The 109,747-nt window shown below is 43.8% G+C and overlaps 1 protein-coding gene, 1 long non-coding RNA gene and 2 other non-coding genes across 5 annotated transcripts; 2 read left to right on the top strand and 2 right to left on the bottom strand.

Annotated features, from left to right (window-relative positions):
- Positions 1-34,541: 34,541 nt before the first annotated feature.
- On the top strand, positions 34,542-34,648 carry LOC131897267 (U6 spliceosomal RNA). Its single transcript, XR_009375623.1, has one exon. It is a non-coding gene; the product is annotated as a U6 spliceosomal RNA (small nuclear RNA).
- A 14,031-nt stretch (positions 34,649-48,679) lies between these two features.
- Positions 48,680-88,877, bottom strand: Tmem65 (transmembrane protein 65). The gene is made up of 7 exons (XM_059247601.1): positions 88,332-88,877; positions 62,745-62,789; positions 59,779-59,846; positions 54,811-54,865; positions 54,096-54,138; positions 52,193-52,298; positions 48,680-51,156 (listed from the first exon to the last, which is right to left on the bottom strand). The coding sequence occupies exons 1-7, from the start codon at positions 88,615-88,617 to the stop codon at positions 51,055-51,057; spliced, it is 705 nt and encodes a 234-aa protein (XP_059103584.1). The 5' UTR covers positions 88,618-88,877; the 3' UTR covers positions 48,680-51,054.
- On the bottom strand, positions 84,515-84,678 carry LOC131897256 (U1 spliceosomal RNA). The gene has a single exon (XR_009375617.1). It is a non-coding gene; the product is annotated as a U1 spliceosomal RNA (small nuclear RNA).
- Positions 88,878-94,530: 5,653 nt separating the features above from the next.
- LOC131896830 (uncharacterized) lies at positions 94,531-109,249 on the top strand. Of its 2 annotated transcripts, XR_009375522.1 has the most exons (5): positions 94,531-94,640; positions 95,000-95,161; positions 98,127-98,311; positions 100,163-100,293; positions 108,893-109,249. It is a non-coding gene; the product is annotated as an uncharacterized LOC131896830 (long non-coding RNA). The 2 variants fall into 2 exon arrangements; XR_009375523.1 differs by lacking the exon at positions 98,127-98,311.
- The last annotated feature ends 498 nt before the right edge of the window (positions 109,250-109,747 follow it).

Below are 109,747 nucleotides of genomic sequence, written 5' to 3'. Positions count from 1 at the left end.
CAGACTCCAAAGCTAAGAATCTCTGCTCCTACACCCAAGCACTCAAAGGCTAGAAAGCGGCCTTCTGGGATCCATCCTAAAGATCTCATTGCCTGCTACATGTTTCTGACCCGCTGTCCCTTTTGCTTAGCCAGGAGGAACTTAGTGCTCTTTGACATAATTTCTGCCCCTCTTAGCTGCTCAGGATATGCTTGATGTCCAGATGTTTTTCTCACCCTCTCTGCACATCCAATATTGCCATCTTCCAGACTCAAAATGTCATCTTCCAGAAAATCTTCTGTAATCTCAAAACCACACCTTTGAACCCTCCCTACAATGAGCATGTTTCCTTCTGGCTTCCAGAGTATTTTCTCTGCCTTCCTACACTTTATACTTCATCCCTGGCATTTAAGTTAGGGACACAGAGGTCCCACCTCTCCAGGTTTCTTGGAGAAAGCATCTACACAGGGTCCACATACCATGTGCCAGGCCTTCCCTCAGCACTCAGTCTTGGGAACTGTGGGATAGAAGCCTGTCTGGCCTGCAGCCCCATGACTCAGGTGGCTTTGTCTGCCACACAAATGACAAATTCTCTTCCTGGCTCCTCTCACACCCCTCAGCTTAATTGATGCAGTGGGTCTTTGTGGGACTCACCAGTGAAGCATAAAATGTACCCACATGCTGTTGAGAGCCACCCCATCAATCAAGGACTAAAGAGTGACAAAAACACTTCCTAAGACCAAAATAAATAATTGCCAAATTAATCATCATCTGTGCCTAGTTGTCAGTAGGAGAGCCCACAGTTACCCTCATCCCACTTCTGGCTGCTCACCAGACACAATGAACTCCTAAGAAAAAGGCCTGAAGTCAGATGTGAGAGCCTTTAGGACTCAAGATGGACCCCGAGGTATGGAAGAGTTGATGGAATGAAGTCAACTCAGCTGACACTTATCAGGCATCTGCTGTATAACAGCTGCTGCCTAGTCACTGGAGATGCAGAGAGGACGAGGTCCTCTGTTAGAGAGCTGCGCATATGCATGGGCTCAGAAAGAGATGGACAGAAACAAGATGGACACCTTTGGCTTGGCCTGTGTTCAGCTCTTGCATATAGTGAGAAGCAGGTTGTGGTTACATAAGGAGGAAACAAGATAATATTTACATAAAGACCTAACCAACTGGTGCTGCCTCCTTAATCGCTCCATGGGTAAAAATTCTCCAAACAATGCTAGTGGAATAGGAAGAAGAAATAACCAGTGTGGGGGATCAGATTCATGGTGGGAAGTCATGGAACTGCCTCCAGGAACCAGAACTGAGCTCAAGAAATGCTCCTGGTGTCTCAACATAAATCTACCATACATTCAGCTGTGCCACTGCTAGATATTTACCAAGACTCTAAGTCAACACATCCCAAAGACACTTGCGCATTGATGTTTACTGTAGCGCTATTCAGACCAGCTGCTATGGAACCAACCTGAGTGTCCAGCAAAAGATGAATGGACTAAAACTGTGGACTACGACCTGAATGATTCCAACATCAGTTGACATTCCAACCTAGACGAAGAGCTTCAAGCAATGAACCGCTAAGGGAAGGAGAATTAGTCTTCTCTGGAGAGGAGCCCCCCCCCCATTGGTTCTCCCATACCAAGTGGTCAGTCCTAGAAACGTGCACGTGCAGGCAAGAGTGAGTGCACTCAGCAGGTTGTATTTATGTTCGTTTACTTGTATGTATATGTAACAACAATGGTTAAGGAAGAAGAGGACGCCATGAAGGGAAAACACGAGAGATGTAGGAGGGAAGAAAGGGAGGGGGAAATGATGAAATAATATTTCAATTAAATTTTTTTAAATTAAAAACCTGATAATTAGATTTTTTTTCCAAATTATGGCTTATGGCTTATATACACAATGGCAGTTTTTTCAGCCATAAATAAGGCTTGAAGGGAAATGGATGCAATTAGAAATAATCAATCATATTAAGCAGACTAAGCCAGTCTCAGAAGAACAAATATGCTGTTTTCTTTCATTTGTGGTTCCTAGATTTTTATAGAGACACATAAAATCATGTAGAAACACATGGTATGAAATTATCAGTGAACTGTCTAGGGGACAAAGATAACTCACAGTGAGGGGCAGGGTGAGGGAAGGGAGGCTAGGGAAGGAATATGCTAAGAATACAATATATACTTGAATGGACATTTTAAAAACAAGAATAATAAAAGAAATGCTCCCAGTGAAATGGTTATCTTCAGACCCACTTCCTTCCTCTGAACCTCAGATGGTGGTCCATAAATTAGACTATCTTCAAAAGTATACACAGTCTGAGTCTCAGTTTTCCTATTTGTGAGTGGAAAGGCTCGTCTCCACTCCTGAGTCCTGGTGGGGAGTGGGGGAGATAACTCACAAAGTTATTCAGAGTTTATCGGGTGGCTATGATGTGCCTGCACTGTTCCAGCTGTTGGCATCATGACAGTGAGCAAAACAACGTTTACAACCCCGTCCTCCTAGAGTGGAGAAAGTTGGTGAGTGTCAAGGTGAAATACACAGGAGAGCAGATGGCCTTTCATGTGAGCAATGCATTTGAACAAGATAGGACCTGAAAGAAATGTTCTGTGTGTATGCTAATGGAGAACCCAACTCCTTCAAAGCCATGTTCACAGGCGTAATCTGCATGAAAGAAGCAGAGTGGGGGGCTGTCTCAGACCCCAGGATTCTCTACTAGAGAAAAGTCAGGAGACAATCTGTGCGGTCTCAGTCAACATCATGGCAAAGTGAGCAGTCCTTTGGAGAACAGTGGTGGAGGTGATTTTCCCACACTACTCCATCTCTGATGCACTTTCTCATTGAATTCAGTGGTCCAAACACCTCCAAGACTTCCCGGCATGAGGAATGAAATGAACATAAACAACTTCGGTGTGGGTGCTTGAACTTGGGACCGGGACAGTCATGAACACTGGAACCAAAGCTGAGACATCTACCTTGCAACAAGATCACCAGATTCTAAGTCTGCAATGGAAAAACTAAGTGATGCCCAGAGTTGTCACAAATATTTTCTCAGTGAAAAGCCTCACCCGATGGAAGGAAGGCTGTGTGATCATGACCCAACAGCAAGGAGGAAAGTTCCGTTCCAAAGCTATTGCCAACAGCATCCCGAGAGCCATGGAAGAAGGATGTGGAGTGGTCCTTTGGCAAGTTTGCCCCAGGCAGACAGCTCCCTGGGGTAGAGACAGTTTGTGATATTCATTAAGCCCAACAACCATCAGTGTGAGGAGCAGTGCAGATGTGCTGGTGATCTTCTCCTGTCCCCCACAACACTCCACCCTGCCCTGGGCCCTTCCAGGCTGCCCTCTGTTGTCCCACCACTGGTAGCCCCTTACCCTCCAGCTTCTGGTTGGACTTCACCAACAGTGAGGCATAGGCACCTCCTGCTATGGGTGGTGGTGGGTTGATGGAGTCCCCGTGGAGACTGTGCAAAGGCCTCTTCTGACACCTCACTCTACCAATTCCAAGATGTGTTCTTTTCTGTTGCTTGTCCAGGCCTAGAAATAGTGACAGCTGCTGGCTGGCACTGTGCTCTGAGTGGTGGCACTACCCTTTGGCTGATTAAAAATAATTTTTAAAAAATCCCTATCCTACATTTCAAAAACAACTAATTTATTAAACATTCATCAAACTAATAAGAAATTCCAGGGCCATGACTGACAGAGACAATGACTAATAATGTTGGCAGAATGAACTCAAATTGATTAATGGTCTCAAATTGTATTTTCCTGTTCACATGTCATATCATTATAATCCAAATGAAAGATCCAAAATCTGATTATTAAACTAACCTGTAGGGCATGTTAAACAAATGTGCATAGGTTCATCCCAGCAACATCTAGAGACAGGGTCCTAGACACCTCAGGCTCCAGGTAAACGATGGGCCAGACGGCGTTAACTTCTAACTGAGGTGGCTCCTTTGGACCTCCTGGCTCGTTGGAAACTGTTAAGACTTCTGCTGACCATGTTGACTCCTGGGTAGTTCCCATAATAAGTGAGCCTGGGGGGAAGGAGACCTCACATCTTATGACATTTCTTTCTTCCCTGGGGCAAAGGGTAGAAGAGACAGAGAACTTTCTCCTATCATTGGTGACCACGGCTGATGAAAGCCGTAGAACCAGGAAGGGTGGCTAGAAGTCTTCTATCATGAGTGTGCCCATCACAATGAAGAGTGGACTGCACAGCGAAAGTCTCGGGAGCTGCTTCTGGAGGCCCAGCCAAAACACAGAGAGGCAGTTTGACTGGGAGCCGAGTCCAGATCCGCCATATCTTACCGGCACAGTGGAGATGGAAATGGTGTTCACCTCCTATGAATTAGGACAGCCTGTCACACATAGTAGACGCTTCAAGTGGTCCATCATGATTATACCGTGACGAATTTGACACTACCCCTTATTTCTAATGGCAATCTATTCACTGGAACACACAGAGGGCCTGAACCCCTAGGAAGAACTTGCTCAGGCTTCAGGCTGATCTCTGGCTGCAGGTCATTCTAGGAAGCACTCAGCTTAGAGCCCAAGCCAGTGCTTAGGACCCATGACCCGATCCCTCAGTCCACTTCCTGTCAGCTCCTTTTGCACAGTGAGCCCTGAGGGAAAGGGACGGATGAAGGAGAAAGAGAGCTTTCAACACAAGATATGCCCCTGAATTTACTCTCATGAAAGTCCATCCACTAGCTCAGTGCTGGAGCCATTTGGTCCACACCAAAGACCTGCAGGGACCAGGTTACCACTGACACGGACATGGCTTGGAGTGAGCACTTTCTGAGATAAGAAGGGGCCCATAGTGATAGGAAAGCAGGTCTATAGGCTGAGAAACTCATTCTACTGAGGTCAGGATTGTACCCAAGACAGGCTCCAGATATCCGCCCTGAGCTACCAATCCACCATCAGTAAATAAGCAGCAATAACAACATCACCTAGCATTGGGTAACATCTGTCATATTCAATTCCAAGAATTTATGAATCAGCTAACAGTTATCACTTTTATTTTATAGCCATGAGATTAAGACACTCAAAGGTAAGTAAGTACCTTAGGATCACAAGCGAGTACCTGCCAGGCTGTGTCCGGTGCCCAGGGAGTGATCTTGAGGCCGTAAATCAGCCCCACGGGAGCAATGACTGTACCTCTGCTCTACCCAATTTGCATCCAGCCCCTCACTGAGTCCTCACCAAGGACTCCGGGGTGTTCTGTTCTACAGAGAGACTCAGCAAAGGACACGGAGCCTGAAAGGGGCAGAGCCGGCATGTAATCCTCCTCTCCCTATTCCAGAACTCTCATTATGACCCGGGCGAAGTCACCTCCCATGAAACTATCACCAGGGACTAGTAGTAACAATGTCTGCTACTCACTAAAATCATTAGAAAGTGCCAGGCTCCGGTTCGTGCCTGCGTGACCTCATTTGACTCGGCAGGAAACTGATACAGAAGGCGCCATGAGCCCACAACTGCATTTACCCCTTACATTGGGGTGCTGTGAAATCCATAGCTTCTTAATGAAGAGATCATGTAACTCCCCAGACATACCTTCCCATGGATGCTTACCCTGTCCCTTGATGAAACAGTCCCTCCTAGGATTCTCAAACAAGCGGCTGGGGACCTGTTTCTGGCTGCATCTGTCATCTCTACCTCCAGTTCCCAAGGACACTGGTTCTACAGGGCCCAGAGACCGAGTGAAGTGAAATGCCTAGGCTGATTGGCGTATGTATGTGGGGGGGGGCATGTACGTGCATGTGTGTACATTCCACGAGGCTCAGGCTTCAGGTGGGGCTGTGAATGGCTACCAGCCTTGGATTCGGCTCTGTTTGATCGGCTCCTATCTGCAGGCCAGGCTTCAGCCAGGTAAGGGTGGACGGGCACTGGAGTCTCAGATACTAGCTCCAGGTCTGGGAGCTTTGGTAGAACGAGTTCTCAATAGCCACGGTGTTCTAGTTTCCTTTCTGTGGCTGTAATAAAGCACTCCAACCAAAAGGAACATGGGGAAGGAAGGGTTCATTGGCTTATACTTCAGGTCACAATCTGTCATTGAGGGAAACTGGGACAGAAGCTCAAGGCAGGAATCATAGAGGAGCATTGCTTGCTGGGTCATTCACAGGCTTATGCTTAGCCAGCTTTCCTGTATAACTCAGAAGCCCTTGCCTAGGAAGGGTACTGCCCACAGTGGGCTGGATCCTCCTGCATCCATTAACAATCATGACAACGACTCATAGACATTCCCACAAGTCAGTCTGATCCGGGTAAGTCCTCAGTCAAGGCTTTCCTTTCAGACAATTCTGCACTGCGTCAAGTTGACAGTTAAAGGAAACAAGGACACATAGCTGTCACTTACTGAGCATTTTTGCTGGACCAAGCACTTCTCTAAGTACTTTACACATATACAATAATTTAACTAACACAATGACCCCATGGGATTAATATTATGAAAATGAATTTGACTAACAACAAAGACAGGATACAAAGAGCGTGGGTAGATGGTCCCGTGTACCAGAGTGCCACGTCATTACTGCTATGGGTGCCTGAGATGTCAAACCCAGATGGATTTTCCTTCCCTCCCTTTGCTCTATGAAAAATGGCCAGAAGAGCAGGTCTTGGGAGTCCCTCCGAGGTGCCCGGCACAGGGTCATCATCAGGGCCACCAGCAGAGTCTTGAAGGACACTGAGGAAGTGCACCTCTGTTGTAAGAGCAACGGTGACGCACAGAAGAGTTTCAGCAACAGTGGCTCAGGGTGATTTTGAAGAACACATCCTCGCAGTACCGAGGTTCTGATGAGCAGGGACTGAGCGCCGATGGGAAGATGGGCAGAGAGCACGTGACAGGCTCCTGGGGGACTCATCATTCAGCCACAGATGGAGAGGGCTGGGACAAGGTGAGTGATGGTGTAGGTGTGCCTTTCTCTGCTTTCCATTGACAGACAACACACATGGCCAAGGGGCTCATTCTTAGATGACCTAGGATTAGCCAGCTAGCCAGTCAGCCTCACTTTCCACACCTGTAAATAAACATATTTACACTGCTTTCTCCGCTGACATGATCGGCTGTACCAGATATGACAGATCTATGGACCCCCAGGTAGACGCTGAAGCCCTCTGGCCTTGGTGAATACTTCTTAAGCTTGGTTCTGCCATTAACTCCTTAAAGTAACTTGTCTTCCTCTCTGCCCCTTCGGCCTCCACTTTCATTCACATCAACTCCACTTGAAAATAGTTGACTAATATCAACAGCTCCCCTATCGCATGCCTGTGTCTACTTTTCTTCGAGGTCCTCCTTATTCTGATGCAAATTTACCTTCTTTCAGCCAACATTCTCATCAGCCTTGGCCCTCACTTGGCTGAAGCTTCACTAAGATAATGTTTCTTACAAAAGCCAGGGGACTCCAGGCTTCTGGTCTTTGCTCACATGACCCCTCTGCCTGGAGTCACTTTCTCTCTCTCTCTCTCTCTCTCTTCCTCCTTCCCACCGTCCCTCCCTCCCTTCCTCAGTCTAGGTAATAGAAGGCCATTTTCATGCAAGCATGTAATCCAAAGTAATTCCCCTTAACAGAGGAGAAATGCCTCCATCCTTGAGAGCCCCGTTCTGAATCAGCTTCCCCATTCTCACAAGGAAAATGCTTCTGTTCGTTCCTCGAGGGATCTTGTGACACTTGATTCTTAGCGCTTGGCATTTAATACATTTCCCAGGCATTGGTTTTCTCTTGAATATGAATTTCTTCTTCCAACTTCACTGCCAACATGAAAAGCTCAGAACGCCATGTAGATAGCACTAGCACACAGTTTCCCAGTAACATTTGTACGATTATGGTTGGGTTGTCAAAATGGGACTGTGTTGAATTAGGAGTATCAAGTAGAAGTATAGAATGGGGTGCTTTTTTTTTTTTATTAAGAAATTTTCTATTCACTTTACATACCTACCACAGATTCCCCTTCTTCCCTCATCCCACCCCCCCAGCTTTCCCCCCCCAACCCACCCCACCCCCATCCCCACATTTTCCAAATCAAGGTCTCCCATGGGGAGTCAGCAGAGCCTGGCACACTCAGCTGAGGCAGGTCCAAGCCCCTCCCCCCTGCACCAAGGCTGTGCAAGGTGTCACACCCACGGTAGGCACTGGGCTCCAAAAAGCCTGCCCATGCACTAGGGATGGATCCCAATCCCCCTGCTGGGGTGCCCAAATGGGGTGCTTTATAGAAGCTCCTTCATGCCGGGTGATGGTGGCCCACGCCTTTAATCCCAACACTCTGGAGGCAGAGGCAGGCGGATCTCTGTGAGTTCAAGGCCAGCCTGATCTACAGAGCAAGTTCCAGGACAGCCAAGGTTGTTACACAGAGAAAACCTGTCACGAAAAAACAAACAAACAAATAAATAAACATTTCTTAGGATTTGTACATTGATCTTATTAGATATAAGACAAGAGGATCAGAAATGTAATGGTAAAATTTGTATGTCTCCTTCTCTTAAAGTTACAGAATTTAACTAAACTACCTTGAACCAAAAGCACCTCAGGAACAGTACCCTTGTTGTACAGACAAGACTACAGTTTCGGGGGCTGGACGCTGGGTCAGCAGTTATGAGCCCTTGCTGCTTTTCCAGACGATCTGAGTCCCATTCCCTGCGCCCACATTCCGAGCTCACAACTGCTTGTAACTCCAGCTCCACGGGGACCAGGTGCCTCTGACCTCTGCAGGCATCTACCCTCGTGTGCACATACCACACATAGATACACACATGCAGACATAATTAAACACAAAACAACTCTTTTTGTAAAGACAATAGTTTCAACTGGGTGTTGCAAGCTACCCATTTTGTGACAGGTCTAGCCTCTTCCTTCCACTATGGCCATGATAAGCCTCGGCAGTGGGATTCAAGAGACACCCCAGGGCATTCGACCTGCACAGGTTCCGTCAAACCCCGCATGGGGGAGGCAACCCCTCTCCTCACTTTGCTTCTCTGGGGAAGAAGGAGAACTTCCAACTCTTACAGTCTTGAAATTTTTTCCCTCTTTATCCAGATGAGTCATTTTAAGAAGAAGAGGAAGGAAAACCATGTGTCACTCTTGGGATTAGTCACACATTTGAGCAGTACATCAGGTCACAGCTCAAACAGCTTAAGACTTCTCCCACTGCGGGCTGGATGGAGGGAGAGCTGGTGAGTGTCCACCACAATAACTCTCAGAATGTACAATATGAAGAGTGAGGGAGCTCCTCAACCATTGTGTGTCACCTTGAAGCCGTGAGGGACCACTCTAAAGGGTTATCACCAGTGCTAGAAGCTGTGAATAGAGATTGTCATGGGGGAGATGTAGAGAGACCAAGACTGTTGAATATGGCCTAAATCACAGAAGAATGCCCCGCCCAGCTGGGATATGACAGCGCTCAGATATGACAGGCTCAACCCCGGCAAAGATTTTCAACTGTGGCACTGTCACTGTGGGAAGACACAGCGGAGGTTTTACTCTGTTCTTTCATAGAATGAGACCCAAGATGCAAAGTGAGGCAGCCCTGACTGGCCTCTTGCTTGCTCAGCCTCCATGGCTCTCCTGGAGTCTCACATTAGGAACAGGTCAGGGTAAAAAAAAAAACGCTCACTTAAAGAGTGAGGACACTGATGTGTGACAGCTATAGGTTAGCTTGAGCTAGACAACAGGCAGAGCAAGGCCTCAAACTCAGGCCTACAGACTTTTCTTCAGGAATCTTCTGACTGGAATGACTTCCATGTCCTTTATCCTTCTGGAAGGGGAGACCAAAGTAGGAGCCAGGTCCTATTTCCTCCTCTTCCCACAAGCTCGAGGAAAGCGGTCTCCAAGAAGTATGAAGAGGACCAGCTTGGCCAGAGCCAACCCCACTTCAAGGGACTGCTGGATCCAGGGCACTGAAGTGCTGGATCACCATTCTCTTCTGAGCGGGCTCCCGGTTTGTCTGAGAGAGAACAGGAAGACTCCTCTAGCAAGGGCAGCGGAAAGCCTGCCCCTCCCCCAGAGTAAAGCCACAGAAGGCTCTCTCCCGAGTGGACACAGTTTCTTCTCAATGTCCCCCTTTCTCCTGTTTTTCCTTGTTACCACTCGAATATGACAAACCAGTGTCATTCCCCCTTAAAACTGGTTTATGTGATCATTTTTCTACTCAGTCCCTTGCTTCTGGGCATGACTCATCAGGCTGGCGAGAGGAAACATCTGCCAGATTGTCAACAGAAAAGATAGGTCTTGTGACGACGGTTCAAAGGAAAAGCTGGCCTAGACGCTTCTGGGTCTGTCTCCTGCCCATGCAGCCCTCCAGGGAAGGTAAATACTCCAGTGTATGTCAGATTAATAGAGAAGAGGCTGAGATCCATGCACCGGGTTTACAGGCAGCCGCCTCCCTCCTCCTAAGGTTTGGAGTCCTAAGGCAGAGGATGGCCTGGCTAAGATTTGCTCCCTAGAGGGCTTTTGCCCCTCTACAGGTCTAACCCTGCAGGAGAGACCTCATCTGCCTGCCTCCATCAACTCCAGGGCAAGTGTGTGAGCATCTGCAACAGGGTTGCGCTTGACCTTGATCTCCTCCCACTTGGACCTAGAAAAGGCCCACAGCTGAGCAACATTTGTGAGCTCTTTGAATGAGTGTGGGTGTCAAACATCAAGGTCCAAGGGTTTCACTTCGTTTGGATCTGCATTTTTTTTTTAACAGAATCTCCCAAGAGTCGATCAGGCAATGTTATAATTACATCATATCAGTTCCCATCTTAGACTGTCGGTTGTGTGCAAGGTGGCTTCGGGCATCAATTCTGGAGTCGTCTTGAGAAGCAGGTGTTCCTATCCACTTCACAGATGCCAATACTGAGGCACAGGCTGAGTAACAAGCCTCAGTTACTGACTGGTGAGCTGTAACTTCCCATCCAGCCTCATGCTAAAGACCAACCTACTTACCCCTGCTTAGCTCGCAATGCAACCAGAATCATCCTACTGAGGCCTCTCTTCTCATCTTCTCTTCCTCCATCGCTTCCCCCTCCTCCATTCCCTCTTCTGTCTCTTCCTCCATATCCCTCTAGCCTTCTCCTCTTCTTTCTCTTCTTCCTCCTTCTTCTCCTTCTCCTCTTTCTCCTCCTTCTCCTCCTCCTCCCTAAGACAGTCTCCTGTATCCTAGCTTGATCTCTAACTTGCTCCGTAGCTGAGGATGGCCTTGAACTTCTGATCCTCCTGCCTCCATCTTCCCAGTACTGGGATTATAGGCATGTGTCACTATGCTCAATTTATGCCATGCCAGGGGTCAAACCCAGGGCTTCACCCATGCTAGGAAAGCATTCTACCAACGGAGTCACATCCACAGCTCCTCCAGTATCATTTCTAAAATTCCAGCATTCCACCTGAGTTTGAAGGTGGGGCAAACAGTCCCTGATGGTCAGGGAGGCAAGAGTCAGTTCTCTTTCCTCTGGCTTGTTTTAAGAATTGGGGTGGGAAGCTGGGCAGTGATGGCACACGCCTTTAATCCCAGCATTCCGGAGGCAGAGCCAGGTGGATCTCTGTGAGTTTAAGGCCAGCCTGGTCTACAGAGTGAGATCCAGGATAGGCACCAAAACTACACAGAGAAACCCTGTCTCAAAACAAACAAACAAACAAACAAACAAACAAACAAACAAACAAAAAAGAATTAGGGTGGGTTGTCAAGAAACCTTATAAACCCATCCTATCTATAAACTAGCCTTAAAGACTGTGTCCCCAAGGGCAAAGGACAGTGCATCTGGGTGGCAGAGAAGGAGCTGTCTCTGGAAGCAGTGCCTTGGGTCCTGGACATTTCAGTCACTTCTGCTACTCCCTGGGCTAGGGAGGGCATCTCACTCAGGATCTGGGTTTTCTGTGACTGGTGGGCTGTCAGGAAGGGTTTAGTGGGGAGGAGTCTTTCTATTCCTGTTCTTACATAGGCAAAGTCACCATGAGCACAATTCAGTTGGTACCCTGAGCAACCAGAAAGATGGGCCCTGGCACCCTGGCCCCAGCTTCCTCTTTTCTGAGAAGATTCTGAATCACAGTAAAAGCACTGTGATTCAGATACCGTGCTCAGATATGAAAGGTCACAAGAAAACAGTCATCTCAGGCTTCCTTAGGAACCCTTCTCCTCCATCGCCTCTCCTGGTTGTGATGACCTGGTAACAAACCACAGGCCACAGAACTGAGGGTTTCCCTAGAAGAGGCCTGTCAATTCAGCCTCCCTGACATAGGCTGGGCGTTTGGGGTACACTGGCTTACCACGTAAAGCTGAAACCCAAGGAGACATCAGCTGCAGGAAGCCTGGAATTGAAAAAACATCATTTCTCTTTGAGTCTCAAATTAACACACACATCAGAACATACACACACACACACACACACACACACACACACACACACACACCCAGGGTCTCGTTGAAACAGCTTGCCAGGCTCCCCATCCAGATTTCAAAGTCAGCATGCTCAAGGTATTGCAGTTCCACAAGGCCACCCAGTGATGAGCATGCTGCTGATCCAGGACAGAGTCTAAAAACACCTTCAAGGCCCAGGTTTGGTTTCATAAAACACAGCCATGATGGAAAGAGAGGCCATAGAGACAACATTCTTTGGATGCTATTGGGCATCCCCACCTACTAACATTTCTTGCACAGAGACAAACAGATACACACACACACACACACACACACACACACACACACACACACACAGCTGCTAGCACCTCCTTTCACTGAGCAGATACGCTCTTTAGATATGCTCTGGGGAGAGAACATGAGGTTTCTCCTCTGCTGAAAACCAATCCTACCTGAGCAAACACTAAAGCAGTAGTTCTCAACCTGTGGGGCTCGACCTCCACAGGGTCACCAATCAGACATCCTGCATATCAGAAATTCATACTATGATCCCTAACAGTAGTGAAATTACAGCTATGAAGTAGCAACGAAAATAATTTCATGGTTTGGGTCAGCACAACACGAGGGACTGTATTAAAGGGTTGCAGCATTAGGAAGGTTGAGAACCACTGGACTAGAGCATGATTTCAATTTATGCCATTAACACAAATTGGGCCTCCTGTGACCTCAGAAAGCCCTTTTCTCTGCTGCTTGGTTTCCTAGCAACCTAAACATTAGGGATATAGGTGCGCACAACTGGTTCCAGAAGGTCAACCCCTGCTGGCTGCCCCCACCAGGTGTTGTTGACAGGGCTCCCTGTGCCTTAGAGGAGTCTCAGCTGCTGCATTAAAAAAAAAAAGTCTGTGATCCCATCCACAGCAGTCCACAAAACCACAGGCAAATGACAGCCTTGTCCCCAGCACAAAGAAAACCACAAGAAGCCACAGTTAAATGTGTAACCGAGCCGCCGGCAGGAACACCAGCTCAGCAGGTATAATCAGAAATACAACTAGTGGTTTTTAAACTTCAAGGTTTGGGAAACAGTGCCATTTTTAGAGGCCAATGGTGTCAAGTGACTGTCATATTCCTGGTCATGTGAGATGGAGCAAACTGCCAACTGTGACCCAGTGAGGTTTCCAACCCACCATAGTGACACTTGATGTTTGGAGAGGAAGTGGGAATGTGGGGTTTGGAGACAACCCGGAGTTCAAGGGCCAGCCTGGCTATTTACAAAGCCGAGCAACCTTGGGCATACCTTCCCACATCCAAACCATCACCCGGGCTGGGGTGGAGATAGCACTGGGAGGGGCATTTGTGCAGACCTGACGACCTAAGTTCAATTCCTGATCCCAGGAAGTGGCAAGAAAGAACCAACTCCTGGGAGTTGTCTTCCGACCTCCAGCTATGTGCTGTGGCACACATAATCTCAAATTTACGCAAATTCTGTTCCTTTAGAGGACCCTGGCTAATACAGCCCACCTGCCCACCATTTCATCTCCATCCATCCTCCAGGGACTCACTGGACACTGGACACGGTAACAGTCATTTCTCCCTCAGACACAAAGGTTTCCTTCCATCTTAAGACTTTTTACTTACTGTCCCCATTTCTTGGAACACTACGCCAGGTCTCTGCATGGCCAGCAACTCCTTGCCATTCACCACCTCCAAGCTTCCAACTTTAGATTACTGTAACAACTCGATCATGGTACAAACCTGCTTCCATCGCTGTCACCCAAAAGTCCATGCTCCTAACAGCCACTCTCAAACAAGACAACGACCGTTGTTTGATGCCTAAGATGTCAGAGGTACACATTTATACATCGGGTTATTCTTAGAAGACAATGCTTGGGTTGTTTTATTGATTGCCTAACTCACCCTCCATTTTGATCATATTTTTGGTCTGTAGGATAAACTATAATTTATCACCCAAATCTGAAGGTTCTTCAGGTGAAAGGGTGTGCTAAAAATAACAGGGGTTAATGATCCAGGAACTCATAGTAGCTCTAATCATCCATCTTCTAGACTGGGATGTAGGTTCCATGAGAGCAGGGTCGTGTGTCCCCTGCATCTACCAAGGTATCTGGCACACAGCAGGTGCTCAGTAAACAGTGCTGAGGGAGTATCAAACTTTCTAGTCCCGATTACTTTCGCTATGGAAATGAGAATGGTCAACCTAAGCCAGAATAAATGAGAAATAAATCACAAATGAGTCATCAGGGCCTCAATCAAATAGTGATTTATTTTCTGCTGTTTCCATGGAGACATAAGCTTTAGAAGAGACCATAATCTCTAAAAGTGAAATTCAGACCTGGGATCTAATGTGTTCCTTTAAAAATAACAATATTTTTTTTTCATTTCATTGTGTGTTTGTGTGTGTGTGTGTGTGTGTGTGTGTGTGTGTGTGTGACAGTGTGTATGAGGAGATCAGGGGACAACTTTGGTGAGAGTTGGTTCTTTCCTTCCATCATGTGGATCCCAGGAGTGAAACTCAGGTCATCCATCTTAGTGGCAGGCATTTTACACTCTGAGCCATCTTGCCAGCCCCTGGTACCGTGTTCTCAAACCCAGTTGAATCTGAGAATCACCTGGATGTGAATGAAATCTTCCAGGGTATGGCTCAGGCCAGTCCACAGCATGTAAAGTTTCCTTTGGAATTCTGGTGCACACCAAGGGCTGACGTCCCTGGAGTAAATGAACCTACACTACTTTGTTGCTCATTGCTGTGGTAAAATGCCCAACAAAGCAACTTAAGGAAGGACACTACTTGGCTCATAATGTAAGAGGGAAATGGAGCTGAAGAGATCAGCATTGAAAAGCATGAACTGCAAAGGACCTGAGTTCGGTTCCTAGCGACCATGTCGGGCGACTCACAACCACCTGTCACTCTAGCTCCAGAGCATCTGGTGCTATCTTCTGGTCTCCACTGGTACCTGCACTGTTGTGTGACAAGACTTTTCCTTTTCCACTGCACACACATCTACTCACCCCAGATAAGGAACCCACAACACACCAATATCCAACTTGGTGAACCAATGAGTTTTGAAGTTACTAACAGAAACATGGATGAGGGAGCTACTTACAGGACCAGAAATGACTCGCAGATAGCTGCATCACCAAGGCCCACCTCAGCATGAGTGACAGCTCACAAAAGTTAGGAAACTTAGAGCACACTGCACAGCCTGTGGGCACCTCAACAGGTTGGAGAGTGTCCTTTCCAAGTGACTTTATTCTAAACCTTCCAGGCAGCTAGGCTGGTTTCTTTCTGCTTCTTCCAGTCAGTTTGTCTGGTCTCGAATGTCCTTCGCAGCTTAGCTCTTTTGGTCTGTGAGGGACTCTCTGCTTTTATTGCTTACTTGTCAGGGAGGGGCCTAGTGAGTCTGGTCAATTTCAGGGACTTCCTGAAGCTGTTTTGAGTTGTTGGCCTTCCTGTTTAAGGAGATTCTCTGAATGTTTCATCTCAGAGGAAACTTATACAATATGCAAGCAGACACACATACACACACACACACACACACATTTTAAAAATAAATATTTTTTAAAGGGATACGGTCCATTATAGTGGGGGAAGGCAGGGAAGCAGGACTGGAGTCGGGATGCGGGTGCGGGGGCGCTGGTCATATTGAGTCTGCAGTCAAGAAGCAGAAAGCAGACAGGAAATGGGGCTGGTTAGAAGACCTCAGGCCCACCCTCTGTGACCTACTTCCTCCAGAGAGTCTCCACCTCCTGAAGATTCTACAACCTTCCAACACAGTTTTCTTACAGGAGGTGCTGCCTTCTGGGGTACTGAGCCCAAAGAACAAGAGCAGCTACTTGGTGATCGTTCTTGGGTTTGTTTAGAAACAAGCAAACCATCTTTCAGAAACAGGCTGGAGTCCTGAGCTCCTCAGCCATGCGTCGGTGTCAGGCAGGTGGAAGGAAATTGTTTGAGGATGGCACTGGGAAAGCTGCACACCCAGATGAGAGGCACCCCCTGGACCTCTTTACCCACGCCCTCTGTCTCACCCTCTTGAGTGAGCCAACGGCTGCAGCAGAACCAGACAAGAGACTCCCACAACTCCCAGCTTCCACCACCATCCCAGCGGCGTCCCAGGCTTCACTTAAACTGCTTCAGACGCAATGCTTATGTAGCAGGTACAGCTGTCCTTCTCTGCCAGGGTCCCTTTCCAAAGAGGGAACAGTCAGATTTGGCTCCCTTGGCCCCTGGGATCCCGACCGCTGTACACCATTCTCCAGGGCTTTCTCCGCTAGACAACAGCCCCGGGGTTGTCCCCTTTCTGTTTACATGTCAGGTGTTGGGAGGGAGTTAGAATCCCCTCCTAGGTCATATGATTGAAGAAGGTAGTGCTAGCGGCACAGCCCCTGGTGCTCGCGCATGCAGTTAAGTGATGCACTGGTCAGACATTTCTCCCGTCACTACACACAGACGACAAGGACCACACAGAAGGGGCAATGGACCCGGCAACCATTTCAATGTGCATCACTGACGACGTGTTTTTATTCAGGAGACAGAGCCTTTAAAGAGGTGACTGAGTCAAAACAAGGTCCTTAGGGTGGGGCCCAATGCACTCTGTGGTGGAGAGGTGGATGTGGGGTGCTAGAGATCAACACCAGGTACCTCCTCGGTTGCTTCTCCATCCATGTTAGTTTGAGGCAGAGTCTCTCACTGAACGGGGATCTCACAAGTGTGCTAGCACAGTCCCGAGGATTCTCCTATCTCTGCCTCCACAGCTGCGATACAGCTGGGGTTTTTTGTTTGTTTGTTTGTTTGTTTTGTTTCTTTTTTTTTTCATATGGGTGCTTGAGCATCCAGTGTTTTACCCACTGAGTCATCTCCCCAGTGCCCGACCCTGGTGTCTTTATGAGAAGACCTGTGTGACAATAACGTTTTGCTACTTAAGCCCCTGCTCCATAATTCAGCCGCTGAATCGTTCCATCTGGTCTCATCTAGCCACTGCCCTCTCCAGCTCAGACAAACCACAGGACTCATTCTTAGGGCAGCTTTGGGGAACTGCTTCCAGCTGATGACATCTGAGGACACACTAAACGTAGTAGGGAGAGAAAACTGACGGTAGTGAGCGCTCACATCTTCCCGCCCCTCACTCTGTCAGAAACGCTGCAGGTCCCTGAAACAAGAAAAGAGCAGCCTTCACTCCAGCTTCTTCCCATCCCACACGTTCATGTCCAGGCCCTTCCCTGGGCGAGCTCTCCTCTCAGGAATGTGTGCCGGAACATCCGAGAAAGAAATTCACCTCTAGGCCTGGGACCACCTCCACTAGGCAAAATGTGTCATATCTGAGGCACTGGAGACCTTCCTATCTAAACAATGTTGTTGGTTTTCTCTGTGTGCCAAGGACTCCCATACATCATGTTTTGCACACACAACCTGGGGAGGGGGAGACAGCTGCGTAGACAACAAGAACAGTCCACCCCAGGGTTGTACAGTGCACACACTGCACACCCATACCCAGTGGCTCTGGCAGACACCATGTCTCATACAATTCAAATATTCACAGCATCATGCCAAGCATCCAAACTGCCCTTTAGAGACATGATTGATTCCTTGGCATTTCTAGATGAGGTATTTTTCTTTATAGTGTGGGGGAGGGAGCAAGATTAAACAAGGAGAGAAAAAGACATTACTGGATATTATATAAATACCGCAGCTCCTCAGCTGATATCACATCCACTCTGGGTTCTTGGAACTGCAAAGCCGAATAAAAATGACCTGCCTGACACATTTGTCTCTGAGATGGAGAGAAAATTTTTTGCTACTTGAGAATTTTTATCATCCTTCCCTCAGTCCAGTGTTTGAACGTTACCTGTGATTATCTGTTTTTATTTAATTTTTTTCATACAGTATATTCTGATTATATTCTTTCTCCTCCCCCAACTCCCTGTAGGGGAAATGGACACAAAGTCCCACCCCTAACCAAGAAGCTGTTTGCCATTGATACCTGCTGGGAAAGGGAGAATCGGTTTTCTCCAGTGAAGTGCCACTGGGTACATCAACCACACTCCAGGGCAGGCCGCATGCCAAGGAGCAGTTGGCCAACACATAACAGATTCCGTGTGTGTGTGTGTGTGTGTGTGTGTGTGTGTGTATGCTTTTTGTTTTGATTTTTTTTAAGCCTTGTCATTAAGTATTTCACTCTCTTTCTCCCTCCCTTCCTTCCTCTTTTCCAAGCTCTCTGGGTCACCTCCAACCTCAGGAGTACCTTTTTCTTACTTAACAAGCTTCCTTTCCACCACTACTGACGTGCTTCCCGTCCATTTCTTTACTCCAAGTCATAAGAACCTGGAATTCTCAGTGATGCCCTCTGGACCCCGACCCTTTCCTATAAGAAGAGGGATTGACCACTGATTTAAAATGAGAAATGCAGCCATCAATCCAAGCTAGCTCCCCATGGAAGCTCTCTGATAGTCTTCCCCTAAACACCAAGTGTCTGGACATCAGACCTGGAATCCAAAGCTAGTTAGATGAGGAAGTTGCCCAGCTGGGTGTTTGTAGGATGGACCATAAAAGGGGAGGATGTCCCAAGCCAAGGGTAGGGATGGTGATGCCTAGGGTACAGCAGGTGCTCTTCCGTGGTCACGGCTCAGCTTCTTTCCGGCTCTTAGAGGGTGTCATGATTAGCCTTGATTATGAAGTCGTCACAGCCTAGAATCACCGTAGAGTCTCCTTGAGGGATTATCAACGTTGGGTTGGCCTGGAGACGTGTCTGTGGAAGATTGTCCTAACTCATTGATGTGGGGAGACCCAGACGACTGTGGCTGGCATCATTGTCTAGGCAGAGGTCCTACACTGGGTAAGAGTAGAGATGAGTGTAAGCAAGCAAGCAGTCAAGCATGCATGCATGCGTTCCTCTCTGCTCTTGATTGTGGGTGTCACATGACTAGCTGTTTGAAGTTCCTACCTTGACTTTTCCACCGTGATGGACTGCAACTTCCCCCTCTAAGTAGCCGTCAATCAGGGTATTTCACCTCAACAGAAACAATGCTAGGACACGGGGCTTTCTCTTCCTTTTCTGCAGCCTGCCTCTTGTCTTTGGTTCCGATAACCACCCCATAAACTATCAATGGATAAGTGTCCAATGAGTCCATAGATTCCTGCTTGTCCCCTGGGGATACAGCCTGGGCACCTGGAGTAGTTTCTCAGAGTTCCTAGCTCTCATGTGACTTTTTACGGAATGAACAAGACATGAATGAACATCTCTTCGTCCAAGACAGGGTACCCAGAGGCCATTCCACCCAGGTATAGTTTGGTGAAACAGTGAGTTTATTTGAGTTAGTTGAAAAAGAATGGTGTTACCAGAGCCCACGCCAGCCTAAGTAAAGACTTGCAAAGCTACATCCCATGAGCTCCCTTCACAGCTTGCAGAAAGAGTCAAGGAAGTCTTCCCTCCTCAGCACCACTCACTGCTCATGTAACCTTGGGAAGGAGCCTTGTGACCCTGGTGAACTTTCTGAGCTTCCTGGGGCTCTTTGTTTACTTCTGGAGTCTTAGGAGCCTCCTTCCCCTCCAGGGGGATGTTTCGGTGTGGAGGAAAGTGCGGTGGCCCTCTGGTTTCTCATCCAGAGACAATTGTTCCAGCAGTCAGTGGTATGGATTCTCCTGAGTTGACTTCCTAAAGCTTTACCTCCGAGTACCAGGGAACCATGAAGCTCGTGTCTGCTTCAGTCTCTCCCGCTTCTAAGAGCTGCTAAAGATCTGAGATGATGCCTCCAGCATCCCCCCCACTCAGCAGCTCTGTCCATTCAACCACACTGTCACGGGAAATCTCTGATGAATGACCTCAGGCATCCACACCCTACCCTGACCCCACCTCCTACGTGAGATGGCAACCCTGAGTGAGGGGAAATCTATACGGACACAGAGTAACAGGCAAGTGGCAGGCTTGAATCCCCTGCTGGACTGCCCAGTGCCATTCTGAAGGGGACAGTGGTTTGCTCCCCTATTTAATGCCAAAGCCCTTCACAGATTGCTTTCTAACAAAACCTCTAACTCAGAGTTGCAGAGACGGGGAGCATCTGACATTTTAGCTTAGCGATGAAGCATGCTGCATGATGCAGAACATGTCTGAATAGTTTTCCCTCCTTTACCTTGCGAACAATGAAGTCTTTATGTTCACCACATGGAAACAGATGAGAGGATGTTAAGGGAAAAGAGAAAACAGGCATTTACTTTCAGAGACACAGGAGACTTCAAAGTACACACCTTAGGGTATATTCTGCCCCACATGTGTTCAGGGACCAACAAGGAGGTTGGTAGCCCCGCTTGCTCCTCAGAACTGTAGTCTACTTCCTGTGGACAAGTGGGGTGACTGAGAGACGTTGTTTGATGCTCACAGTCTGCGTAAGATCATCTGATCTTTAAAACAATACAAAAAGGTGTCGCGTCCGCCTCGACCAGCAAGGAAGACACAACGCCAGGCTCTTCTCTAAGCAGTTTATTCAGGAACCTTGAACAATCTTCTGACCCCGGGGAAAGTCATTTTCTTCTTCTCTCTCACTCTCACTCTCCCATTCTCTCTCTCACTCTCACAGTCACTCTCACAGTCACTCTCACAATCACTCTCCTGGGAAAGTCAGCCCACTCCCTTTATAGCCACTGGGCAATCAACCCCGTGGTGCCACGTGGACAATGACGCTAGGGTCAGACATATGCAAGCAAGCCAGATTAGGTCCAGGTGTGCAGAAGCAAGCCAGATCCTAGCCTTAGCCAAATAAGGAGCATCTGCCATCGGGAAGGCAGAAACCAGACGCCGCACCATCTTTGAGGCACGGCCGTGCACGGCTCTCTACAAAAAGGTAACATTTATTATCTCTGTTTTCTGGAGGGAAGTCTAAAGCCAACAGAGTTGAGTAGTGGTTGTCTGAAGGCCACAGGGCTACTCAGTTGTTATAAATAAGATTCTGGATTCCAATGGTCCAGTAACGTCTCCTCACCCCATTGTCAAAACCTGCAGGAAGGGGTCTATGCAGTAAGGATGGTGTAAGATGTTCTGAGCTCTATAACCTCTTCCTTTCCTGCAGCTCCTTCCCTGGACCCAGAAATCCCAAACAGTCCCGAGATTCCAAGAGACATACTGTGCAAGCACAGAGGGATGGTAGGGATTAAGGAGTGGTTACATCCCACAGGCCAGCCAAGCAGATCCAGCTGGAACTCCACGTCTCAGCCAATTCTCTGCAGTGTCTCCCAGTCCTTGAAGATACACTGTGAACAGCCCTAGCTGTGGTGAGGCCTGCTCACAGAATTCTTTCTCCTGACTTCTGATTTCTCGTGGAGGCCACTGACTCAGAAAAATGAAGTAAGAGAAGCACAGGAAGAATGGAAGAGCAGCCCAAAAAAACAAACCCTGAGCTCAGAGCCACCTGTGGGAGCAGCACGCCTCTGTCCAATCATCCTATGTCCACCACTGCAGCTCTCCTGGGGCTACAGGGGGACTGATTGAAAGCAATGGTTCTGGAAAGCAAGTCCAAAGCCACCGCTAAGTGTCCAGTCTCTTTAAAACACAATTCTGGGGCTGGAGAGATAATGTAGGAGGTAAAGGGCTTGCTGTGCAATGCATGGTGGCATGTGCTTGTAATCCAGCACTGGGAGGCAGAGACAGGAGGATCCCCAGGGCTCACTGGCCAGTCAGCTCAGGCAAATTAGTGAGTTCCAGGAATGCAAGGGACTCTGTCTCAAAACAAAACAAAAACAAACAACAACAACAACAACAACAAAAGATAGACTTCTGAAGAATAATGTTGAACTCTGGCCTCCACACACACATACACACATGTGCACATGCACACACACCTCCCCCCATACAAACATACAACACACACACACACACACACACACACACACACACACACACACACTCCTCCAATTTCAACCTTCTATTTCAGCCTCTACCAAGATGGAACTCATAAGGAGAGGTGACTTGTGGGATAGAAGAGGCTTTGGGATCCAATAAGCACAGATCTGAATCCCACCTCTATATTTTAGGAGCTATGACTTTCCTTGAAGGGCTTCTGACAACATTAAAAGAAACAAGGTGTGTTCGAGTGCAGTGCATACAGCGGCTGCTCACGGTAAGGGTCGTAGACCTGAATCCCCGGCACACGTATGCTTGTTTCTAGCTGCCATAGCTGTCCTGCCCTGAAAGTCAACAGTCTCTGGTAGTGACATCCTACCAGTCTTCTGTCATGGTTTAGCTGATACCTACCCCAGGAAGTAGTTCTTGATTTCCAAGACAAATGAGACAACAGACATGGAAATACATCCATGATGCCATCTTATGCAAAAGCATTGTTGGACTCTCTGTTGTCTAGGCAACAGATTCTAATCTTCCCAGGGAGAACAGTGAGGCTCTTCACGTTTGAATCTTTACCTCCAACTCTTTCTTTTGCATCTCAACCTCATGCATCGACTGTGGCTTCCTCCATACAACGAGCAAGCTCCCTCGTGTATTTCCTCCTCCTAGGGACTGCAGCACCAAAATAGAGGTGGATGAAGCAACTTGCACTTGGGACTTTGGAACATGAGTCATGCCACATCCAAGGACTACGTGTTTTCACTCAGCAACAGCTGAGTTAGTGGAAAAAGCATCCATCCCAAGGGCAGTGTGAAACTCTGTCATCGCTCTGTGCAGGATACTGCACAGTGTGGTGCTAAGACACCATCCAAACTGACCCCATTCCTAGCTTGTCACTCTCCAGAAAGATGACCTTTGTCGTGTCTGTGAAGTCCTATTCCTTCACCTAGTGGAGGGGGATGGTAAGAACACTCCAAAGTATCATGAGGAGGGGTTCCTGGTATATCAGGTGCTCAGTGAGCACCTACTGTTAGAATCCCTGGGGTAGGAGTTCCTCTGAAATACCACTGGAACTTATTAAACATTTGGGATGGACTTTGTATAGTGCCTGAGAGACTAATCCGAGCATCGTGGATACATCTGGCACTCAACATTGCAAGGTCAACGTTATGTCCTCCACTCTCACCTTTCCCTTTGAGCCTTTGTAGAAATTATAGAGTTGGTAGACATTTCCTTGGAGGTCATATTTTGCTCTTGGGGAACATGCTTAAGAATTCCTCCGCTAGCACCTTGATTCTTAGGGGCTCATTGTATGGTGTGTGGTATGGGTAAGAAGGTCAAGAGTCAAGCCAAAGGGCCTGGCATCTAGTCAGGGCCCTGGTTATGAGCGAGTGGTTGGTGTTGGCAAAGCCCCTGAGCCTCGCTGTTCCTCGGACTCCTCATCTGAGGACCAGGTACCTCAGAGAGAAGGCAGTGAGAAGGGAAGTGTTTTAAAATCTATGAAGTATGACTCGGGTCTAAGGTTCTGGAATGGGCTGCTTTTTCCTCTTGGCCTACTTTCCTACAAGTTAAAAACGTCTGTTTCTACATTCCAGAATGTACAAACAACTGAAAAGCAGTACTTTTTTTTTTTTTTGTAACTCATCTGCTTGAAAAACCTGACCTGAATTCACATGAGTCTATTAACAAGACTCTCCCTCTACCCCCGTTACATTCATATTCATATTTTGCTGAAGAAATGATGTATTTGAGTGGCCGTCTCCTTCACCCCGGGGGTGTAGGTGATGTGCAGCAGAGTCTATTCTGGAACACATCTAGCCCACCAGTTTTGCTTCAGATGTCTTGGGCTTATCTTTTCACAGTGTATCCCAAGCTGTTCACATTGGACACCACTGGTGTGATTCTGTTCCCTGGGCATTGCTGTAAGCCCCATACATTTTTCATTGAGTCAATTTTTAGACTTCATTCAAGTGAAACTGTTTGATTAAAGTATAATATAATAAATATCTAACTGTTAATAAAATGTTGGTCTATATGACAACCCAGCCGCTCTGCGGATCACTGTGGAATGTACTCCATGAGTTTAGTAAGGGGGTGTGAAGCCTCAGTGACACCAGTGAGGTTTGGGTTCACCCCTGGCATTGCTAGTGACCATGAACAGTTCCACTAATGGCTGTGAACAGAAGACTGTATGCAACCACATCAGATTCAAAATGCTGTTGAAAAGCCGCAGAAGGGCCTGTGTGGATGGAAGGTGCATCCCAGCTTTGGACCAGCCCACTCAGGAAGCATCCCCCGTAGACACGTGTTTGAACACCCGGTTCCCAGCTAGGGGCGCTGTTCTGGGAGGCTGTGGAGGCTGAGGGAGGTAGAGCTTTGCCGGAGGAGTCTGGACACTGGAGACAGGCCTTGAACTGTATAGCCCAGCTCCATTTCTCATTCTGTGGGGATGAGGAATCTCAGCCCCTGAGAATCCCCAGCTTCTGTGGCCCTAACTCCCGACAATGATGGGCTATATCCTCTCAAACCATGACCCAAATAAACCCTTTCTCCTTCAAGTCACCCTGTCAAGTATATGGTCATAGTGACAAGGAAAGTGGCTAATATGTGGTACAGACCTTCACAGCTGTTTGTATCTGCTCCCCGTCTCTACAGATATAGCATCCGTATTCCTGGAGTAACTTTAATATACAAGTTCAGGGTCATGCAGGTTGAGCACTTGCCCTACAGTCTGGAAAGTCACAGGCAAAGCTATGGATAAATTCAGTTCCTGCTGTGCCCAGGGCTCTCTGCCACAGCAACCTCCTCTCTTAACTGCGTGGGCCACTGCTTCAGCCACTGTCCACCTGTGGTCTTCTTCACTTCCGGAGTCAAGAAAACTGGTGGGAACCTGGTATTTCACAAAACCAGCAGGCTCTCAAATGAGAACATGCCCCTGTTAACTGGCTGCTGTCTGTTGCTGTTTTTTGGGAAAAGACTCTTCGGTGGTGGTGTGGGTCTCCCAGGGTTTCTGGAGGTTTTTCAAATCTTTAAGTTGTCTTAAGCATTTCCCCCAAGTCAGGAGAATGGGACTTGGTGAACATGGGGCAGAGAGTAGATCATCTGTCCAATGCCCACCCACAGCACCATAATTCAGCCCTTTTATGAGCACTAAAGATGATTAAAAAAAAAAAAAAAAAAACAGGCTGGAGAGATGGCTCAGCGATAAGAGCACTGACTGCTCTTCCAGAGGTCCTGAGTTCAATTCCCAGCAACCACATGGTGCCTCACAACCATCTGTAATGAGATCTGGCATGCAGGCAGAACACTGTATACATCATAAACAAATAAATCTTAAAAAAAAAAAAAAAAACAAAAAAACATGATTGCTGGAGGAATGGAGAGCTTCAGGATTGCCTGGGCAAGTAAAGAAAATGGGATGGTCAGTTTCGATTCTCAGTGTGACCGCATTTGGAATCTGTGACTTAGAGGGGAGGGCATTTCCAGATCGACTGAGGGAGGCCTCCAGCTCAGCATGGTTGACACCTTCCAACAGAGAGAGGTCTGAGGGGAGAGCAGTGTGGCTTCACTGCCCGCTTCACCGCCTGCTGGCGAGGGCGGCTGTCGGTGGTGGTGTTACCAGACAGAGGTCTGAAGGCTGGTGAGGTGGCTCAGTGGGATGGCTCCGTGGATTCCCAGAGCCAACAAGAGAGTGGAAGGGAAGAACTGACTCCACAGAGCTGTCTTCTGACCTTCATATGCCTGCTGTGCATGCCCAAACATGCACACACACACACCACGAATAAGCTTAAACATTTCCTTTTCAAAAGGTCTAAGGGAAAAGCATTGGTGCCTGCCTGCCTTCACCTCTTGTTGACAGGTGCATCTATTGTTGCTGCCGCCGCCCAGACTCTAGCTCCTTCAAGCCTTCCAACTGTTTTAGGAATCAAGACTCTCCAGGAATCTCCCAGGCCTTCAACACCAGACTGGGACTGCTGAGGCATCCAGCTTCAGGGACTGAGCAGCTACTCGATGCTCAGCCTCTCCAGCTTACTCATAGCCACTGTGGACTTACCCGGCACATGGCGGATAAACCAGTCTGGTACGTCTCCCATCATACACACCCTCTGTAGGTTCTGTCTTCTAGAGAACACTGCCTAATACAGAAGGAGACATCTCGCTGTGATTTTCTCCCCCAGACCCCCTCTTTTTGAAAATCAGACTTGGTCATTTTGGTTTCTATACTGGGTCCTGGCAATATTGTAAAGAAGTCTGAAGGCCTGGTGAGGGGGCTCAGTTGATGCCCAGAACCCACGTAAGGGTTGTCCTGGTTAGGGTTTCTATTGCTGTGATGAAACACCATGACCAAAAGCAACTTGGAGAGGAAAGGAGTTATTTGGCCTACACTTCCACACCACTGTTCATCACTGAAGGAAATCGGGATAGGAACTCAAACCGGGGAGGAACCTGAAAGCTGGAGCTGATGCAGAGGCCATGGAGGGGTGCTGCTTACTGGCTTGCTCCCCATGGCTTGCTCAGCCTGCTTTCATATAGAACCCAAGACTGCCAGCCCAAGGGTGGCCCTCCCCCATCAATCACTAATTAAGGAAATGCCTTACAGGCTTGCCTACAGCCCAATTTTATGGAGGCATTTTCTCAACCAAGGCTCCCTCCTCGGCAGTGACTCTAGCTTGTGTCAAGTTGACCACCTGCAGGAGTCAGATCTCTCCTTATGCGGGTCCCAGTCTGCTCCTCTCTCTTGAAAATCTCTTCTCTCTGAGCCTTCTCTGCTCCCTGCTCACTCTAGTCTCTCCCTCTGATCAGTAAACTCGGTTTTACAGATATTCAAATGTCTTTTGGTGTGTATACTATTAAAAATTGTTATACGTTGTTCTACTTTATTGAAAGGGCTGAGGCTGGAGCTAGAATTGGGCCTTTCCGCCCCAGACCCGAGCACGCTTGTTGAGGTTTCCTCCAAAGTCTCTGTCAAACAAAACATCCCGGAAAATGACATTATATGCTTAAAAACAACTAAAAAGTAAACTGTTCCCAATAGGGATCACTGCTGCCTATGTCCTCCTTTCCTTGGTTTTGTTCACTGTCCTTAAAAATGACAAAGTGTGGTCACAGATGTTTAACTCTCTAAATACCCTCTCTTATATTTCTAAACTTTTACTACAGTATAAACTTTATCTCAGGATTTGTAAGACCATTGTGTAAACTCTCTTAATCTCAGGATTTGTAAGTTCGTTGGGTATGGTTTAATAAAAAAAAAAAATCTGTAAAAATCTGTAACAGAAAGTTAGCTTGAAACTTGTAACAGAAAGTCTTGATAGTTTAGAATTTTATACAAATTTTTTAAACTTTTTTTTTTTTTAATGGAAAAAGGCTCTGAGGCTGAGGCACAATTACCTGCCAGCCTGGATTGATTTCATCTGTAAAAATCAGGCCTCACTTTTCCTAGAGCTAAGTCTCCCCTGAAAAAGGCAAGCTCACAGCCAGGTTTACCTTGCTAACAGGCCTCTCTGGCTGCAAAGGGTAAATTCACAAAACAGGTTTCAATGTTAAAAAAAAAACCAATTTCAAGCTACCATGCTGTTGTTATTGACTAAAACTTGCTTTTACTATTCTTTTATTTTAAAAAAAAATGCTTCTCAAGGACTGTTCTGGGTAACCAAACCTCTATGTGCCATGGCCAATGATTAGATGTTCCCAGCTAAAACGTCAAAGCTCACTTGATGGAGTTCTGATGCATTGTTCTGATCTTGGTAACAAAAACACTGGCTACTAAAACCTTTTTAAAAATAAGTAAAATTACCATAGTCACAAGCCCAACATTTTTAACTTTCATTTGGTTGTTTTCTAAATATAATAAGCTTAAAAGTGCTTCGATTTGTGCTGAAAACACCTCTGTCCAATCTGTACATGTTCAGCCCTCTGGACAGAGAAGGGAGAATGTTCACGCTTTGTTCCAGACCACCTTCTGGGTCCTCAAGCTCTTCTCGACCTTTGTTCTCTTCCCTGCCAAGAAATTTGTCTTATTACAGATGAATGTTTATGCTTCTATTACGTTGATGACTTTTCAGGCTTTGTTTGACTGTGGCTTAAAGGCCTTGGTCGACTCCAGCATTTACAGACAATTGTTAACTGCTTTTTCTACAATGAGGATTTCAGTGCAGGTGACAGACTGTGGTCATGGTAACACGTTTCTGTCCCTAGTCTATATCTGTCCCCAGCAGATTTCCACTCAGCTGACGGACACTGTCCAGGAATCGACTGTGGCCTGCAGCTGCTCCAAAGTGGGCTCATCTCCCTAGCCTCAGTGGTCCTGCAAAACCAGCAGGACCTGAGCTTGATGAAAGCTGAGATGAGCCACTCCAGCCAGGTGAAAGAAAACTGGCCTGTGAACTGTGGCCTCCAGAGGCTAACTCCAAGGATATCGTCAGGTCCCTCACAGGCCCAAGCTCTTACATCTCCCTGGCCCACTGATTTCCATATTTCTTGTAATAATGATCATCTCGTCTCTTCCAGTTCTTTCAGGAGAAAATTGTCAAAATTACCCAATGGTCAGTAAACCTGATGCTTCTACCCAAACTTTCTCAAGTCTCACACCATCACCTATCTGAATCCCCTCCGCCTTCTGGCCTTTGGCCAGCATTACAGCCTTTCTGGGCCCATGAGGACCCTGCCCAGGTCTGAAGCCATCAAATACTATACACCCCTATCATCAACAAAAGGCTAGAAAGTCAGATCCAAAGGGCACGCATTTCCCCCCTAAAAAGGGCAGGCCTGGTGACTTGGTCCTAAATTAAGTCTAGGGTCTACTTAAGCTGGACTGTAGAAGAATTTCTGGTAATAAGACAAAAAAAAAAAAAAAAAAAAAAAGCATTCCTTAACAACTTGTGTAATGGGTTGCCCTCTACCAAAATGAGTCATTTCCCTGCTTCTGGCAGAAGGGACATGTGACTACTGACATGTCCATGTGTGATGTACTGACATGTACAGCGGTGATGCCTATCAGCATATCAAAGCCCATGCTGGCCTCCAGGCTCCTTCAGTCCCCAGTCACAAGTATCCATCATACATTTAAAAGCCCACACTAGCACCCTGGCCCTTCTCACCTCCTCCTCTACCCAGGCAGCTCCAACTCATGGGCTTTCCTTCCTTCAGCTGCTCATCCTCCTTATACTACATATGATTTTCCCATTTCTTGCTGCCCTAGCCTGGCTATGTCCAGTCTGCTCTGGACTCTTTCAGATGCCTCTGGATGAGCTCTCTCTCTCCTCTCCCTCTCCCTCTCCCTCTCCCTCTCCCTCTCCCTCTCCCTCTCCCTCTCCCTCTCCCTCTCCCTCTCCCTCTCCCTCTCCTCTCTCTCTCTCTCTCTCTCTCTCTCTCTCTCTCTCTCTCTCTCTCTCTCTCACACACACACACACACACACACATACACACACACACACACACATCAATAATAAAATTGGGGTGGTTTCTTTATTGTACCTTCACTTACACTCACTTATATTTAACTCTTCACCCAACCCCAAAGAAAATACATGATGGCTGCTATTGTTCCTGCCAATTCAGATGCTCTGGGCCTTTGGACCAGGCTGTGAGGTCCTGTATAGTGAACAGCTGTTGCATTCAATGATTACAGACTTAGTTCCCAGAACAGCACAGCTTATCAGTCTCCAGCTGCACACATGTCCCCAGCTTTGAGGCACTACTCACAGGATGTCTTGAGGATAAAGCAGTCGGCATCATTTGAAATGTGTTTGTCTTTTCCTTACTGTTAGCAAAAGAAATCAGAGAAAAGAGGGATGAATATCTGCAGTTACTGCTTCCATCAGTGTCTTTGACTTCCAGGATATTCCTTTTGGATCCAAGCACATCTTCTTCATCTGCGTTTCACAGAATGGCCTCCCCATTCCTTCTCCAATGGAGGGAAACAGCCCAGGGTTAAGCAGTAAGAAGCAAAAGGAGACAGGAAACCCTCTAGCTAGAACTTTGTAAAAATGGTGTTGCCTGACTGCTTGTATCATAGGGATCTAGGAGAGCCTAAACATGCACAGACCCCCAGATGAGACTACCTGGGGAAAGGTTTGCAAATCTACATTTTAGCGAGTGCTCTTGGTGCAACTTTGGAAAGCACTGATATTCAGCCATGTTATAATCACACAAGGGATGCTGTGTATTGTTGGCATGTCCTGTCAGTAGTTTGTATCTGCAGCAGAAACACAGGGCACAAGAGAAGCAGAAGCCAAGCAAGCAACTCTCTAGTAATTGTAGAGCTGGTTAATGCAGGTGAGCACCAAGGAATACTCTAAAGCCTGGTCAGTCCGTCCACCTGGAGACATGGACAGCATCAGCAAGGTCTCCCACCAAGAGAAGCTGTGCCTGCATGTCTCACACCTGAACATGGCTGGAGGTGGGTGGAGGTCAAAGGTTAATGATGGATGGAGGAAATGGGGGATGCAAGCAGAATCATAATCTGGGGTGGGAAAAATCAATGAGAGATTGGGTCAGTCAAAATTTCTTCATGGAAGGGAAGAAGGCCAAGAGTCCCCACCCCTCCTGAGGAACTAGTGACAGTTAATAGCATCAGGCAGGGAGAAGAGGTGGAACATCCTTATTATTATTGTTGTTGTTTTGTTACTATTATTATTATTATTATTATTATTATTATTATTATATTTTATGTACTGTGTGTGCACACACACAGGAATGCCACAGCGCATCTATGGACCTCACAGGACAATCTGCAAGTAAGTTTTCTCCTACCTTGTTGTCTCCAGGGATCAAACTCGGGCTGTCAAGCTTGGCAGCAAAGGCCTTTAGCAGCTGAAACGTCTCACTAGTCCCTAAGGGATGGCGCTGTCTCTAGTGGTGTGGTCACTGGTAAGCTGCCCGTGCTCCAGTAAAGAACTCCTCACCCACGCTCACACAGCCACCTTAACTCAACTCATTGGGACACACACACACACACCATCAGAATAGGAAGACTTGTTGGGAAGAAGTTTCGTCAGGAGTGGGGATGAGAGAAAGTAGTGGGGAGTAAACATAACCAAAATTCATTACATGGATTATGAAACTGGCAAAGAATTTTTTAAAAAGCAGTGTTAGAACTTGGCTGATCTGAAGAGCTGTGGTGCTTCTCTGTGTGACTGGAAGGTGGGGAACGGGAGCTGGAGGAACAGCAAGGACATGTCTCAGCTGTGCAAACTTACTTTCCTTCCTTCAGGAAAGAGGTGACGTCAAGTTTCTATCGCTAAGATGCATGAACAAATATCTCAACTCTACTAGACCTTGGTGGGTTTTTTTGTTTATTCTCTTCCTGATCCCACTGCAAATCCCAAGCAGATGCTAAAAATAGCTGTCGTGATGAGCCCGCTCCATTTCCACCGTCTGCCTCTTCAGCTATGATTATGTTCAGGTTGTGACTGTGTTTAGTCAGTTAATTTCAATCAAACCCATCAGGCATTTCCAACACACACACATTCTTATTCCTCAGAAGTATTATTATAACTGGTTTGTTATCTGCTCTACTGTTGAGTCAATGTATTTAGTTATCTATCATTATATAACCAAACATCCCCAGACTTAACGGCCTAAAGGACCCATTTGCATTTGCTCACTCTGTGAGAGTCAGCCTTAGCTAGACAAGGCTTCTGCCAGGCTTGCTTGGTGGCTGGTGGGCTAGGCTGTTTCCTTCAGCTCATCACTAGCGGATTCGTCATGGGCTGGCTTGGGGCAGAGCTCAGGTTCAGATGCGGGGAAGGGAAGGCTTTATATAGGCCTCTTCACAAGGTTCTTCCAGCAAGAGTTACCCTTATAGCTTATTACTGTCATATTATTATTATTATTATGAGAAGGGGGGCAGGGAGGGAGGAAGGGGAGAGAGAGAGAGAAGGGGGGAGGGAGGGAGAGCGAGAAGGAAGGAGAGTGACAACTTTGGGTCACACCTGCTGGGTAGGCATCTACCAATAAGCTCTATGCCCACCTTCTTTTTCCTCTTTGTTTTCAGACTTACTAAGTTTCTAGGTAGGCCGGATCCTCCTGCCTCAGCCTTCTGAGAAGCTGGCCCGGCAGCAATGACCTTCTTGAGTGGCAGCTAAGGTTCTCAAAGCACCAGGGCAGAGCTTCCCAGCGCCTCTTAAGGCCCCTGAGCTGACCTGGTGCACCTTTTACCGAACTCCCCTGGAGAAAGGGTCTATGAACCTAGACTGATTCCTGGAAGGAGCGCGCACAAAGGCGTGGCTAACAGGAGGTGCTGTTTGTTGGACCATCAATAAACCAAGCTGTAGCTGTTGGCTCTCCGGCCTCTACTGGCTCCCAGCTCTCCACATATAAAATGTCCTCAGCCTCCTGAGACCTAAGAGAATTGAATCCTTTTCTGCAACAGTCTCAACCCCAAGGTTTAGACCTTGTCATCTGATCAGATCCTGGTGTGGACAGGGTGTCTCAGGATCTGAAGCAGCAAACTGTGCCTCCCTGTACAGCACAAAACGAGCTTAGAGACTCTCATCCTGAAGGAGGGCTGGGCCGGGGGACTAGTTTAGTCAGGAAAGTTCTTGCCTTGCAAGCATAAGAACCCTGAGTTCGATTCCCAGAATCCACATAAAACATGCCGGGTGTGATGGCACATGCTTGTGTTTCCGGAGCTGGGGAAGTGGAAACAGGCAGGTCCCCGGGGCTCACTGGCCAGCCAGCCTGACACCTGCCTGGCAAATTCCAGGCCAATCAGAGACCCTGTCTCAAAAAATAAAGGGAAGAGCTTGTGAAGAATAACACCTCAGATTGTCCTCTGGATGTTTGTGCACACACATACACACTAGCACCTGCACACTTAGACACACACACACAGAGGAAAAAGGGGGAGAGCGAGAGGGGGAGGGAGAGAGAGAGAGCACATGCAGTGAATGCTGGTAGACAGCCATTTTGAAACCCAGCCTGGTGCCTGTCACCCCATCCCATCTGCTCTAAGGACAACCTTGGTCCCTGGGGGTGCTTCTCCACCATTCCTGACACTGGCTTCCAGATAATCCTTCTTGTAGGAAAACAAACAGCTTATTTCTACATCTAGATAGATTTCCCATTCTGGTTCCTGCATGTTGAGCCTAGAAGCCTCTTTCCATTTCTAATTGTCCTTTTTGTCCAGCTCTGCTCTGGTGTTCTCTCTGTCTCCCTCTCTCTCTCTCTCTCTCTCTCTCTCTCTCTCTCTCTCTCTCTCTCTCTCTCTCTCTCATACTACTAAGAACTGAACCAGGGCCTCATGAGTACCAGACATAAGCTCTGCCACAGAGCTATGTCCTCAACACTCTTTTTACTTTTTATTCTCCAGACAAGTCTTGCTAAACTGCCCCTGCTGACTTAGCTCCTTCTGTAACCCAGGCAGAACTTGAACTTGCGATCTTCCTTCCTCGGCCTCCCAAGAAGCTGGAATTACAGGCCTGTGTCACCAGGCCTGGCTGACTCTGTTTTGCTAACATGATTTTAACTCAGCAAACGCATGTGAGATTCTTATGATGCTTGCCAGGCTCCTTTCCATTAGAAAAGAGCCATCAGATTTTATTTGCAATAAGCCTCTCCATATGCAGGGGTGTTAGCACTGTGGGAAGATGCCCTTATATTCTTAGAAGCACGTGTGTGTAGAGGCTTGACTGAGGTCCACTCTCAGTAGATCTCATAGCCCTGACTTCAGAAACCATTTTCCCTGCGCTTTGGATTTGCGCTGCACCCCCACCCCCACCCCCACCCCAAGCAAATTTGCAAACTCTGCAGATTTGGATGACAGGCAGGTTTATTTACTAAATCTGTTCAAGACCCAAGTCGGAAAGCTTTTCTGCTCTGATGCTTTCGCTTTCCAGCGTTTTCTCTGAGTCATATGTAGCCAAAAGCAGGCAGCTAGCACTTGCAACATCCTGGAAACAGGTTCTGAGGCTACCGAGTTCTTTGGACGTCTTTTCTGTCTTCCGCCATCAACATATTGCCAAACTTCCAACCGCCACACAGCATAGGTTGTCTCCCCTCCAGATTCGGATACCACTTCCTCCCAGCACTTTCAGCCTTCACTGGGGGTCCCCCTGAGGCGCCTCCAGTTCCACCCACTACCCAGTTCCAAAGCCAAGAGCAAAGGTTTTGTCATGACAGTTGCCTACATCCAACTCCTGACTTTTGCTTTGGTTAGCTATTGTTATGTAACAAATTCAGCTCTTTCTGTGTGTGTGTGTGTGTGTGTGTGTGTGTGTGTGTGTGTGTGTGTCCCACAATTTTGAAATCTGAAGTAAGAGAACCAATTTCTTCTGCTGGTCTTGCCCCGGTTCACCAAGGAGGGGAATCAGGCTCAGACTGTGAGAGTCCACAACCGTCGCAGTGAATGCCCCCCCTCCCCCCCCCCAAAAAAAAAGCTGTGCTCGGTTTGGCAGCACATATACTAAAATTGGAACGATACAGAGAAGATTAGCATGGCCCCTGCGCAAGGATGACACGCAAATTCCTGAAGCGTTCCATATTAAAAGAAAACAAAAACATAAGCTCCAAGACATCATTTCCTCTCAAACATCTGAGCAATCTGGTTTCATACACGAAAGAGGATGTGTCTGGAAGGTTTCATAGACGAAGGTCTCTTTTCCCTGCTCTGGGTGTTTAATGCTGTTGTGAATTTAATAAGGTTACTCCAATGAAAAGGCCACTGCTCTGCAAAGTCTTGCTGAAAAATAAATCCGAGGGATAATCATCCTTTGCAGTCCAAGGGAATGGCTCAACAAAACAGCCAGTCAAGAGAAGACCTAGGACTTTGTTCTAAACATTATTCCAAAGACGCTACAATAGTTCCTTAGGCACCCAGAAATCCTGAGGAGACCCAAATCATCACACCTGAGTGGAGCTATGTAAGGGGTCACAATGCACAAGTGACTTCAAAACTGTGTTTGATCTGGGCTCTTTTGGGTGGCACTGAACTTTCACCAAAGACATGTTGGATAAACTGAGATTTCAATACTTAAAACAACTGGATCACACAGTAAGTCTCTAAAGAGACAGAAAATGGAATGTTTTCACTTCTTGTTATTCTTCGGCTTAAAACTATCCACCAGGGTCCATGTTTTTTTTCAAACATTTTACTACCAGACTAAAAGGAAAAGAAGTTGTCTGTTGATGGACAGATTCCAGAGAGATCACGGCCAATGCTCTCAACTCCTTCTCAGAATGAAGGAGCTTCACCCAGAATGAAGGGGCGTCACCATAAATACCATGGACAGAGAAGTGAGTTAGCTAAGAACACCTTTGCACTCAGGAGCACAGGACTGCGGCCTAGCATGAGCAACAGAGGAGTGTATTAGTTCCCAGAGGCCCACAGGACCAGGGGACCTAGCATGCATTCAAATCGATGTCTTGCCCTTGGAAGCTGCCCTCTGTATTTCACTTATATTTTTCCCAAATTGGAGTAATTCAAGAGTTGTACTTAATAGGTTATTTTACATTAAGTCTCGCTGCAAAGTATAGATGAATACAAATTGAATCAGAAGACTTCACTGCCCAGTATGTTAAAAAGGAAGAAACTATAATGTATTCTAAGATCTTGACTGCAGCACTGTGAACCGTGTGAGGCATTCAGAAGATACAATTGTGGGGTTTGCAGAGGATGGGAAGGCCGTCGGGCTCTGTGTTACCATGCTCCTGGGGACAGTTCTGCTGACCCACCTCCCTCACAACCACTGCTCCCTGGACACTGAACACACAGGTAAAGGTACGTGCAGAAAACATCTGTTGTGAACAGTCATGGGGATTCTTACCAAGAAAGGCTGAATCTCAGTTAAACTACTTACTGGATGTTGAGTGGGAAGGATATTGCAGGCAGATGTTACTGTGGAATGTGAAAGTAGCCAGCACCCAGCCCCGAGATGTAGCCTGGTGAGAAAACACGCCAGACCTCAGGCTGCATGCAGTAGATGATGGGCTAGTGATAGGAAAACATGCTGAGACAGAAAGGCTAAGCAATCCAGAGAGGCTGGCTCGTCTCCTCTACAACAGTCTCCTCAAGATCTGAGCTCAGAAAGGGAAAGGGACTTGGGGAAAATGAGTTAAGATGATTTTAACCTTGACTGCCCTCCTAAAGTGGTTCATTTTCTACACAGAGAAATGCAACTTATAAAAGAGTGGCGCTGCCGGGCGGTGGTGGCGCACGCCTTTAATCCCAGCACTCGGGAGGCAGAGGCAGGTGGATCTCTGTGAGTTCGAGGCCAGCCTGGTCTACAGAGGGAGTTCCAGGACAGCCAGGAATATACAGAGAAACCATGTCTTGAAAAAAAACAAAAACAAAAACAAACAAACAAAAAGGCATGGCGCCCACTGCCAGAATATCCACCCATGTATTGAAAGCCCCAGGTTATCTACCACTCTCCTTAATTGTTGAATATACTATCACCCTAGAATTCTGAAAGCAGGCCGGGCATGGTGCACACCAGGCGGGTCTCTGTGACTTCAAGGCCAGCCTGGTCTACAGAGCAAGATCCAGGACAGGTACCGAAACAACACAGAGAAACCTTGTCTCAAAAAAAAAAAAAAAAAAAAAAAAAAAAAAAAAAAAAAAAAGGATTCTGAAAGCAGGAGAGAGGAGAGGAGGAGAAGAGGAAGAGGAGGAAAAAGGAAAAAAAAAGAAAAGGGGACAAGAAGATGCATGTGCAGGCAGGAGAGCTGTACTTAAACAGACCTGTAGCCGCTTAGACAACAACTCCAAGAGTCTCCTCTATAAAGCCAGGGTTTCTGCTGTCCTTGCCTCTTGGCTGGAAGACATTCTTAAGATGTTCTGAAGGCTCCTCAATTGGCTGCTCTTTCTTTCGGCTGTCATGGCAGCTTTCAACGCTTTGAAAGGTTTCTTCTCCACCCTACTCTCCCATGCACGTCCAGCTTGAGGTCCTCTCCCCTCCTCACCTCTGCCTCTCTTGCCGCCCAGGAAGACAATCAGCTCCTACCTCACAGTGTGGAAGGCCTGTTGTTGGGGGGAAACAGAGGAGAGCTAGCACCGTCCCTGCCCGCAAGGACTCACATGATTTCAGTCTCGGTACCACACTGGCTGTTGAGGACAGCCGGTGCTTCAAAACTGGAGGGCTGTCCCGTTACACATGTTCAGCAGCATCCCTGGCCTCAACCCACCAGACACGGTAGCTCTCTTTACATTCCAAGTCATGACAATCAAAATTGTGCAAATATTGTCAAATGTCCCCTTGGGAGGGAGCAAAATCACCCCCAGTTGAAAATAACATGGAGGAGAAGCTTCCTATAGATCAGTGATTCACAGGGATTAATTCAAAGAGCCAAATTGAAAAAATTTTTTAAAATTCTGGGAGAAGACATTGTAAAGCTTCTGAACAACTAGAATTGAATGGGACCAAATCTGGAAAATTGGAAACCTCATCAATATGAGCCAACTGTTCACAGCTCTGTTTGTTTGTCTGAGGCAGGGTCTCGTGGAGCCCAGACTGGCTTCAGACTCACTATAGCTGAAGATGACCTTGCCTGAGTCTTCTGCCTCTACCTCCCAAGCCACAGATACTTTTTCCATAGGACATCTGCCCACTCTGGACATGGGCTACAGGGCTCAGGATCCAAACAAAAGGCCGAGGCAGGAGAGTTGGGAAAGTCAGGAAACTTTGGGAGAGTTCAGGGAAAAAGGAAAGGAAAATCAAGAAGCAGGAATGAGTGAGGGATGGGGAGAACGGTGATCCTCAGGTACCCTCAGCCAGCTTTCCCTCAAGAACGCTGTCCATTGGAAGCTGTCTGAGACAGAAGACTGAGATAGTAAGCATTGGGGAGGGTGAACAGTGTTTGGGCCATCTCATGGCCTAAAAGAGACCAAACTGATACTCAGAAACACTTCATGGAGGAAAGCTGAGGTCAGGAGAATCAAATGAGGACTGAGTTAGAACAGAGTAAGTTTTTCTACCAAGAATAAAGCGGGCATGAAACAATACTAGAACATTGTGCAGGTGCATGCCAATACATTTGAAATTTCCAATGAAAGGGCCAAATTGGTAGAAAAATATAAACTGTCAAAGCTAAAAGAATAAATTGAAAGGAGAAAATTGAATGTCTTAGGGTTTCTGTTGCTGTGAAGAAACACCATGACCACAGCAACTCTTATATGGGAGAACATTGAATTGAGGTGGCAGCTTATAGTTTCCAAGGTTCAGTCCATTATCATCCTGGCAGGGAGCATGGAGACCTGCAGGCAGATGTGGTGCTGGCTACATCTTGATATTCAGGCAACAGGAAGTACTGAGACACTGGGCAGTATCTTGAGCATATATGAGACCTCAAAGCCTGCCTCCACAGTGACGCACTTCCTCCAACAAGACCACACCTATTCCAACATGGCCACACCTCCTAATAGGGCTACTCCCTTTGAGGGCCATTTTCTTTTAAACCAGCACACTGAACAATCTTCTAGAACTTGACAAAGTTCTCTAGTTAAAAATCTTTTCACCTACAAAGCGAGTTCCAGGACAGCCAGGACGTCACACAGAGAAATCCTGTCTCGAAAAACTAAAAAAATAACTTTTCACAAAGAATCTTCTGGAGTTGGAAGATCTTCAGAGTGGACTCCCCTAAACATCAAAGGAGAAATAGTGTCAGAGAGGAGGGGAGGGAAGGAGAGGGGAGGGGAGGTGGGACAGAGAGAGAGAGAGAGAAAGAGAGAGAGAGAGAGAGAGAGAGAGAGAGAGAGAGAGAGAGAGAGAGAGAAGAGACTGACTCAGGTGTCTCTACAATGGCAATAGATAACATGTTCCATGGCTTCTGAGGTTACACTGTTCTTGGGATACAACTTACAACATTATTTAAATATCAAACCAGCTTCAGACTTAAGTAAAACTCTAAGAGCTGATTGGCTTGTTTCTCTAAAGAACCTCCCTTTGTAACTGGAATCTCAAGGCTTTTATGAACTGTATTGTTTAGGTTTAGGGAGAGAGACAAGAGTGCTAATACAGTTAAACTCAAGGCTACGGATACCCTGGCTCTCAGTAAGGGCAGTCTGTTGATTTTAACATCCCTGTGGAGATGCCCTTAGCAAGTAGTTCTCGACCTTTCTCATGCTGTGACCTTTTAATACAGTTCCTCATGTCCCGGTGACACCCCCCACACACACACACACCCATAAAATGATTTTCATTGCTACTCCACAACTGTAATTTTGCTACTGATATGAATCGTAATGTAAATATCTAATATGCAGGGTATCTGATATTTGACTCTGTGAAAGAGTGGTTTAATCCCCAAAGGGGTCATGGCCTACAGGTTGAGAACCACTGCTTTAGAGCTGGAGCAATTCTGTTGAAGTTTCCAGACTTCAGTGACCAGGAGAGCCAAGCAGGTGCCGGGTTGAGGAACTCCATCTCTCCTGCACCCTTAATTCTCGTGTCTTTGGAAACTGACTGCTGTGGGATGTTCTGTATGTTAAATGTGTTGCTCTGATTGGTTAATAAATAAAACACTGATTGGCCAGTAGCCAGGCAGGAAGTATAGGTGGGACAAGGAGGGAGGAGAATTCTGGGAGGAGGAAGGCTGAGACAGGGAGACGCCGCCAGCTGCTGCCGATGAGTACCAACTTGTAAGATACTGGTAAGCCACAAGCCATGTGGCAAGGTATAGATTTATAGAAATGGGTTAATTTAAGATCTAAGAACAGAGAGCAAGAAGCCTGCTACGGCCATACAGTTTATAAGTAAAGTAATATAAATCTCTGTGTGTTTACTTGGTTGGGTTTGAGTGGCTGCGGGACTGGCGGGTGAGAAAGATTTGTCTCTGACCGTGGGTGAGGCAGGACCAGAAAAACTCTAGCTACAACTGATGGTTGGACTGGTCAGGAGTAAAGGGAGCAATTACAGGGTGAAGAGCTTTCCAGGCCAGGTGTGGTGAGGTGCGCCTTTAATCACAGCATTTACAAGATGGAGGACGGAGGGTCGGGAATTCAAAGCCAACCTCAGTCACAACGTGAGTTCACTCAAGGCCAGCCTGGGATGCATGAAACTCTGTCTTCAAAGAACAAAAGGGAAAAAGGAACTCTCTTGGCCCCAGCATGGCATTTGGAAGGGGGAAGCAGGAGGATCACAGGCAAGTTCAAGGACAGTGTAGACAAACGCTACCTCAAAAAAATGAAATAAAGATAAAAAAAAAAAAAAAGTCAGTTGATTGCTTCAGTAAAGGAAAGGCAGTTTATAAAATCCAGCACAGATTTATGATTTAAAAAGCAAACCTCCGTACCAAATAGGAAGGAAATTCTGTTACTCTGGAAGAAATGTCTATTAAAAAAAAAAATCAAGTATGTAAACAAACAGCAAAAACCTGTAGCAATATGGTGCAGTGAAAATCTCTACTCTGAGATCCTCCTGCTCAAAACCCAAAGGGCCATTGCCTACAGTGTGTTATGATCTCTGCCAAAATGCTAAGCCAAGAAGAGGGTCTCAGCAGAGGAGAATCAACTTCTCACAACCAGGAGGTCATATGACTGTGCATGTGAGAAACAGAAAAGACCACACAGACTGTGTAAATAAGTAGCTGAGTAAAGTCACTACATACAAGGTTGATTTAAAAAAAAAAAATACACAGAAGCTATAAACAGAAAAAAAAAGAAAGCAAGATTTTTATATATATGACAAGTACAATAAATACCCAGAAAGAAAATGCCTGGAAGAAACAAACACCTAGAAGAAAACTAGATACCTAATTTTACACATACATACACACACACACACACACACACACACACACACACACACACACTATGGACTGTTATTCAAGATGGAGGATGAATTGTGCACTGTAGAAGACACAGTGTTGAAAAAGCATGCTAAGCAGTGGTGGCACACGCCTTTCAAGCCCAGCACTCGAGGCAGAGGCAGGTGAATCTCTGAGTTCAAAACCAGCCTGGTCTACAGAACAAGCTCCAGGACAGCCAAGGCTACACACACACACACACAAAACTGTCTCAAAAAAAAAAAACCACACACACACACAAAAAAAAAACAAAACAAAAAAAAAAAAAAGCACATATCTCCCTAAACTAAGTTCTGAAACAATGCAACTGATAAAAACAAAAAAAAAAGAAGTCACTATGTTTCTGCTGGTTTGTTGGGTCTTACTCTTCAACTCTGCAAGGCCGGCTGGTATCTGCAAGCTGACTTTAAACTGTATGCAGAAACACAAGAAACCATTTGGGCACAAGCAGAGTCAAAGAATTATTCAGCAAAAGATAGCTAAACCAACTAGGGGGAAGAACTGAAAAAACAAGGATTCAAATATGCATCATTATCAGTTTTCTACTTATCTTGTAAGCAAATGTATTAACTCATGGGTTGTAGGTCAGAAGTCATGTGGACCTGGCTAATCCCTCAGCATCCGGTCTCACAAGGACAAAAACCAAGGTAGTAGGGGCTTTGTCACTTTCTTGATTTCTAGAAACTACTTCCTTGCTCTTGCAGGTAGCTGGGGATGTAGGATGGAGTTCCCTGTTTTCTTGCTGACTCTCAGCCTCTGGAGGTGGCCCGTATTCCTTGGATCATGGCCCCTTTCCTCCATCCTCAAGGCCAGTAATAGTGATGGGGTCTTCTGTGCTGTGGACCACTCCTTTTTGTCTACAGCATCTCTTCCACTTCAATATTGGATGATCTACCGTTAATGCCACATGTAAAACCTGTTCTATAACATGCCAAGTTCCGGGGATAGGACGTGACATCTTCAGGGTGTGGGCAGAGAGGTATGGGGCATAAGCGTCGTTCCACCTTTGGTTTCCCCTCACCCAGGTTTCTGATAACCACCTTCAGAGCCCTCCTCCTGACACAGCTCCTTGGCCCTAATCTGTGGAGCCTTCTGTTTGTCTTCCTCTCCATCCTACACAGCCCCAGTCTCCCAGGGTTCCCGGGGGAACCACAGCTTGAGACCTCTCTGGTGTCTCTACCCCAAGCTCTCTTGGTTTCTGTCCTCTAGCATCCAGCTTTCAAAACTAGAGAGCCCAAACCACCAAGCAGAACAGAAAGCCTCTGAACTTAAGGTTATGCCCAGATCACGGGGACCCCCAAAAAAAACACCACGTGGACCTTATCCCGTATGTAAAAGCAAAGAGCCTTTATTTTTAAGCTCAGAGCTTGGGCTCTCTGTCCGATGCAGCAGTGAGAGCAGAGAGCCCAGAACCCAGGCAGGGTGGGATTTTTATCATAGTAGAGGTTGAGGTGAGGGGATTTCCAGGGTTCAGGACCCTGATTGGCTGACATTTGTCTAAGGGTATAGGGAATATTTGGAATGTCAGGTATTTCCTCTTAGATGCAGGCCCCACTGGATGGGGTCAGCTTATGGCTTTTCCTGGGTCCAGGTGTTGCCTGCCATAAGCTGTGTCTGGGCCTCTAAGCCTGTCATGGCAGCTGTGTGGTCAAGCTGTTTTGGCCCCCCCACACACACAAAGGCAGTCATAGAAGCCCTCTCACCCCTAGACGCCCCCTCATTTTAGAGTCTTCCCTTTACCAATTTCTTCCAATAGATGAGACTTAGCCTTCAGCCAGCTTTTGCTGGACAGTCATGGTGGATTTCTGCTGGGTTATGATCATTGCAAGAACTAGTGAGCGCTGGATCCCCACTCCTATATAGGCCTGGGTGGAAATTTTCAGTGCATGCTGGGTGTGTTGGCCCAGGTGTTTTTCATGTGTAAGTTATCTGATACCAAGGGGACACATAAGGCAGGATGATGGTGTTCCTGATAAACAGAGTCACTACCCAGAAACTTGAGCCTTGTCCCAGATGGGTGTCTTCACAGGGGGAACAGGTGAGACATGAATATGTGGTAGCCCCAGGGGCAGATGTCAACAGACAGCTAACTGTCTCCTCAGAGGTCCTCCTAATTTCCTGCTACAGACTTGATTGTCCAGAGCAGAGACATCTGAAAGCATCTAGAAGGAAATTTGAGAGATGTGATGTGTCACATGGCAATTTAAGTCACTCTGAGGCATTCACCTTTCTTCATTCCTTCCTCCTATGCAGAGTGTGGCTAATTGCTGGGACTCAAACAACTGTTTTAGACCACGCATTGGCTCTATGGATGAAAGCTGTACTTGAAACAACAGGAATCCAGGTCTCTGATCACTTTCCGAAGTGTAACCCCTTTACCAGCTCTGGACAACACGCCATGATAATGTTGCACAGCACACTGAGTTTCTGTCTTGTTTCAGCCATGGTTATCCTGGGATTTTCTTGCTCGCAGTTAGAGCTAATATAATCAGGACAGTTCAAACCAGTTCTCAAAGCAGAGGTGTGCTCTGTGGAGTTTCAGTGTTTGTTGTTGTTTTAAACAGTTTGTGAATTCAAAACAGTTTTCCTAATACACTAAGGCATTATTACTTTTTCACTATCGAAAGCAAGGATGTGACTGAAGCTATAGAAGATCAGGCAGAATGCCTTGGGCCCAGGAATTTGAGCTCAACCTGGGAAACTCATCTAGATAGGAGAGGAAGGAGAGAGGAGAAAGAGGGAGAGGAGAGGGAAGAGTGGGAGTGAGGGAGAGAACCCGGGAGGGAGGGAAGGAGTAAGATGGGGAGGACAGTGTGGATAAAGGCAGCCCTGATGCAAGCAGGCCTAAGCAGACACTGTATTCTTCGTTACCATGTGCTTACAGTGTGAGCTCAAACACACAGTCAAACAAAAGGCCACTAACATACATTCCTTCCTTCCTTTTGCAACAGGTATCCATGTGAGGTTTTATCTTCCCCAAGCTAAACAACATCCAGCAGATCAAAACAGATGAGAACCCAGCTGTCTCTAGCAAGTTCGATGTCAAAGACAATGGAAAAACTAGAAAGCTCTCCAGTTCTCCTCACTAGCTTTTGAAAAATAACTTCCATAAAATATGTATCATTTACGTAAACATGAAGTTGGTTTGTAGTTATACTAAACTGATAGATTATTTTTTATAATCTGTGAGTTGCATCTCCAACACAGTTAATATATATATATATACATACATACATATACATACATACACACACATATATATGTATACACACACACACACACACACACACACACACACACACACATATATATATATATATATATATATATATATATATATATATATATATGCTACATACATAAGAGCCATTTGGGGAACCTCAAATGTTGGAGAATAAAGACATCCTGAAAACAAGAGGCTTAAAATCTTTGGTTTGTGATACTGAATTTAAAACAATCACAAAGCTGTTCTCGTATGAGAATCTACTACACACTGTTAAGCCCTGACGTGGAAAAAATAACACCATGTTAAAGAAAGGGGGCTGGAGAACGGGAATGGGCAGTTTCAAAACTGGAGATCAACAGCCTTGGTGTGAAGCCTCATGAAAAAATGAGATCAAGCAAGTAGAGTGGTAGCCATTGGCTCCAACATGCATGCACCGAAAATAAACCAAGAAATAGTTATTTCCTTGGAAAGAGGGTCTCACTGTGTAGCCCTGGCTGGCTTGAAGCTAGATTGTAGACCGCACTGGCCTTGAACTCTCCGAGAACTCACCTCAGAGCCTCCCGAGCGCTAGGATTAAAAGCATGCACCACCACGCCCGGCCCTTGAAATTGATTTTTAAATAGGGTGTACATACCGAATTTTTATTAAGCACTTGATTACCTGTCATGAAAATACTGGCCCAGAGAACTGCATGTAACCAGCCTCCCAGAGCAAAATGTGAAAAGGTCAGAGGTGACAGAGAATGTGACACAGGAAACGAGACAATCTTGGGATGGAAACAGAATGCTCCAAAGAGCTAGTCAGCACTTCAGGACCAACGGAGAAAATCAGAGTGACGTGGGTGACCGTTCACTCAGACAAACAGTCGCTGAACACCTAGTAAGGACCAGGCTCCGCTCAGAGCGCGCTGAAGACGGTGGGTAAGGGGAGACGTCTCTTCCTCAGAGCTGAGATTTAAGGCCTGGCTGATCTTTTTCTTACAGAATGTGGGCCCTTTCTCTGAGTCAATGTAGAAGAAAGAACAGTCAAAAATGTTAAGTGAAATATTTTGGTTGTGAGCCTAGCCTTTAACGGCTGAGCCATCTCTCCAGCCTGTTAGCTGGGGAACATGCATGGGACTGAACTATGAGGCCCTCTGAATGTGGGTGACAGTTACGTGGCTATATCTGTTTGGGGAGCCCCTGGCAGTGGGACCAGGACTTATCCCAGGTACATGAACTGGCTTTTTGGAGCCCATTCCCTATGGTGGGACACCATGCTCAGCCTTGATGCAGGGGGAGGGGCTTGGTCCTGCCAGACTTTCTTGACTCCCAAAGGGAGGCCTTATTCTCTGAGGAGTGGATGGGGGTGGGATTGGGGAGGGGGGCGGGAGAAGGGGAGAGGAAACTGCGATTGATATGCAAAATGAAAACTTTTTTTAAATAAATAAGAATGGAAAAAAAATAAAATAAAATGAGATATGTCCAGTGTCTCTTTAAAACACGTTAGTGAAATAAACTACATGAACTTCTCCCAAGAAGAAATGGAGAAGGAAAGAGAAAATGATTGACATGTTTTTAAAGTCACAGCCTAGAATGTGACATGTATCCTAAATACTGTTTTTGTTGTTGAGGTGGAGAAAAAAAAAAGAGGAGGAGAAGGGTACAGAGACGTACAACATGGGGTTTGACAGGACAGAGAAGGGGGTGCTGCTGGAACTTCCGGGTCAGTGTGCCAGATGGAAAAGGTCCTTATTTGCAATCAAGGGACCTCCCAGTTTGTTTTTGCTTGTGTGTAACTGCCTTTTAAAGCCCATCTCTGTGCGGCATCTACATTAAGCGCTCTGTGAATGCTAAAACACTATGCAAATGTATAGCCTGCATACTATTAGCAAATGCCAGGTCAACTGAATTTCCCAATTCTCACACTTTCGCCTCATCCAACTACTCTGGAGGGTCTCCTGCACACCGTCTCCCTCACATTCCATTCACTTAAACAGGAAGTTCCAGTAACTATGGAAAGATAATATCATCTCTCCAAAGCCTTTTTAATCTTCAAGGCAGAAAAGTAAGCTCACATGTCTTCATACCTAAGCTTATGGAACATGTCGATGGCATCTATGCCTAGTGCCATGAGATTTCACACAAACACCAGTGTGAAACAGGAGTCTACATCATCAGGAGACCCTCAAAAACCTGACACCTCAAATGGCAACACTGTATGTTCCTGTCTTGATTACTACCCCCTTGCTAAGAGGAAAACAAACAAACAAAAAAAAAACCCAAAAAAACAAAAAGCCCCAACCCCTGAAACCAACCTAATTCTGATGTCAGTCCTAATTCATCTATCAGCAGCATACATGACTTACTGAAAACAAGTGATTCCTGTGTGGTCATGAGCACATGACAAACCCTAGCTGCTTACAGACAGATTAGCTACAGACTTTTCATACCTAAGATCACTTCTCCATGCTTCTGGGTCACTTTCTTCTATCAGTTTAATATCAATGTATACGTGTCCTGACATTTATGCATTAATATTTAGGGTTAATCCAGACATGAGCCTAGTGAAACAAAGAGGAAAACATTCACAATGCACCCCAAGGTGAAATATTACTTCATATGTCTGAGATGTACCATCAGTTTCCTGGAATGTAGCACATTTTTTTTCTGCACAGATATCTGTACATGCTCACTTCCTCCAGTTTTCCCTGGTAACCCCACTTATGATCACTGGCATTTTCTAATCCCATGACCCTGTTTCATTTATCAACCAACAGATTAAAAAAAATAAGTGTGCATTTATTTTTATGTTCTCTTCCCCTACCTTTGCTCCCCGCAGAATAAACTTCACCAAGACAGAGATACCAAGCCCGATCTGGTGGTGCAGGCCTGTAATCCCAACACTCCAAAAGCAGAGATGGGAGAGTTGCCCAAGTTTGATATCAGCACCGTGAGACTTTATGTCAAGAAAAGGAAAAAAAAAAAAGCACCTCCCAAACAAACTAGTTATTGGTGCCTTGGACAGTCCCTAGCCCACAGCATGTAACCAAACACAGAATTTGCCAAGTACACCTTGAGATTTCAAATAAGAATTGCTATGTTACATATGAGAAAAGGACTTCTTTGAAAAAAAATTTCTTTGTTAAAAGTTAACTCAGAGTCCAAGCAAATGATGCCCCGACTGCACAGTATCTAAGCGCAAATGCTGTACACAGGGACACAACTAATTCAAGTCCACCGGTAAGCATCGACACGCCTTGACCACGCCCCGGCTTACTCAGTGTAAAACAGGGTAAGTGCACCAACAACGATGTTGTGATTAACTGTGGTGCTGTGTGTGTGTGTGTGTGTGAAACACTGCGGCACTCAGCAACAAACAGGCAGTGTTGATAAAAAGGGAGGTGACAGTGTTGTTACCACCATCATCACATTAGAGTCCCAAACCCATTTCTTGTCATTTCCAAATAATTCATGGGAATCCACTTTCTAAGTCCACACAACTTAAAAAAAAAAAAAAAAAAAAAAAAAAAAAAAAAAAAACAGATTAAATAAGAGTTTCCAGAAACCAGAGCATCTCTCAAAAAGAGTAGGGTGGGGTGGGCATGAAAAACTATAATTCTATTCCCCAGACACTTCATTACACAGTACAATAAAAATGTCCATAAAGAAAGCAGAATTCTAAAATTAGGCAGATTTACTTCAAATCAGTTCACACCAACTTTTGTTGGAAAACAGAAACTTGTATTGTCCTAGTTAGCGGCTGGGAAAGGAGGGTCAGTCTTCTCTTAGAGTGAGTGTAGCTAGCCCCTGACAGGTCAGCCAAACTCCAGTGAGGGTCCCACAGCCAACAACATTTGGTAGCACAACTCGGCCTTGACGGGGTGAGGTGGGGGCTCAAAGCTGGGTGGAAAAAGAGCCTGGGAAGAGTTTGGGTAGGGAGTGGGAACAGGATCAAAATGCACCGGATGAAATCTGCAAGGAACTAACAAACAAAACTGAAAACCTTTCTACTGATTTCACAACGCCCTGGCTGGAGAAAAGCATGATGGGAACTGAGCATGGCTGAGCAGTCTGTGCACAGGGGCTGTAAGCATCATTCCTCTCTCATACTCCACAGGGTTCAGTTTCAATGGGGACTTTAATTGTGTGTGTGTGTGTGTGTGTGTGTGTGTGTGTGTGTGTGTGTGTGTGTACTGCTCCAAGTAGTGTCTCTGTGTGTTTGTTACCTCATAACAAACCTGCATTTATTAATCCTGTTTCCTTCAGTGACAGGATAGCCCAGGCCCTCTGAGAGTAAGAAAAACCAAACTTTAAAATCAAAACCACATTCCAAATGTCTTAAAAGATATTTTTTGTTCAATTCTTTCGTAAAAACATTGGTCACTATTTAACATACAGAGGCAACAAAATGCACCCAGTTCACATGCATCAACAAGTCAGTAAATCATAGTACATGAAGAACACAAATTCTGAACGAACAGTCCTCCAGCCGCTCATGAGACAGTCGGCTGTCGCTCCGGAGCTGACAGAGAACAGCAGCCGTGAGACAGGGAGGTCCAGTTTGGCTGATGTCGATTCTCTGTGGTGAAAACACTCAACAAGGGTCCTAAGGAGTCATTCATTTAAAGGGGACTATCTTCAGGAATCACATTGTGCAAAGACCATGTCAGGTCAGGACAAGAGCTTGAGAAAACGATACCTTTGGGTGAGGACAAAGAGACTTTGATTTTGTTTGTCTGCTTTTGAAAAGTCAGTACTTTAATGGTTCAAAACATTTCATTGATTAACTAGGATTCAAATTTTTTTTGAATGTCTTTCAATGTGAAAGTTACATCTTTCATGGTTTGGCAACTCAGACAGCTGAAGAGTTAACGAAACTGGCGTAACTCTGTTAGCAGGGATTCCTGCAGGAAGGACTGGGATATTTTTAAGAGAAAGGAAAAGGAAATCAGCAATCCAAAGTCCTTTCTAAACTCCAAGACAGGTTTCTGGAAATGGGATTTAACAAGAAGAAAAGTTAAGCACCACAATACAACACTTAAAAACAAAAACAGGAAAGAAAGCCACCAATACACCAAGGGCAGACACAAAGCACTCACGTATTTACACAGAAAATGAAATAAACATTCTAATCTGTCTATACAAAGGACGGACACAGCACTCACATGTTCACACAGAAAATGAAATAAGCCTTCTAATCCATCAGCCTGGAGTCCTCTTCCTGGCGGCCATGTGTGCTACGTGGAAGAAGACACAAAAGACAAACCTGTCTGCCATCTCCAGTCGTGGAATTCTAATTTGATCAAAGGAGAATGCTACTTGAGTACATGAGAATCTGATGGGTTTTTATACTGCCTATTTTCCCTTAAAATCATGATAAATGGACAGCACGAAATCATCCCTAAGTGCAAGAAGGGCAGTATGTGACACATTTTCCTATGGAAAAGAAATCTTCTTTAAAAAGAGCTCGAAGTAATTATGTGCAAACAAAATCCCAAACAAGATTTAAAAGGCATAGTCATGCTAAGTTTCTCTTTCCTGTCTAGTTAGCAAATATGGATAATTTTAATTCCCCAAAGAATAAACTCTAGCTTCAGTTCCTCTCTTCCATATGTTCAATTAGTCTGTCACATGTAACTTTTTAGCGTATGTAGACCACACGGGAGAAAATTTAAAAGGTTCAGAAAATTAAAACCTAGGCTTCCCACTTGATTTCCTTCAGACATACAAGCACAGACAGAGGAGCTTTCACCAACCGTGTGCTATAATCACCACAGAAGAAAAATCTCCAAAAATGGGAGGAAGACTCTCTCCTCATGTTACATTTGACTAGACTATATAGCAAAGAGCAAAATATGAAATACATGTTATTTCTAAAAAAATTCATCCAAAAAAATCACAAAGCAAGATCTAATGAGATTAGGATTCTGAGCATGGAATATTTAGACTCATTTCATTCTGATGAGACAAAAACACTTTAGGGGAAAAAATCCTTCCAAAGTAATAGAACTGATCCTCACGAACCTTCCAAACACCACTAGAACTCTGCCACTTTCTCTAGAAACCTTGAAAGCTTCCCTTTTCTATTTCCCTTAAAAAAAATTACCATGATTTCCAAAAGTCCTATCAAATTCCATAGTTCACACTAATTTCCTAATCTTTTAAAAGACAGTGAGTATTGGAGTACCGTCTTTCCCTCACAAACCAGAACTCACGGTGTCGTTAGTCCAAGTTGGGAAATGAAAGGTCAAAAGTCAACTAGAAATAAGTACACTTGTTAGCATAGATGGGGTATGTAAAAGGAAGGCCAGAAAATTGCTCTTTCTGGCCCTTAAGACAGCGTGGTTCAAAATTAAAATGAACCAGATATACTTAAAATACTTAAAATCTGTATTCATTTGGAATAGATGTGAAAGCTTTGAAAATGAGTGAAATCCTATGATTGTAAATGTTTACTGTGAAATAGCACAGAAATGATGCCACCAGGCAGGGAGTCAAAATTTTAACTGATATTAAACATCTTAAATAATTTGGAGAAACCCTAGCATTGAATTATAACCATCAAGGAAAAAAAAAACATAAATAGGTATTTCCATGCATGCACATGTTACATAACAAATAAGCAAATCCCAAGTCAGTACAGTACAGTATCAATGACTAAAAGTTAAATAATATGTTGATACATAGAGAGGAGGGAAAGATAACATACTGATGCCACTGATGAAAAGGATCTCAACAATTTACATAAAATGATACTAAATAGTTTTTAAAAAGATGTCATAAGAAGACCAAGCCACAATAAGTTAGTGTTTCCATAATACATGCTGAATTATTTGATCCCATATCTATACACTGTTACTGTCTTCGCCACTAAATGTTGTGACAGTATTTTTTAATGACTGAGGTACATTAGTTTACATCTTTTTATAGGTATTCTAAGATGATTAATTTGTTGTTTCCAGTTTTTCATCTTCTTCACCTCCTCCAAAGAAAAACAAAGGGAACATTCCTAGAATGCAGCCAATGGTCACCCCAACAGCCTTGCCCTACGGAAACAGAGAGAGCATTTCTTAACATCACGTATCTTTAACAGAGGCATCCTTACACAAGCATTGAGGACAACAGTCACCTGCCACACACTGAAGTTTCTGCTACACTTGTATTCCTGCTGATTAGAGAAATCTAAGTATTAAAATAAGCTACCAAACACTCAACATGCCATTTTAAAGTTCAGAGGAACAAGGGAAAAGTTTACCATGAACATGACATCAAAGAAATATTCAAGTGGAAAATATTTTTTTAATCATTCATATATTTTAATGTCAGAAGAACAGAACACAGGCAGGGAAAACATGCCAACTATCCTCAGTGTATCTGGATTTGATACGCTTGTATACAGACCTTCAATACTTAATCCCATGAATGCTTAGCTATATGAAGATACAGCCAGTATGTGAATATTTTTAAAGTACTAAAGTTTCAGAGGTATAACAAGAAGAAATTTGCTATGTCCAGATACTTAAAGTTAGTCCTAAATTCTTATTTCAATCTCAATATTTTGTTCATTTATATTTTAACAGAAAGACTATTCTATTTGGCTCCTGACTGCCCTACGATGTGACCGCTGCTAAGAGACGCCCCCCGGCACTGCCCACCCATTCTGTTCAAATCACTTTCACTATCACCCAGGGGAACCAAGGGTCCCCTACTGCTCCCTTTAGAAATGCTGGAGCAAGATGAACCTTGCCTCCATTAATATTTCAATCTACAACTATTTGATCTTTCCTTCACTATCCGTCCACAGAAATGCTCAGAAATGACCACCAATGAATGACTACTGTATAATGGGGATCAGTTCCAGGATAACAAAACCTTTGGGTGGTCAAGCCCTTAATTAGTCAAGCTGGATAACATTTTTTAAAAATCAGGTATACTTATGGAACTAAAGGGATAACAAACTATTTTTCTGAGAATGTCCAAGACCTGGGTAACTTTTCTTAGCAATTCCACTGAAATCAATTATAGTCTCAAAACTGCCATTGCTAGTCACCAAGATTCATGCTCATGAGCCACACAACTTACCAGATGTGTGCTAACACGCGTTTGCCACATGTCAACTTGCTTTGGTGTAAGATCAGGAATTGATAGGCCTAACCTGGAAGCCAAGGCCTCAACGTAACCTGCAAGGCTTCAAGAAAACAAAAGAACAAGAGAATTTAAAGACATGCAAATGTATTCATATAGTAAAAACCAATCACTACAAGGAGAAATTCAAGTTTTGTCCCTAGACTCCACTCTAGACAAAGCATAGAAATTTTACACCTTCTATAATATATATATAAAACTCTGGTTTAAAAATACTTTCAAATCCACATTTAACATACAGTGACTCAGAGCATATAATCTCTATCATTATCTTTAAGAGACCAATCAAGGTACATAATTTTTTTATAAATAATTAAAACTGCTGCACTTACTTCAAACTCAAAGCAAAGTACTTGAACATATAATTTAATTTGATAACTATGATCAGAAAGTAACAGTTTTTAAAATTCATCAGACTAATGTACTTAAGAATGACAGCTTAAAACTTTTAGCCTAACTGGGGATTCTAAGTTGCCATCACTGATGGATATAATCTTGTTCTAAGTACTGTCGGGAGGAAAAAGCTTGTCAATTATGCACACTGACAATCATAAGATAAATTCTGGCTTCGGATGTGAAGTGTTTGAAAATGTGCATCTGAGAACACAAAAAATGTGATGTTTGGGAGAGACAGTGGAAAGAGAAGGGAGAAAACAGTTCTCAAATGGAAAAAAGCTCTTTATAAAAACCTTTACACCTCAATCTAAAGTTAAGTGGCTTTAGAATCTATCAGTTGGTTCTATTAATACATCAGAAAGCTATATAGATGCTGCAACATTGTCAATATGAAGCTTGAAGTTTGAAAAACAGGAAATGGAATGTCAAAGAGGCTGTATCAAGGTAAGATTTATGTCAAGAACTCTAGAAATATAAAATCCCAATCATGGCCTTAAAGAAAAAAATTAAAAATAGTTTTGGCCACAAACTCCAGTACAGATGCCTGATATCGAGGGTCAAATCACTAATAAAACTGTCTCTGCCTACTGTGAGCTGAAATAGAATCCTATTAGATCCAAACCCAAATCTCAAAATATACCACTTGAGTAGCCAAGAAAGAGAGACGATGTCATGACAGAACAAGAGAGACATGTTTGTCCTAATATTTAATGCCAACTTCCCAGCTTTCCCAGGCCCAGGAAGCAGCCCAGGCCATCTGCCACCTGGAAGAAAGTTAGAAACATGGCTTTTCTCGAAGCAGCCATCCCCCATTTGTGTTATCATTCCTGGCATATGAAAGAAGGAAAAAATGGCCAAGCAAACATACGCTTTGGAGGCTGAGGTGTGGCTCAGTGGTAGAGCACATCCTTAGCATGCATAAAACCCTACGATCAACCTCTTAACATCAGTGAGAGGAAGGGAGGAGGGAGGGAAGGAGGTGGAGGGAGAGTGTTGGATATTACTTCCTTTGTAGATCAGTATCCTCAAATCTTTTTATCTTTGGGGTTTTGCAAGTATACAGAAGTGGGGAAATGACAGAATTTATTTTTAATTCTCTGTTCCCACTGAAGACGTCCACAAAATGTATCTTCAGTAAATAGAAACTCCATTTTGTGTACATTTTTATCATTTTAGGATACACCATAGTGTATACAACATAGTGATATGGGTCTATCCAGCCTCAGAACCACTGAGTCAGTTTTACAGACTCATTGCCAACAATTGTATTTGATTTCCACCAAATATTTAGTATTACTGATTTAGAAATATTCAACTTAAATTTTTAGTTTTAGCACCCAAAGGAAAAATAACTGTCCCTTTAAAAGGCTTGTTAATTTAGAAAGGAATAAAGACAAGAACATATAAGCACGTAACTTCAGAAATGAATCATGAATGGACCTACCCAAGTCCAGCTAAATCTGAAACAAGATTTCCCAAAGCAGCAGCTGGAAATTTGAAAAACACACAATGAATTACCAAAACAAAGCCAGCAGAAGTCACAGTATTACATCACGTGAGAGGCACTGAGCTCTGGTCTGCTGGAGTCAACATATTTCTCTGCTGTAACAACTATGTTAGAAGCAGCTCAGGGAGAGCTCTAGGTGCCAAGAGTTTAACAGACCACACAATCCTAAAATCAGAACACCCTACCTCCATTAATAGAGTGTTTACCTCTTTAGCAGAAATGTTCTATTCTTACTTCAATATCAAAATTTCGTTCTTGTGTCTTTAGTGTGGTATTTATTTTGGGGAATTTGGATAGTAGAAGCTCAAGAGCAAAGCTGCATAGGCAACTCCAAATTCAAGAAAGTACAGGAAAGAAAACACTTCATTTAAATATGTAGTGGGAACGCTGAGTTAGGAGACAAACTTGCCTTCACACAGGCAATTGAGGTGAGTAGTGGTACCCATAACTAACATAAATTAGTTACAATTTCTCAGGAAACAACACCTGCTATATACAGGAACTAGGAACCACAAGATTAGGATTAGAGATATCTAAACAAATATCTCAATGAGCAAATCATTTCAAATAAATTGTCTTCTAAACCTAACTTACTGACATTTTTAAACAACATGCAGACAATAGAATTTTAACATTCACTATTATTAAATACCTGCCATTGTTGAAATTCCCAAAATAATTCCAATAGACAATTCGATTTGGGTTCCCTGAAAAGTAATTGGGAAAAAAAATTAAAGCTGACATGGCCATCGAAGAATATCAACGTGCTAATAAAAACAGACTGTGTAGTGAAATCAACATGCTGCTGCAACATAATTTCACACAAATATATCCATGAATGTGCACAGTATGTGAGGTGATTCACTTAATTCTTACACACACACACATATGTATATGTATATGTGTGTATATACATATATATATATATACATTCGTGAAGAAATAATCAAAACATTTCATCTATTAAAATTGAGCCTCCCTAAAAATAAATAGCAACACATGTAATAATTCTTCACTGAGAATCTAATTTCTTAATTCTACTTTTCTATCACACAGAAATAAGCTTTAAAACTCCTTGAACAAAAAGATTGACACTTAGATGCTAAATTCTGAAACACACTGTGCTATTATTTACTCCACTGAGATGTGAAAGACTAGATGATTTTCTAGGAAAACTGCCATTAGTGAGACTTTCCTCAAAGCTTTTAGTTCCTTAGCCATTAGGCAGTGCAGCAGTGGGAAGCGTTAGTCTGACAGACCTACACTAAGAATGAGGACCACTGCATCCCACTGGATTTACTCACTGGGAGTCAGAGGTTCCCACATTTATCTTCCCCCCTCCCCCGGGGAAAGAAGAGGGGCTCATGTTTCCCACCCACTTTACAGAGGTGGAACCGAGGTGACGGAGATGCAGGGACTCTCCTGGGCTGTCACACACAGGAGGTGGCCCCATGTCTATTTTGCTAATTCAGTTCCTTCCAATCCTTCACAAAGGTAAGTGCTGTGGATGTTCTGTATGCTGTGAATATGTGTTACTATGATTGGTTGATAAATAAAAAGCTGATTGGCCAGTAGCCAGGCAGGAAGTATAGGTGGGACAAACAGACAAGGAGAATTCTGGGAAGAGGAAGGCTGAGTCAGTAACTGCCAGCCCACCGTCCAGGAAGCAACATGTAATGGCAAACAGATAAAGCCACAGAACACGTGGTGACATATAGATTAACAGAAATGGGCTGAGTTTAGTTGTAAGAGCTACTCAGTGGTAGGCCTGAGCTAATGGCCGAGCAGTTTTAATTAATATAAGCCTCTGTGTGTTCACTTGGGTCTGAGCAACTGCAGACTGGGCAGAACACAGAAAAACTTCAGCTACAGGTAAACTTGGTTTTCAAGAGCTCCCTAGAAAACTGGCATTGAAAATTTTTTAAAATTTCAAATCTTAACATTGAGGGGGAAAAAAGGCTGTCTACTGTGCTATATAAAATGTTCTGCTCTTCAGTCAGTACAGAGCACTAAAGCTGAATGACATTTTCCCCAATTCTCTTGCCCTCTGCTTTCCTCTGTCCCTTGAAGACATAATTCTTGCTGAATATGAACAAATAGCCTGATGCACCACTCTCCCAGACACAAAACATTATAAACTTCTAAAGGCACCTAAAGTAACAGACTTCTGAGGGAAATAAAAAAGAAAGCATAGAAAATAAAAAAAAACCCACAAAGACACATGTTTTTCTTACATAAATGTAAAGATGTTAGAGCAGAGATGTGCACAGGCCACAGTAAATAATAAATGAGACAGCACCCTTAACAGCAATGAGTCATTGTCAATGACCCAAGAAAAACTTCTTTAAAAATATGCATCTGAAAAACTGTTTGTGTGAGCTGAAGACGTAGCTCTATGGGTAGAGTATCTGCTAGCATGCACGAGGTTCTGGGCTTGAGCCCAATCACCCCCCACACAGAGTAACAGTAAGAAACAAGAAATATTTGTGTGCTTTATCATTTAGTGAAATTTGGAGTGCTTGAAGGTCCTTCTAAGAGCATTAAAAACTTCATATAAATTCAAAGATGTTTTGGGGACAATTTCCGACTTCTTTACTTTGTGATATATTTTTTAAAAATTAATAAATGAGGTAGGAATTATGAATAAATCTAACAATAGTTATCAAAGTAACACTTTATCACCTTAATTACACTTATCTTACAATTAATCTATTCTAAAAAAATTCTATCCTAATTGAATTGTAAAACAAAGCAATTCCCAAAATGACTAAAATATAAAGTATAAAAAGCAATGCAGCAATATAAAAGTATAATAAGCTATATACCCTAAGGCTGAATATTACTAACAGCTAATAAAGGTCTTCTTCATCTTATTATAATTTGGCTATACAGAAGTTTGTTCTCATGACTACAAAGAGGGTAGCAGCCAGGAATGCACATCTAACAGGAAGGAGGAAAGTAAGTTTATAATAGCATGACAGGGCAGAAGACTCAACTCTTTGTCCTGTCTGGAAAACTCACATCTGCTCCACAATGTGAAAGATCATCTGTGCTTTAAAGTACGGTAAAGGGGTAAAAATAAAACAAAACAAACAGGAAAAAAAAAAAAAACACATTGCTAGGACAGAATGATTATTCATTCCCCTTTCAGAGAGTTTACCCTTGTATTATTTATCTATTTTAACGTCTGGGGTCAAATAAACCACTTCATTGGAAAATGTCACCCTCTCTGAAATAGCCTTCATTATAGGGATAGTCAAAATCATTCCTCTTCATCTGGTGTTGAAGTCAGTGATTTAAAACACTTGTTTCTGTAAAAACTGTATCCAAGGGGATGTATCCTTGAAGACAGATTTCAGTGTGAACAGGTTATTAGTGACTTGGAGTTAAGAATCTCAAGTCTGGGAAAACACTCTACTCTGATATACTAAGTAAGAATGAGGCATAGGTCTGAAGGACACAAATAACAACACTCAAGTGATTGGAGTCTCTGAGGTGCTCTGCTGGGTTTTTGCTCCATCTCCACACAGATGGTGCTTTAGCTTTTTATAAGGCAGGGTCTGATCAGAGATCAGAAGCTATTAGCTTCCATACTCCTCTCTCTTCAGCCCACCCCCCCACCCCCCTTTGTCAAAGTGCACCATCTCCACAATGCCAACAGCAGAGGAGAGTTTTCAGCATCTGAGTCTTCAGGGTGAGCCTTGTTAAGGAAGTTTATTAAAACGTGGCTGGAGCACTAAAACGTTGAGCAAAACAATGGGAAAGTGAAATATTCAGCACGGAGGTGCTCTCTGTCAGACAACCTGCTCGCGGGCGCACAATCAACTACGACTTATAAACTCAACATAAAGGAGCTTTTAGTACAAGCAGACATGCTCTGCATTAATAACAGTAATTTAGCCAACTCGATGTTAGTAGCCCGAGAAGAGCAGCACAGTTCTAAATACTTAACTACTCTTTGGACATCTGTAGACACGCAGATCAATTTTATTCTTATGTGTACACTAGGACAGTAGCATCATCCTAGAAAACTGACCATTCTAGAATTACATTCTAGGGGCATTTATTAAATGTGCATCAGCCTTGAGAAGTCTGGACTTGCCACAGCATGCTACCAAAAACCCTGCCGTGGTGCTCGTGACCCCAAGTTGTGCACAGGCCAGAGTCACTCCGTGACTGCTGACAGTGGCCCCTGAACCTCTCTTAAGCCAGGGAGCAGCTGGACCCTCTGCGGACCGGGTCCTCATTAATCTGGATGCAAGCATAGAAAGACCCTGCAGCAATCAAATCATCTCAAGTGAACTGACTTCAGATACTCTAACAACACCTGCGGTCTGTAAAACGGCTATGTAAACGACTTTAAAACCTCTATTTTTATAACTAAATCTATTATTTATGTTTCTTCATAGTACAGGTAAATTCCAAAATACCAAAAATAAACGCTTCCATCTCCCCTCCCTTCCCACCGCCCCCACCCTTCTCCTCTCTTCCCCCATCTTTCTGAGTAGTTTCTTCAATAATAGCTAATAGAAAATTCTGAAAGTTAGATTCTGTGAAGCTGACAATAAACTCTCAGTGTTCTAATTCAGAGAAGCATTTTTTCCCCCCAAATGAATCTAAGTAAAAAACCTACCCTTTGGACTCCCAAACAGGTACCAAGCAAGAAATAAGTAATTTATACTTTTTCATCTTTCAAGGATTTAGGTAAACTTCAACCTATTTACTGTTAATATCCAAGAAAGATGACTGCATAAAGCATTCTAAAGGCACATTTAAAAGTTAGTAGATGCTTTGACTGAACTATGAGAAAATCATTATCTTTATATAAAATAAAAGTAAACAAACACTGGGAAAGTCTTAAAATATTTGTGTTTTAATCACTAATTTGTTATGAAAGTATACCAATATTGGTGTCCACTAAAAGAGATATCATTAATATCAGAAAGGCAAACCAAGCATTCCACAGCTTGCAATGGTCACAGCAAAGGGGATTTCTTTTATTTACTTATTTTTCATATTATATGCCTTGGTGTTTTGCCATGGGTGCTAGGTTCCCTGGAACTGGAGTTACAGCCAGTTGTGAGCTGTTATGTGGGTGCTGGAAACTGAACCTGGGTTCTCTGGAAGAGCAGCCAGTGCTCTTAACCTCTGAGTCATCTCTCCAGCCCCGGGAGTTTTTTATAATATTACATAATGCAACAAAGGCGGAGGATGTTGTTAAGTGAATCTTAAGACATCTTTGGGTTAAATGTTGAAACTAAAGCCTTGACTATGCCCCCAAAACACCTACTAAGATATTCTAGAATGAGAAAATTGAACAAGGAACTAATCAAAACCCTCTCTCTATACATATATGTGATGACAAGTCCCAACACGACTAAAGAACACCAGACACATTACATACATCTGCTCCTTAATAAAAATGTTAAAACAATTATATAAACCATAAGCATTTGTCTACATGCTTTGCCAAAAGTTTTATGATTAATATACATGATGCTTTAAAATTGAACTTGCTCAATGTTAATTAACTTGATAGGTATAAGATATAAACTATTAGGACTATGTAGAGCACACTAATTTCTTTATTAACTCAAAATAGAAGTGGTGAAAGACTTACTGCAACAATCATAATTGCATTATCCAAAAAGCCAAACCCTATGAAAGGTATCGCATTGTGGAAGAATACTGAAAAACATCAAAACACAGAAAAATATATTTTAAAATTTTAGTAACTGTAGAGGGACCCAAACAGGCCATGTAATTAAAGCTTCTAAACAGACTCAATAACAATCACAGATCCTGTTGCTCCTGTAAGTTTACTTACAGAAGCTACACTGGGAAACAAAACACAAATATGTAACACATAAAAACAATTTTAGGCCTTTATGTTTTCTTACCAGTAATGCATATACATACAGTTCATGGGAGAGTAAATTCATAAACACAGGAGGACACCACTTAACCGACCCACAGCAGTCTACTTCTTTCTTGTGCCTGAGGACTATCACAACAACACTAATCTCTGTATTTGTAATAGTATTTTTTTTTTAATGCCTACACTCAAATTCCAGGGAAGGTAACTGACTGCTTTTACTTCCCAGTCTACTTTAAAAGAACTTTTAGGAAAAGGCTGTTGCCTTCATCTGACATCTATGAGCAGTCTCTAACGTCTCAGAACCCACCAGGACTCCTAAGTGCTACTGGAAACTGTAAGAATCGGTATTTGCTCTGCATCAAACTGTAGCTTGAAGGCCTCTTCCTGCTATCTGGTACATAACCTGAAACCTGGGATATTAAAAGGCAACGCAGGAAAAACATGTTGTTGTTGTTGTTGTTTTTATAATCTAGCCTCACTTTTCCAAATTTGTATCTTCAGCACACTGTATAATGCTGAATGCTGAGTACACAGCAGATGCTAAAAAAATAATTGAGGACTACTAACCTGCAAAAGAAGCTAATTCCATAGTCAGACAACTGGAGGCATACTGTGAAACAAATTAAAGGCTGGGAACAGGAAAAGACTATTCTATTTGATCATTACAACTTCTAAGGCACAGCCAATGTCAGCTCAACGGATAGCTTTTTTCAATAAACATCAAGAATCTGAGTCTCATACTGTATTTAAAAGCAGTCCTCCCTTAAGTAAGCTGGTTATACTTGTTAGTGACTTCAGATTCTTTTTTCTTTTAACACAGTTAAATATACAATGTAATTAAAAATATAATCCAGAAGTTAGGAAAACGTGATATTCTATGGTGACTTCTGTACCATCAGGGAAAGCTAGTAGGCAGTAATTCTAAAAAAATTAACACGTCTATCCACAACTACTATCAAAGAAATACCATATTCAGCATAATAATATGCACCATCATGTATAGATTATTATAGTTACATTGGTAGTACACAATAGATATTTCAGGTCTCTGCTTGTCACAGTAACAATGTTTATGATGAAAAGCAGAATATCCCATTGTGATTATTACTGTGAAAGGTATCAAGATGTAAAAGTCAAATGTCACATTCATGAAATGGGATTCACCTCAAGACCCCAGCCTTACTTCTCTGGCTTTTCACCTAAGCCCATTAGGCACCTACTGAACATTCGACTTTTTACAGTAAACAGCTTCCAAAACAAACACACAACCCTACCTCCCAACTACAACATAAACTCAATAGGTAACTAGGTACACTGGAAATTTTGAAGTCACCCAAAGAAGCCCACACTGTGAAGGGAAACCTGTCTAGGTGTATCTAGACACAGCCTTCTCCATGGCTTCTGGAACACAAGTATGAGGAAATAACCAAGAAATCAGCTGAGATTACTTAGTGTTTGAATATGTAATGGCACCTCTAAATGCAGCCAGTTAAGAATCCCTTAAAACAAGGTATTGATGGCATTAAGGTCGCACTACTAGCTCATCCTGGTAGAAGTCTGGTCAGTAAAGCTAAGGCATACTGCCATACTAATCAACTAATGAACTATGAAGTAGGTCTTTATGTTTATATTTAAATAAATTTGCCTTATAAATAAAAAACTACTTTTAATTCAAAGGAGGAAAATAGTTTCTCAAAGAAAAAAGTATGCACTGGGCACCCTACTGGGAACCCCAGCTGTAAAGACATATAAAACTTGGTTTCCACATCTCAAAGGATTTAGACATAGAAACCTAACCACATAAACAGTTAATTTCAACATCACCTACAAAAAAATGGTAATAGTATCGCATGCACTATCAGTACCGGGTTAGGAGTATGGGCTGGGAGAATCAGGAAAGATTACCTGGAAAGAGAGATCTTAAAGAATTCTTAAATTGTTTTGGTTTTTGAGGAAAGTTACTAATTCCTAACATAAATTATATTCTACCTATGAAAGAAAAAAAAGGAACTATCATTAGTTTTTTTCCTCATCATTTGAATTTGCCTTCCAATGAAGAGTGATCTCCTACTAATTCACTCTTTCTTCAACTCCCTCTGGCAAACACTATGCTATAGCTAAGCAGTTGTTAGCAAATGACATTTAATATTTAATTACCTACTTAATTACCACCTACTCAAATTCACCGGCACACTTTTAAATGAGTCTTTTCTACTATCTTTTAATAAGACCCTAAACTGTTTTACATGTTAACCTGCAACATTCATATCCTAACAGAAAATAGCTGAGCTCCATAATGAGACTTCCTCCTCAGACAAACTTCGCTTACTTTCTTATAGCTACGAACGCTACCCAGAAACACTTTCTGCATCAGAGAACAGTTAGCCTGAATCTAAAATTAAGTTCTGCAGTTACCTAATTTAAATTTTGCCTAGGAAGTAAATATAACACACATTTCTCTGCAAATTAAGCAATCTTCTAACATAAATTTACTTTCATTACTAGATAAGAACATATAAAAATATTAGTTATCCCATAATATTATGATATATCTTCAACAAGGTTTAGAAAGTACTCCTAGATGAAAAACAGGATAATCCATTCTACCAGAAAGGTTTAATTTGCTGACTTCTGTGCTATTATAAGAAACAGTTCCTTCAGGTCCAAAAGACAGATGCGTATCAGTTTCACAATTATAGAACCATTACCGTATCTCAGCTGTCCTGGAGTGGGTGGTTGAGCTTCCAATTTTTCTAAAGGAGAAGAAAGGGTACGGAGCAAGAATTAGTTACTACGGTAGAGCAACAGACTTAGGAAATGCAAAGATATATTTAGGTTAGTTGATCAAAATCATCCATTTTGAAGAATATTGGTTTGGAGTAATGACAAGATCAGGCGCTAAGCAGCTTCAGCCATATGCTGTGGGTCACACACATGGGCGCTCTTCTATTTAGGTCATGACAGCACTATGCAGGAGCCCATGTGTGTCTGTTACAGTAGAATCACATCCCAGAAACAGAACTTGTCTTTAAATGGAAACTCTGGATGACTTAACAAATGTCCAATACTGACAGTAGAAAAAAAAAAAGACACATATGCTTATATTAGTTAGTTTATTTGTTTAGAGATGGGCTTATTATGCAATCCAAGTTGGCCTTGAATCCCCAATCTTCTTGCTCCACGTTCCAAGTGCTGAAATAACAGTCCTGTGCTGCCATAGCCACTTGGAAATTACATTTTAAAATCAATGCCATTACGACAATGGTGTTACTGGCTTGTATAATGTCCATTTAACAATACACTGAATTTTTGAATTTTTCAAAACTGTACTACTAGAATAAGTAGTCTACACACTAAAACAACCAAAAAAAAGGTATAGTGTTTTCATTTAAAATAACAAGTAATAATATATCATTTATAATGTATGGCAAACACTTGATCTTTAGTCAAAAAGCTAAGAGGCAATATGTAATATATGACATAAAGTTTTTCCAAGTATTAACAAAAGCATCATGTCATTACATTTAGAATAATTTAGGTAAATCTAGATAAATAATTTAAATAAATTTAGAATTATTACATGCAACTAAGCTAGTCACTCAATCACAACACCTTACCATCTGTGAAAGCTGAAAGGGTCAGTACTTCTTCTACCTGCTCTTTCCTCATCCAGTCAAGTGGAATGAGTTGGTCACAGAGAAGAACCTGTATAGATTTGTTTCCCAGAGGGCTCCTATATCGAAAGCTTGGTTCCCAGTGCAGCAGTGTTCAGAGGTGGGACTTGGGGGAAGAGACTGGCTCACTGGGGCCCTGACTTCATCACAGATTCATCCTTTACAGAGCTGTGGAACTGTGGCGTTGTTAGGAGGAGGTGGAAAGTAGGATGTGGGTCCTAACTGGAAGACACACTTGGAAAGATACACCTTCTTTGTGCCCAGCCCTTCCAGTCTCTGCATCCTGGCCACCATGAGGTAAACTGCTTTGCTCCATGTCCTTCTGCCATGATGGTCTGTCTGTCTCATCATCACCCAGAAGCAATGGGGCCAACCAACCACGGACTGAGCCATCTGAGACTGTGAGTCAAGATGAATCTCTCCCTTAAGTTCTTTTTCTTATATTTGGTCAAAGCCGCAAACACTGAGTAACACGGTGGAGAAATATTTTCCATCACATTTTGAGAAGAGACTAATACTAAAGACAAAGCCTAACAAATAAAACCAAAATAGGAAGTTTCGGGGCTGGAGATCTAGTCTAGGGATAGAGTGCTTGTGCATCAAGTACAAGGCTGTAGGCTCAGTACTTGGGAGTGTCAATCTTTGAAACCAAAGGGAGAGGAAAACTGAGAATTATAGACCAACTTCCTTCATGAACACACTTATTTTTAGTAACACAAATACTAAAGTAATTTAATATTAAGAAACTAATTTCTGCCAGGCAGTGGTGGTGCATGCCTTTGATCCCAGCACTCAGGAGGCAGAGGCAGGTGGATGTCTGTGAGTTTGAGGTCAGCCTGGTCTACAGAGTGAGTTCTGGGACAGCCAAAGAAGGCTACACAGAGAAACTGGTCTCAAAACAAAAACAGGACAGCTTGTACAGTACTGTTACTACTAAGTGTTTGGGTGGCAGCTCCACCTTAACCTCTGGCACCCTGGCATCCCTATACCCAAAGAGTCTGGAATGTTCTGGTGGAAGATCCACCTCAACTCCCCTCCCCCATCTCTTACTCCAAACCCACCCCTTCAAAGCCCGCCAAACACAGCTCCTCCCCAAGAGAGGCTCAAGACCACTCCCACAGGGTATATAAGCTGCATCCCAGAAAACAGACATGTGGTTCTTCCGGTCTCCTCCTCTCTGAGGGGCTGGGGAACCACCGGGGAATGCTTTACCCATTAAACCTGGGCTTTTCCAACTCAGTCTGATTTGGTTTAATTTGAATTGCTGAGTCGGCAGAGAGGCCTTCCGGGTGCAAAGACTTATCACTAAGGGATAGTTCATTTTTATTCCTTAAGGATTGGGATACTGTGCCACACCATTATCTGCCGTGTGAAGCAGCATTACTATTATCTAAGAAATGTAGAACTGAAGCAAGCTGCTATACAAACCATATGTGAATCAGAAAATAACATTTCCCTCCTATTTCAGAAATAAAAATTTGTTTAATCCAGATGCTCTTAAATTTGTTATATAAAAATGTAAACTTTATACTGTGTTCATGTAAAGAAAATGGCAAGTTAGAGAAGAGGGGAACAAAGAGAAACAAAAAAAAAAAACCAGAAAAATGCAGTTTTTTTAAAGAAAAAAATTGGCGGTTTGATGTCAAATAGATTTTTTCTCTTTTTGTCTTTTTCTTTTTCTTTCTTTCTTTCTTTCTCTCCTCTCTCTCTCTCTCTCTCTCTCTCTCTCTCTCTCTCTCTCTCTCTCTCTCTCTCTCTCTCTGTTTAAATCTTGAGAAGAGCCGGGCGGTGGTGGCGCACGCCTTTGATCCCAGCACTCAGGAGGCAGAGACAGGCGGATCTTTGTGAGTTCGAGGCCAGCCTGGTCTACAGAGCGAGTTCCAGGACAGGCACCAAAACTACACAGAGAAACCCTGTATTGAAAACCAAAAAAAAAAAAAACAACAAAAAAAAAAATCTTGAGAAGAACTCCAGGCCACCCGGGAAGCTGGAGCCTGAGGCTGCACTGCCTGAGCACACATTCGTCAGCCCCGCCACCGCCCTCTCTGCTTTACTGCTCAGCCATTCCGGAGGTCCCTGGCCCTTGACTCAGCTCACTGGCAGACGGCAAGCACAGGGCCAACCGCCTGAGACAGCGGAGGAATCATCCCAGCTGCACCCGATGCTGCTTGGCAGGAAGGTTCCAGAATCCCTCGGTTATGCTCTAGAGTTTACTTTGAATTCTCAGCCAATTGTTTGGTTGTTTTTTCTTCTGTATCTAAAGTGGCATCTGGTGGGAGAGGAAATTACTAACTGTAGGTTAGGTTCTAATAAACTGAACTCCAGTTAATTAGGTTTTTCATTTTGCGATACTGGAAAATATCCAAGAAGCTTTTTCATTGGTAGAAGCTCTTCCAGTAGCCTAAAAGCAACTAGTGAAACCACCTTTAACCCCTGCACTGCACTCAGTGAGCACAGGCAGGTGGGCCAGCCAGGGCTACACAGTGAGACCCTGTCTCAAACAAACAAACACAGGCATGGTGGCACACAGCTTTAATTTCAGCTCTCGAGGCAGAGGCAGAGGTGGATCTCTGTGAGTTTGAGGCTATCCAGGTCTATGCAGAGACCCTTGTCTCAAAACAAAAAACAGCCGGGCGGTGGTGGCGCACGCCTTTAATCCCAGCACTCGGGAGGCAGAGCCAGGCGGATCTCTGTGAGTTCGAGGCCAGCCTGGGCTACCAAGTGAGTCCCAGGAAAGGCGCAAAACTACACAGAGAAACCCTGCCTCGAAAAACCGGGAAAATAATAATAATAAATAAATAAATAAATAAATAAATAAATAAATCCAAAGACACATACCACGAGGACGGTGATCCTCATCGTAACCTGCACTGCTGTAGAAACCCTATGACCTAACCACAGAAAAGCAAATATGTCCACTTTAGAGCTCACACCTGCTCCAATCCTAGGCTACCCCGCTAGATTTTACCCATAACTCACATGTGACTTTCATTAAAATGTTTTACCACTGACACTGAAATGTACCCTTTTACACAAAAACTCGGATTGCAGGAGAAGTGTACGTGAACTTGTACTCCACAGGAGCAGAGCTCCCTGTAAGGAAGGCAGGATCGCCTGTGCCGGTTCAGGTCGGAGCCTCCGTGATGCCTGAGGTGACGGGCGACAGATGTGCAGTTCTGCTGCAGGAGCAGATAAAGTCTCATCACTCAAGAACAGACTGGAGAAACAAAATCCTAATGTCAGTCATTACTTCTTTGTGAGGAGAAAAACGAAACACACTAACAGCTTTTGGAACAATAAACAACAGAGCTGAAAGTTTAGAGAACTTCACTGCCTTAGCAGTGATGACTTCTCTGTGATAAAGCAAAGAAGGAGCAAACCTACTCTACCTGCGAACACAAGTCCCCCGGGGCCTTAGTGCTTAACTTTCCAAAAAGGGAAAGGGATTATCACAGAAAAAAATGACAGATTCGAAGGTACTGTTTTCTCTCAAGGAAGCAAAGCCAATCCTTGCAACACTTCCACACACACACACACACACACACACACACACACACACACATATATCACACATACACCACACACACACACCACACACATACATCACACACACATACACACACATACATCACACACACCACACACATACATCACACACACCACACACATACATCACACACACACAAAACACATACATATACACACATACATCACACACATACACACACATACACACACATACATCACACACATACATCACACACACACCACACACACATACATATACACACACATCACACACACACACCACACACATACATCACACACAGAACACACACACATACATATACACACACATCACACACACACCACACACATACATCACACACACAACACACACATACATATACACACATACATCACACACACACCACACACATACATCACACACACACCACACACATACATCACACACAACACACACATACATATACACACACATCACACACATACATCACACACACAACATACACATACATCACACACACAACACACACATACATCACCCACACACAACACACACATACATACACACACATCACACACATACACACACATACATCTCACACACACATACATCACACACACATACACACACCACACACATACACACCACACACACATACACATACATCACACACACACACCACACACATACATCACACACACAACACACACATACATCACACACACACAACAAACACATACATACACACACATCACACACATACACACACATACATCTCACACACACATACATCACACACACATACACACACCACACACACATACACACACATACCACATATATACATACACACCACACACACATACCACATATATACATACACACACACACACACACACACACACACACACACACACACACACCACAGGGGTTAGGGATCAGATAGATCATGCCATGTCAACATGTCTTTGACATGTGGTCACTCAACGTATGTAGACTTTCCCCTTATTGGTAAGGTAATATATAACAACACTTAGATGTTTTATAGAATTACAATATGTACAAGTGACTTCTGGTATTCACAAGACACCTCACATTTCTAATACTGCTTCTGCACTTGAAGTCATTTTTAGTTGCTGAATCTGTGAAGTGTCATAATCACCAAGAAAGGGGGTTCGAGACCAACAAAAGAAGCATGGATGAGTAATGCCCAGGTTTCTCAATTATTTTTGGTGTGTCTTTCATGAGATCACATTTTTCCCTAGTGAAGAAAAATCAATTTTATTTGTGAAACCATCAAACTCTTACCCTACTTGGGGAACCAATTTTCTGACAGCCAATTCCCAAAACAATTTACTCCAATGGCAAAAGACCAGGTGCCCTACTAGAGCTTCCAAAGACTAAGGAAAGTACATACATATGTATTCACAGTGAAGTTATTAGTAAAACAAACCACACAAAAACAAACACAGTGAACGTACAGTTATCTGGAGGAGAGAAAACAGTATGTTTATATCCAGTCTTCCTTTGCCAAAATGATTTTGACAACAAAATTTACTAATTTTTTAATCTGAGATTTTCTGTCTACTAACTTAGACAAATATACAACAGATCAACTGTTTACCGGATACTTTAATTAGTTGGGGTTTTTTTTATGCTTAGGATTTATACCTAAATCTTTCGTGTTCTTCAGAAAAGACATTAAGTGATGTTTCTTTCCTCTTGGTGTTATTGAACCCAAAATAAAAGCAAGACACATATTTAAAGTCTGCTCTAAAGCTATAAAACATCTCCAGGAAAAGTATGCCAGCGAGCCCCACCATGCTGCTTTCCCACTCTGTTCCTTAGGATGGAGGTCTCGCTTTCCTGTCCAGGCTAGACCCAAACCAGTGGTCCCCCTGCCTCAGCCACTCAGGGGCCACAGCTACCAGTGCACACTGAGCCCAGCTTGCATTTTAGGTCAAACTTGATGAAAATATTTTCATGTTTTGAGATTTAGATAAAATACAAGTAAAAAAGAAATTTAAAAATTTCCAAGCTCCAGTTTCTTTTAAATGATAAGACTCTAGCCTAAAATAAAGATAAACCCGAGTTTACTGTAAGATTTAACCTCTATATCTCTTCTTTATCCTATTTTCCTTTAAAGATAATTTTATCAATATTAATAAAAAATTTATAAAATTTTTAGAATAAGCTATGCTTGTTGGTATATTTCTTTCCTAATTGTTATACAAGACATATTTTAAAATTGAACTAAAAGACTGTAATAAGAAAAATGTAAGTGAAATAGCTGCAATTTCCATGTTTCAGTTTCCACTGTTGAATTATAAAATGCCTTTACAGAAATGTAGTCCCACGGCATACAACAACCTTTAATATATTTTTTAACAGAAACTATGACTTGTTATTTTAATGTTGAGCACTCATTACATTTAACCATGCTTTATATAACTCTAAGCTTGAAATGACGGAAGTTCTGAAAAACCAAGTGGCCTAGTCCCAATTCTATGTACTATTGTGTTCTCGCCACAGGATAACGCTAAATATAATGGTTGATTTCAGCCTATTGCCATGAGTGTGAAAACATATCAAGAGAAATATTTTAAAAATCATTTTTAGTAAGTTTAAGTAGCAAACAGCTTCCCTCTGAGAGGACAGAGAACTGTCTAGTCGGTGCTGGGCTTTCTGAACACTGGCCTCCTGCAGATCCACCAGCATCTGGCCCAGGGAGGAGAGCCAGCACAAACCAGTCTACGAGGAACTCACGGGGGAGAATAAAGGCAAAACTGATGTTTTAAACAACAGAGAACTAAAGATTCCAGGCATTATGAATATCTGCTTGGTTTTTAATAGGAACAAAAAATTAGGTGTGTATGACCAAATCCACAGCGTCGCGTCAAAGAGTACAAAATGCAAACCATGCTGCAGGCAAAATAATTTAGCTAGTTATATTAGATGACAAAAAGCCATGCACCACAAAAGGGATTTAAAACACTACACAAACATGGCTAGGTAACACACTTGCAAGAAACAAAAAAATGAACACTCTTTAGAAACAGCAAAGAACTCAATTGATTTAGTAGTGTTTAATTAATAGGTCCTTTTATATAAAGCTTTCAAAAACATATTTTAAATTCATGCTTTGGGTTAAACCCATGAAAGTCTTTGAATGTGGTCCTGTAATTTTATTTGGCTATTAAAAGTGCTTATTGTGAGATATACATTATACTAGCAAAGATATTCCTGCTCAGAGCTTAGCAGAACTATGCATCCCCTCAACCTTCTGGAGAACCCGATGGGCAAAGGCCAGACTGCACCCAGCTACTGGTACCTAGGAGCTCCTTGGCCAGCAACAGCCCAGCTAAATCAGGAGCTGACCTGGTGTTGCCAAGAAGGCTACAGTGCACAACTAGATACTAATTTACTAACCTTTCAAACTCCGCCTTAAGTAATAACTACCATCCTAAAGATACAATTATTTTATTTCCTCCTATCTTTCCTGTCACAGTGTGTGTCTTTGAAGACAACCAAACATGCCATTGGTGTACAGTTGCCTTTACACATGTAGCTGTGTAGATGCAACAATTACAGATGCTTCTTAACACAGACTCCCCTGCCTATGCATTACAGGACATTATTATTACCTGGAATGTTTCTTTTTTACAGGCTAATACAGTCGAGCAGCAGTGTAACTTTAAGAAAAGTCAGATCCTGCTACTCTGACTTATTGTGGGATTACTTTTAAAAAAAAATCATATAGCCATGTATGTTACAGATGAAAAACTTAAACTGAGCTAGAAAAATCTACCTATTGTAGAATACCACAAATAGTACATCTGTCTGTGAGTATGGTTACATAACTCCCCCATTCATTTTAAAATAAAACTGCTTAATATCGAGGAAAGAAGATATTTTTTTTCAGTTTTTCTCTTTCTATCATTCCTAAAATAAGGATTCTTTCACAGGAAATGAGTGATGCAAGGATTCTTGGAAGCAAAGCTTGTGGTTCTCCAGGGGATGCTGCCTCGCCCCAGAAGCCAATGCCCAGCTGTGTAGGATATAATAAAAATGGGAAATGCCACTAGCAGCAGGGATTCTAAACTTTTTAACAATTCCACAGAGTCCGCCACAACTAAGAACTGGGTCTACAGGCAAGGAGCATGGCCTCCGGGAAATGTGGACTGAATTCTCTGCTTTGAGGATATGAAGATGTAGCCATGGAGACGATGACTTAATCATGATGTACAGCTGGTCCACAACCTAGAGTCTAGGTTCAAATTCCCTTTGATTTAATAAACCTCCAACGGAAAAATAAAGAACAATAAAAAATAACAGCACGTAAATATAAAGCACTATCAAGACATTGGCCATGCATTAGTATTTCAAACAGAAAACAACTGTAATTAAATACCAGAATCCTCTTCAAGCGCCTTTCCCTCTCTCCTAAGACATAATTACTCTCAGACATAATTTTCAAACACCTGTCATTTAAAGGAAAATAAGAAATCTGATGTACCTCACCACCACTCATCATGAAAAAGAAAATAAAAAACCCATATGGCTCATCATGATCACCAGATAAAACACTACATGAAGGGGGGGATGGAGGGCACACACATCAGATTTCTGCCAGTTTCAGAACTGCGTGGCCTCCAGTCTAGGGCCAATCTCCATCTCTAACTCTGAACAGATCTGCTGTCCTGAAATCACACTGAACCAAGACTCCGCAGGGCCTGAGGCAAACGCCTGCTCTAACAATGACGAGATGCCAAACCCTGAACACACTTTCACAGTGCACAAACAAGAGACTTAAGTCTCTGCACTCCTGAAGATTCAACTGTGTTTTCCTTCTTTACTGCATACTGGTAGCTTTCGGAGGGAAACCACCCAAATGTTTACAAAGAGCTGTGATAACTAGGGGCATAACTAAAGACTGGGCGTCAAAAGCTGAGCAGCAATAAGCCCTGCCATGGGTTCAGTTCCCATTCGGCAGCGCAGTAACTGCTGGGGATGAGCCCCGTCAGTCAGCTCTGGAACCAACAGCCTTCCTTCATGCCCACACTGGGAACAACCTCCAGAATAATTCAGGACCAAAACGATTCTTCAAAAGATACTAGCATCTATGCTTACCTGCTTGCTTATTTTTTTTAAACACTGCCATTAGAATTAGCAAAGTATAAAATAGTAGAGGATTTTACAGACAAGGAACTAGTACGTCAATAATGAGTTCAAACGTGAGCACACAGGCTGTGCCTCTGTATGTCTCTGGAGTTCTGACAACTCGGTTTTTGTCCTTGACAAATACTATCTGAGTAGTATTTAATCCTTAGCCTTACACAATTTCTTTAACCCATAAAGTCATTCAGATACCTTTTCAGACACTATACTGCATTCTTGGGCATTGCTAAATGTTAACTAGTTAATATTAAATGTTAAATAGACTATGAATTGAAAGAATAGAGAATATCGATTTTAAGCTATTTTTCTCTGTGTAAACTTCAAACAAACACAAATTCACACAACTCCACCACTACTATTATATGTAATTGTGCAGCTACCAAATCAAAAACAACAGCAAAACAGCCTTTCACTTCTGGCTTTAACATGAACTTAGAACTTATGTAAACTTTTAGACTGCTCAAGAGCACATGTCTATATATGGCGGGAATACTACCCACTACAGGTCTCATCTCATAGAGTGGCTTTGAACTAGTAAAGCTCTTGTCTCAGCCCCCTTATGGAGTGTTGAGACATGAGTTGCCCCCTGGCTGTTATTTTCTCACCGTCACAAACTTAGTCCTTTAGTTAGTCTTGTCTCAGCCCCCTTATGGAGTGTTGAGACATGAGTTGCCCCCTGGCTGTTATTTTCTCACCGTCACAAACTTAGTCCTTTAGTTAGTTAAGCATGCAGTTATTACTCAATCACATCCACAGGCCAGGGTTAGATAATGGGAACATTTTTGCTGACAATCTAAAATATTAATGCAAAGACAAGTCTTTAAGCATTCTATTTTGAACAAGCAAGGAGTCCTGTCAAATAGATGCTTTGCTCTTTGCAACAACATCTGCCAAACAACACTGGAAAATAGTACTGTACCAAAACTATCAGGGGTCTCTGCTGACGATACCTCCTTCGCCCGCTTCACAATGACCATCTCGGGTTTGGGAAATCTGCATGCTAAAAATATTCTAAAATCAGAATGCAGTTAAGCAATGAAGTCATTACAATGTGTGTAAAAATAAAATATGGAAGAATTTTAAAGCGCTTTCCTATGCACAGCACTGTAAAACTGGCAATGCAGTATTAAATGGTACTGTCATAATAGCCAATGGGGGGCTAGATGTAGCTCCAAAGTACAGCGCTTGTCTAGTGGGTCAGGCCCTGGGGTGTCTTAGATCTCCAGCACTAAATAATAATAATAATAACAACAACAACAATAACAAGTAGGAAATTTTTAAATTGTTCTGTGACCTTAAAGATTTATCCCCTACCCCCATGACCCAGGAGCAGTGGCACATGGCTATAACCACAGCACTAAGGAGGCAGAGGCAGATGGATCAAGAGTTAAGGCCAGCCTGGACCACAAAGTAAGTCCCAGGGCTGCCTGAGCTTAGTGAAACCCTGTCTTAAAATAGAAAAAGGAAAGGGGAGAGAGGGGGCAGGTGCACCTGTGTGGAACCCAGAGGACAACTGCTATCACGTGACACTATAACCAGGAGTGACTGAAGCTATCAAAATGTCATCACCCTGGTCTCAGGCCTCTGGCCATAACACAAGGCAAAACAGCCATCACAATGCTTCCCCCTCTTCCCCCCCCTCCTCCTCCTCCTCCTCTTCCTCCTCCTCCTCCTCCCCTCCTCCTCTCCCCCCCCCCCTCCTCCTCCTTCCCCTTCCCTTCCCTCTCCTCTCTAAGACAGGCCTCACTATAATAGTTGGCCTGGGATTAGAAGTGTGTGCTCTCACACTCAGTTCACACTCTTCATTTCTTAGATGCACCACTTTGCTTTCCCCATCAATTCCTTGTTCATTCGTTCATTTCTTTGATTGCTGTTTGTTGTGACAGGGTTGTAGTGCATTGCCCCAGGTGGCTTAAACTCCTGAGTTCAAATAACCCTCTTGCCTCATTCTCCCAAGCAGTTACAGCTACAGTCATGTGCGACCATGCTTGCTCTTCAGTTCAGAGTGTTGATTACCCACTCTGTGAAATGTTCCATGAGTTTGTCACTGGGAGACAAGGAGGAAACACAATTGCATGCTTTTCTGTCTGACAATGAAGTGAAGACTGGATACACACTACCCAAATATGAACACACTGTGATGAGACTGGTCCCCATCATCACACACCTGTGTTTACAGAGTGATTTGTGAACTGAGGTGCACAACACAATTTGTAGAAAAGTTTGTACTTTACACAATTATTCAAGGATAAAAATTGCAGCCATGTTGTTGGTGACTGATATTATTTAACTAAAGCATCATCATTTAAATCCTGGGAACCATATGAAACAGAAATCGCCTATGCAAATGAAAATGGATTATTTAGTAAATTATGCATAAATGCTACATATGCAAATTAAGAAAGTATTTTCCTTAGAAGTTAAATGTTTTCTTTTTAAATTATTCAATTTTGCTAGCATTCGGCTAAAATCCTAGGGTTTACTAATCTATGATGAAGCCAAGTTCATCTGTTAAACCTCGAATTTAAAACTAAAATTTTACCATAGATTGACTAGAAAGTTTTTTCAATCTGCCTTCCCACTTACGACTGGAAAACAAAACAAAACCTGAAGAGTCATCTTTTAAAAAACTCACAGAAAATTGTCCCTGATATCAGAGTTATACACATAGAGTTGGCAGAGTGTAAAAACAGGCACAGGTAAGTAGAGAGCAGGAATGCGTCATGTGACCTTCCAGCAGAGAAGGGCTCTGGGCTTAGCCTTAAAGCACTGCGAATTTTAAGCAAGTGGGAGAGGATGTAGTCCAACAGTCATCTATGCAAACAGTGAGAAAGGCAGAGAGATACACAACAGGGTCTCACAGCCAAGGCAGGGTAGAGGGTAAGTGCACAGAAGGGCCGGGGGCAATCTGGAACAAGGTATTGGCGTCCACTCTGGTTGAGAAGGGCTTCCTTCCACGTGGCAGAGTGGGTGTCGGTGCCCAAACTAAAGAGAAAGAGCGTCTGCACGAGACGTCGTCAGCAGTGCTGGTGGTGGTACCCTGGTGACAGACACAATCAGTGACTAGAAAACAGACGCACTGAGAATACTGGGAGTCACCGCGCCCCATCCTGTGGCTATTATATTCTTGGTACCCACTCTTCTGCAATGTTCCCTGAGCCTGGCTACAGATGTCCCATCTACTGCTGACGACTCAGTGACTTACTCTCAGCACGTTGAGCAGTCACGTACACCTGCATTAACCACTAGCTGACAGAATAAGAAGCTTCTCTGACCAAGCCTGGGAGCAGCACATATAAATATTTAGAAAGAAGTGTGACAACATGACCACTTAGCAAAGCAATATAAATAGGTTCTCCCCTTGGGCCTATGGCTTCTCCACACTGGAGTTTTCAGTACCAGGCATGACTTCAATCCTGTGGAGAGTGGTTGGTAACCCCATAAACTGTCTTGCCTTTACTGTACCAGTAGGCACATCTTGACTGGCAGGTCAGTATTGCAGCCTGCAGGATCCAGTACTGGGTAAGACCACTGATGTCTCCCCCCACCCCCCTCCACATCCCCAGAAGCCTGTACATCACCTTCTAGCACTGGGAAAGCTAGCCAGCAGGGAGAGAGAGTTTCCTGGCCAGTTCAAGATTGATTTCATCAGGTCCTACAACCAATGAGGTATCTTCAGCAACAGGATCTTACAATCTAGTTGTCCTGGGTAACTGATAACAGGGACGGTAGTGACAGCCACTATTGTATGGATGACTCTGGAGCCTCCTGGTCAATAACTCATAGGGAGATGACCTGTACACCACACGAGATCGTCGCTAATCAACTGTCTCCTGGGAGCAGCACTGTTCACTCATGTAGTGGCACCTCTGTCCAAATGCCCTTTTTTTTTAATTGCATTTTTAATTAGTTTACAAACTATTAGGGTTTCCTAAGATTTCTTCACACATCCTTAGTCTTGGTTAACCCTTTTCCAATACCTCCTCTCCTCCAGCAAAGTGTTCTTGTTTGTAGGAAAGGCACACCCAAAGTACTCTGGTCGTAGTAAACACGGGGCTGTCTGTACGATACAATCCTCAGCTGCCTGAAGTCCTACGAAGAGATGCCTCTCAGCAGCCACTGGCTTGTGGGGTGGAGGCGGGGGACGGAAAGGCTGTAGCTGGAGAATAATACTGATTTACCTGAGGCTCTATACTCTGCCCAGAGCAGTCTACAGCCAGCAGCCCCTCTTCACACAAGTAGAGACCAAGAACTCTCAGCTACCTCAGAACAACGAAGAAGGGTCATCCCAACTCCAGAACGCCCCACGGGGGCAGCTGAGTCTTCTCTTCAGACTATACCAAAACTCCATCTCTTGCCCTGCCGAAGCCAGGCCTAGGTCTCCCTTTCTCTCCTAAGGTAAGGACTGCAGCAACAGTACCCAATATACTTTCTGCCTGCTAATCTTTGTCTCACAGACTGCTTCCCAGGGAACTGTAACAAATGACTGAGATAATAGGGCTTCATCCCATGAATTCATTTTCTAATGATTCGGGGAAGGAAAAGATGTTTACTGAACAATACTGGGAAGTCTGTAAACATGAGATTGTTCCCAAAAATTCTAAATAATCAAAAATAAGTGCAGAAAACACAGGAGGAGAATAGCATTTCAAAAAGCAAATGAAAATGCTCTGTGTCTGGAGGCATATTCCCTGAGGAAATACTTCACTGGCGAGTATGTTCTAGACAGCAACAGAAAATAGAATAAAAAGTAATCCAGCCATGCATCACCTAATAGGGACACATCTGAGAAAAGCGTTGTCAGGAAATTTCAATTGTGCAAACATCACAGAGTGTATTTAAACAGTGATGCTCTCACCAGGCAATTCTGTATTTCTGGAGCACCACGGCACATGAGGTTCATCACTGCAATGACTTGAATGTGGTCTGATTTACCTCCAAGGGTACACTGACTGGTCCCCAGGGTAGTGCTGCTGGGGGTGACAGAGCCTCTACAAGGCCGAGTTCCTTAGGTCATCCTTGGGGATATGCCCTAGAAAGGGATTATGGGAACCTATGAGACCCAAGGTCTGTCTGTCTCTCATGCACGTCCTCCCTCCACTGCCCCTGACGTCCTGTTTGGAGTCCCACCTCTTATACGTCTGCCCTTCTACTAATGGCGTTCCCAGGACTCCCATGCTAATGTCTGCACCATGCAGGAATGAAGCCAAGAGGCAGCTGCAGAGCTTGAACAGCTAGGCTGTGTACTCTGCCTCTAAAACTCCAAGCTAAGTAAGTTTTACCTTTTAATAAAATTAGCTGTCTCATGTGTTCACTATAGCAATACAAATCTGACATTGGGCACAGCATCATTATGTGGCATGTGTTATACGATATTCATTTCTCAAAGGTGATTGCTATGTAGCTACAAAAACCATGTTAACAGGTCACATTTTTTAATGTCTTTAACAAGCAAGCCCCTTCGAAGCAGAGATAAAAATTCCAGGATAATATATTTTTAAAATATAAGATCATTCACACGTGTAAATATAATTCTACCATTTTGCAAAATGCACCACATCTTATATCATAATGATAGCATTTGCTTACACTTCTCAACTCAAATGTACCTACATTTACTATCTTCATGGTAGTTTTCTACTATCTTAGAACAAATAAAGAAAAAGATCTAACTTTTGTTATTTCAAATACAGTCCCTGAACCTGTACAGCATGGGAATCCCTAGGAACTCATGAGGAAGTATAAAGCCTTTAAATCTACTGAGACAGACTCTTCATTTATATCATTGTTAAACTACATCTGCTTTCCACTGAAATACAGAGAGCTACAAGGAACATCATCCACCTTTATAATAAAATAAAACCAAAGTCAATTCACATTTAAAGCTTATTTCAGACCCCTAAGAGAACTGTAGTCACAGGGCAAGCAACTGGAACCTTGTCAAGAGCCTACAAGGGCAGAGGAGACATTAGCAGCTGTTTACCTGGGACAGATGCAACCGTACACCATTAGAAGAGTCCAGCTAGAACAGATGAAGAGCAAGGAAAGGCAGCCTGAAAGCTGATGGGGTACAGAGACGCTCGCACACGCTTAGACTGGAGATTCTGCCTGCACCTTCTTGAAGATTTCTACCCAAAATTACACACAATGAACCCAAAGTGTCTCTGGCAGTGCTCACCCATAACGCACAGCCGCTGTACCTTGGTTCTTCCACTCAAGGCCAGCAAACACAGCCTGAAAGACCCTGGATCAAATTCACATCTACTATTCCCACTTTCCCCATCCTCCTCAGAACACAGACACAGAGCTATCTGAATTCAATCTCCCACCTGTAAGACCACCCAGTGCCCCCCAAACTGACTTTTACAGTTTCTGGGTTTAAACTGCTCATAGCTGATGATTTATCTAAATACAAACTAGACTTTGCTCACTTTTTCTGCATCTAGTGCAAATGTAAATGCTGGCAAATTCCAATCTGCCTATAAACTTCTCACCAAGAGCAGGTCCCACCTGCGAAACGGCCACACACTTTCTACAGAATGCTGCCAAAGGGGTGTGATTTGTTTACATGGGAAATTTAAGTTTTTCATAATGAAACTTTAATTACTTTTCAGTTTCCTTCAAACCTGTAGAAAGCAGAGTAGATTTCTGAGATTACAACAATGGAAGATGACCCTCTAGACAGGTGTCTACGTGGTCACTTGTATTGCTGGTTACAGGAAAGATGTTAAAATATCCTGCTGCAAAGCCACGTTTCAAAGGACAGCACAAGAAAAATATTATTTTCCAATTTGCAGATAAATTGAGGGTCAGGATGGGTAGAGACAAAGACAAGATATCTGAATTCACACAGCTTGGGAATTATGACTGTGGTGAACTTTCTAGTTCCTACTCAGGAACCACCTGTGGAAATGAGCATATGTAGCATGAATCTTAAAAGTTCTTATTAATAAAATCAAACCTGAGCCAGGTATTGGGGTGAACTGGAAGATCAGAGAACCAGAACAAGCCACAGCTACCTCACCTCGCCGGATCCTCAGCTGGTCTTGTTTCCTCCGACTGGAGGCCTCTGAGTCCTCATCTAGAATGGGTCTCAGCTAAACTGCTGCTCAAAAGCCTGAATGCTTAACCAGCCAAATGCTTAACCAGGCCAAATGCTTCTAGTTTCTGGTCTTCACGCCTTATATATCTTTCCTTTCTACCATCACTCCCTGGGATTAAAGGCTTGCTTTCTGGGATTAAAGGCACGAGTCACCATGCTTGACTGTATCCTTGAACAGATGGATTTCTGCCTCTGGAATGCTAGGATTAAAGGCGTGAGTGCCAACATTTTCTAGCCTAAGTATCTAGTGGCTTTTCTGTTCTCTGACCCCAGATAAGTTTATGTGGGTACACAATATTTTGGGGAACACAATACTACCACAAGCATATGAACAAATTAACTCATGTTAGGTAAGTTCAGACTCTAACCTATAAGTACAGAAAAGGTCAGGTAAAATCTAGCCCCACAGCTCTCTCTGTACCCCAAGTTCCCTTTACAGTGTTAAACCCTTCCTTAGCCACTTTTTAGCCAACTACATGTGGCTGCCCCCCACGTGACCATCACAAACTACTTCTGAGAAAGATACTGCTCCCTTTTGTTCTTAAAGCCAAAGGACCCTCCACCCAAGTGCCCCCTCACCATCTGAACTGCCAGATCACCCGCTCATCTGAAATGCTCTCTTCATTCCTTAGCCTCCAAAACACATTACACTATTTTTCCATCTCTCTAGACATTTATGACCATCTAACTCTGGATTTTCTTCCTCTCCTCATCCAGCAAGCACTGGTGTGTCTCAGCTTCTCCCTTCTTCCCACTCACTCTGTCTGAACTCTAGTGTCCACACACCCATCTAACACTAACTAGTTCTCCATAATGATCTCACAAGCATACAACATAGAGAAAGCTATGGGTGAACTCAAACACTCGTTTCCTGACTTTTCCAAACTTTCACACAATCTTATTAACTACGCTGCACACTGAGGTCCCTTACTGACAAAGTAATGATGCCATGTTGGCTTATGTATATTGAATATGTATTTGTGCAAATATACAGAAGACAGACTAGGGTATGTTACCAGCTGGGCATGGTAATGCAGGCCTACAATGTCAGCACTCAGGAGGCAGGAGGATAGTGAGCTTGGGACAACCCTATCTCAAAAACATAAGCAAACACAAAAAAGATGACACTAGCAAATTCTGGTTTGAGTTTTGGTTTCTGGATATTTGGATATTCATCCCAGTACAAATATTCAAAAAGGAAGAATAAGAACTGAGGTTTTAAAGCCAGGCAAAGCAGAATTATAACTCAAATATGACATGGAGCTTAAAAAAATCTTGGGCAAAGTACTCTTAACCTCTGTTTCTTAATCTAAAAATAAAGATAACATCTTCCAAGAATAGTAAACAAGGTAAGCATATGAAAATTTGGTTCAGTGTGTCCAGTATCCACCCAATAACGTACACACAGCAGTAGTATGAAGATGTGCTTACTACAGCAATACACAACAAAAATTCAGAAGTTACATAACAAAATTCCAGACCAACTTTTAAATGACAGGTTTTTTTTTTAACATGCTAAATAGTCTATCCTGCAATTCAGAGGAAAACAGGAAATCTGAACTAAGCCAAGAACATCATTCTAACTTAAATTTCTAGCAGCTTAAAGATTCATAAAAAGCAATTCCCCAGACAACTACTTTTTGGGTGTTTAGAACAATGATAATCCAGCCATAACCCAGATATTATTAATAAAAGCACTCAAGAAAGATCTTCACTGAGAAAGTTGAGGCTGGATCTATAACCACGTGACAGATGTCACTGGTTGACTAGAAAGACAAATGAGTATTGGTCCCTGAAGTGTCAATCAAGATTAAACCTTCTGGGGGGATGGAGGGACACAAGGTTTTGTTTTATTAATAAAAGAAAAGTAAGTTATAACCACCATGGAATAGTAACAAAAAGCACAATGGCACACATCAGGAACAGTAGCAGAAATGCCAAGCAGCACACCTCCTCACAGAGCAGGAAAGAGCCGCCAGGAGTGAATGAGAACAGAGTAGAATGTGTGAGTGCCCTGGGGCGAGGTGGGAAGCAGGCTAAGTCCAGCACACTTCACTCTCACTAGAGAGTGAAGACAGTCGAGGCCACCTAAAACAGCTGTGCTCGGCAGGCATTTGGTGTAATGACTAGTGTGTCTACAAATAGAAAGAAGTAGCTTCAGAGAAAACCACTGCACCAAAATACAGTATAGAAGGATTCTCCATTTAGTGGAAGGTACACTGTACACATTCTCACATTTTATCTAAGGCAGAGAAGGGAATATGTTCAAACGGAGTACATCAAAAGCCAGAAGAATCAATGTTTCATAGTTTCCCTGCAAACGCTTTTTACAAGAGCCTCACATTAATCAGACTGTTTGAGGTGACTTTAACATGTAACTACTTGTTACAAGATTATGTGCCTTAATTTAAGGAAGACATAAAGCAATAAGCCAAAGACAAGGCTAGAATCCTGTAAAGCTACAACTGATTAATTCAACTGACTTGAGTAATATGCTAAGAAAACTTGCACTCAGAGATTTGGTCTCTGTTTGTTCCAGTGATTTTATAAGCAGGCACGCCACAGGAAAGCAGACAAGAATGTGATTATGCAAACATCACTGTTTTTAGAAAAATGAAATCTCTCCTAATAATGACTTACTATAAGGTTATACCCAACATTCAATATCATGCAGTTTCTTTCAGTTCCATGAAACCCTATTCATGATCCTATAAATCACTGACACTATAGTGTTCTAACTTTGCTACCCACAAATTTATTCATTAAAAACTTGCTTGCCATAACTGCTATTTAAAAAAAAGAAGTAAAAATGCCAAATGGTAAATTAAAGTAGGGTGACATTTAATTTATTTGAAAGCTGTATTTTCTAACTTTCTAGTGTTTAGAATTTAGTTAAAGGAAAAAACAACACAATCAAGAAAAACAGTTATCAATAAAGTTCATTGACGGGACAGATGAGAAGTTGACTAGTTAGATCAAGAATCACCCTCTGTCCTCATCAGGACACAAATACATGTAAAATAACACAGTGAAGGAGGGCCAAAGGCCTGTGGCTAACGGCAAGCACAAAGAAGATGTGAGGAGAGACAAGCCCGAAGAGCTGAAGAAACAACTTCAATGTTTCAGATGATGATGTCTCTCAGCCAGGAGGTTTTGATAAGTCTCTTTCTGCAAGGCTTTCTCCACATTCTCTACCATCCAAGAAACACTGACAACAGTTAGAGACATTTTTGGCCAACACAACTAGGAGAGTGTGGAAGGGGGCCACCAGCAAATGGTAGGCATAGGACAGGAATGCTGCTAAGTAGCCTATGAGAGAGACAGTCCCCCACAGCAAAGAATTACCCAGCCCAAAATGCCACCACGCAGAAAGTGAGAAATCCTGACAAAGAGAGAGGAACGCTGTATATCTCAGTATCCAAAAAGAATCATTGTACTGGTACCTGGTACGGGAACAAACGTTCAAAAGGGGGTCTTATACCCTTATAAAGGGTAACATAATGATCTGCAAACCCTTCAACAGAAAATTCGTTTAATATACAGATATAAAGGAACTCCAGTGATTAGGCAGGATCACTCACATAAAATGCTAAGTTCTCTTTCCTTGAATCTGGAACGGCCCTAGTGATGTGCTTTCTTGACGAATAGCATGCAGCAAAGGGGGCAGCGTGGGCTTTCCAGACTAGGTCATAACAAGTCTGCAGGAAGCTGGATCAGGGACCTCAAAGATGTCCACAGCCTTATCCTCCGACCTTTGAATATGCTACCTGTATAGTAAAGGGACTTTACAGATGTAATTTAAGATTTTAGGAGAGATTATTCTGCATTGTCTGGTTGGGTCCTTAAATGTTGTCACAAGCTTTGTAAAGTGACATGTGCAATGAGGGTTATCCAGGGCATAATCATGGCTAATGGAAACTAAATGTAGTCACAAGAGTCCTTACAAAGGGAAGGGAAAGAAGACAATACAACAATCGAAGCAGAGATTCAAGTGACGGGGCCAAGGGCCAAGGAATGCTAAAAGCTGGAAGAAGAAAGGAACAGATTCTCCCCCAGAGACTGCAGAAGGACGGGGCCTTGCTGACAAACACCCTTCAAGACTCACTTTGGACCTTGAGTTGCCAAAAGCCTCCAAGAGTAATAGCTTGCTGTTTTAAGCACCTTAAGCGGGGAATGGGTGCTAACTTGTTACAGCAGCAATAGGAAATGGATACAAAGTTTTATAGCTTCTCTGATCCCTCTTGGAACATTTTCCCTAGGCGTTCTAACCTATTACCTAAAGCCCTTCTGAAACGCCACTGTCATGTTACTGAGGAATCCTGTATCTGCCTGGGTGAGCAGTTCTAGCTGGGCCCAGGCCCCTGTGTGTAAACTCTTCTGGGACCCTCCAGCTAGCCAATCCTGCCCTCTAGCTGAGCTCAGTTGGGGCCGTCCCTCCCATATTCCTCTTTTATTATCTCAACTAAGGTACTGAAATGTCTTTAGTCATGTGTCTTAATTGACAGAGGAAATGCTTTTCTCTTTGAGCCAAAGCTAGGGCTATCCCAATCGATGCCAGAGGCTAGGACGTGGGCACACCTGCTTCTTTCTCATAGAATCCTGAGGGACAGGCTGTGGAGAACAGGGAGAGAGTTTTTAAAGGTGCAAGACCCCTAGGAGAGCAATCTCCAAGGCAAAAACTTGGTCATGTGTAAGGACTCTCCATGTCCAGCCCAAGAGCTGCCAGACTTTCCTTTTGTCAAAGGCCTTTAGGCTACTTGCCAACACTCGGAACAGAGAGGCTTGGCCTACCATAAATAACAACAATAACAAAGCGGGAGGAGTGAAGACATAGAGTTTAGAATTCGATGAGTACTATGGATTACGTAAGTAATGAGACAAACCTTAAAAGTACGTAACTACTGTGTACACGGAGAAACAAAAACTGAGCTAATGAGTCTGCTGATGACAGAAAAAACGCACTACTCACCTTGAAATAGCTCTCTTTTCCTTTTTAGAGTAAAAGCACAAACACACTCCGTCCCCACCACAAATTATACAGTCAAGTTTGCCCCATGTGGGGAAATCGCAGGGGTAAGCACACCCTGAGTGCCATGGATGAGCCTCACCCTAGGAAAACTACCCACTTGACCACAGTATCGCCTCTGCCAGGTAACTGCCACCTTGGTATAACTTATTTGCCATACAAAAAAAAAACCTCTTTTTTAAAAATCTGAATACATTTAACAACAATATTCCCTAAGAAGCTTTTTTCCAATCTCATCTCTTACGATAGCTCTCAAAGCCAGCTCCTGTCTTACATAACTCTAAGTAACTGTTCATTAAACCTCAGCAAGTATGGCAATCAGCCTCCAACATGACCCCAGTGGCTCCCAATCTCTGATGCAATATTCACATCCTGTATAGGAACCTCCTACAAGGTACCACAGCAAACAAGAGATGTTACTTCTAAGACCGCACTATAAAAGACTGGCTTCCTTCTCCTTCCTTCGCTGAGCACCCATCTTCCCTCCCTCGTCTCTCCAGGAATTCCGTCTTGAAAGCTATCAGCCCTGGAGAAAGGTCCATATAGCAAAGATCCAACACTGCCAGCCAACAGCCGTGTGAGTGAGTCCTGCTCGGAATGAATCCTCCAGGCCCAGCCAAGATCTCAAAAAGCCAAAAGCTTGATTTCCATATGGTGAAAGACTACGAATAAGAAATACCCATGTAAGTGTCTCCAAGATTTCAGAACATTAGAAACTGTGAGGGGCTCGTTCTACGTTTCTGTGTTTTGATAAAATTTGTTTTATAGTATCAGATAACAGCTAATTCAATGACTACTACCTTGGTTCAAAAGCACAATGCACTTTTAAAGGTTTTTAAAATAATTATAAACAGAAGTGTTAGTTGCAAAAATGAGGAAGAAGATATTGCCTTAAAAACCTTGGCTAATGCTAAAAGGCAACGGTAATGACATCAGCTTGTTAGGCCCACTCATGACAAAGAGCCAACCTGCTATCCATGAATGCAGCCTACCTCTGGAAGAGAAAGCAAGTGGCCAGCTCAGAACGCAACATCAACTTTTTCTTCAAACTGGGAAGGAAATCAGTTTGTAATTTTAAAATCGAAACAACCCAACTCACTAAGATAAGCTACCCCACAAAGTCGGCCCCACTGGTTGTAAACTGATTCTGCAGTGTGTTATCTTGTCACAAATGTCACCACAGGCCTACCAATAGACGCTGGAGAAAGATAAGGGCCAAGCGCCAAATTTCAGCAGCTCTCACGACACATCCCAAAGCAAAGACGATTTTTTTTTTCCTTTCTGTTACGTTCCATCAAAGCCAGAATGCTTCCTCAGATGATCTAAGCACCTTTCCAAGGGCACGCAGGCTTTCTATGGTAAGAAACAGCCTTTCACAGTGACTGTACTTCATTAGAAAGTGTAGTTAGTACTCATGTATTTAGTACATTAGATGGTACTTTAAAACATTACGAAGATGGGCACTTGCCGCCAGGCCTAAGGGCCCCAGTTTCATCTCCTAGACCAGTATGTTCGGAGAAAAGACTGGATGGCTCCCACACACTGTCCTCTGGCCTCCAAAAGCATGCAGTGTCACACTCACATACAAAAATAAGTGATTAAAATATAATTAAAATTTAACAATCAATATTGAAAAAAGTAAAGAAAAACATGAAAGGTTTTCATTAAAAAAAAAACTACAATAATTTCAGCAATAGTATGCATAAGCTGCAAACATTCCCAGTGCATAAGATCTCTCGTGTGACTGATGAACAAGGTAAGTTACTAAGTAAGTCTAGTTATCCACTAACTACATGTAGTGGTGATAAAAACTGTGAGCACTGAGGCATGCTAAAAGTTAATGCAGCAGCACCTCTCAGTGTTACTTAACTCAAAAGGCAATGATTCAGTCAGTAGCATCACCAATTTAACTGACCAAACTTTAAAGTCCTTTAGCTTATAAACAGGAGGCATTAAACCACCTTTTCTCCTGAACAAACATATGTAAATTACCAACGGTTTCCTCAAATGACTTAGATCATTAAGCTCCATTGATGCTCATGACCTCCACGGACTTGAGTTCTTAGGTCCTTCCAAGGATATCTAAAACAATCTTAGACTTATTTTTTTTTTTTTATTTTTTCCACCTTAGATTTAAAAGTACTGCCTTCATTAGGAAATGTGGCACTCCCACCTGACACACTGCTGGCATGTGCAAAAATAGTAACTCATGAGATAAAATTTAGCAAGTCAAGTATTGTGGAACATGCTTTTCAATAACTGCTATAAAATTATATTCACAGGGCCCTCCAAGCTCGCAACATGTTGACAACGTAGAATTTCCAAGATCTTGCTTTTGAGAAGGGAAAATGAATGTTTACATAGTCTTGCCTGAGTGACAAAATATGACCTTCTAAGACATGACTATCTACACTGTTTTTCAGAGAGCACATTTTTAAGCTACACATAGAAAACACACATAGACTAAAAATATGCCAGTATTCAATTATGATTTCCCATAACATTGTGCTTTACTAACTGAATTGATTGGGATGTTGCCTTTTTCCTGTAAAAAGCACTGTGGGTGAATAATGCTTGAAATTATCCACTACTGTATATTGGTTCACAACTCCCTAAACTGGAAAAAAAATTAAAGTAGTTAAAGGGTACAACTAGTAAGAAGTTTCTTCAGTAGTAAAGGGAAGCCATGCTAATATGTGGTAGAATTCACTTTGCTCTCGGGCACAGGCCAATGACAAACTTTCAAGATGCTTGACAGACACATTCCAAATTAATGTGCTCCATATGTCAGAACCTATGGAATGTTTATATATTATACAGTACCAACTTCGACTATCTAAAAACTTTCCAACGCATTCGAATGCAATATAAAATAGTAGCTGGGTGTTTTTTGTGTATTCAACAGAATTTCCGTAGCAAAAAAAAAAAAAAAATACATTTGAAGACTGAATGCATTTCGGTCTTTGCATCCTTTCAAGTCTTTTTCTGAACTTTTAGCCTTTTCACCTGCACTCAATTCTGACCCACTACATTCCGCACTTGTCTTAAAAATATCCTATCTTACCATGTGTTTAAAATTAGCTTTCCTTTCATCCTTTCCCAGTTATTTTTAAGCAGAAGTGTGTTTTTCATTTTCAAGCCCCAGAGTCCCTAACCTCCACCACCCAAAAACTCACTTCGGTCTTCCCAACTCCAAGGAAACAAAACATTGGGAGTTCAATTTGAATCTCCGGGCTTCCAGGTCACACTCAGTGGCTGGCTCGATACATTCTTTCTATTTCCCGGAGAAGAGATTGCCTTGGGCCGTTCCACAAGCAGATGTGAGTAACAATACACAACCTAGAGCATCCCTGCCTCGGGAAGCTACACCCCTTTTCGGGGGGGACATCCACACACCTTCAAGAAAGTTTCCTCTCGCCTGCCTAGTTCGTAGCACTTTCTTAGAGCAGGCAGGGCATGCCACCCGCATGGGTGCACGTTCTCAGGAAGACGCCAGAGGCTTAGGGAATGGAGGACTGAAGAGAAGAGGCACGGGACCAACCAAATCACAATCCCAAGAGTCAGCTGGCATTTCAGGCTGAAGCTCCTGAATTCCATGGCTAGGGAGGCCCCAGCCAGGCTTGGCCCCAGCTGCCTGGCACAATCCGTGCGTGTCCTACCTGCCCTGGGGGACACTTGGGAGGTGGAAAGTTTCCCCTTTCGGCCGTCCCAGGCGCGGGGCCAGCGGGTGGGGAGGCGACAAGGGGTCCAAGAACGAGGTCTTCCCCGGCGGCCCCACCCGCTTACCTTGGGCGATGGCAATGGACTCGAAGCGGTGCAGCTCTTTGAGCAAGCAGCTCCTCTCGGTGGAGTGCAGACTGTAGATGAAGTCGCGCGCGCCCTGCGCCGTGTTCAGCGCCTCCATGGGCTCCTTCTTGGGGTGGGTGCCCAGGAGCCGGGGACCGCCGGGGACCCCGAGCGCCAGCAGCCCCCGGCCGCAGCCGCACCAGGACGGCGGGCGGGGCGCGGCGGCAGGGCCCGGCCTCAGGCTGCGCACCGTCCGGCTCCCCAGCAGCGGCAGCAGCCGGGACATGGCGTTGGAGCGCGACCCCCGCGGCAGTCCCAAGGCTTCGTCCGGCTTCGGACGCCGCTGGACAGAGGCTCAGGAGCTGGGCTCAGCCCGGCCCCGCCCCGGGTCCTCCAGACGCACGGCCCGGGCGCCCGGCACCATGCACTCGGCGGGCCCGCACGGCGACCGCCTCCCTGCCGTGCCCGCTCCGCTTCCCGCAGGCCCGGAGCCCGGGAAAACTTTCTGTACCGCGGCCGGGCTGGGAGCTCGGAGCGGGCGGGCGGTGCGGGCGGGTGCCTCCCGGTTGAGGAGGAGCGGCGGCGCGGGCGGGCGGGCGGGCGGGCGGGCTCGGCGAGCGTGTCTGATCTTCCAGAGGGATGAGTCACCGCGCGCCGCCCTCCTCCGGCGCCGCCCTCCGCCACCGGCCGCTTTCCCACCCTCTGGCCTCGCGCTGTCCCCACTCGGTAGGGCTGCGGCGCCCTCAAAGCAACCGCGCCGTCACTCAGGCCGTAGCCGCAGCTGCCACCCCTAGCGGCGGAGCCCGGGATAACAGGGCGGGGCGACCGAGAGGAGGCGGGGCGACGGGGAGGAGGCGGGGCTTAGGCGGAGCTACGCAGGCGCAAAGTCGCCCGGGGTGGGGGGGGGAGCGCACAAGTCTCCGCCCACTCCCTTGCGTAGAGAAGGAAGGAAGGGGCTCGTACGCGGTCAGATGGTATCAGTCTGTGTTAAATGCACTGCAGGGAACAGCAAAACAGTTTAGGACCCGCGGCCGGCGGGGTGCTACAGCTGCTGCGCTGCTCTCCGCAGCCTCGTCCTAAATCTGGAGCTGGGATGGCCCTGGCGGAGCAGCGGGGCGGCTGAGAGCCTGGGGTGGGGAGGTCACCGTGCCAGCCCAGGCCTGTGGGAAAAGGAGCACAAAGAGCCGCGCCCTTGGCGGAGTCCGTGCCCACCGCAGCCAGACAGCACGGCGCTGAAACGCCCTCTCTGGCTGCTCCCTGTGGAAGAAGGCAGGGCCGGTTTGAGACTGAGACTTCAAGATTTGGGGAGGAAAGCACCGCTCCCTGGCCTGGTGACAGCTGCATACTTGCAGAATGCTCATTCTGGAACCAGAGGCAAAAATGTAGTTTAAAAAAAAAAAAGTAAAAACGTTTTTGAGTGGTCTCTAGTGATTTATGTCTCTCTTTGTGCCACGCAGAGGAAAAAATTCCGTAGTCCCTGGGCTCCAGATCCTAGGTATCTTCAAGGCCCGGGTCAAGTGTCACCTACTCCGTGAAGCTTTCCCTCCTGGTGTAAGGGAGACGTTCACAGCTTTATCTGAACCTACCTAAGGACACTTAGGCGCCCTATCTTAAAAAATAAATCTGCTTAGACGATAAATCTACTCAAGTGTAATCAAGATCCAAATCCCCATCTTTATCTTAACCACGGCGGCCGCCAGCTCAGAACCTTGTGCGTAGTAAATGTGCCAAAAGTGCCGAAGACATTGCTGCCAGGCCTCCCTAACTGTGGTTCTGAATCTGCAGTTGCAATTAGCCTCAGACCCAAAGTACTTGGAAATAAATGTGCACCTGCCTGGAGCTTCCGTAGACTTTTTTCTTGTGATTATTCCCTTAATAGAGCAGAGTAACAACTATTTTCATGTACTTACACTGTATTGGTTATTACAAGTTATTGAGAAGTGATCTAAAGTATGTCAGAGGGCCTAATCAGCTGTATCTTCATAAACCCTTGTTAAAATTGATACGTCCACGAATTAGCTGAGGGGGAATGACCCTCCACCAGAGTGGGGGGCGCCTTCTGCCTGGTGACCTAGAGAGGAAGTGGACTCCTGAGAGGTCAGTGCTGCTTGTTTGCCTGCTTTCGAGTCTTACTGGTGAGCATGTCCATCTTTGGTACTGATGCTGTCCTCTGTTGACACCACTGTTCAGCTTCTTCAGCCTTAAACTGGAATGCAGACCAGAAACCACCCTCTGGGAATCTTCCAGGTTCTCAGCACCAGATTTGGACTGTGCTTCCTGTACTGAGTGGGAATCCCTGCAAGTTCTACAGCCAGCAGAGAAATAGACCACCGGAGGCAAGAAAGACACTTGGTTCAGCATGACTTAGATGGCCAGTGTTGGTTCCAACTTCCAGAGTCTGACACCAGGCTAGTTTATTTTAGACATAGTTAAGTACAGTATAATTTTGGAAGAAAGTTTCCTGGTAACAATTATCCCAGTCCCATGTGCACAATAAAGGTTAAGGCATGGCTGAATCGAATCTCTTTGGCAAAGTCCATGTGACCTCTACCATGAAGATGGGATCTATAGCTTAAGGGTCTAAGAACTAGTGTGGCCTCTGACCGAGATAGCATAAAGGTCAGCAGGGAAGGATGGATTCTACTGACTGAGAAACAAAGCTAAACATAGAGGTTTGGGGAAGGAGAGTCTGGGATAAACATTCTGGGGATGTAGGTGAGGTCTGGTGCAACAGATAGCAAAGGTCACCAGGTCATTAACAACATCCACTGTTCTGGAATATTCCTTTACACTGTGTGAAGATGTGTCACTGTGATTGACTTAATAAAGAGCCGAATGGCCATTAGCTAGCAGAAAGAGGTTAAGTGGGACTTCTGGGGACAAAGACCTCTGGGGAGAAAAAAGGAGGAGTCACCAGCCAGATGCAGAGAGAGCAAGACATCCAGAAGGAGAGGTAAAAGCTTCATGGCTTTTACCTGGCTACAGGTAAAGAAACTCCTGGCTATAGACATAAAGAAAGAAACCTAGAAAAACTACATAGCAACATGTAGATGAATAGAAACGGGCTAATTTAAGTTATAAGAACTAGTGGGACAAGCCTAAGCTACAGGCCAAGCTTTCATAATTAATAATAAGTCCCCATATCATTTTGTGAGCTTTCGGCACAAAGAAAAATCCATATACACATGGCTACCAACGTCTGGCCATGTATATCCACATGAGGTCTGAGAAAGCTAAAAAAAAAAAAAAAGGTTCAAAACTTGGAGTCCAATGTAGCTTCCTGGCATGCCTTCCTAGTGACCAAGCTCTCTCAGGTAGGCTCGGCATACAGAGACTGCCTGCAGATGGGAGCCAGCCACCAGTGCCATGCATCAGCACCATGCGCTAAGCTGAGCCTCACCAGCAGCTGATACAACAGTTTAAGATTTGTCTCACACAATCAGAGAACACCGCAGATGCTTAGTAAAGCCAGATCCAGACACATAAAACCTCTAAAAAGTACAATATATTTAAAAATAAAATAGGTATAGACAGTCATAAAAAATAAAGTTTAAAAATAATACGATAAAGTCTTTAAAGAGAATAAAATAATATTAAAAAGATAAGCCTTGTAAGGATGAAAAATATACAGAGAGTCTGGATTCTATATGGTGTCTTGTTGATTTTGAATTTTTTGAATGCTAATAAACAAAAAAATGACAGCTGCTGAGAGACATTGGATTTTGGAAGGGACTGCTGAATTAAACCAGCCTAGATACTTTAGGAATGCCTTAACTTTAAAATGCAAGTCAGAAAATGTATTGCTTTGGGGAAAAGGTTATACTTTTGTTCCACAGAAAACAAAAGGTTGTGGATTCATTCAAGGTTAAAGAAGATCAGGTTTAATATGGGGAGACACCTTGAAAATCCTGGCTACAGAATAAAGAAAGAAACCTAGAAAAACTACAAAACAAGTGACATATATTTTACCTGCTCAAACATAAAACAAAGAATCATCTTTGGCTGTCTTGTGTACAATGCACAGTCCATACTTGTGTTAATACAGATATGTATTTTACCTTCGTAAGTCTGTGTGTTTTCAGAGCAGGGGGACCAGACACCAATGAAACTGGGTGACCCAGGTGATTCAACCTCTCAGGGTGCCTCTGTTGCAGTTTCCTCAGAGTCCTGCATCCAAAACAGCTTCAAGGCTGCTGGCTGAGATGGTCCAGCCTCACAGACTATTCTAGCCAGGACTGCAGATAAACCTTGTGCTTTCCCATTACACAGAGACTGGACAACAAATAGTATGGCTAGTTTTCCCAGGACTCGACCATTATCTGAACTTTCTCAGGTGCCATAAAGATGCTGTAGCCCACACACAACAGGAAGAAGTCTAGAGAACACAATGTCCACATTCTCAAGAGGTGGGGTGGGTGGTTCTGTTTCTCTGAAGAACTCGGCCTGATACACTGATCAGCCATTTCCTAAATGTGTTAGTAGTACATTGTTAAGCAGAGAGTGGTGATACACACTTGTAATCTCAGCACTTGGAGGGCAGAGGAAGGAGGATCAAGGAGTTCTAGGCCTGCTTAACTACGTAGCAAGTTCAAGGCTAGCCTGAGCTACATAAAATAACTTTTCTTTAAAATTAAAGTAGTAGATTGTCAATAGTCACTCCCAACTGTTGTGAGATACTTGAGCAAATTGTGTAAAGATGTGTCTCTGTCCTTTATCACCTGCCTAAGGCACCTGAGTGGTTTAATAAAGAGCTGAATTGCCAATAGCTAGGCAGGAGAAGTTAGGTGGGACTTCCGGGGAAAGACAGGAACTCAGGAAGAATCTAGGCTCACATCAGATGAGCTGCCAGCAAGACACAGAAGAGAGTCAGACACACAGAATAGAAGTAAAAAGCCTTGTGTAGATTGATAGAAATAGGTTAATTTAAGTTATAAGAGCTAGTGGGACAAACCTAAGCTAAAGGCCAAGCTTTCATAATTAATAATATCTCTGTGTCATTATCTGGGAACTGGTGGTCCCAAAGAAACTTCAACTACACCCAACAAATCAAACTTTTGTTGTCCACTGGCTTGTGTAGTCCACCTGCATGCTAACTATGGGTTTATCCATGTGGTTTGCCTTAGCTGATAAAAGAGACACTACAAACCTGATCTGATAAGCATTTACCCGTTTGGGGACTTGCTGTAATGTCTTTGGTGTGTAAAATAGCAGAAGAAATAAAAGGTAGACGCAAGACACTTATGAGACAGGTTGCAACCTAGAAGAAGAAATCTCTAAGTGTTGAACTAGAGTGAAAGAATGATTTGTATGGGAAGTGTGGGAAAGTGAGTAAACTTTAAACACAAAGAAGTTCAAAAGAAGCACACCTGCTCCTTTCCATTGGGGATGGAAATGCAGGTGAATGGTGCAGTGCTTGTCTAGGGCATGTAGGGCCCTGGGTTCAATCCAAAGCAACACAGAGATGAAAGTAAAAAGAAAGGCAAAGATCATACTACTTCTAGGTTGGTAGATACGGCATCCCTAAGCTGAACACCTGCTGGCAACACTCAATGTAGTCCAATTATGGTCTTATGGAATCTCCATCTGCTCAGATAAAGGTGATAAACCCCAGAGACACTCAGCCAACTAATGACCAGTTGGTTCAGAGCAGACCTGCTCGCCCATGGTTACCCTGTTTAGTCCCTGTAATTACACTGTCTGCAGAGACCAGCACAGCACCGGGGCATGGAGCACGTGAACACTGCATAGAGATCAGTTAGTCTATTGTTCTGGCTAACCATTGCTCTTTGAGTGAACAGAACTTTAGTGGCTTGCTTTATTTCGTCCATGATTTGGTAGCAATTCTTCCTTGAAGTCTTTAAATTAGTTGCAATCAGATGTCAACTGCAGCTGCTGTCATTTGAAGGTTCCCCTGGGCCAGGCATCCGAAATGGCTCACTTGTATAGCTGACAGGTGACACTGGCTACTGGCTATCTGGAAATTCAGCCCTTCTAACTCGGCCACCTTTTTAATCTGGCAGCTGGCTTCCCCCAGGGTGAGAGTCTGAAAGGAACCGGACTCGTGACCTACTCTGCTCTGTCTTTGGAAGTCAGGTAGCATCCCTCACGTTATATTCTATGTTCTACTAGCTGGGAAGTCAGCCACAAAAGCCAGCCCAGATTCAAAGGAGAGGTTCTCTTGTTGCTATGACAACGTGCCTTAAATAAACAAAGGAGTCACATTTTACTGTGGGCTCACAGTTTCAGAATGGTCAGTTCATGGCTGTTGGCTTCATGTGCTTGGAGGAAACATCGTGAGCGCAGGAGCAGGTAGCAGAGGCCATTCTTCACGTTCTGGGAGACAGGAAGCAGAGAGAAGAGATACAGCAAGGAGCCTGAGGACTTCCATCCTCTAGACTCCAGCTCCTGTCTTTTCTACCTCCCAGTAATGCCATCGCATTATGAATCCATTAAGTGATTAATCTATTGATTAAGTCAGAGCTCTCACGGTTTAATTTTCTCTGAAAATGCCATTACAGGCACCTAGAGATAGGGTTCCCTAATCCCCTAGGCCTTTATTAATCCAGTCAAGCTGACAATCAAGATTAAGCATCACCAGTGTCCAGACCCCACTTCTAAATGGGAACAAACAAATTTTAAGGCACGCTCTTAAATCTCTATTTAAACAGTGTGACTCAAGGACCTTGATTTGGTCTGTCTGGCTGTGTGTTCTGTGGCCTGTGGGACAACTCAGTTTGGTGACATATTTGGAGGCTGCTCTTGCATCAACATAATTCTCTGGATGACATTTGGAATTCTTCAAATCTAGCTGCCGAACAAAGAAATCTGAGGTACCCTTTGAAAAGCTCTCTTGGAGGAGGGGACCTGAGCCTACAGCAGTGGGTAAATTGTCAGGCGAATGCATGAGGTTGTCTTGGACCACCCAGTCCTGCTCACGTTTCAAATGACAGTTCAAAGAATTGCTAGAGCCACGGTACTTGGGTTTGAGTCTTTACTATGGATTAGCTGTACTACCCCCATGATAATAAGTCAGCTTTTCCATTGCTCATCTGTCTGAGGGAGATGAAGACATCATGTCCAGTTGGCTGATCTGTTTAATGGAGATACAGGCATCTGCTTTATAGGGCTGTGATGAAACCAATGAGTTAATACATATAAAGTATTAGAAACAACATCTGACACACAGTAAATGCTCAGTAGTACTAGCCATCATTACCCAGTTTCCATAGACCCCCCCCTAAGTCCCTATGTGACCAGACCCTAATTTGAGAACTACCTAGCCACCTGATGGACGTGAACTAACTAGACCTTCCAACCACTTCCTTTCTCTGAAAACCTGAAGAGCCTGGAGATGAACAAAGAGAGAAGAGGGGGAGAAACAGGGTTTGTGGTTTGTGTATGTATACTCTGTGGAGAAGTACAGAATATAGCAGGCCTCCACGTGGGCAGCAAGGCAAGGCACTGAGTACACACGAGTGTGAAAGAGGTGATGGAAACAGGGTTAGAACATGGCAGAGGAAGAGAAGGGTGGGGCTCCAGAAAGTAAACTTAGCCTGGGCTGGTCCTGCCAGCTCTTCACTTCTAAAGGTAGCACACATCACACCTCTGTCAATAACCTCTTTCTCTTTCTCTTCCTGTGGTGGTTTGAATGAGAACGGCCCCTCATCGGCTCATCTTCTTGCAAGCTTGGTTCCCAGCTGGTGAGTTGTTGGGAAGGATGGGAGGTGTGGTCTTGTTGGAGGGGTGTCCCTGGAGGTGGGCTTTGAGGTTTCAAAAGCCCACACCAGGCCTGTCTCTCATGAGAGAGGTCTAACTCAAGCAGAGCAAGTCTTCCTCTGTCTTTCACCCTGTCTGGGCCCTCAACGAGCTGGATGATGCCGACTAGCATGTGCAAGGGTATCTCATTGCTTAGTCTACTGATTCAAATGCTAATCTCAGAAACACCCTCAGAGACCATTCATAAGTAACACGTACTAGCCAGGCAATGTGTGAATGCTTGTATCTCCAGTTCTAAAGGGGAGTGTGGCTTGCTGGCTTCCAGCCTAGATGTGTGCCTGATACTTCTTCTGGATTCCATGTGTGAACACAGGTGCATGCTACTGCACACACATGTGCCTACTGTACACACACACACACACACACACCTAAATCTTTTAAAATTGTTATTGGATCATTTGCACTCTTCCAAACCAACCACTCAAAACTGCCCGTTACCGCTTTTGTGGACCTTTTGTTTCTTGAGATTTAATCCACATGGTAGAAAGTGCCAATCGCAGAACAAGAACGAATACTGCATGGAAGCAGGACAGAAAATGTAAGAAGGGGCTAGGAACGAGATTCAAAAGTGCTTTGTTCAATTTGCCCCATTTTTACTTAAACATGCAACAAGAATACAGCTGCATCCATGTGCAACATAACAAGCATGCATGCATGTAAACACAGTAAGAGAGGCATACACATACACATACAAGCACACATGCATGAAAACACACACGCACGCATACATATACCTCTCTTCAGGGAAATATTTTGTAACTTTTTCTCCCTCCAGCATGCCCTTTATGTTTGAGATTGGAGAAATATTTTGACAAAGGTAAAAATAGGAAGGTTTTGAAATGATTGAAAAATGATTCTACCTTGGAGGCCAGCAGAAAGGTCAGTAGAAGGATTTCAAAAGTCCCTGTTCTTTTGGAAGAAAAATGGAATACTGATTAAGACTTTTCTGAACACCTTTTCAAAAAGATGGATCACCATTCTCTGACACATCTGAGTTCTACTCAGTACACGCTGTACCAATCACCCAGTAAGTTACTGGGAGTATAAAAACAAAACAAAACAAAACAAAAAAACCCCTGCAAACTCTTTATAAGGCCTTTTCTGACCCAATTTTGTCAGTGTTACCAATCATTGCTGTCCAACAGTATTCAGTTCTCAGGGACTAAAAGGATTGCTCATCTCTGCCCTTTGGAGTTAGAGATGACTGCATGACTTACTTTGGACAATGAACAGAGATGTGACATATTTCCCTCTGTGTGTCTGTCTTCAACTATGCTGCCCACCCCTCCCCTACCATGGAGAAATTCACATGTGTTGAAATTGAAGTTCCATGGATTCCGAATTACCTAGCTCCAGTAACAATAATAGCTGTCTGGCAAGGTGGTTCAACACTAAACAGGTTTTTCATGGTAGAGAAATATGCCTTCCTCTTAAGAGTCAATGTTGATAAGGAGGGAGTTGAATCCGAATGAGCGACTGAATTATCTATGGAAAATGTGTAATTGTAAACAATCCACTTAGTCCCCCGGGCCTGTAATCCCAGATACTCAGAGGAAAGCTATAGCAAAAAAAAAAAAAAAAGAAAAAAAAGAAAAAAGAAAAAAGAAATATTATGTCAAGAGAGAAAAAAACATTATGGACAGGGAAGCTGAAGAGCAATGAGGTTTCCAGAGCATAAGCCTGGTTCAAATGCATCAACAAGGGCTGGAGTGGCAGCTGGGTGGTTAAGAGCCTCAACTGCCAATGGAGAAGACTGGGTTTCAGTGCCCAGGCCCCAAATCAAGAGGAACAATCCCCTGGAACTCCAGTTCCGGGGGAACCAGCATCCTCTTCTGGCCTCTGTGGGAACTGCATTCAAACTCGGAAACTCCACTTCCAACCTGCCCATGTATAATTAAAAATAAATCTTCAAATGTATCATTAAAATCAAGTAAATTAGGAATGGAAATCTGCTTTTTTCATGGTTTCTATGTAGTAAAAGACACTGAGATCCGTATAAACTTTTTTTTTTTTTTTAAGGCAAAGACTCAAGGTCAATGGGAGAATAAAGTAGGAGCAACAAAGTAAGACAGAAAACGGTTGAAGGAGCAGTCAGCAACCTGGAAAACTACAAATGGGTGAAAAACAAAACTGAAACAGAGCAGAGAGTTAATTCAAAGGAAACCCCAAAGAATAAGATGTGGGGGGCACTTGTGAACATAGAGGTACTGATATACTTGAGCTACATAACAAGTTAAAAATATTTAAAAAGAAAACATTTAAACCCATGCAGCTAGCATTTTGCCTCTTCCTCGTAGTAGGAAAGATCTAGATGTTGACCGATAGAGGGGTTGACCGACAGAGGGACACCAGCAGGAGCCTCTGCAGGCAGAGGATGCACACAAAAGTGATGGGGGCCAGGCGGTGGTGGCGCATGCCTTTAATCCCAGCACTCGGGAGGCAGAGCCAGGCGGATCTCTGTGAGTTCGAGGCCAGCCTGGGCTACCAAGTAAGTTCCAGGACAGGCTCAAAGCTACACAGAGAAACCCTGTCTCGAAGAAAAAAAAAAAAAAGTGATGGGGGGAAAAAGCACACCAGGTTCTGACCTCTGGGCCTGCTGTCCTTCTCCTGCTCTTCCTCAAGAGCACTGGTACCCACGCCAGTGAAAGGTTCTTTTCTGAGCATCCAACAAAAGAGTTCAGCCACATGGCCTACAACAAAACCCACTGTTTAACCAGTCCTACCCATTGTAACTGCCAAACAGTGTTTTGATGTCCATTCTTGAATATAGACTGACCCAAGAGATCAAAATCACTAGTTCATTGAAGATGAAAGACACATCCAAGGTAGCTGCTGCTTCTTGTTGTTTTCAGGTAGCTCTAAAAAACACAGGGAACAAATTAAAACTTTTGAAAACGCGTAACATAAGCCAGGTAGGGCGGCACAGACCTGCACTACCAACACTCAAAACCAGAAGCAGGGTGATCCTGAGTTTGAAGCTAGTCTGGGCTACATACTGTGGCCCTGTCTCGAAAAATAGCAAAAACACAGGTGATAACACAAACATCCCTTGCAAAATAAGAAGGAATATGACATCTATAAAAACAGGCGTATACAAAAGTAGGAACATCCGAAACAAAAAAAGAAAATCTCTTAAAAATTAAAAATGAGCCTCCTGGTAGGTTAGGCGATCCTCAGTGGTCATCCCTAAACACATGTACATATAAACAACACTGAACAGTCACTGGGTTATATTTATATATTCATGTGTGTATGTATGTAACAATAATAATTACAGAAGAAGAGGTCATGAAGTTGAGAGGGAGGGAGGGATATGAGAGGAGTTGAAAGGAAGAGTGTGGGGTAGAAATAATGTAAATACAGTACTCATGTATGGAATTCTCCAAATAATAATAGTAGAATAAATGTCAAAAATTAAAAATATGCCAATATCAATGCAAAATGTAATGCATATCTAAAAGATGATATTGCAGTAAAAAAAAAACTAAGTAAATGAAGTAATGTAGAGGGTATGAGTGCTCACAGAAGAGCATTGGAGAAACTAGGAATGTTAATCATGCAGGGTTTTCTCCTCGGTGGAGGAAATGTATACATTTTCCACCATAAGCCTGGGAGTTGATGGTGTTAATAACCTGGTGACCTTTGTTATCTGTAGGGCTGGGTCACACTCAAATCCCCCAGACTATTATGTTTATCCCAGATGCTCTCTCCCTAGACCTTATCTTTAGTTTTCTTTCTAGGTCCATTCTTAGAGGAGACGTCACATGTACTTTACAGCATGCTGACCTCTATGCTACCTCCGTCAGAGACCACACCAAATCTTAGGGCCTTAAGCCCATGTTCATGGTAGAGGTCACATGGACTTTGCAAAAGAGTTTTGATGTTGTCACACATGCACATGGGATTGGGATAATCGTTACCAGGAAACTTTTTTTCCAAAATTATACTGTTCTTAAACATGTCTTAAAATAAACTGGCCTGGTGTTGGACTCTAGAAGTTTGAATGAGCACCAGCCAAGTCCTGCTGAATCCAGTTTCCTTCTTTCCTCTGGCAGTTCATTTCCCTGCAGGCAGTAGGGGTTGTGGGGACCCTCCACGGTGTACCAACCACAAACAGATGACGAAAGTGGAAAAATCAACCTCAGAAGTCCAAGATAATCAATGAGATTGAAAGTATAATTCCAAGGTAAAAAAAAAAAAAAAGATAACTTAGCTTGCATGAGGCCCTAGATAGGATTTTTAAAAAGCAAGTTTGCTCATGTAAAGGAGAAAATGGTCAAAGAAACACATGTTAACAAACTTCCCAAAATCAAAGGTCACCTATTCCCATATTAAGAGAGTCTACTGAAGTCTCAGAACATTTGATGGGAAAAGATGCCCTTTGATATATTTCATCACAACATTGCAATCATTACGGGTAAAGAAAAGAGTCTTCCCTAAGTTTCTAGATGATGATGGTTGGTGGGGGAAGTCCAAGTAAAAAGGACTTCATTTGAGAGTGGTGTTGATGTCTGAACACTGATCCCTGGAATCTAGAAGAGAATGGACCAAATACAGAAATTATTTACAACCTAGAATTCTATCTTCAGAAGTCTAGGGTGAGGGCAGATTATACCTTTATTAGGCATTGAAGTCTGAAACCGTTTGTATCTTATGGTTCATATCAGGTATGCTTTATCAAATCAAAAGAGCAAGCCAAGAGATCCAGGAAATGGGATCAAATACAGGACAGAGGCATATCAATCAACAGGACCATAGCTCAAGACAGCTGGTCTACATGGAAACGAGGCAATGAAAACCTGTATGATGAAGTCTCCATGAACACCCAAAAGGGCAGGGTTTGGAGAGCTTCAGGATTGCTAGCCTCATAGAATCCTGGAAAGAAACATGCCTGGAAAGAACAGGAAGCTCCACCCGCCTCCCCCATGTCTTTTCCTATGCATCTCTTTATCAGGAGTCTTTGTAACATTCCTGGTGATAGACAGGCAAACACACATCCCTGAGGACTGCTGACTGATCCTGGGTTATGGGAACCCTGGTTTATAACAGTTGGTCCTGAAAACAGTTTGGGGCTTTTGACTGTCACTTAACAGGGAATGGTAGTCTTGGGTGTCTGCTGCTTCAGCATCACTTGCTTACGGATCCTCTCCCTATTTGTGTAACCCCCTGAGCCCAGATAGTGCTGCCTGTTGGAATGTCAACTGATCACATTGGCTGGATCTTGTGTGGGTCTTGTGCAGGTCACCATAGCTGAAGTGTGTAGCTGAAGTTTTCCTGTGTTCCACCTGGCCCGTGGTCAGGACAAATCTCTCTCACCCACCAATCCTGCAGCCACTTAGACACAAAGAAATACACAAAGGCTTATATTAATTAAAACTGCTCAGGTTAACTATTGACTAGCTCTTACACTTAAATTAACCCATAATTCTTATTTATGTTTAGCCACGCGGCTTGGTACCTTTTCTCAGTTCTGCCTTCACATCTTGCTTCCTCTGTGTCTGGCTGGCGACTCCTGACTCAGCCTTCCTCTTCCCAGCATTCTCCTCTTCTGCTTATCCCGCCTATATTATACTTCCTGCCTGGCTACTGGCCAATCAGCGTTGGATTTATCAACCAAATCAGAGCAACACCTTCACAGCATACAGAGCAATATCCACCACAGAAATGAGTTCAAGGTTATAATGGCCATGCCATGAGCAGATTCCAACACTCCTTCCCATAAAACTTTACATCTAGTATTTTCTCCCTTCCACACTGCCTGTCCTTGATGGAGTTTGGCCATCAGGGTTTGCTGAGTGGTGTCATCTGTCTATACTTGCAAAATCATATCTACAGAACTCCACATCTTAAAAATGGATGTATGGATCTGATCGGAAGCTGCTTTTCTAGCTGAATCTCTCATGACTTCCTTGTCCTCAAGTCAAACATTACTCCCCCAGTCCTCTTCACTACCTCCGTGCTCCATGGTCCTGTCACCATCTCCATCACCCTCATCTTCTCTACCTGTCTACTCTTCCCCTTTCTTCAAGGGGGCAGGTCCTTACCTCCTCATTCCTGGGTAGTTCTTGGAGATGCTTTCCAGGAGTGATGAGTTCTTCTAAGGAACCCCTCCACCCTCTCTGTGACACTCTAATAACCAAGGAGCCTCCCTTTACACAACCTGAATGATTCCCCCTTCAAATTCATCTTTGTAGATAGCATTGCATCCTGCACATAGAATCCTCGTCACGTTCATTGAATTTTTAAACTATGTAGTCAATCAACATTAGGTTTCATGACAGACTGTCATTTGAAAGACAAAGGAGAGGAGTAATCTTAGAGAACTGTCATAATAGGACCCATCAGTGCTGCCCTGGGTTCTAGCAAGATATTAAAATGGTTATTAGATTGCTAAAGGAAAAAAATTTTAGTTGCTAAAAGAAAAAGTAAGTAATGTGCAAATGTTCAATGTCATGTACATGGTATAAATGATAGTAAAGAGCAAAGCTGTGGGAGTCACAGAGAATCTAGACTTGTCTTTGCCTCTCCGAAGCTGTGATCTTTGGATCAATTAATGTCTTTGAGCCTCAGTTCCATTCTTGGAAAAATTCAGAGAATGATGGTAGCCGTGTCCTGGAGCTGTTTGTTTGCATTGTTAGCTTATGTAAAGAGTTTCGTGTAATAGCTAGAATGCACTGTAAAAAATAGGCTCTGGTTCTGCTCTCGGGGTTGAGAACTGTCACTGGCTGTTACTCTCAGGTTGAGAGCACTGGCTTAGGAATCAGAGGTAGTTCTTACACAACAGTGATGTCTACAAAGGAAAGAGCAGATAAAGACTAGGAGGTTGCAGGACAGTTGCCGGCTCCCAAATATAACATGGCTAAATGAGACTGTGTTTACTTCAGACTTCATCTTTCTAGACCTAATAAGGGATCTTGCTTCTGGGATCTACTACCATGAAAATCTGCTCCACCTTTAGAAAGACCCCAGAGGTTGGCATGAACAAGGATGGGGTTCAGGACATGGAGAGCTTGGCTTTTTCCCCATCATTTTTAGTTGCTACAAAGAGTTGGAGGATTAAATTTGGTGAGTCATGTCAAAGTAATAGTAGCTAACCATCACTTAGCATTTAGTGCACGACTGTGTCCTTGGTACATTGAGTATTTCACCCCAATCTTCTTAAGACTTTCAATGAAGCTTTTGTTATCTCTAGTTTATAGATGATGATGACTGTTCACTTTTGCAGACTTAGCATAATCAATTACTGGACCCTTGATTGCTTCTCCTCATCTCCATTTATAACCCTATGAGGTAGGAGCAATTTTAATCTTCATTTTTTTAATGAGAAACCAGAAGTACCAATAGGTTAAGTAAATTTCCAAGGTCACTAAGCTAATAAGTGATAGGGAGAATTCAAACCTCTGATTTCTAGAGCTCCAGAGCTCCAATGTTTTTCCCTGAAAAGCCTAGTCAAATTCAAGTACGAACACACTGACCTTAAAATTGAAAGACATTGAGTTATTACAGCCTTCTCCTTATGTGAGTTTCAAGGTCTCTTGAATTTAAAAGTCTATTTTTCTTCTTGATAACTCCAGTGGCAACATCCCTCTGTAAATTATCTGTTACCTGCCTCTAGCTTTATATGTAGTGATTTATTAATCTCCAGTTTGAATTTCCCCTTATCATTATCCTTTTTAACCACCCCAAATAATTGCTTCATGTAATGTCACCCTTGAGATATTAGAAAATATATCTTTGGGGAATTTTTCAATGAGATAACACTAAGTCAGGATTTATTAGGAGTAATCAACCTGGCATGTCCTTATCAGTCATCAAACTATAATTAGCTCTCCATCTTTCCTGGGCTTTCTCCTAGTATGTACTTAGGGTTCTAGATATGGACCAATTGTCCTATTGAACAAGAGCCAAAATAGCCAATTAAACACAGATATTTCACTGTCTCCAGAAAAAAGCAACTGAGGCACAATGGACTGATGTATTTCTGTCTTGTTCACTTGCCATATCCATTGGCAACCTCTCCTCTGCCCAGCACGGTGCAGATACCCTGCACTCTGTTCTCCTCACTGATCGCGCACTGGTCCTCACTTCAGCTCCCTGCATCCATGGTCATAACCACGGCAGGGCATCACAAGCACTTCCAGTGCCTTCTGTTTCTACTGTAGCCCTCTGCTGTTGTAGATCCTTCATCCTCAGCTCTTGTCACCCATGACCCTTTCGTGACCTCTGACCTATTCATTTACCACCTGCCCATTGTCCAGCAGACCTCTCGTGTTCTTCCTTCTCTTGGAACTCAGTTTGGAGTCCAAGAATTTTTAAGTTCCTCATTTAACTCACTCTATTTCCTTTGCCCTCTTTTGACTCCATCAAACCCGTTTGAAAAAAAATGCCAACTGGCTGAACTCAGATCATACCAAACAGTACTTTAAATATCAGATCATGGCTGGAACCATTTCTGTCTCATTATCATAACTTCCTGTAGCACTCAAGGCCTTCCCTTCCTTCATCAGAGTGCATTATCAGAGATCTGTTTTTTTAACCTTGTCTTGTCAACAAAACGACTCCTGGAATCTCTCTGCTTCTTTAAGTCCCCGCACTGAGTACTTTCACAGGCATAAAAGCATATTTCATTATCCCCCATCTTCAAAACAAGACAAACCTCCAAATCCATAACAGAAATGGCCTAATTTTTCTGCTTTATTTCAGGAGAGACTGTCTGGAGGAAAAGGTAGTGACCAGCATTTCCACTTCTTTATCACCCATCTATTCCATAGCTCTCTGAATAACTCACCCCAGCTATTCCACCAAACCAACTTCATCAGAGGATTAGTGAGGTCTCCATGGATGTGATGGTTAATTTATGTGTTAGCTTAACTGGAATTATACCACTGGCTTTTCTGCTTCTCCAGTTTTCAGACAGCATGTTTTTATGGAGGTGGGCTTTGAGGTCTTTCTATATTCAAGCTATGCCCAGTGTGACACACACAGTTGCTTCTGCTACCTATGGATCAAGACACAGAACTATCAGGTCCTTCTCCAGCACTGTGTCTGCCTGCACGCCGCCATGAAGATAATGCACTAAACCCCTGAAACTATAAGCCAGCCCCAATTAAATGTTTTCCTTTATGAGAGTTGCCATGGTGATGGTGTCTCTTCACAGCAATAGAAACTCTAAGTAAGACAGTCATGTTTTAAGTCCAGGAGTCCAGGAATATGATTTTATTAGGGAAAGAGTCCTTAGAGCTACAATTAAGAATTTCAACATGAGATCATCCCAGGGTATCCAGGTGGGCCTTAAACTCAATGGCAAGTGTCCTTACATGGAACACGCAAAGGGAATGAACAGCGTGAGAGGAGAGAGCATACAGATGAGGGATGGATGCTAGAGTTAGACAACCACAAGCCAGAATCTGAAAAGGCAAAGAATGCATCCCCCTGCGGTCTTCTGAGTAAGGCCCTGTTGACCCTAGACACCAAGCTCTAGCCTCTAAAACCATGAAAGTACGTTCTGTTGGTTGAAAGCACCAACATTGTGGTCATTTCTCTTAGGAAAGCAATACAACAGGTTGCGGGGGGAGAAATGGAGAATGATAATAGGCTTTCCTTTTGAATGCTGTAGTAAGTTAAAATTGGATTACGCAGATGGTTGCACAACTCTGTAGATATGCTAAAAGAAACTCACCAAATAAGTGAGTTTTAAAGTATATAAATTGTATGTCAATGAAAATGTTAAACTATAACTCTAAGAGTTAACTTTTAGCACACTCTTTATTACCTAAACCTGTTAGAATGTTTTTGAACTCTCCTCTGAAACATGGTTCACATGTGACCCCTGTTCTTAACTTCTATTACACTATCTTCATCCGTGACCATCTCTGTAGCCTGTACAATCACAATACCCTAACTAGCCTCCCCAATTCCATTCAAACCCCCTTCAAATCCATATTCCTTTAAGAAAACAAATAATGACTTCTTTTCAGGATGGAGTATGTTTTAAGATAGGGAGGTTCTATATAGCTCATGTTGGCCTGGAAATCAAGTTTGCCCAGGCTGGCCCGGAGTGCTGGAATTATCATGAATGGCAAAATGATTATCTCACAATAATCCTGAGTTCTCCAAGTGCTCATGACCTTTGATGACCTCTGCTGGGATGCCCAGGCAGCTGTGACTTCTCTGGGAAGGAAGTTTTCCCACACCATTTCCATTTCGTCAGAGCACACGTTCCTTATTCTCGTCTCTTTCGCTTCCAGCTTCTAGTCACAGGACTGTGAAGTTCAGCGCTTGCCACTGGCAGCACAGGCGTGGCCTTGGAAGCTTGGAGAAATGGCCCTTCTGTTTGGGCCCAGTCCTTTGCACAAACCAGAACCGCTGAGTGCTGTCCGTCAGGTCTCATCTCCCAAAGTCTGCATCTCTCCCCGAGGCTTTCATCTTGAAATCCCCACTCTCTGCCACAGTGGCATTCAGACAGCTGAGCATTAACCAGACCGTGGGACGATAGAAGAAAGCATGAGATGTGGCGTAAGAAACACAACAACAAGAGTTCAAATCCCAACTCCACAGTGTGAGGTCATGCAGGTTGCTAAATGCTGAACGTGTTTTCTAGGTCTCTCATTTGAAGTCTGCAAAGGAATATCTACCACAGTTTAGTTGTGTTAAAGAGGCGATACTTAGGCTTAAGAATTTGCAAGTTAGACAAAGGCATATTAACAAGAGAAGAGAAAAAAAACCCCACAACATTCAGATATGTGATGAGGATAGGGAGAACGTGAAAGGAGTGGCTTCCTCAAGAACAAAACAGGGGTTTCCAGGAGGGACATCCTGGGGTGGGGGAATTCCGCAAGGGAGTTTCTAGATCAGAGGTGAGAGAAGGGAGTGGGTGCTTATGCTTAATTATGGATGTGTAAGTAGTCCCCTGTGGGTGCTTTTGGTGGTGGTGATGGTGGTGATGGTGGTGATGGTGGTGGTGGTAGTGGTATGGTGGTTGTGGTTGTGGTGGTGGTGTGTGTCTGTGTGTGTCTGTGTGTGTCTGTATGTGTGTGTGTGTGTGTGTGTGTGTGTGTGTGTGTGTGTTCATGATTGTATAAATCCCCTGGAAGGAGGATTTACAGCAGCCACACTCCCAGAATTTCTGCTTCTGGAGTGATAAGGGAAGCTGAGGGAAGGTTTCTGTCTGCATCAGGCTGATTCTCAAATGTCTTCAGTTAAAATAATCTTCACGTTCTCTCTCAAGGTGGAACAGGTCCCCTCGACTGCAGGCAAAGGGCACCCTTCTTTAAAACTGACCCTTTCTTACCCCTTCCTTCCTTCAGTGTTTTCTCTCAGGGAACTTCAGTCACTGTCCCCCAGCTGCTCAAGCCAGGGCTTGGATTTGTCTCCTGAAGCTGGAGAAACGTGGGACGGCTCCTCCTTCCTCACAGGCAGCCCAGCCCTTCCCCAGGCCCGCTACCGCCCACCTCACGGCCATTTCTCCAGACCAAGGGGTCATCTCCCACCCGTGCGGCAGCACCTGGGGCCATTCTGTGCGGCAGCCACAGGTGTCTGGAAAACGCACCCTTTCCGAATGCCGGTCCCTGGGAAAGGGGCACGCTACACTGAATGAAATTTTCACCGATGCTCACTTTGTACAATGAATATACGCTACTAATTTTTTTTTTTAATGTCATTTGACACTTTCTTCAAACTCCTTGGTGGCTTCCCATTGCTATCCTGATGGGGCACCATGTTGTGACACCCCACACAACCTTACACTGCCAGCTTCACCCACCTTCCCTGTGGTCATCTCCTGACCCACTGGTCCACAGTCCTTCCTGGAACCCTGTGCAAGCACCCTCCCCGTTACACACTGTCTTGAAATCTCGCTCCTCCTTCCACATTTCTGCCCCATCGACTGGGTCTGTTCCTACATGGCCTCAACCGAACAGTATTACTTCTTTGAAAAATGTCCCTGACATTTCCTCCCTCGGACAAGAATAAAACTCCCATGAGTTTTGGAGAGAGATGAAGAGAGAGGCGGGGCTGGGGGCGGGGAGAGGAGATACAGAGAGGGGAGTGGGGAGCTCATCACTCTGTTATTCTAGCTACAGCTATACCTATACTATATGAAGACTGAGATTATTGGAAACCATACTAACACTGTAAAAATCACAGATTTTACTTTTTCACTGCATAATTAGAATAATAGAGTCTATAAGAACCAGCAGGCTGGCTACAGCTTTGGCATTTTTTTGGTTTCTGGCTATTTAATTAATCTAATCCAAATGGGATGTGAAAATGTCTGACTTTCTTGTTTCCTCCTACTGGCTTCTGATAAGCTCAGTGGAGTTGAGCATCATGGACACCTCTGCATCCTTTGGGCGGAGACAGCAGACACACCCCATGCTCACTATATTAGTTTCCTAATGAGTGAATCGGACCACAGTCAGTGCAACAGTTAAAATGAAACACCCCCACCAGCATCTGGAGCATCCCAAACCCAGATCTGAAATATAAACAATATGCAAATTAGTAGATGGCATTTTAATGATAAAAAATACTGTAGGAATCCTGGGAGAGACACAAGGTAAATCAGTTTTCTTTTTGTTAAAAAGATTAGATTAACCACAAAGAATCAATTAAAAAAAAGGTTTTTAAAAAAATAGATGAAATGTACCCAAAGGTCCCTTTCATTATAAAATTCTGATTCTGGGATTAGATGCTAGGCATTTGAAATATCAGGTGTATAAATTTACAAAGGAATAAATTGGGTACATATAACAGGAGTTTAATAACTTAATATTGACTTTTCCCAGGGCATCAGCAAGAACTTCTCGCTGTTTGTGAAGCCTGATGACTGCAACATTTATCCTAATGGATCATCTCGTAGCTTAGAAACCATTCTCAAAGACATTCAAGAGAAGACTCAAAATTCTTCCTCAGCAGTGGGAGTTTAAAATGGCAAGGCTAAGCCCTAGGACAGAAAGAACACTGGCTCTGGAGCAGGAACTAGACGTGTCCCAGGTCTGCCTACACAACCTCTGTGACCTTAAAGACATCACTGACTTCCTAGGAGATTCAGTTTTATGTCATATTTAAGCTAAAATTTCCAAGGTCATTTTTTTTTAATTTTTTTATTTTTATTTTGCAATACAATTCAGTTCTACATATCAGCCACGGATTCCCTTGTTCTCCCCCCTCCTGCCCCCCTCTCTTTCCCCCCAGACCACCCCCCATTCCCACCTCCTCCAGGGCAAAGCCTCCCCCAAGGACTGAGATCAACCTGGTAGACTCAGTCCAGGTAGGTCCAGTCCCCTCCTCCCAGGCCGAGCCAAGCGATCCTGCATAGGCCCCAGGTTTCAAACAGCCAACTCATGCACTGAGCACAGGACCCAGTCCCACTGCCTGGATGCCTCCCAAACAGATCAAGCCAATCAACTGTCTCACCCATTCAGAGGGCCTGATCCAGTTGGAGACCCCTCAGCCATTGGTTCTTAGTTCATGTGTTTCCATTCATTTGGCTATTTGTCCCTGTGCTTTATCCAACCTTGGTCTCAACAATTCTCGCTCATATAAACCCTCCTCATTCTCGCTAATTGGACTCCCAGAGATCCACCCGGGGCCTAGCCATGGATCTCTGCATTCAGATCGTTGGTTTGATTCAGTAGTTG

This window comes from Peromyscus eremicus, chromosome 20 (genome assembly GCF_949786415.1).
Source record: "Peromyscus eremicus chromosome 20, PerEre_H2_v1, whole genome shotgun sequence".
NCBI classification, from domain to species: domain Eukaryota; kingdom Metazoa; phylum Chordata; class Mammalia; order Rodentia; family Cricetidae; genus Peromyscus; species Peromyscus eremicus.
This window is presented reverse-complemented; position numbering and strand designations above follow the sequence as displayed.

Bases quoted from the DNA above. Each gene is read 5' to 3' on its own strand.
- Tmem65 (XM_059247601.1), bottom strand. From the start codon at position 88,617: ATGTCCCGGCTGCTGCCGCTGCTGGGGAGCCGGACGGTGCGCAGCCTG. The intron at 54,866-59,778 runs GTAAGTCTTTCA...ATTACTTTTCAG, and splicing joins ATGCAATTATGATTGTTGCA to GGAACCCAAATCGAATTGTC. The intron at 52,299-54,095 runs GTAGGTCCATTC...GTTTTCTTGAAG, and splicing joins TCAGATTTAGCTGGACTTGG to CCTTGCAGGTTACGTTGAGG.